The 139,093-nt window shown below is 51.5% G+C and overlaps 6 protein-coding genes, 1 long non-coding RNA gene and 1 pseudogene across 18 annotated transcripts; 3 read left to right on the forward strand and 5 right to left on the reverse strand.

The window, feature by feature from the left end:
• The first annotated feature begins 15,741 nt into the window (after positions 1-15,741).
• ERFL (ETS repressor factor like) lies at positions 15,742-34,297 on the forward strand. Of its 2 annotated transcripts, XM_074314276.2 has the most exons (6): positions 15,742-16,185; positions 28,898-28,977; positions 31,704-31,938; positions 32,304-32,499; positions 32,617-32,734; positions 33,136-34,297. In XM_074314276.2, exons 1-6 carry the CDS (start codon positions 16,169-16,171, stop codon positions 33,582-33,584), a joined length of 1,095 nt encoding a protein of 364 aa, XP_074170377.1. In that variant the 5' UTR covers positions 15,742-16,168; the 3' UTR covers positions 33,585-34,297. The 2 variants fall into 2 exon arrangements, with proteins under 2 accessions (XP_074170377.1, XP_088656273.1); XM_088800147.1 differs by lacking the exons at positions 15,742-16,185; positions 28,898-28,977 and having other exon boundaries at positions 31,309-31,938.
• A 53-nt stretch (positions 34,298-34,350) lies between these two features.
• ARHGEF1 (Rho guanine nucleotide exchange factor 1) lies at positions 34,351-52,875 on the reverse strand. 4 transcript variants are annotated; one of them, XM_019713763.3, is made up of 30 exons: positions 52,691-52,875; positions 48,437-48,482; positions 48,265-48,348; positions 47,675-47,788; positions 45,678-45,776; positions 45,415-45,457; positions 44,908-45,154; positions 44,471-44,500; positions 44,113-44,212; positions 43,889-43,985; positions 43,758-43,793; positions 43,368-43,505; positions 42,519-42,621; positions 41,186-41,353; positions 40,741-40,886; positions 39,166-39,312; positions 38,750-38,832; positions 38,457-38,582; positions 38,248-38,362; positions 38,036-38,136; positions 37,729-37,806; positions 37,437-37,512; positions 37,188-37,355; positions 36,517-36,604; positions 36,314-36,400; positions 35,891-35,958; positions 35,718-35,804; positions 35,202-35,365; positions 35,006-35,108; positions 34,351-34,709 (listed from the first exon to the last, which is right to left on the reverse strand). In XM_019713763.3, exons 2-29 carry the CDS (start codon positions 48,467-48,469, stop codon positions 35,025-35,027), a joined length of 2,910 nt encoding a protein of 969 aa, XP_019569322.3. In that variant the 5' UTR covers positions 48,470-48,482; positions 52,691-52,875; the 3' UTR covers positions 34,351-34,709; positions 35,006-35,024. The 4 variants fall into 4 exon arrangements, with proteins under 4 accessions (XP_019569322.3, XP_088656271.1, XP_088656272.1 ...); XM_088800145.1 differs by having other exon boundaries at positions 42,498-42,621; XM_088800146.1 differs by lacking the exon at positions 52,691-52,875 and adding an exon at positions 51,502-51,620 and having other exon boundaries at positions 42,498-42,621.
• A 1,005-nt stretch (positions 52,876-53,880) lies between these two features.
• Positions 53,881-69,423, reverse strand: RPS19 (ribosomal protein S19). Of its 4 annotated transcripts, XM_088800148.1 has the most exons (7): positions 69,340-69,407; positions 68,805-68,875; positions 68,429-68,529; positions 55,472-55,774; positions 55,129-55,247; positions 54,472-54,540; positions 53,881-54,340 (listed from the first exon to the last, which is right to left on the reverse strand). In XM_088800148.1, the coding sequence occupies exons 2-7, from the start codon at positions 68,873-68,875 to the stop codon at positions 54,227-54,229; spliced, it is 777 nt and encodes a 258-aa protein (XP_088656274.1). In that variant the 5' UTR covers positions 69,340-69,407; the 3' UTR covers positions 53,881-54,226. The 4 variants fall into 4 exon arrangements, with proteins under 4 accessions (XP_088656274.1, XP_019569325.1, XP_019569330.1 ...); XM_019713771.3 differs by lacking the exons at positions 53,881-54,340; positions 54,472-54,540; positions 55,129-55,247; positions 55,472-55,774 and adding exons at positions 61,594-61,659; positions 62,565-62,619; positions 63,162-63,345 and having other exon boundaries at positions 69,340-69,423; XM_019713770.3 differs by lacking the exons at positions 53,881-54,340; positions 54,472-54,540; positions 55,129-55,247; positions 55,472-55,774 and adding exons at positions 61,594-61,659; positions 62,565-62,619; positions 63,162-63,345 and having other exon boundaries at positions 69,335-69,417.
• Positions 69,346-78,254, forward strand: LOC109435690 (uncharacterized). 5 transcript variants are annotated; one of them, XR_012490039.2, is made up of 6 exons: positions 69,438-69,505; positions 69,903-70,004; positions 70,674-70,788; positions 74,973-75,014; positions 77,177-77,348; positions 77,819-78,254. It is a non-coding gene; the product is annotated as an uncharacterized LOC109435690 (long non-coding RNA). The 5 variants fall into 5 exon arrangements; XR_002136002.3 differs by lacking the exon at positions 77,177-77,348 and having other exon boundaries at positions 69,346-69,505; positions 74,902-75,014; XR_012490037.2 differs by lacking the exon at positions 77,177-77,348 and having other exon boundaries at positions 69,349-69,505; positions 74,923-75,014.
• DMRTC2 (DMRT like family C2) lies at positions 76,469-81,319 on the reverse strand. Its single transcript, XM_088800149.1, is given in 7 exon segments — positions 76,469-76,581; positions 77,534-77,901; positions 79,564-79,690; positions 79,836-80,019; positions 80,288-80,364; positions 80,650-80,804; positions 80,887-81,319. Coding segments are annotated over 7 exon segments (1,374 nt in total). The 5' UTR covers positions 81,237-81,319.
• A 4,655-nt stretch (positions 81,320-85,974) lies between these two features.
• On the forward strand, positions 85,975-87,618 carry LYPD4 (LY6/PLAUR domain containing 4). Its single transcript, XM_019713720.3, has 4 exons — positions 85,975-86,041; positions 86,208-86,351; positions 86,814-87,140; positions 87,407-87,618. Exons 1-4 carry the CDS (start codon positions 85,975-85,977, stop codon positions 87,616-87,618), a joined length of 750 nt encoding a protein of 249 aa, XP_019569279.3.
• Positions 87,619-106,226: 18,608 nt separating this feature from the next.
• LOC109435715 (cell adhesion molecule CEACAM6-like) lies at positions 106,227-120,330 on the reverse strand. Its single transcript, XM_088800150.1, is given in 9 exon segments — positions 106,227-108,597; positions 108,826-108,867; positions 109,275-109,306; positions 109,635-109,687; positions 110,677-110,797; positions 114,531-114,782; positions 115,187-115,465; positions 118,897-119,259; positions 120,139-120,330. Coding segments are annotated over 9 exon segments (1,293 nt in total). The 5' UTR covers positions 120,224-120,330; the 3' UTR covers positions 106,227-108,531.
• Positions 120,331-129,888: 9,558 nt separating this feature from the next.
• On the reverse strand, positions 129,889-132,014 carry LOC109435688 (golgin subfamily A member 7 pseudogene; annotated as a pseudogene).
• Between the last annotated feature and the right edge of the window lie 7,079 nt (positions 132,015-139,093).

A 139,093-nucleotide genomic window follows, 5' to 3' on the forward strand; every position in this document is an offset into this window, starting at 1 on the left:
TTGGGGTGACAGACTGGGCTCTGGTTGTATGTTTTGAGTGACATACTGGGATTACCAAGGATTATTTGGGGCAAAAAGATGGCCAGTTTGGCTGCCTAGTTTTATAGGACAGAAACTGGGGTCCCAGGGTGTCTTTGGGGTGACAGAGAATGGGGGTCTGGTGCTCTGATTTGCTAGGATCATGACTGGGATCTCAGAGCATGTTTGGGGTGACAGAGATTGAGGTCTGATTGTCTAGTTTTGTGGGATAGAGACTGACATCCCAGGACATCTTGGGAGTAACAGACTGGCTAAGACAGGGTCTGGGTGGGAGATTGGGTGCTCAGCTGCTAACTCATGGGGAGTGTTGAAAGTCCGGTTGTCTACTTTGATGTGCCAGAGTTTATTAATCCATCGTCATGTTTAGGGTGACAGACTATAGATCTAGTTTTTTAGTTGGGGTGACAGAAACTGTTGGTCTTGTTTTCTAGTTTGGGTGATAATTACTAGGGTCTTTTTGTCCATTTTGGGGGAGACAGAGACTGAGATCAGTTGTCTAGTTTGGGGTGATGAGACCATGTGTCAAGGGCCCTGCTTTGGGGAAACATACAGTCTGTCAGTTACAGGTGACACTGACTGCTTGTTCCTGGGCCTGGGGCCAATTTGTTGGAACAATAATTCAGTTTAGGTTCAGAAACTGTGGGGCAAGTCATCTAGCTTGGGATAATAGAGTTGGGGTTCTCATGTTATATTTGGGGGTGATGGAGTAACAGAGATTGGGGATTCTGGTGGGTTTGAAGGAATTGAGATGAGGGATCAGCATGTCTCCTGTGGATGAAACTAGGGGTACTTTATTGGGGGTTTCAGAGACTGGGCTTCTGCTAGTCTACTTTGGGGTGACAGACTAGAAGCTCAGTTATCTAGTTTGGAGAGACACAAACTGGGGATCCAATGGCTCAATTTGAGATGACACCAAGGGTCAGGAGCTTTCCTTGGGGTGGCATGACTGGGGGTTTGGGGGCCGAGCTTTATTTGACAGATTAGGGTCGAGGGCCAGGAATCTGTGTAGTATGTGGCAACATGGCGGCCAGTTGTGTAGCTCAGGGCACAGACATGGGGTGTGGCAGTGCAGCTAGAGGCGAGGAGACCGAGGATTGCCTTTCTTAGTTTGCGGTGCCAGGAACTGTCCTTCCAGTCCCCTAATTCAGGGCGCAGAGCCTGGGGACCCATTGCCTTCCAAATGCGGCTGAGTCTAAGAGTGCTAACACTTGACTGTTCCTGGGGTGACTGAGTCAGGGGGTTCTTGCACCCAGCTGTGAGGTCCCTGAATGAATGTGGACTTTTGAGTAAGTGTGGCCTGGAATGGGGAGCCCTGTTTGGGGGTTACTGAAGCTGGGAATCTGGGCATTTGGAAGTGGGGTCAGGAGGTCAGGACTCCAGGGCCCAGGATCCACTTGAGGGGTGTTTGGGTGTTTGATTGCGTTTGGGGATGTCTGTGACATGAAGGTCAATGGCTTTCAAGACTGGGAGGAGGATTGAGGCTGGGGCCCGAATACCGGGCTGGGGGGGTCTCTGAGGCTGGGGCACAATGAGCTGGGGGGCTTTCTGGCCTGGGATGCTGAGCTGCCTTTATCAGATACAACAGGATCCCAATAGTGAAAGTCTAGTTCAGGGGCAGTGGTTATGTTGGTCAAGAGGTATTATTGCAGGTGACGAAAACTGGGGACCCAGATGCCTACTTTGGGGAGATGGGCTGGATTTCAAATACTGAATTTGGGGTGACTGAAGTCCCTCCTATCAAGTTCTGGGTGTTTGTGGATCCATGTTCCTGATTTGAGGTGCTTAAAGCTGGACTGTAGATCTGTAATAGTGCAGACTTATGTGGGGGTTGAAGGGGGGCTACTGATGCCTAGAGTAGAAGAGACCTGTTAAGTTTGGGGTGAATGAGTCTGGAGACTCTACTGTCCAGCTGAGAGTGATGGTTTGGGGTTTCGTGCTGACCACATGCGGCAGCCCATATGTTCATTCTGGAGTCTTACTGAGTACGTTAGGGCTGACTGAAGTTTGGGGCCTACATGCCTAATTTGGAGATCACTGAGCCTGGGTGCGCCACATCTGGGTTTAGGGAGTATCTGAGACTAGGAGGCCAGATACTGAACTTGTGGGTGCCTAGCTGTGGGGTTCAGATGCCTATTTTGAGAGTAGCTTGCTGTGGCTTTACTGACTGTGGGGCCCTGAAGGTTAATTTCAGTGTGAGATGGTGGCCTGTATTCTAATCTAGGGACTCAGGTTGGGGCCCTAAATGTCAAATCAGAGGCAACTTACCCAGGTGTCCAGATGGGGGTTCTGAGGCTGGGGACCCAGAGCCCTAGTTTGGGGTAGCTGAGTCAAGCCACTCAGCTGTTTAGTTTAGGGGTGCCTCCTATGGGTTGCCCAGCTGTTGAGGTTGGGATGGCCAACTGGGAGTCCAAATGACAATTTGGGGTGACAGCTGGGGCCCAGATGTCAAGTTTGGCAGTAACCCCCTCAGTTAACTATTATCAGATGCCTCCCAGGGTGGGGAGAGGTCATTTTTGAATATCAGAAACCTAGTTTAGGGGGACATTTGAGAAGGGGGGTTAGTTGCCTAGTTTGGGGGTTGCTGATTAAGAGTTCCTATACTTATATACAATTTTGGGTTCACTAAGCCTCAAAGCCTAGTTACCAAGCTTTGAGGTGACTGTCACTGGGATACCTTGTATCTGGCTTGGGGGTGATGGAGTTTGGGACATTATTGCCTAGTATGGGGGTGCCTGAGACTAATCACTCAGGTACCTAGTTAGGGGTCACTGATGCGGAGGCTCAGGGGAACCTAGATGCCTGGATTAGGGGTGGTTTAATTTGGGGGTCTGATACCTAGTTCAGGGATGGACTAACCTCCGGACCCAAATGCTGATTTTAGGGTTTACCAACTAGAGGGTCTTTGATGCTTATTTTATTTTAGGAGTGTCAGCGGTCTGTTGAGGCTGTAGCCATGAAGAGGTTAGAGGTTACTGCCAGTGGGGGTCCCAAGGATCATTTCATGGTGACAGTAGCTGTGACTCCACATACATGCTTCAGGGCTGAATGAGTCTCAGGACCTAGTTAACAAATTTGGGAGTGACTGTGGGTCCCTGATGCCACGATGGGGGGTAACTGGGCTGAGAGCCAGAAGCTTGATCTGGGGATTAGAGGCTAGTTTGGGGTACCTGACTGTGGGGGTCCACATCCCTAGTTTTGGGGGTCACTGAGTATAGGGACACAGAAGCTTGGCTTCAGAGGCTGTATTAGTTTCCGATGACTGGTGGCAAACTGGGTGGTATAAAGCAGCAGAAATGTATTCTCTTGGTGTTCTGGGAGCCTGAAGTCCAAAAATCAAAGTATCAGCTATGTCTGAAGTCTCTAGGGGAGGCTCCTTCCTTGCCTCTTCCAGCTTCTGGTAACTGCAGTACCCCTGCTTCTGCCTTCGCATGGCTTTCTCCTCTTCTCTGTCTGTGTCCTCTGTCTCTTTAAGGAGGATTTAGGGCGCACCCAGGTAATCCAGGATGATCTCATTTCCAGGTCATTCACTGAATTACATCTTCAAAGACCCTTTTCCTAGGGTTAGAACACGGGCGTATCTTTTTTGGAGTTACCAGCAACGCACTACATGGGTATTTGAGGCAGGCACCCTAAATTCTGTTTGAGTCTCTCTGTGGGGTTCCCAGAGTTTGGTTTAGGATGCCTGACCTTGAGGGTCAACTCCCACCACCAAGTTGATTTGGGGGTTCTTCCCTTGATGTGCCCACTTTGTGTGTGTGGGGGGGGTAACAGCCTGTGAGGTCCTAATGGTTAGTACATGGGTAACTGAAGCTCGGAGACCAGAGGCGTAGTTTGAGCATCATTAAGCTTCAGTGTCACAAAATCCTGCTTTTGGGGTGTCTGAGGTTGGGAGGCTAGCTACCTAGTCTGTTGGTTAACTTACTGAGGAGTTCGTGACTCTTATGAATGGGTCAACAGAGGGCGGAAGCTCAGGTGTGTATTTTAAGGGAAACTGATGTGGGCTTCCAGATATCAAGTTGGGGGTGACGGTAGAGACCTAGACAACTACTGTCAGGGTGACTTGCTGTGGGGTTCCTAATCTTGGTTTCATGGTAACTGAGTCTGGGGAACCAGATGTCTAGTTTGTGGGGGGGAGTCTTTAGCTGGGTGGGGCTCAGATCCTAAGCTTGGACTGATTGAGTCTAGAGATCAAGACTGGGTTGCTCATTTTAGAGGTGACTGAGTTTCAGTCCCATTTCTTAATTTGTTTTGAGAATGGAATCACATGGTGAGTATGGTGACAGCAACCGGGGGCCCATTTGTCTAGATCACAGGTGGTTTCTCTTGGGGTCCTGATGTTTGTTTAGGGATCAGTGAGGAAGGTCTAGTTTAGGTGTGCCACTTTGGGACCCTTGATGCCTAATTTGGGGTGACTAAGTTCAGGGGTGACTACTTTAGGGGTGACCTGGGGAATGAGTGATATTTATTTTGGTGTGACTGAGCTAAGGCCCACCTCCCTTATCCTGTCAATGTCTTGGGCTGTAGATTTGGAGGTAAATAGTGCTAGAGCCCACATCCGCATTTTGGGGTGTCTGGGGCTGGGTTGGGGGTACATCCTTGGTGTTTCTGAGTCTGGGTTACTATTCATGAGCTCGAAGTGAAGGTTGGATCCTATGGGTTCTCCTGTCTGCTTGTGGGTTTCTGAGAAAGGGTGGGGGTTCACTGCCTGGTTTGTGGGTATCCAGATGGCTTTTTTGGGGGAATCTGAGATTGGGGCCCAGAAGTGCTAAAGACCAGGTCCCGGTCTTGAGGGCCAGAGCCTGTGCTGCCCCCAAGGCTGGGCCCCTCCTATGGGTCTTGGGGGGGTGATGAATTTGTGGGTCACAGGCCTGGAACACGTGGTTCCGGTTGGGAATGAGGGGGCCCCATTCGGGACGGGTGGGAGTGGGGGCGCTGCGGCGCAGAGCCAGGCTGCACCCCCAGGACGGCTGCGGCAGGGCTTCCCGCGGGAAGCAGAGCGCGGCGGGGCCGCGGGCGGCGGGAGGGCGAGCGCCGGAGTGACAGGAGAGGAAGAAAAATGGGCCGAGAAATCAGAGTGGACGCGCGGGGGGCGCAAGTCCGGGAGCGGGCTGCAGCGGCGACGGGCGGGGGCCGCGCCTCTGCCTCGAGGGACGCCGCCCGCGCGCCTCTCCGGGCCCCCCGCCCCGGAGGCCGAGCCGCTGATCCGACCCTCTCCCCCATTTCCAATCTGCGCCCCGCTCCCCGCCGTGTTCCAGTCCGCACCCCTCCTGCATTCCGGGTCCCTTCTCGCGGTCTATATGCCCCCGCCCGAGTTTTTTCTTCCTCCCGGGAGTTCTATTTACTTTCTCCACGTTCTGACCTCTCCCCACAGTGCTCTTCACTCCTCTCCGCCTGCTTTCTATCTGCGCCGCCCACGTTCTAAACTCTTCCTCTGCTGCCTAACCCCTCCCCCTCCATGTCCTAGGCCGCCCCCTCTTTTTCTAACTAAGTCCTGGAATTCCAACCTCTCTTTCTCCAATCCCACCCCACCTAGGTTCCACCGCCCCCCTACCATTCCTTCCAAAGGTTTGAAGCGGAAATGGGGCGCTACTGCGGCGGCGGCGGTGGCGGGGGAGGGGCGGGGCGGGGGCGGCGGCCAATGGAGCGGGAAGCAGGACAAATGAGGCCCGGCCCGCGCGGCCGACAGGCCCCTCCATCTTCCCATTAGCGCCTAATGGCCCCCCCGCCGCCGCCTGATGAAGATTTATCGGCCCCGGAACCCCCGTCCCCGCCCCCTCCGCCCCCTCCGCCCCTGCCTCCCCCTCGCCTGGCCCGGGCTCCCAGCCCCCGCCGCCCGGACACCTGATGAAGCCGTCAGCGGGGTGGGAGGGCCTGCGGAGCTGGACCCGAGACCGCAGAGACCGAGCGAGATAGCCAGGCAGAGACGCTGAGACGACCCAAAGAAAGTTCCGGGATACGGAGTCAGGGACCTGGGAGGGAGTTAAGGGAGGGGTGTGACCAACGGCCCAGGGAGCCCCCCCAACGGTGATCGGTCCTTCTGTGCCCAAGAGCCCGGGAAGGGAGTGGGACTGGGAGGCTCCCGCCACGGATGGAGTCGAGGCCTTCCAGGGTTTGAGGAGGAAGATAAAGCTGGAGTCCAGAAACCGGGGTCTGAGAGAGAAGTGGACTCCGGACGGAACTCTGGGTCCTGAAAGAGGAGGCTGGGGACCAGGATTCCTGGGTCCTGGGAGGCAGAGGGGGCTGGGAGCCGGGCATTGGGGGGGCTGGGTTGGGAGCCCCCTGATTGATTTCTGTTTACGGCTGTCCCCGCGGGCGGAAGAGCGAATCGCGCCCCATCCATCAACAGGCTCGCAGCCTCCCTAATAAAAACATTTTACTCCTAAATGATCTCGAACTAATTAACTCAAAGTGTTAATTAAAGTTTGCGCAGACAGCATTGTCATCAGGGAGGGCGGTGGATCCATCTTCCTGAGAGAGAGACAGGGTTTGGGGGGGGGGCATCTGGAGATGGGAAAGCTCCCCCTCCCCCTCGCACACTGATCCCTGCCCACTGCTGGGCCCAACCCTCCTCTCAGCCTCCCTGGCTTCTCTCTCAATTTCTGTCTCTCCTCTCTGAGTTTTTCTCTGTTGCTCTCTTGACATACCTGTATTTCTCCCATCTCTGTCACTATGTTGGTCTCTGTCTCTGAGTTTCTGCATCTCTTTCTCTGTCTCTTACCACCTTTTGCAGGAACACTGTCTCCCCAAGTTGCTCCCACCTCCCATTAGTGGGGAACTTTGTCCGTGTGTCTGTGTGCCCTGGGGTTATGAGTATGGACACGTGTGACACAAGGACACGTGTGGCAGAGTTTGTGCACATGTGTTTGAGTCCAGGGGTATGTGTGTAGACACATGAATGTTGGGGTTTGTGTATGGACACGTGTCAGGGTTTGTGTGTGTGAGGCCAGGGGTTTGTGGGGGGGGGGGGCACATGTGTGTCTGCCTGTGCGTGACCAGTGCCAATAGGCAGGCTGTAGGACTCTTAACAGGGTGTCCCTAAGACAGTGTGTGAGGACCTCTGGGGATCCCTGGGGAGAAGGCCCAGGTCCCCTTACTGTCTCGCTCTGGCACAGGCAAGCCCGAGCAGATCTGTAGGTATAATAGGTAAGTGAGTGACCAAGCATGAACTCAACTATGAACTCAGGTGAACTCCTGCACACTTGTGTGTGCCCCTCCCTCCACCCCAGGACTGGGCTTCTTCCTCCCCAGCCCCACTCAGTGGGGCGCATTGCCCCTTCCCCCTCTTCAGTAGCCGGCAGCCAGCAGGGCAAGGGAGCTGGGACCAGGACAGGCCACCAGGCCATGGGCATCTGTTGGGTGGCTGGCTGGGCGGCCCCGGTGTGAGCTCATACATCAGGGCTGACAGGCTCCGAAAGCCCCGGAATTAAAACCTAAATCGAATATTGATCACCCGCTCTGGCCGTGGCGCCCACTATGGCCCCCCCAGCTCCTGCTTGCGCTCCCTGCTGCCCTTCTCTCAGGCAGCACCACTGTCCTGTCTTTCTCTCAGTTTTTCTTGCCTCCTCTCTCCCCTGCTTCTCCCCACCCTGACCCCACTCCTTCTAGTGACTTGTCTCTGGCTCCAGCAGGTCCCCTCTCAGTCAGAGACAGAAATAAACACCCAGAGACAGAGAGATAGTCACATGACCACAGAGACACCTGGATGCAGAAAACAGACCCAGACATAAAACAGTTAAAAGCAGGCCGGCAGTCAGACCCAGGGACACAGACCCAGGCAGACAGACAGATACAACTACACAGGCACCCACAAATGAACACACAGGAAGTCACATATAGTCATACCCTGAAAGTCACACAAATACTACACACAGGATACACATAGAGTCACACTCAGACACACACAAGCAGACAGACAGACATCCACAGGCCCACAGAGTTACAGTCACACACACAGGATCACATAGTCATGGGGGTAGTAACATAGAGAGGCAGGCACAGTCACAAAGCAAGTTACAACACAGGCATAATGAGACAGAGACAGAAAGTCCAGTCATCCATGCAAGACAGACAGACACACTGAGCTCTGGAGTGACAGAGAACACACATACACCCCTGTCCCCCATTTCCATTCATCCTGACATAATGGTCACATCCCTCCAACTCACCCCCTAGATGCCACTCTCTCCCCTGGATCCAAACCCCAGAGACACCGCTGCATAGGGAGAGGGCTTTCAGACCTTATTTTCCCCTCTCCAAACCCACTGAACAGCCCTCTCCATGCCCCAAGGTCCTGGGTTGGTCCAGGAGAGGTGGACTCTCTGGGAGAGGTGGACCCCAGAGGGGACAAAGGGGATCCCCACCACAGATGGGCAGGGACAGGGCCAAGGTCATGCTGCCCAGGCTGGTCCAGGGACCTGGGGTTCCAGTCTCTCAGACCACCTGTGGGATGGAGGCCAGACAGCAGGAAGAACTTCCCTGGGCCATGAGGCCTGGGGCCCCACACAGAGTGGGCAGAGGCGCTGCCCCACCCCCACCCCCACCCCATGGCTTCCAGGCTGGGGTGGGCAGCAGTGGAGGCGGGCGGTGGCGGCTGCCGGGGAGAAGATGAATCTTTCATGAGTGATTTGCGGCCGCCTCTTCTCGTCCCGTGTTGTTTAATGTTTCAATTTGGGCGAAAGCAAAACATTCAATCAGGCGGATTAAGTGCGTAATGCGTCTCATCGCTCAATCTGTCGCCTCCGCCGGGCAGCCCGCCGGGTGGGGGGGCATAGGAGGGGGTGGCGGGGAGAGACCCTCGCAAGGGGAGCCCCGTTCCCAGCTCCACTCCTAAGCTGTGCCTTGGGGAAAATGCTCAGCCTGGAACCCCCGCCAGGCCACAGTCTCCCCCAATCCTGGGTCCATACCACTTTCTGCTCCATCTCAGGTGTCCACTTGCCTTTTGGGGCCCTGGCTTCTCTGTACTCCTCTGTCCACCTGCTTCACTCCGTCTGCCTGTCTTTCTGTGTGGGTCCACCTGTCTTTCTCTATGCACCTCTTTCCTATCATTTTGGGTTTGTTGCCTGTTTCTTCCTCTCTGTAGGTCTGTCCACGAGTGTCTACCCATCTCTTTCTCTGCCCTTCTCTCTGTGTCTGCCTGTGCCTCCTGCACCTCTCTGCCACCTGTCTTCTTTCTGCCTGCTCCCTGGGTTCTCTTCTTCTTTAAATATCCTTCTTCTCTCTTACATCTCCCTCTTCTCCCTTCTTTAGATCTATCTGCCATCCCTCTGTCACGCTGTCATTCTCTCCACATGGTTCCTGTCTCTGTTCCTCATACAATCTGTATCCAAGTCTTCTCAGCTGCCCAGATTCTCTTTATTCGACAACAGTCTCCTTGACACCCTTATTGTCTGCCCACTGTCTGCGGGGACCCTCCCTCTGTCCCCCATCTTTCCCTACCTCTCTCTGATTTGCCCCTCTCCATGTCTTCTTCCTCGCTCCCACTCTCTTTCAACCAGGATCTCTAGCCTCTGTCTGCCTACTTCTCTGTCCCCTAGTCATCTCTGTCCCTGTCTATGTCCACCTGTCTCGCTGTCCATCTCTGTCCATATGTCTCTGTGTGTTTCTGTCTCTGCTCCCATTTGGGTCTGTCCCTCTGCCTTGCTTTTCCCAGGTTCCTTGACTTGTCAGTTCCTGGTCCCTTGGCTGGCCCAATCTCCATGTCCACTAGGGGGCAGCAGGTACAGGCTTTTCAGGTGGGGAGGCTGACACGATGGCTGAGGAGCTTCCCAGCCAGCCCCTTTGCCTGTCTGACCATCCGGTTCATGAGTGTTGGTGCCAACAAGCCCCCTCCTCCCTCAGACCCAGGAGTCCAGGCCCCCAGCCCCCTCCTCCCTCAGACCCAAGAGTCAAGTCACCACACCCTCCCCCATCAGACCAGGAGCCCAGCCCCCCAACCTCCTCCTCCCTCAGACCTAGGAGTCAGGGTCCCCAGCCACCTTCTCTTTTAGAATCCAGGGGGTCCTATCCTCCAGCCCCCTCTTTCCTCTCTTCCAGGCAGCCTGTGACTTGCTCAGATAAATGGAGATTTCAGTTGGGGAACTGACAGGCACTAACCAGAAACACTGTCACTACTGCGTGCTGCTGAGATCCATGGGGTTGCAGGGCCAGGGCCCCTCAGCTGTGCAGGCACAGGAACGGGGCACACACAGATAGACTCCAGGCGTCATAGCATGCAAGGGCATACACAGACAGCAGGGACCACACGCATACCCTTACCCGAAACACAACCCGCCATACTCCAGGAGCCCTGGATCAGGCCCCTTGCCTCCCAGAGAAGCTCAGAGACACACAACACACACACCGCCTCCACCAGCACAGCAGTTCAGACAGGACACACACACACACACACACACACACACACACACACACACACACGCGCGCGCGCGCGCGCCCCCCCTTTCTGAGTGACTTTGGGAGACAGCACAGGCTGGGCAGGGGGCTCTCCCCAGACCCCTATCTCTGTGTGTGCCCTCAGCGCAAGACGATACCGCCTCTGCCCCTTTCCTGGGTGCCTTTGCCCACCCCCCCTCCTCCCCTCTCTTTCCCTCTGTCCCCCACCCCTTCTCTCCGTTCCATTTTCTCTCCGCTCTATTGCTCAGATCCCCTCAGTGTCTCTCTCCCCAGCTCCCTAAGTTTCTCCTTCTCCCTCTCCCACTTTTAGTGTCTCTTCTATCTGTCTGTCCTTTTTCTTGCCTCTTTCTCTGAATTTGTCTTTGTCCATTTCTTTGCACCCTGTGGCAAGTCTCTAACATCTGGGTTTCTCTCTGAGACACGTTCAGTTTGTCTCTGTCGTGCTTTCTTAGCTCCTCCCTCATCCTGTCTCTCTGTCTCTGAGTCTCTTTCACGATGTCTCTCAGCCTCATCTCCCTCTCTCTCTACAACTCTAGGCTTGAATCTCTAAGTTCTCTTTCTGTGTCTCCATGTCTCTGCATATCTCTGTCTCCTCCTGTCCCATCTCTTTGGGCCTTTCTCTCACTCTGTCCCTCTCTCTGTCTCTCTGTCCATCCATCTCTCTCTCCTCCCAGCCCCTCCCTGCCTCCCCCTCTCTCCCTCTCTGTCTCACTCTTCGCCTCTCTCTTTTCTCTCTCAAGTGTTTTCAATTTTATTCTGAGTGGAATTAACTACCCCTGATGTCAAATTGCCGCCGAAATCGATAATAATATCTTTACAAAAGAGGATATTCTTCTCTCGGAGAACGGCCTCTGAAAAATGGAAAATTTAGTCGAAATTGATTCATTACTTGACACTTTATAGAACGGCTGCGTATTGATCGCACCTGTCATGTCCCATCTCCCCTAATCGAAGCTGAAGGCCGGCTCCGATGCCTGCTATTTTTCATAATTCCACCGCAGCCGACAGCTCCACAAACACCGCGCTCGCCGGGCCTCCGCCTCCCGCTCTGGCCGCCACCGCGCGCGCCCTCGGCCTGGCCCCGGCCGCGCGGGCCGCGCCTGCACAGCCGTCCTTCCGGCGTCCATCTGTCCTCCCTTCACACGTGGCCATGCTCCCCTGCTGTCTGTCTGTCCTCTCTGCCCCAACCCAAGCCTTGAGTCTGTCTGTCCTTCTCGTCGGACAGCCCCTCATCTGCCCATCAGTCTTCTGAACACCCCCGCCTTTGTCCATCTATCTGACTCCCACCCCCCACCCCCACACACGCGCACGCCCTGGCTGGCTGCCTCCCCCTGCTCTGTTTGGCTGTCGGTCTGTCCTCCCCGCCAAGTCATCCCCTGCCATCACCCTTGCACCACCTTCTAGGGGGTGGGGGCGGTGGGATGGGGGAAGTGGGGGACGGGTGGGAAAGCTGTCTACTCTCCCTCCCGGCAGACTCGACTCCCCTAGCTCTGGATTCCCTCAGCGCTCCCCAATCCCCTGGGTGTAGCCTGGCCCGGTTCCAGCCCTGCTCCCCTGCTCAACTACGGCCACCTCCCTCGGAAGCTGCCTGTCCCTGAACCCCTCTCTACTGCTTCTTCCCCCCACCCTCCCTGTTCTCTTTACCATCCTCCTTGTCCCTCCCTTCCATTTTCTCCCCAGGTCCCTGAGTGCCTGGCTCTGCCTTCAGTGGGGACCCAGAGATGAGTCAGAACAGGCCCTGCCCTCAGGGAGCCTTGAGACAGGGACCTCCTACCCCGTAGGAGGGTGGGGATGTCAGGCTATGCCAGAGGAAGTGCAGAGAGCTTGGGGGGCAGGGTGGACTCTGCTCGGTAGGGGAGGGTTCAGTCAGAAGTGGAGACCAGAGTCTAATGTGGGGGGTGGGGAGGTGGGGATGTATACAGCAGGGTAGTATTGCCCAGTGGTTAGGAACACTCCCTATCCCCCAGGGCCAGGCTGCTTTGGCTCTGGTCCCATTTCCAACACTAAGTAGCTGTGTAATAGTCGGTAAGTGACTTTCTGTGCCTGTTTCCTCACCGGTAAAATGAGGATAACACTAATAGCACCTACCTCATAGGGTTGTTGTGAGAATTGAGTTCATCTGTGTATAGTTAGGGCCAGTGCCTGGCCCAGAGTAAATACCATTGAAATGTTTCTTGTTGTGGTTATTCTATTTGTGCCCAGACCCTGTTCAGGCCCACCCCCACCCCCCAACTCCCACCTCTTGTGCTCCTGTGGTTCAGGGAGGGCCTGAGGGCATCAGCTAACCCCTCCTGGTTTCACTCTCTGGTGTTACAAGCACTCTAAAGGAAGGTGTTAGCCCGCATAGAGGGGTCCTCTCCCTCCTTGGGGATTTAAAAAGTCTAATGGAGGTTATAGATCCCAGAGGGGTGTCCTCTCTCCTTCATGGGTAATAAATTCAGTCCTTTGGGTGTTAAAAGCTGGTGGGAATGTCCCTTCTCTCTCTCTCTCTCTCTCTCTCTCTCTCTCTCTCTCTCTCTCTCCCTTCCTCTCCGTCTCTCTCTCTTTTTCCAGGGGGCATTAAACACCCTGAGGGTGTTCTCTCCCAGGGGGGTCTTAACGACAGTCGCCTGCTATCGCAGCCTCCCTGGGGATGTTAACTACAGCTTAATGGTCCCCCTCCTGTGAGATGCTTCCTTCAGTCAAGTAGGTGTTGACAATACTGCTAATGAGTGAATATACAGCCTCAGTGGGTGGTACACCCCTCCTTGGGAAATGCTGTACAGCGAGAACTCTCACTTTTAGTGAGCACCTACTATGTGTTTACAGGGCACGGCACCCTCTGGCATCCACCTTCTCATAAATCCTCCCAACCAGCTGGGGCTCAGAGAGGGAACATAGACGACTCAAAGATGCACAGCTCGAAAGGTGTTACAGAAATCAGGAAGGTATCTTTTTGGGGGCATTCTGAGCCCTTAGGTGGGTGTTTTTCCCATATCCAGCAGTGTGCTATCTAGCCTATCAGGTCCTGGCCACCGAGGGCATTGGAGCTCTATTTAGGGGCCTTCCATACCCTTTGATTGGGCATTGTGAGCCCCTCACAGGTGTTGCCTACAGTCTAAGGGGGTGTTTCTGACATCCTGGGATCCTTTCATCTCTCCCAAGGTGGACATAGAGATAAAGGGTGTGAGAGCCCTCTTGGCTGATGCTTTGATGTCTTATGGGTGTGAATGATGTTCTGAGGATGTTCTAGTTTCCAGAAGGGTGTTGTGTACAGTGTAATAAGGGGTATCTTCCCAGAGAGTGTGCTGTCTTACTGAAGCATGCTCCATATCGTCAATTGGCTTCTTTCTACTAAAAAGGTGCCCTTTCTCTCCTCGCAGGTGTCCTTTTCACACACTTAATGGTCATCGAATACATTCTGGTTGGTGGTTGGTGGTTGGTGTTCTAGCTCCCTTGAAGAATGTCATATCCACCTGGAGGGTGTTGTCTTTCTCCAAAACTGTGTCACATGCTGGTAAGAAGTCCTACCCCACAGAGGGTGTTCCAGAATTCCCTCCTTGGCATGCAGAGCCATGCACTGCGAAAGTGCTGGAAGAATGTTCTCTCCAGGCTGGTAGGTGTCACAGACACCCAAGGGGTACAAGTGTCAGAGGCTGCCTAGGTGGTAAGCTCGCTTCAAGGATACTGTGTGCAGTCAGGGTCGCTCTGGACACCAGACAATCATGGCTGTCGTAAGGGATCTCAGGGACCACCTAACGAAGGGGTAGAAATACGCAGCACAGGGACTTCCTGCTGGCTCCTTGAAAGAGTGTAGCTCCATGTGGAGACAGTGAGGGGATTCTTGAATTCTAGCAGAATGTTTAGTATTCTTAATATGTTTAAGTTGAATTAGTAATGCTCAGATCAAGTGTGTGCTATTTGGTAATTGGCACAGTGCCCCACATCCTGCTGTTCAGCCTTCCCAATAACTCTAGGAGATAGTTGTCCTTATTGCCCCATTTTGCAGAGGAAGAAACTGAGGCTGGGGATGTTTAGTGACTTGTACAAGTGAGTGGTGAGCTGTGTTGGAGCTGGAGCCTGTCTGAAGTCCTCTTCATTCCCTCAGCGCGCGGAGAGATCTAGCAGAGAAGTCCTGGCCACCACATATCCTCTTAGGGACTGTTATCTTGCCCCAGGCCCTTTCCCCTCTTGAAGAAGGCGACTCCAGGGGTGTTCCCCTGAGAAAGTGGCTTTGGGGCTTGGGGGTGGAGCCTGACATGGGAATGGGAGAGAGAAAGATGGGGGAGGGAGGGAGAAGGGTGAAGGGAAGCCGCTAGGGAGGGGACAGGAGGGTGGATAATGAGGATGGGGTCTGGCTGGGCCAGGGAGTTGGGAGGGGAGCTGAACTCTGGGGCTGGGGACTGCTGCTCTCAGGAACCCCGAGGCCAGGGACTATTGTTATTTCAGTGGGAGCAGATTACCTGGGCCCTTCCTGGTCACTGCAGGGGTGTGTGTATTCTCCTGTAACTGTGTGGGTATGCCACTGTCAGTATGTCTGCAGCCCTGGGTTGTCTGTGATTATCTGTGCGTCTCTCCACATGCCCATGGCTCCTGTATTAGTGAGGGTTTGCGTGTCAAGGGGTGGAGTGTAGCTGTGTGTCACCACGGATCTGTGTGTGCCCGTGTGTACAGTTTATGGGTCAGTGGATTAGGGAATGGCTGTGTGTCAGGGTAGATCTGTGTGTGCAGGCTGTGTACATCCTTTGTGTATATGCTTCTGTGTGTGTTCCTGAGGAGGTTTGTGTGTCCATGTGTCCATTAGGCTGTGTCCTGTGTGAGTGTGTGTTTGCATTGTCTGTGTTACTGTATTCGTGTGTCCTTATGCCCGTTTGTTCTTATGTCCGTGTGTCTGCTATCCAGGCTCTGTGTGTGTCCGGGTCCAGTTTTGCGTGTCCAACAGGGGTCCTGGCCTCCACCTCACGCCGAGTCCGGTCCGTTTGTCCGCGCGTCTTCCTCCGGAGCGGCGGGGAGGGAAGGGGAGGTGGGTGTCTCTCCACTTCTCCACCCCCCCAACCCCGTGTCCCCCACCCCCACTCCCTCAGTCCCGGGATCGAACCTTATTTAGAGTCGCGATTCGACATCTGTTTTCAAATTTGATCAGCTCTGAACTTTATTTTCCGAGTTTGAGGAAAATTATATTCCATCGATCGCGCTCCCGCCCCCTCCCCCGCACCGCCCGCCACCGCCGCCGCCTCCATATATCTGCGCGCCGAGCCGGGCCCGGCGGCCGCGAGGGCGGGAGGCGCGCGGCGCGCGGAGGAGCCCGGGGAGGAGGAGGAGGAGGAGGAAGAGCAGGAGGAGGAAGAGGAGGAAGTACAGGAGGAGGAGGAGGAGAAAGAGCGGGAGGCCGCCCCCGGTGCCCCGGCCCGACCCCGGCCCCGCGCCCCGCTAGCCGCGCCGCCGCCCACCCGCAGCTCGGTCCCCAGCTTCCCGCGTCTCGGTCTCTGTGCGTCTGTTTCGTGTCTCTCTGCATCTCCCTGTCTCTGTTCGGCCCCGTCTCTGTGTCTCTGGCTGTCTCTCTGTGTTGGATCTCCCTCTGTCCCAGTCTCTCAGTGACTCTCGCTCCCTGACCGTGCCCCCTCTGGCTGTGTCCGTTCCCCCCCCTGGGGCTCCGGGCATCTCCCCCCGCCTCGTCCCCACCCCGGTGCCCCCTCCCCAGGAAGCCGCGGGGCCATGGCTATGGGACCCGAACTTTAAACACTTCTCCGGGACCGGGCGGATGCGCAAACCCAGCAAGTGAGTGAGCGGTGGGCCGCGCAGGGGCGGGGATGGGGGGCGGGGATTCCAGCCCGGGGCGGGGGCCGGGGCGCCCTAGTGCTCCCGGGAGACCTTCGGAGCTGGGCGGCTGGAGCCCGAGGCGGAGAGGCGGTGGGGTCGCCGCTCGGGCAGTGGGGGCGGGTGGGGCTGCGCCCATCCCTGGGGAGGGCTAGAGGTGCGCCCTCGAGGCAGGGGCAGGGGCCGGGAGCCGGGGAGTATGTAAACGCGGGGGAGAAGAGGGCCCGGATAGACTGGGGTCTGAATATTTCGGAATGGGGCATAGCCCGCCGACCTGAGGGTGGGTCTAGACATTTGGGGCAACAGTCCTTGTGGGGTTTAGAGACCAGGACTGAGGGCTTGAAATTTGGGACCTGGAGACTCAGAGCCAAGAGACTGGATATTTGGGGTTGAGAGCTGACTGTTTGGGGCTGGGGGTCAGGACTGGGGGTGTGGATATTTGGGGCTGGGTCAGCAAGGGGGTGGACTTCGGGGGCTGGGAGGTCTATATTTGGAGCTATATTTCAAGATTGAGGAGTCTGCAAATTTGTATCTGGATATTTGGTTTAAGGGGGTCACAGGGGCTGTGGGAAGGACATTTGGGCTTGCACACTCGGGGTACACTCAGGTTGGGAGTACAGGCCTGGCCCTGACTTTCAGGGGCCGTGTCCTCCTGGGGACAGGTGACTGGCCTAGTGTGCCGCACACTTTTTCTGTCCCAGTCATTCCACAACTGTCAGAGGGCCGTGCTGGGCCACCTCTACCATCTCTCCCTGGCTGCATCTCTCCTCATTCTCTCAATGTCTCTGTCTCTTCAAGCATCTCTGTGTCCACCTCTTACTCTCCCAGAATCTGTCTCTCTGTCTCTTTCTGAGTCTTTATCTCTTGCAGTATCTGTATTTCTTTGGGTCCGACTCTTAAGACTATCAGAATCTCTGTGCCTATCTCTCTTGCTATCTTTCTCGGCATCTCTCTTTCTGTCTCTCTGTCTCTGCCTTTCTGTCTCTCACTGTCTCTCTGTCTCTGTCTCTCCCAGCATCTCTGTCTCTGTCTCCCCTCGCTGGTTTCCGCTCAGATTAAGCCGGGGACCTAATTCCAGGCCCAGGATCGAATTTTCTGGCAACAAAGGGAAATAGCGAATCGATCGGTCGCTCCGGAGATTAAGAGACAAGCGGCGCGCGGATCTATCACGGCTAAACGGCCCCCCCGCCCGCTCCCCCCGCCCAGCCGGCCCGCCGAGGCCCAGACGCGCTCCGCATTGCCAAGCAGCCTCAGGAGCCCCGGCTGCCCGGCAGGCCCAGCCTGGTGGAGCCCAGAGCTAACTGCTTGTCCTGCTGAGGGCCGGAGCCATGGGCGGGGACCGAGAGCCGGAATTGACCCCTGGGGAGGGGAGGCGAGGGGAGTGAGTGAAACCGAGGCAGCAAACCACCCGGAAGAGTCATGCTGCACACACCTGTGGCCTCAGGTAACACCTTTCACCCACACCTGTCTATAAACACACCTGTCACAGCCATGTTCCCCCTTCAGTTCCCCACGTCTGGACCTCCAGGTAACATTTGTCTTTTTATACCTGCCCCTGCAGGTAACACCTGTCCTCTGCACCTGTTTCCTTCATCCGCCCCTGTAGGTACCACCTATTTCCTCTCACTTGACCCTCCAGGTAGTACTTGTCCCCTTGAAACCTGCCACAAAGATGCCCATGTTCTCTTATTCCTGAGTCTTTTCTTACCTGCTTCTCTAGGTAATACCTGTTCTCCACAATCTGCCCTTTCCTCCTCCCCTCAAGCATATTTACACACACACACACACACACACACACACACACGCCTTCCTTTGCACATAAGCATTCACACATGTATCCTCCTGATTTGTCCTCAGGTAACACCTGTCCACTCCCACCCTCCTGGCTCTCACCTGCACTTCTCCCTTACAATGCTAATTTTGTTCACCCTCTCACCAGAAGCACTTCCCACACATGTGTCACCTAAGAACACACCTGCTTCACAACACTCTCCCTGCCTGTACCTAACTCCCTCACATTCCATCTCCCATCCTTTTACATAAATATACCTACTTCCACTTGACTCCCCCATACCTGTCTTTTCCAGTTGTCATTTCAGATGACTCATCTCAGACAGAACATGAACAAACCTTACCTGTCTCCTAACCCCAACACCACCTAATTGCTCAAACATGCCTTAGCCCCTGAGTTTCATGCATATCCTTCTTTCTCATGCCCCTCCCCTGCCATGAAGTCTCCTACAAGCCCTTGTCCTCTGAAAGTCATACCTGTTCCACTTGCGCACTTGCTGCTCGCCTGTGTCTGATTCCTCACTGTCTCTCTGTTTCTGCCTTTCTCTGTCTCACTATCTCTCACAACATTCAACACCACTTCACACATACACACGTTTGGGCAGGGAATCTATCCTTGGCCACTGGTATCTGCCTCACCCGTATACCTGTTTCCCCACACCTGTCCCTCAGGTACTATCTATCCATTTTTCTTCTTTTCCCACCTCCTTAATTTCTCATGTTTCTCACTTTCTCTTTCCTTGCTGCACAAGGTCATACCAATATCTCCTCACACCGGCCTGTTCCTTACCTGTCTACCTCAGACAGCATCTGCTCCGGTACCACGTTCACTCATTTCTTCAACAAACAGGCACTGAGACGTCAACACTGCCCTCCTTAATCTCTTTCTGCTTCACATATTATCACCCAGGTCTCTGCCATAGCCCTGGCCTCCCCATCTTGTCCCCAAAGGGAACACCTACTTCTGGCCACACTCCTGCCCCAGATACGTGCACCTGACTCCCAACACTGGGTCCCCGTCTGACCTTCTCCTCATCCTGGTATCCATGTAACCCTTGTCCTTTCATAGCTTTCTCAAGCATTGTGCACCCTCAACCACCTTGTGTCAGCTATGCTCATCTCCACTACCTGCTCATGCAGCCTGCCACCCCACACCTTTACAGCCAAACCTTCAGATTCCACACACCTGTCTGCAGCCTGCTCCCCTCTGGAAATATCTGTCCTTTTTCATAGAACATGTCACCAGCCATCTGTGTCCTCAGGGAACACCTTTCTTGGTGAGTATAAGGCACACCTGTAGCATTTATTAAACACGTCATACCTCTCTCCAGCCGTCGCGCAGCTGCCCACTGCATGGTACAGAATGCCTGTAGTCTGAGGTTCTCAGACTTCAGTGTAGGTCAGAACACCTGGAGGGTTTGTTGGAACACAGAGGCCTGGGCCTCACCTCAGAGGTTCTGGTGCAGCAGGTCTGAGGTGGAGCCCGAGACGCCGCATTTTTAACAAGGTCCAGGTGATGCCGCTGCTCCACAGACCCCTCCTTGAGCAGCACCCACTCATAACATGTTGCCAGCTACTGCTCATTACAGCTTCTCTGTGACAGGCACTGTTCCCAGCTCTTCAGATCCAACACCTCATTTCATACTCACGAGACCCTTATGAGACAGGCACTTACTCTTATCCCCGTTTTACAGAGAAGGAAACTGAGCCCAGAAAAATGGAATGATTTCTTTGAGGTCTTAGAAACTGGTAGATATTGGAGATTTGAGTCAAACAGACCATCTGACTTATCATCCAGGTGTCCTTGCCTCCCATCTCTGCCTCCTTCCTCTGCAGACTCATCTGTCTGTCCACTTAGTCACTTGGGGGCACACTTGCTTCTCCCTTCCCCGCCAGCTCTCCTACATCCAACCTCACCTTCTCCCTCCACTCCTGCCCTGGGACACGCAGGCACTGGCTGACATTGCTCTCCTGGCCAAGCTTGTCACTGCATCCTCATCCCCACCCAACCCCCAGCAGCCTGGAGCCAGCACAGTCTCCTGCCAATACACATATGTCTCCCCAGGCACACCATGGTCTCCGGAACCACCGTTTCTACAGGCACCTCTTTCCTGCTCTCCCATGTTTCCTGTGTACCTGTCCTACCTTCATTCCTTTCCTATCTCCACCTCTGCTTCCTCTGCCCATCTCCCTCTCTGCCGATATCTGAAGCTGAGTCTCCCTATCTCTTTCTGTGTCTCTGTCTCTCTATCTCTCTCTGTCTCTTTTCCTCCCTCCCTGTCTCTTAGTTGTCTGTGTTTCTCCATTTCTCTTTCTCACTGTCTCTGTATGTCTCCATATCTCTTTATAGCTTTCTGACTCTGTTTCTCTGTGTCCTGTACTCTCTGTCTGTCTCATCCTCCCCCCCTTATTCCTATCTATCTATCTATCTATCTATCTATCTATCTATCTATCTATCTATTCATCTCCTTCCTCCTCTTCTCTGTCCCTTGTTTTCTCCTCTGACAGTGCATATATTGGGAGGCTTGAAGTCATACTTACCCCTATTTAAGTCCAGGCATCACCACTTACCCCTGTGAAACTTTGGCCAAGTTACTTTCCCTGTCTGAGCCTCAGTTTCCACATCTGTGAAATGGGCATCATGATAGTTGCTACCTCCCAGATCGTGGTAAGGATGGGGTGCTGAGGGCAGCAAGAGGACCCAGGACAGATAGGGGCTAATCTTCCATCTGTGAGTCCCTCTCTGTTTCTGTCTCTTCCCAAGGGCTGCCACCCCACCTGGCTGTCAGTGTGTGTCGTGGGGGAAATGGAGAGAGAGGTGGGCAGAGGAGTCCTGGCTGAGGCCTGGGCATGGGACCCAGTGTGGGGCTGGGGACAGGGATCGATCTGCTCGGCGGCAGTGCGCGGGCCAGGATTGCATCTTGTCACAATAATTTATTGCTCTCATCCCATCTGATCGATGGCGCTGAATTAGCACCGTGCGATGCCCCTGGAGCCCCGAGCCTCCCCCAGCCCTCTGGACCCCGGCCCTTCTCTGGCCCTTGTGGGATCCCCGCAGCCCAGGCACCAAGCTCCATCCTGCCCAGGCCCCACACCTTCCCCGGGCACTCGGGCCCTGCTCTCTGTCTCTTGTTTCTCTGTCCCCCTGTGTCTCTCCCCACCTCACTGCCTACTTTGCCCTCATATTTGCCTTCTTGGGCCTTTAAGCCCATGTGTCTGTTCCTCATTTTCTCTGACCCTTAGTCACCCACTTCTTCCCCATTTTTGAGTCCATTTCCTTCTCCATTTAATTCCCTGTCTCTCTCTGTTTCTGTGTCTCAGCCTCTGCCCCTCGTCTGTCCCTCTGCCTCCCTGTCCCTCTGGTTCTCTGCTCCATTCCTCTCTCTCTCCATCCCTATCTCTCTGCCCACTGGCTCCAGGTTTTACTGGTCCAACTCCATCTCTGTCCCTTGGTTCTTGGCTTTCTGTCCCTTTGACTCACCACCTCTCTGTCTCTCTGTTTCCCTCCCTTGCTCCGTTTCATCTGAATTCCATGTAAACAATATTTCCTGAGCACATACTTGGTGTGCTAAGCCCCATGAACAGGACACACAGCACCCCTGCCCCTTGGCAATTCCAGCCAGTGCACATCTGTCACTGTCTCTCTGGTGGAAGGCTTGGGGCCAGAAGGTCCAGCCAAGGCAGCCAGGCAGAGCCTGGGGTGTGGGGATGAGATGGAGAGGGAGCTGGAATTGAGGAAAGACTTGCCTTGGGAAGAGGTTGGGTTTCTGGATGAGGCAGGCTGAGGTGTGGGGATGGGGCCAGGTGGAGGTGGGGGGTGAGGGGGTTTGGAGTTGGTGTGATAGCCCTGAGCTGACCTCCAGGATTGCTAAAGGGCCAAGGTGGGCATCGCAGTGGCCCTGAACCCACACTTGAGATCAGCCGGTGCCTGCCACACTCTCAGGGCTTTCCCACTTCTCCCACCCCCACCCTGCATCTTCAGGCTCTTCCTTTGCTTCTGCCCTAATCCCTCAATTTTCCGCATCTCTGCCCCCTCCTCTCCTTCCTCCCTGACCCAGGGTCTCCTCTCCAGCGGCTCTCTCCCTTGACCTCCAGCTCTTTAATTCACTTTGTCAAACCTCTCTGACTCACTCACCTTTTCCAGGTTCCCCTGACTTGGATCTCTCCTCTCTGTCTCCGCCTTCTCTCTGTCTCTCTCACTCTATTTCTCTCCCTCTTTGTGTCTCTGTCCCTCTCTATCTCTCCCCCCTCTGTCTCTGCTCCTCTCTCTGTCTCTGTCTCTCTCATTCTCTGTCTCTGTCCCCCTCTCTCTGTCTCTCCCCGTCTCTGTCTCTGCTCCTCTCTGTCTCTCTCATTCTGTCTCTGTTCCTCACTCTGTGTCTCTGCCCCCTGTCTATCTCTCCCTGTCTCTCTGTCTCCCTCTCTCTGTCTCTGCTCCTCTCTGGGTGTCTCTCCTTCTCTCTGTCTCCCCCTCCGACCCCTGCACTTCCTCCATCTCTCTGGGTCTCTGAAAGGAGGGGCAGGACCCCCACAGAGGTTGGGGGAGCAGCCTGAGCTCTGGGTCCGCATAGCAGTTTCGCCTCTGTCCTCCCTCTTCCTTCTCCCAGCGCTGTTTGGTAGGCGGGGTGCGTGGCACTGCGGCTCCCACTTCCCTGGGGATGCTCCCTCGCCACCCCCCACTGAAACCGTTTCGCGTGCTGGCCGCAGCCCCAGGGATGTCTGTGCAGAGACTGGGACTCGGGGAGAGAGACAGAGACCCAGAGAGACACACAACCCCAAACAGAGATGCCAGCTAGAGGGAGAGACACGGAGAGCTGGGGTGGGGTGTGAGGTCTCCATCCCTGCCCTGGCTTGATGCCTCTTAACCACCCCAAACTGGTGTCAGGAGCACCTTCTTCAGGCTGGGAGTCTGTGCCCCGTCTGTCTGCTAATCTGTCCCTGTGTCTTGCATAATGCAGCCTCTGCAGAGGTTCATGTGTGTGTATGGTACGTGACACTGCGTGTATGGAGGGGTCTTGGCTGTCTTTTCGTGACTGTGTAACTTGTGTTGTGGCATATGTGAATGTGACATGTGGAGTTCTGTGTGTTCCTATGCACAGGTGACTAAGTATGGGTGCCTGAGACTGGGGGGGGGGGGGGCTGAGCAAAGCCATGTGTGTCGTGTTTGTGAACATATGTGTGACCTGTGTGTGGAACTTACTCTGAGTGTCTGGTGATTGTCCAAATTCTGGAATTGTGCCATGTCTGGAGTTCCTGAGTCAGTGGCCATGCAGCGTGGCTAAGTGACCAAGACAGGACAACCCACATCTCTGAGGGCCAGGAGACAAGAAGGCTTTGTCCAAGGGAGACAGGCTGGGAGGACTGAGTGAGTGTCACCCCGACAGGACCCCAGGAGCCGGGCTGGTGAAGGTGGGTGTGAGGACTAGCCTTGGGACAAGGTCACAAAATCCCCCAAATCTGTGCATCAGAGACTGGCTGTGTGAGCTAGCATGGCAGTGCGTTTGTGTTAAGGGGTTGTTGTGTCTCTGACAAGCCTGTGGGCTTGTATCTGAGTCTGGGATCAGGCGTGAACAATGTTTTGTGTGTATGAGTGTGTTTGTGTGCATGTGTGCAGTCATTTTGGGAAGCTGAATGTGACAGGCTGGACGAGAAGTGTCAGCTCATAAGAACTGAGTGAATGATATTGTGTGTGACCAGCCCTGAAGAGTGTCGAAGGCTGTGTGTGTGGTTGTGTATTTATTTGTGACTGTTGAGTGGTACGTGTGTATACTCCTTGCGTGAACGGATGCCCTACAATGTATGCGGCTGTGTCTCTGTGATGGCGTGTGAGCACCGGTGTGTGTTTGGTGTGTCTGTGTGCTTTGTGTGCCTGTTTGGGGATGAGCCGGTGCTCAAATGAACGAGACTGTTGTGGAGACAACACTGTGCAGCCATGAGAGACGTAGTGAGGGCTGCGTGTGTGTGTGTGTGTGAGCATGTGTGTTTGCGCACGCGCGTGTACCCCAGGCACAGAGACACCCTCACCCAGGGTCAGGCCACAGGACTTGGTAGACACGGGCAGGGGTAGGAGTGGGGGTGACCTCGGGGGTTGGGGGGCAAGTCCTGGCAGGAAGGCCCTTGTCACCTTCCTGACCCCAACTGCCCTGGGACAGTCTTGGGATCTCCTGGGTGCCTGTGGTGGGATGATCCCTAAACCTGGGTTTGTGTACACATGGACGTGGCCATGATCTATATGGACAGGTATGCGTGTGAGCTTGTGCATGTGTAGTGTGTGACAGCAGGCAGCCAAGCTGCGTGTGGTGTGTAAAGGGCGCCTACTGGTGGGAGTCCAGCAGGAGTGTGTGTAGGGAGTTTGCTGTGTGTCTCTACCGTGTGTATAGATGTGTCCTACACAGGTGTGTGGTGTAGGGAGGGGTGTGTCTTAGGGTGGGTGCAAGCAGAGCGTCAGGGTGTATGTGTGTGCATCTGGGTGTGATGTGTGTGTGTGTGGGGGCGGTGGAGGGAGAAGGGTCTTGGGCCGCGTCTCTCTCCTCTTTAGACAGAGCCCTGGAGAAGATATGAAATTTAAAAAAAAAATCAATTTTCATTCCACTTGTGCAGATTGTGTTAAGGGGAGGTGGGGGGGCTGGGTGAGGGATGAAGGGGCTGGGTGGGGGTGTAAGGCCTGAGGCAGCTCCTGAGGCGGCCGGAGCAGCTTAGAGAAATCAAAACAACTGGTTAAACCCCAGCCCAAGGGGCCAGGATGGTGGGAGGCAAAGAGAGATGCCTGGAGAGACAGAGAGGGACAGAGAGAGACAGAGACACCCAGACAGAGACAAGAAACAGGGACATTCAGAGATGGAGCTATTTGGAGATAGAGGCAGACAGAGAGATGGAGCCACAAAGACCCTCAGTGAGAGAGAGAGAGTCACTAACACCCAGCAGGGCCTGAGAGAGGCCGGGAGACCTGTCTCTAGAGAGACAGCAGTAGAAGCAGGCCTGACACAGTGCACACCTCACACACACATGCACACACATGCAGAGATAGGCTTGAGATGGGTGGATGGACAGTCAGACAGCTGGGCAGACGGAGGTAGGAACAGCGGGGCCCCTGGTGGCTTTACTTCTGAGTGCCCACTCACATCTTGACCCAACATCTCCCCTAGATGGCCTGTGTGTCTGAGTGTGCTGCTGTTCGGGCTAGTCTGTGTGTGTGCGCGTGCGTGTGTGTGTGTGTGTGTGTGTGTGTTGGGTGGTGTGTGCATCTCTGTCACCATGCATGCCGGATCACAGGTGCAGGGTCTCTAGTTAGTGCTTGTCTGTGTGACTGTGTGCTTTTGTGTCGCTTGTGTGTGACTGGCTTGGCTGTGCTGGTGCATGTGTCTACATGCCTGGGTATGTCTCTGTTTCTGTGTGGCATTGTGTCACTGTGTGCTTGTAGGTTTCCATGTCGGCACTGATTATGAACCTCGTTCTGTGATTGTGTGTCTCTGTTAATGTGTGTCTATGATTTGTGATTGTGGGACTGAATTGATGTGTGTCTTGTGGGTGTACCTGTGTATAATTGTGTGTCTGTGTTTCTGTGTGAATGTCTGTGACCAAGATGTGTGTGACAGTCATGGTGTGTGTGACTATTTTGACAAACATGTCTGTGTGTTGTGTTTGACATGTTGGTATGTATGCCTGGGTTGCTGTGTGGGTCTGTGTGATGTGTGTTGGTTGTGACAGTCTTGGTACATATGATTTTGTTGACACATGCATCACACATCTTTGTGATGTATAGTGTGTGACAATGTGGTGTGTGTCACTTGGTTGACCTGTGTGACAGTGTGGTATGTGTTACTTTGTTGACATGTGTCTGTGTGACATGTTGTGTGACAGTGTGGTGTGTGTGCATGAGTTGGGGTGTGGGTTTATGTAACTGGTTGGCAGGGAGAGGAGGGCGGCAGCCTTAGCCTGCCCAGCCCCTCTCCACACTGCTGTGTGCACACGCGCACACACATTCAGTGCCATGGCTGCGGGCGGTGGAGATGGGGGGCAGGGGGTGTGGAGGAAGCAAAATAAAATTAAAAATTAAAGCTTGCCCGGAGTCCCCATCCGCACCGCGGCCGGCGGGGAGCCGTGGGGGGTGCAGCAGCTCCCCCTCTGAAGCCACCCGGGCTGGGGCCAGCTGTCTGTCTGTCAGTCTGTATGGCTGTCCTACTGCCTGCTCGCCCCGCAGATCGGCCCAAAGGCCTGCTACCTCCATCGGTCGATCAGCAATCAATGGGGCCAGCGGGGTGCCAGGGGCAGGGCAAGATCAAAGGGGCCCCAAGAGACGGACACTAGGACTGAAACAGAGACACAGAGACGTAGAGACAGAGACAGAGAGAGAAGGAGACAGGAATGTGGAGCGGAGAGATGTGAAGACCCAGAGACATAAAAGCCGAGTGGTGTGAAGAGATGGAGACATGGGGACCCAGAGACACAGACATGGGGACCCAGAGACACAGACATGGGGCTGCGAACCAGGACGGTTAGGGTAGAAATGCAGGGAATGGGACAGAATGGAAGGAGGAGGCAGGGACCCAATCCCCCGTGGGCTTGCGGCTTGCAGGACAGAGGCGGGGGTGGGGTGGGGGTGGGGTTTGGGGGGGACAGAGATGGGAGAAGTGGCAGGCAGAGACCAAGAGACAGCAGAGATGTGTGTGAGAGACGGCGGGGGGAGCGTGGGAGCAGGGCCCGGAGCGCCGATCCCACGGCTCCTCGTTATAACGTGTCCGGAGGAGGCGGCGGGGAGTTGAAAGCATCGGGAAGAGAAATCAAAACCAACACGGAAATGAGAGGGGCCAATGGGGGGGGGGGACAGGGGCGGAGGAAGGAGGGAGGGGACCCAGAGAGGCAGAGAGAGCCAGGGAGGTGGGAGAGGTGGACGGGGAGAGGTGCGGAGGAGTCGGGGTGATGGGGAGATGGGAGGGAGATGAAGAGAGAGATGGAGATGGGGCCGGGTGGGGGCAGAGAGACACAGAGGTGGGAGAGTTAGAGAGACACAGAGAGGAGGAGGAAAAGAGACAGATAGGGGAAAGAGAGGAAGCAAGAGAGACTGAGAGATGGAAGAACTCGGGAGATAGGGAGAGAGAGACAGGAGAAGGGATGGGGGAACAGGAAGAGACAGATGTGGAAAAGAGATGGGGGTGGTGGGCGTGGACGACAGAAATAGGAAAAGAGACTGAGTGATGGAGGGAGAGAGACCGAGAGAGGTGGTGAGAGACAGAGGGCCACAGAGATGGGCAAGAGGCACCCCAGGTTGAGGGGAGATAAACATAAGAGAGAAGAGAGACAGAAAAATGGGAGTGATGGTGACAGGAGAAAGAAGGGAAAAGAGAAACCATGTGAGGAGAGAGACAGAGATAAAGAGAGAGAGACAGGGAGGGAGATAAGAAGAGAAAGTTGGGAGACAGGGGTGTGGGGATAGAGGGAGACCCTGAGGAGGCAGATGGGGTGGGGGAGGGGCTGGCCCCCAGAGGGACCTGAGAGCTGGAGAGGGGTGCGTGGGAGGGACCTCAGTAGACATGGCTGGTAGAGGTTGGGGGTGAGGGTGTCTGTGGGAGACTGGACAAGTCTGGGAGGAAATGGGCTATGTGACAAGTCTTGTCAGGTGTCCAAGGGGTGAGGTGGGGTTTATGGGGGGAATAGAGTGTCTGGGTTTCTGAGGGGTCTGTGGGATCTTTGGGGAGCAGCAGGGTGTCTGAGAGGAATGGTATATTTAACAGTATGAGAGGCTGAAGTATCTCAGGGAGAGGGTGTCTGGAGTGGGTGTCTGAGAGGAGCAAACATCCACGTGTGTGGGTGTCTGGGGTGCAGGGGTGTCTGATGGGGAGGGGCTGTCAGAAAAGGGAAAGGTTCTGAGAGATAGGGCAAGAAGGGGGTGGGGTACCTTAGGAGAGGGGTATCTGAGGGAGTGGAGGTCTGAGAGGGGAGGCATATCTAAGGGGGAAAGGGTGTCTGAAAGAAGAGGCAGATCCAAGGGGGAAAGTGTGTCTAAAGGAAGAGGCAGAGCCAAGGGGAAAGGGTGTTTGAGGAAGGCTGTCTGGAGGAGGCAGACCTAAGGGAGAAGGGGTGTTTGAGGGGGGAATGTTTGGGGAAGGCAGATCTAAGGGGAAAGGGGTGTGTGAGGCGAGGAGGCAGGTCCAAGTAGCAGGGATGTACAGGGTGAGCTGCAGGTTGAAAGAGGGGTGTCTGTGGGAGCGCACATGCCGGCGCTGGGGGCTGCTCTGAGGGTGGGTGTGTGGAGGACTGGGGCTGGGCCTGTCCCCTCCCAGCCCTTCGGGCGGGTGTCTGGTTCTGGCCAGCTCCGGGCGGACAGATGAGAGTGCCAGGCTGCTGCGTGGCCAGCCCAGGGGTTCAGCTGGGAGTCCGGGGGTGGAGGAGAGGTTCGGAGGGAGATAAATCTGGGGCAGCCACAGAGAGAACAGAGGGAGACCCAGAGACGCAGAGACGGAGCGAGAGGTCAGGTGCGAGATGGAGCTGGAGAGACAGTGGCAGAGAGGCTGCGGGCGGGTGGGTGAGCCAGAGAGTGAGAGTGAGCCAGCGAGCGAGCGAGTGGCAAGGCGCGAGGAGAGGCTGGGAGCGCCCTGGTGCTCAGTGAGAGAGGCACAGAGTAAGGGGAGGCAGCCCAGGAGGCTGGGAGGGAAGGCTCTGTGTCACAGGGCGGGGAGAGGAACTGGGAGAGATGGGACAGGGGGCCGTGGGGTGTCAGGGTGCGATGTGAGGAGAGAGGGTGGTGGGAATCAGGCTGGGCAGAGTCTGGGCAGAGGGGGGAGCCCCTGGGCAGCACCTGTCCCCGCTGACTGCCGTCTCTCCCACCCGCCCCATCCTGTCCCTGCCTGTCTGTCCCTGCATGTCTGTCCTGGCGTCTCTGCAGGGCCAGCTCCACCATGGACTGTAGCTGCGTCTCCGACCTTCTCTTCACCCCGCCTGCCCTGCCGGCTCTCTGGACCCCTGGTAACTGGCCTGGACCCCCTCCCCCCAGCCCTCGGGCCTTCCCAGCCGGCCCCTCCTTTCTGATCTCTCACTCTCCTCCCTCTACCTCCCAGGTCTCTGTCAGAGTCCCCTTAATGAAAAACTTGGCTAAAAACTTCACAGCCAGATGTCCCTGCCACCTGCCTGCTGGGACGTGAGGGTCTTTTGGAGGGTGGGTAAGGTATTGAGGTGCAAGAGGCACAGAGATCTGGGGGCCTAAGGTCCTGGGGTCTCTGCCGTGCACATCTCGACCTGCTTCCACTCAAGACCTGCAGGCAAAGAGAAGCAGGGGGACCAGAGACAGGCAGGGGTGTTGGAGCAAGGGTAGGGGCCAGACGAGGCAGTAGGCCTGGCGCTGGAGGACAGATGGACAGACGGGACGACCCAGGCAGGGGGACGTGGAGTCACGGCCCAGCCAGCCGGAGCCCTGGAAGAGAGGACGGCTCGCTCAGAAGTGGATGTTCAGAGCTGGGGATGTGGACAGTAAGACTGGCTTAGATGTGCATTTGAGTCCAAGTGATATGCCCCACAGGTGTGTGTGTGTGTGTGTGTGTGTGTGTGGAGACAGATTCTGTGCCTGGCTATTTGGGGTGTTGGAGTGTGTCCCTGTGTCACACTTGAGTGTTTCTGGAAGAAGGGGTCACACTGGGAGAGTGTGTGTGTATCCGCGCAGTGTGTGTCTTTGTGTGAGCGTGTGCAGGCTCGGATATGCACCTGAGGCTAACTCAGTGTCTCTGGGCTGCGTTGTCTTTCTTTGGGATGTCTAGTGTGTCTGCGTGTTAGATTGGGGGGGGTGTCTGCCAGCTCGCCGACTGTGTACCTGCCTCAGTGAGACGAAGAACCTTCAGCTTGTCCTTCCTGGTCTGCTGCATGGCATGTAGCATTCAGAACCGACGTCCTGGTGCCATGTAGTGGGGGCTGTGTCTGTGTTGGGGTGTGTGTGTGTGTTTCTCACATCTGTATCACTGAGTGTGACTGAGTGGGGGGCTGTCTGTCACAATGTATGTGTGCCTTTGTGCTGAGGTTGGGGTACTCTCTCTAGGTGCGTGTGTTAGCAGGTACAACACAGTTGAGGACATCCTGTGGCGTTGCCGGGTTCGGGTGTGTGTCTGCACGAGGATGGTATGTCCAGTTGCACATTGTCATCTTTGGGGTCGTGTGGTGTGTCTGTGATAGTTGCTTCCCCACTAGGACATACTTGTGTTCTGGGTGTGGAATGGGCCAGAGCTCCATGTTGATTGAACCCTGTCATCTAAGGACCTGGAATGGAGTTGAGAGAAAATTCTCCCATTAATGAAGAAACTGCCTGGCCTTCCCCAGCCTCAGGCAGGGAGGCGTTAGCACCCACATTTATACTCCAGGCAGCCTGGGCAGGACCTTGCTCTTCCTGGCTGCCCACCCCGGAAATCCTAATTAGCCAGAGAGGGCAAGGAACCGCAGGGGGGATCACACAGCCGTGTAGCCATGCCTCCTCCCCTTTCTTGCACGGCCCTTAACTCTTTGTAGGCCAGTGCTGCCTTCTGTCTTCATGCCTAGGTCTGGGGTCTCTGAGGAGGGGAGAGGGGCAGAGGATATGGCACAGGAATGAGCACAGAGGTGGGACCCAGGGCCTGGGCTTTCTGGGTGGGAGGTGAGATTTAGGGGTGGGCAGGCACATCCCCTTTCCACCCAACTTCTGGGCGTATTTGGACAACAGGATGCAGGACACCGTGTAAATGACGTGTGATGCTGGGCGAGGTATGTTAGATTGTGGTGCCTGTGTGTGTGGGGGGCGGGGCTTGGGAGGCTGTTTGGTCATGGTGTCACCTTGCATGTGTCAGGTTGACAGGTGTCTTGATGCTGACTCACCGTCTCCACCACACTGTCTTATTTGGGCCCTTGGGGTCCTGTGTGTTTCTGGTCATGGTAGTGTTGTAGTGGGACCCAGTTCTGAGGGGCCTGAGGTGTGTACTTTTGTGTGGGGACGGGGTATGCAATGTGGGGTGTCTGGCATGTCCATCTTTGTGGTACATTGTGTGTTGTGTGTTGTGCCCCTGCAGGAGTGTGTGTCTGGTGCATCTGTGTCCCAGGGTATAGCTGTGTGTCCTTTGAGGGTGAGTGGATGTCTGTGTGACATGTGTTATGGGTATCTGCATACACACACTGCTTCTAGACCGACATAGTGAGGGGACACGGGGACGTGAAAGGCATAGATGGACAGATGCTCAGACATGTGTACACACAGGCCCAGCCTGGATGTGCCAAGGTGGGGTCAGCGGCGGGAGCCTTTGGGGAGACATGGAGCAGAGGGCAAGGCACAGGGGGGACGGGAGACAGCAGGAATCCAGGGCAGTTCAGAGCGCAGGGGAGACGAGACCTCCCAGGCTGGCGGGAATGGGGGACAACTGAGGGATGGGATAATGCTCTGGAGGGGGTGCCCTTCCCAGCTCCAGCGAGGATGGAGGAAACTGGTTGTTCCCACCCTCCACCCCAGGACACTGAATCTGGAAGAGTTGTGCCAAGATAGGAGATCAGGCTGGAAGTGCCAACCTAGGGTCCCCTGAGGTCTCTCCTGCTAGTTGGACAATTTGGGGACTAGACACCAAGTGGGGTCTGGAGAGTGGGAATGCCTGAGCCTGAGCAGCTGCTCATCAGAGGCCGGGAGCAGGGCAAGGGCTGGGTGCCTCCTGGGTTCCAAGCAGGGGCCACTCCCCTGCCTCTGTTCCCAGGGTTTGCCTTTCCGGATTGGGCCTACAAGCCGGAGTCGTCCCCTGGCTCAAGGCAGATCCAGCTGTGGCACTTTATCCTGGAGCTGCTGCAGAAGGAGGAGTACCAGGGTGTCATCGCCTGGCAGGGGGACTACGGGGAATTCGTCATCAAGGACCCCGACGAGGTGGCCAGGCTCTGGGGCGTCCGCAAGTGCAAGCCCCACATGAATTATGACAAGCTGAGCCGGGCCCTGCGGTGAGGAGGGCTGTGGCCTGGACGTTCACCTTGCCCCTTCTCCCCACTGTCCCTCTAGGCCCCCGCCCCCTGGGGGCTTTTCCTCCACTTCCTGGGGCAGAATCCCAATGGATTGCATGCAGGACTCTGCACAAGTGTAAGCACTTCCTTGAGTGGAAGGCAGGCAAGGAGGAAGGACCCATGGTCTGGGCTTTGGAGCCACACAGGCCAGGACCCCAGCCCTTGCCTCACTCCTTCCTAGTCCTGGCACCTTGATCAAGGGACTTGTGAGCCTCAGTTTCCCCAATTGTTATGCTCTGTGGCTGGCACAGTATGGGTTCAGGGCTCCCCCTTTACTCCCCACCCCATTCTCCCTCTCCCCACAGCTACTACTACAACAAGAGGATTCTCCACAAGACCAAAGGGAAGAGGTTCACCTACAAGTTCAACTTCAGCAAAGTTGTGCTTGTCAATTACCCACTGTTGGATGTGGCAGCAGCCACCACAGGATCCCCACTCTTGCTGACCCCCAGTCCCTTTGGGGGGGGCCCTGGGCCAGATGCTCCTCCCCTCACCCCCGAGGTGAGTTAGAAGGCTGGGGTCCCAGAATGGAGGCATTTGATGTCCCCCCAGCCATGCACCCCTTGGGGAGGGGGCAGCCAGTCTGAGCAGAGCCACCTCCCTCACCTGCCTCTCCAGACCCTGCAGACCCTGTTCTCTGCCCCACGCTTGGGAGAGCCAGGGGCCCGGCTGCCCCTGTTCACCCCTGAGACGGACAAACTGCGTCTGGACAGCCCTTTCCCATTCCTGGGCTCCGGTAAGGGCCCCGGGGGTACAGAGGTGCCGGGTGGGGGAATGCTGCCTGTGTTTGATGGAAGGCAAAAACGGAGATAGGATGCAGGAAGGAGGCCTGGGGCAAGGCTGCTCCTGTGTATTTAAAAGCCAGAGGATTCAAGGGGGGAGGCAGTGAGGAGGGAAATTGGAAAAGGGGACAGGCTGGGAGAAAGGCTTACAGGGGCACTAAAGGAATAGGGAGAGTGGGGGAGGTGAGAATGGGGGATGCCTTTAGAGGGTGGGTGGATGCCGTGAGGGAGGGACAAAGGGGAGAACACAGTACGGGCAACACAGTAGTTTGGTAGCACCCTTTGCTAAGGCCCAGGCAGACAGCCCCAACAGTGGAGCAGTGGCCCAGCCTGACGCGCCCCCTGTGCCCTCCAGGTGCCACCAGCTACTCCAAGCCCCCTGGCTTGCTGGGTCCTTACAGCCGTGCTTTCCCCGAGTATCCCTGGAACTTTAACCCCTACCTCGCTGGCCCCTTTCCCAAGCTGCCTCCTTCTCTCTATCCCCCACACTTCTACCCCAACCCTCTGGCCAGCTCCCTGGGCCACCTGCCCTCGGCAGGGGCAGGGGGAGGCCCCACAACCACACCTCTCCTGGCTGCCACGGGGGAGGGCCTGGGCCCCGAGCGCCCTTCGGGCCTGGCAGCAGCTCCCCGCCTGGCACTGCCAGGGGTTGGGGGTCCAGAGGCTGCTCTGGGCGGGAAGGAGGACAGCGACTCGGAGCTGGAGATCACGGATGTCAGCGGCTGCAGCTCTGACAGTGAGGGCGACGAGGGCCTCCCTGTGCCCCCCAAGTCCAAGGCGGGCAAAGGGGGGGTTGGCAGCTGAGCCGGCATGGGGTGATGGATTCTGCCGGGGCAGGGACCAGGGCCACTACCCGTGCAGCCTCTTCCTTCGTCTGGTCTGCCCTCGATGTCCTGCCAGAGGCCGGGGATCAGCCCTTGGCCCCTCCCAGGGCTGGGCACGTGGCTGTCCCAGTCTTCTTCTCCAACCCCAGGGTGGGGGTCTCATCTTCCCCTCCAGAGAGAGGAGGGAATGTGATGGCCTCCAGCCTGCTCCCAGGCTCCAGTTTGAGGGGGTCCCTGCCTGGCTCCTCTCCTGAAGTGCAATATGGTGCCCAGCCTCCCCTCATCCCTACCCCCCATGCTGTGACCTGTGTGTTTGTGTGGCCGTGTGTCCCCTGTGCTGGCCCCAGTCCTGACACCCACCCCACACAGGCCCTCTGGGGACAGGGAGCTCAGAGCAATAATCCCGCCCCCAGCCCCCACCCAGGAGGGCCCCCCTCCCCACCAGCTCCCCATGACCCCCAACAGCCACCTCCAGAGTTTACTACAAAAATAAAAGAATGGAAAAGAGTGTGGATGTGGGGCGCCCAGCATTGTGGGTGACCATGGGGGCTTAGGGGTAGGAGCTGGGAGGGGGTGTGTGGAGGTGCCTGGGGAAGAGTTGTTAAAACACGGAATGAATGAACAGTTGGAGAAAAGCCAGAGGCACAGAGGTGACGTGGTGGGACAGACCCAGGCAGGTGATGCCAGGCAGGGAGGGCTCCAGATGCCACTCCAGGGACCCACCCTGCCCTCACAACACACACCTCTCCTTAGATAATATATATTAAAAAATAAACCTTCAATTCAGGATATAAAAACAGAGCAAAGGCACTTGGCAGGGGGAATGAAGGGGTGCCCCCCCCAGGCAATACTGAGATGGCCCGGGAAACGGGGGTCACTGTGGTGCTCCCTGGAGTAAAGCCCTGAGTCTCCCATGCAGAAGGCAGAAGGGAGAAGGCTGAGGCCAGTGGGATGTTGGGGGGATGCAGTGATCCCAGCTGGGGACCCCCAGATGTGGCCTCGAAAGCCCAGCTCTCTCTCCTTGAGCCTTTGGGGTTGGAGATGCTGCAGCAGCTGTGCAGTGATGGGTGGGTGGTCCTCACCTCCTCTCCATCTTGCAAAAGGCCTGGGGGGATGTAGGAGAAGGGAGACAGAGATGGGGGAGGGGAGAGATGATGGAGAGAGAGAAACAGGGAAAAGGGGAGAGGAAGGGAGGATGGGGAGAAAGCACAAAATGGCCAGAGAAATAGAAACTGACAGATGGAGAGATGAGGAGACAGGAGGTGGGTGGACTCGGGAGGATCAGACAGACAAAGGTACAGGGAGAGAAATGGACGGCGTGGTGGAGAGGGGAGCCCCTGAGGTGCCCACTCTGATCCCCCCTCATCGGGCAGTGCTCGGGGTCCCCAGCCCCCCACTCACCTGCCTGGGGCAGGGAGCCTCAGGTACAGCCAGGCTGGGGGACAGTGTTCTCCCCAAGCTGAGACAGGATGAGTCGAAGGCGACAGAACTCCTCCTCCACCTCCTGGTGTGTGTGGGGGTTACCATGAGAGGGGTCCGTGGTCTGAGTCACCCCCTCTTCCCCCACCTCCCTGCCTCCCCAGCCACGGGCCACCACCTCCAGCTGTTTAACGATCTCCTCCAGGCTGAGTAGCTCCACTCGGATTTCCTGGGTCTGTGTGGGGCTCAGGGGGCCACCTTCTGGGACCCCATCCCCTTGGAGGGGAGGCCCTGCCCCACTGTCTTCGTCCGAGGGGAATAGTAGCTGCTTCAGGGACAGCACTGGCCAGGGATAAGGGGACAGAGTCAGAGGTGGGGCTGGGAAGGGGGATTCAGAGGGGGCAGGTGAGGGGCAAGAGGTGGGAGAGGCCAGGGGCCTGCAGGTGGGTGCCAGGGGAGGCTCAGCCTGGGGTTAGCTAGGCCTGCAGATGGGGCGAAAGGGGTCAGAAGTGAGGCTGGGCCTAGGGTTGGGGTAGGGTGAGAGGACACCAATGATGGAGATGGGTCCAGGGAGAGGCTGAATTGAAGGTGAAGAAAAGGACGAAAGCTGCAGGAGGGACTTGGGGCCGTGTGTGAGGGGTGGCTGGTGCCCTTGTTTCTGGTAGCAGCCCTGTGGGGGGTGGGGTGAAACTACCTTTCTGAAGGGCCTTGGCAGCGAGCTGGCCCTCAGGGCCGGGCCGGCAGAAGGGCAGGAGGGCACTGAGTGTTCTCTCAATCCGGCCTGGGTGGGGAGCAGGTAGGGTGCTCAGATCCTGCCCAGCTTCCTGTGGACACCCTCACCCCCACTCAATGCCCCCCCAGGCTCACCATCAGCTGGGGGCATCTCTCGGCCACCATTGCCATTTTCAGAGCTGCTGAGCAGGGGTTCTCGGGTACTGGGGGAAGGAAGTACTGGATGACCCCACATCCCTGGCCCCAGGGGTGACAGGGGCAGGGAGACAGAGAGCTGGAGGTGGGGAGGTCCAGAGATAGAGACAGAGGTTGAGGCTGGGAGACAGGGAGATAGAGAGGCTTGGCCAGTGGAAGACAGAGAGGCTTGGAGAGGAGACAGATGGGCCGTGATGGGGCGGCACACACACGTACACATGTACATTCACACACATGCATACACATGACACATGGAGACAGGGCTAGAGCTGGGGTTCTGGGGACAAACAGGAAGCCAGCCCCAGCACCACCACCACCTCCCTCTCCCCACCCTCCAGTTCCCTCCCTAGTCCCCCCCCTTACCTGCTTGGACTGGGCCGGGGTTTGGGGCGGGAGGCAGGGGCAGGGACCTTCAGGGACCCAGCAGTCTCAGTGATGAGGGCACACCAGCTGGGGAGACAGGCCAGCCACTGGGAAGTCAGAGCCCCCCACCCTCACCCTGTCCCCAGGGACTCAGGGGCTTGGGCCTCCTCCTCCACCCACGTGAGGAACCCAAATGCCCTCACTTCTTCCGCTCCGACACGGACTGTGCCACCAGCTCGTATATCTGGGCCTCCTGGTCCCAGGTAAAAATGACATAGAAGGCTTTGTGATCTGCAAGGAGAAGGAAAGGTGTGGCTCAGAGCCAGGGTAACCCCACTTTGTGTCCTCCCTGAGCACTCGCTGGAGCCCGGAGATGGCCCTCACGATGGTGGAGGGGGGCTCCCATGACTCAATTCCCCACTCCTATGTCACTAATACCCCCTCAGGTGCCCTCCTTCCAGCCTTCCCTCTCATGCTCCCACATCTAACCAGGAACACATGAGCACCACGGCCCTGCGACAGCTTCCTGGCAATATGTTTGCAAATCCCTTGTCACTGAGCTCCTGGCTTTCACCCCTGTGCGCCTACAACCCCCAAGTGGCAGTCAGGGTGTCCCTACAAAACAACAGGTAGAGTTGGCAGCTCCTCTGTGCAAAAACCTGGGGCAGTTTCCCATCTCATTTAATGAAATCCACAACCAGGCCTGGCCCCGGCCCTGCCCAGCTCCAGGGCCTCTTCTGCTAGCTCAGCCTCTGCTAATAGCCTCCGCCTGCCACGACACCTACTCCTCCATCTGCGGCAGCCTCCCCTTTGCCAGAACGTGAGTTCCTGGGCACTTTGGAGGGTTCCCTCCTCACTCAGGGCCAGGTCTCACCGGTGGCCACCTCACGGGTCATGGCGGAGGTGAGCCGCAGTACCGGCCGCAGCATGGTCTTGCCGTCAGGCGTGGGTGTCAGCGTCCGGCTGTGTGACTTGAGCAGTAGCCGCTCGTCCTGGCGCTGGAGCAGCAGCAGCAGGTCGTCCAGCAGTAGCACGTGGACCTCTGCAGGAGGCAAGGCCGCACTCAGCACCCCCCACCCCAGCACTGTGCCACTCGGCCCCTGCTCCCTGCCCGGGCACTCACCCACAGCCTTGTCCTTTGTCACCCGCCACGTCAGCGGGCCCTCGTGGACCAGCTTCTTCTTGGTGATGTCTAGGTTCTGGAAGCCGGAAGGAGTGACGGTGGGCACAGGCCAAGGGGGGGCAGGGGAGGGTGGGGATGACCATGGGGCTGTGTATCACAGCCAGGGGCAGGATGGGTGCTGGCTGGGAATGGGGAGGGGTCAGAGCTGAGGGGTCTCTCTGGCTTCCTGGATGCATTATGGGAGAATCCTGACAGCAAGGAGGGCCGGGGACGGGAGAGCAGGAGGGGTCACCTTGAACTCGCTGAGCATGGGGTCACTGCTCTGCTTTAGGTGGGACAAGTCCAGGCGCCTCTGATAGTCCTTGAGCCGCTAGAGTAGGGAAGAGAGTGTCATAGGGACAAATCAAGGGCCAGGCCTGACCTCCAGTGACCCTGAGAGGGAGGAGTTGAGGGCCCAGTAAATCCCTGGAAAGCCCTGAGGGGGACAAACTGAGGGCCAGGCTTGAGCTCCAGAGCAGAAGTGGCCCCTGAGAGGGACAAGCTGAGCCCTGCCCACACATGTCCCACTGCCTGGGGCGCAGGGCCGTGCCCAGGCTCACCAGCAGGTCCTCCATGTCTCGTACAGCTTGGTTGACGTGATGCAGAATTTCCCGGCAGCACTCAGCCGCCTGCTCCACCTTCTCCCGTTCCGCAGGCTCTTCTGTGGGCAAAGGAGAGACCAGCCGTGGTGAACCCCAACCCTGGCTGCTGCTGGTCTGCGGCCAAGGTGGGACAGGGAGCACGGGGCCGGCGGGGCAGCTGGCAGGGGTACCTGTGTTCTGCCCAATGCTCTGCAGCAGCAGTGGGTACTTGGTGAGCCGCTGCATCTCTGTCGGGATCATGTCCTTCAGCTGCAGGCGGCGGCACCGCGGGCGGCTCTCGGCCTCCTGAGGGAACAGCAGTGCTGAGGTGGCCCACGCTTGGGGGCCCTGGGACTGGGACACTGGAACCTTCTCTGGGACCCCGGCCCAGACCCCTTACCTGCACAAAGGCGCAGAAACGAGGCTCCTTGCGCTGCTTGGCTTTGAGCTGCTCTAAGGCAAATGACTGGCGGCTGCAGAAGCGGGAGGAGATTTTCTGGAACCAGGAGCCCTCTGCACCATCAAACTACAGCGAAATTCAGGCCAGGGAGGGTGTCTCAGGTGGGCATGGGAAGAGCAGGGCCTCACTCGGGGATGGAGGCTAAGACAGGAGGACAGGGCTGTGGGAGACCCCCAGCTTCCACAGGTCCCCAGCTAGGAGGAGGGGCTGGCAGCTGGGCTGGGTGCCCTCACCCGGGCCAGCAGCACATCTCCGATCTCCTCTATGAGGTAGCCGCTGTCCTGCCTCTGCTTCATCAGGCGATCGAGGAACAGGGCTGTGGGGAGTGGTGAGGAAAGGGAATGCTGTCAGGACCCACGAGATTGTATGCAGAGCCTGTTTGGGAGTTGGTGGGGGTTGGGCTGCAGGTGTGTCTATCTGATCCTTGGGGCTGGTGGGCCTGTCACCGCATCACATGCTTGACATGCCTGTCCCATCTAGAATGTGAGCTCTGGCGGGTCCAGGGCAGAGTTGTCCCCAGTGCCAGAATAGAGGCTGCCCATGATGGGTGCTCAAGGAGAACATGTTAGACTCCAAGCCTCGTTGCCTGAGGCCTCAAAGGAGGAAGCCAGAGGAGGGGTGTGCAGTAGGGCCGAGGCCCTGCACTCACAATGCACTTCGATGAGCTCATCCAGGTTGGGAAAGATGTTCTGTAGCTCCTCTAGGGGGAAGAAGCCGCTGTCCGCCATGGGCTGGTAGAAGAGGTCATGCAGCACCCGGAGCATGCGCACGTGGGCCGCCTCCGTCACCAGCAGCTCTACAGGGCCACCAGACAGGAAGCATGGTTGGGGAGGGTGCCAACTATGGGGGGCAGTTTCAGAGGCAGGCTGGGGGGACGAGGAGAAGGGGATGGGATGGGACAACTCTCTCTGAGTGGTCATCTGCCTCTGGGACAGCCATTGAGTATTCCTCAAGGCCCTGCCTCTCCTTTTTGGCAGCGGCAGCCAGCCAGGGTGACCAATGGTCCTAGTCTTCCTGGCAATCATGGGCTTCCCAGGACATGGGGCTTTCGTCTCCAAAATGGGGAAAGTCCCGGGCACAGCAGAACAAGTCAGTTACCCCACTGCCAGGAAGCCTGCAGCTGTGTTTAGTGTCTAACCATCCAGCAAGTGTCTCAGCCTGTTTATGGGACAGTGACTCCCTCTGTGCACAGGTTGATAGCCTCAGATCCAGGGGCCCCCAGAGGGTGCATGCTTGAGTTCCAGGGGCCCTGGAAGTCCCTGGAAATTAAATGCATGGCTTTGTGTGTTATGCGTATTTTTCTGCCGAGAGCACTTGCTATGCTGTCCGATGTGGGAGCCACTAGCCACATACAGCTCTTCAAATTTGAATCAAAATGAAATGAAACACAAAATTCAGTTCTCATTTGTACTCATCACATTTCAAGTGAGTAACAGCTATTATGTGGCTGGTGGTTACCATGGTGGACAGCACAATATTACACATTTCCATCATTCCAGAAAGTTCTACTGGAGAGCACTGCTTGTTTTGATCATAGACTTAGAAGGATCTGTGACCCCAAAAGTATTCACCTACTATCCTAAAAATTCTGAATGAGTACTTTCTTTAAATAAACTTCCAGAGGAGCTTCCAAAATCATCTACTTTTGCCAAACCCTGTGCACTCACACACAATTTGAAATCACAGAAAAGAATCAAGACAGAAGCGGAGCAAGCACTGCTAATATATTGATTATCTTTCCAAACTTTTCCCCATGGAATCTTTCCTCCCCAAGCAATTAAGATCTTAATGACAGATCTTAATGACAGCAGTCACTTTCGAATGCTTTTACTGTCCCCAACACTGCGCTAGACACTTCCAGTGAATTGTCTCATCTTCATGGCGGTCTTTTAAGACAGGAACTATTACTGCCCACGTTTCACAAATAGGGAAACAAAGGCTTATGCTAGAAATACAATTTTATATCCTATTGCTGGCTCTTAACATCAGCACTGTCCTGCACTACTAGAAATTCTTTGGAAATGTCACTCTGCCAGCAGCATTCCTAGTCCACAGAGTGGCTGTTCTACAATTTACGTAATCAATGGTCCTCTGTTGGAAACGGGCTGCCTTCAAGCTCTGCTTGTTGTAAATAACAGCAAGATAGACATCTCGTTGCATCTGTCTCTCTTTGCCACAGCTGGCTCATCCTTGGCCGCAGTGGGCTGGAGGGGGTGGCACTCACCGCTGATGACCTCCTGCCGCTTCACCTGGTTCTTGGACAAGCTGTGCAGGGTGCCTGGGGGGATGAGCTCCCGCCAGCCCGGGGGCTCTTCTGGTTCCATCTCTAGTCCTGACCGTCCTTGCTCCCCCTCATCTCCAGGCTCGGGGCTGTGGGACAGAGAGGCCTTGTTAGAGCCCCAGCTTGGGGTCTCCCAAAGAGGAGACTCTGACTCCTCATATCCAACCCCCCTGTGGCCTTGGCATTCGATGCCCCCAGGGTGGCCCTAGCTGCAGGCTAGCCCCCAGATTTCTAGAAAGAAGTGTCCTATCCCTCTTTTGTAACCACTGTAGGGCCTCAGTGACCTCAGCATCCGATACTCAGTTCTCTGTGACTCTGAAAACCACCCCATTCCCATCTTCCCTGACTCTCTAGACTGACTCAATGGATAGGGGGTATAGTGACGTACGTGGCTCGTCGGGCAGGGCCAAGCACGGCCGTGGCGGAGCTGGGGTCCATGTCCACGTCGCTCCGGGAGCGGCCCCCACCCCGGCCCTTAGCCCCGAGGCTGCCCCGGGAAGGCCGGCGGCGGTCACTCACCCGCAGGCTCTCCGAGCGCCCCAGACGCCCCGATAGCCTGGACCCCGAGGCCAAGGACAGAGTCAGGCAGAGGCCAGAACAAGGACAGAGACCAGGACAGGGACAGACGGGGACAGACGGGGACAGACGGGAAGAGACCAGGACAGAGATAGGGCGAGACCAGGACAGGGACAGGGAGACCAGGACAGGGACAGACAGGGACAGACAGGGACAGAGCAGGACAGGGAGAGACCAGGACAGGAATCAAACATGCAACAGAAGAGAGCAGAGAGTCAGAAGGAGCAGTGGGATCTAGGGGTGCTGGGGCAGTACGGGGTGGTCTGGAGTGATACTGGAATTTGGTGGGGGAGGGAAACCCAGTGTGGAGCACAGGACTGACCCCTCCCTTCCCTGAGGCAGAGGGATAGGGGCAGAGCCAGGAGTTGAGGGTAGGAGAAAGGGAATTTTAATACTTAGCTCTTTGGCTGGGAGGGTGATGTCCCCACCCACCCCTCACAGGGGTGAAGGGGAGTGGGTGGCCCATGGGGAGAGGGGAGGAGCTGGGAGAAATGGGGGAGGGGCTAGCCCTCCCCCCACCCAGGGCCCAGGCACCCACCTCTTCCACCTTCTGAGGAGAGAGGGGTACAGGGTCAGAGGTGGACCCAGATGGAACCCAATTCACCGCCCCCACCCGCCAAAAGGTCCCCAAAGCAGCAGCACAAGGACAGGCAGGGGCAGAGCCTGCTCCCCAACTATGAGGGGGACAGGGCCCCCAGGCATGGAGCACAGAGGGATGGGGGGCTGAGGTAAGGGGAACCAGGAGGCAGGAGCAAGGCACTGGCTGAGGCTTAAACGAAGAGAAGGAAGGATGAAGAAGTGAAGGGGTGGAGGGAGAAGGGCCAGGAGGAGCTGAGGGGGGAAGGGTGGAGAAAGAAGAAGGGGAAGAGGCGGACGGAAGGAGAGAGAAGGAGGGAGGAGAGGAGAAAAAACTGAAAAAGAAGGAGAGGAAGAAGGGAGGGGGGAAGCAAGGAAGAGGAATGAGAGAGGAGATGAGACAAGAAAAAGAGGAAGAAGGAAAAGAGGGAGAAGGTGGAAAGAGGGAGGAGCAGGGCAGAGTAGAATGGCTCAGGGACAGCAGGTGCAAATGGCAGCAAGACCCCCAACACGCAGCCTCCCAGCCCTGACTCCTGCGCCCCACACACCCTTCACCCCTGCCTGGGCACCTCTCAATATCAGCACCCTCCTCGGTACTCTCCAGGGGCACTGGGGGCTCCAAGCTGGCAGCCTGCAGAGGCGGGTCCCCCAGCTCCAGTGGGGCATCAACACCTGTGGGGGTGGCGGAGAGAGCAGGGTTGGCTGGGAGGCCCCTGTGGCAGTGAGACCCCCACTCTGGGGGCCCTCAGTTTCCGCCTTCATGGAGCGGAGGGTGGGGGACTAAAGCCATCCAGTGCCTGGCAGACACCAAATGGCTGCTCTGTACTTTGATGGGGATGGACAGATGGAAAGACCTCTGAGAATACCACTGTGGACAGATGGGACCCAAAGAACTGGGGGAGAGACTGCATGCTCTGCTCGATGCCTCTAATCCATCTGTTCTCCCGAACCTCAACTGGGACTTGTAGGAAGAGGAGATACCCCGTTTAGTGATGAGGAGACGGAGGCTCAGAGAGGGAAGTGAGTGACTTCCAATATATAACATAAGACGCAGAGCTGGGATTTGAACCCTGGGATGGCCAAGTAGTTGTCTGAAGTCCCAGGGGTTGGGGGCCATATAAGGATTGTGAGAAATGCAGTTAATGGGGCTGATGGGCTCACCAATCCAAGGGAGCTGATTGGCAATGTACTAAAAGAGGGTTCTGGGAAATGAAGCCATGGAGGCTGATGGGAAATGTAGTCCAAGAAGGTGGGAACCACATCACCAGGATAGAGGTCAGAGCCTGGGAGGAAAGCTGTGGCAAAGGTAAAGTGAGGGAAGGGGTGGTTTTATTGATAACACTGGTGACCAGAAGCAGGGAGGGTCCGGTGGAGAGAACCAAGGGGTGGTCTTGACAGGGGGTCCAGTTAACTCTCACCTAGTTCCCGGTCCGGGCTGTCCCCAGACAGAGGGTGTAAAGAAACTCCAGGGGTGTCCTGCCCAGGGACCCCAACATTCCGATCCCGGGAGGGCACCCCTAGGCCTCCCTTCCGTTCAATGAGGCTTGGCTTCTCAGCTAGGGAGACATTGAGAGAGAAAGAGAAATAAAGAGGCCAGTGGCTCTAATCCACAATGGCCTGGGGGATCCAAGATGCTATGCTCCAGCCCCATCCTGCCCATCACTCAGGAGATCCCTCCTCCTCCCTCAGACTCAGGATCCAGGCCCCCAGCGCCTCCTCCCTCAGACCCAGGAGTCCAGGCCTCCAGCCCCTCCTCTCTTAGGCCCAGCAGGCCCCCAGGATATGGATGCTCTGGCTTCAAGACTTACCATCAGCCTCCACTTTGAGGTGCCGAGTATCCAGGGCTGAAATAGAGATATGAGACCGATGGAACTGTGAGGTGTGTGTGTGTGGGGTGCAGCGTGGGGAAGTCGGGTTTGGCCGAGGCCAGGAACCTCACCCTGGGGCTCTCCCCGATTCCAGCGGGCAGCGTCCAGGAAGCTACTCAGTCCTTTCTTGGTCTTAGTCGGCTCATCTGACCTCCGGTTCCCCATCACCTGCAGGAAGCGGGGGTGGGGGGAGAGGTGAGAGACAGCTGGTTATTTCTGAGCCACCAACAGTCTCAAGGCTCCCCACCAGGTCTTTGGAGAGGAAAGGACCAGTTTTGGGTACTCAGGGAAGCACCTTTTTTCGGAAGAAATTCCTCCCCGACTTCTTGTCCCCGCTCTTGGACCGCACCCCAAGGTGGCGCATGTACAGGCTGATGGCGTTGACCACAGCAGCACTGTGAGGAGGGGTTGGTGATGACCCCTGGCACAGACTGCACACTGCTCCCCCATAGCTTTCCCCTCCCCATTCACTTCCCACCCCAACCCCATATCCACTTCCTGCAGTGTAGCTGAGGAAAGGGGAGAGGGCTCCAAGGGACAGGGATAGGGAAGCTGCTCCACACCCAGGACCCCAGCCTCCCCCACCCCCACGTCTCCTCCCTCAGGCCCAGGAGACTAAACGGCTATCCTGCTGTCCTCTCTGCTTCCATCACCTCTTTTCTTCATCGGTAGAGATTGTGTGTCTGTAAGGAGAAGAAAGTTTGTGACAAACTTGCTAAGCCTGGGGTCCCTGTCCACCCAGCACAAATGTCTGGATGGTTGTCCGCTTAGAAGCTGGGACAGGAAAGAGGAGAGGCAGAGCGGGGGGACTGCTGAAACAATTGGGAAGGAGGATAACGGGAGGGAGGCGTGGATGGGGGTGACAAGGCCTAGGCCCGAACACAGGCCTCGGAGAGACCTGGAACCTGAGAGGGACCCCAAAGCTGGGAAGGGAAGACAAAAACCCAGATGAACTAAAATGCCAGGGCTGGGGGACCCAGAAACTGGGGAAGATGCAAAGGAATGAACTGTGAAGCTACAGAGGGAGCCCTGACATGGATGGGGCAGCAGAAGGCACCCTGGTGGTTGGGGAGGGGCTGGCCCCACTCACTGCATCTCCTCCAGGTGGGCCAGCAGCCTCTCAGCCACATGCCGTTCCCGGGCCTCGAAGGCCGCGCGGTCCCGTCCCACCCAGGACTCCAGCTGGGCCAGATCAGGCTCCCAGGGCGTCATGCCCATGAGCCGCTTGGAGCGGAAGTCCTCCAGCTGCCGGCTGACAGCCGCCTGCTGGCTCTGCACCACCTCCTGTACAAACTGCCGCTGGATGTCTTCAGAGATGAGGTCGGGCCGCGTGCGGTCTGCAGGGATACCGACCAGGGCTGGGGCCAGTTTCCCGGCTCCCGGCTCCCCACCCACCCTTGGACTCCATCGGCCATGCTTTCTTGGGCTACCAAGGCAGCCAGGAGAGAGGAAGAAAGGACTCCCTACTGTCCAAGGAGTGTGGGCATGTGGCCTCCCACCCTGGGCCTTCTGGGAGGCCTGGTCTCTGCTAGAGACCGCTCCTTCATCCTGCAGACCTCTCTCCTCTCCCTCCCATAGAACCCTCTCCGCTCCTTACCAAGTTCAAAGGCGACTGTGGGAGGAACTGGCACCCGCAGAACCTGTTCAGGAGAGAGAATGGAGTGAAGCGGAGGACTCGGCCGTGATGGGATGGCAGCTGACGGGCCCTGGGAACGGTGGTCTGAGGGGAGGCAGCAGTGGAGGAAGGGCCAGGCTGGCACAGGGTCTCCCCAGGCCAGGCTTCCCTTCACAGGGTGGAGGTTGGGAGGTGTAGGGTGGCTGTCCAGGGCCAAGGGCTGGGGCTCCTGGAAGGCGTCTCACCGCGGTCTTCTCCAGGAAGCTGTGATAGAAGTCGAGGAAGGCCTTCTTGGCCTCCTTGGAACCCAGTGAGCCCAGCAGGTCCGCGTGTAGGCAGCAGAGCTGGTGAGACAGAGTGTGACCTGTCCTCCCTACCAGCCACCTGAACCACACTTCCCCTTGGAAAGCCTCAGGGCTCAAATCCTCCGGGAAGCGTGTTCCCTGACCACCATCCCCACACCCAGGCCCTGCCTCCCAGGGCCACCATAAGCATTTGCTAGTTTTTATCCTGTGGGACTGTTCTCTGTGGCTCTGCCTCCTCCCTGCTGCTACCACTCCCAGCTACACAGGGGCTGGTGCATCCAGATATGTTCTAAACCCTTTATAACATGAACCTGTCTGCTCTTAGAGGCATCATTATTCCATTTCACAGAAAAGGAAGTTGAGCTCAAGAAGCTTGCTCAAGGTCACACAGCTAGTAAGTGGCAAAACTGGGGTTAGAATCCAGGCAGCCTGTCTCCACTATACTCTACTGCCTAGAAATACTGTCAGCAACTGGAAGGTTAGCTTTGGGGGTGTGCGGGGAGGCTGTTTCTGATTCATGTGTGTCCCAGACAGGGTCCAGAGCATGGTGGGCGCTGGGTAAATAAACAGGTGAGCAAATGGGGCTCACTCATTCATTCATCAAGCACTTCCTGGGGCTGCCTGTGTACCAGCCCTGTGCTGGGTGACACTGGCAATGCAGTGGGGACCCAACTGATCCTGGCTCCTGGGGGGCTCTCGTCAGGTAAGGGACATGGTCTCAGTGTGCTAAGGACTCAGCCCAGCGGGGACAGGACTGTTTCTGCACAGTAAACACTTTTAATTAATCTATGTCACCCCCGTCTCCCCAAAGCAAAACTCCATGACAGGCCATCAGGAAGCAGCCTAGGGGACCACAGCTAGCCCTGACACGCCCCCAGCCGTTGAGGTGAGGGAGCAGCATGACAAATCTCACATTGCTGGAGGCCATCTAGGTCCCCTCAGCCAAGCCCCTGGCCCTCACAGGAAGGACATGGTAGTCAGCACCACCCCTGGGCTGAGTCCCAGGAGCTCGAGTTCTAGAAACCCCCAAACTCGGAAGGAACTCCGTGCCTAGAGGGCCAGAGCCTCCATGAACCAGAGGAGGGGCTGCCACTTTTCTGGAGAAGGCCAGTTCCTGATTTCCTGACAGTTTCTGAGGCTTCCATGTCAGTCGACGCCCCTTCTTTTTGCATCGCCCACCCTGGCGTCCCTCCCTGGCATTTCTGCCAGTCTCCTTGTCTCCCGGAGGCATCTGCTGTGCGTTTATAGACCAGTGCCCTGGGCTAGCCCCGACTAAGGCCTGTGCTGGGCTGCACTGCATCTTCTTGGAATGGGACCCTTGTCCATGGAGCGCTACCGCACCCCCACCCCCTGCAGCCAGTGGCTTCTTCCTACATCATCTGTTGGGTTCTCTAGACTCTGCAGGTATTTCCCGCGGCACAGCTCTGCATCCGCACCTCCTAAGTGTTTTCTGCCTAATACGGGAGGTTTCTGGATCATGGATTATGTTCTCTCTGCCTTGTGGGCTGCTTGTGGTGGTTTCCTGTTTCTGGATCAGGGCCTGCTGTGCCACAGAGATCCGGGAAGGCCAAAGGCTTTCTCTCCAGCACCAACCCTGAATGGTACCTGCTAAGGCCGTGGAGAGGAGGATTCAATTTCCAGAGTCTGTGAGAAAGGGTGCTGTCATTGATGGGTGACACTGCCACAGGCACCACAGTGGGGCGGGGGGGGTATGGTTTTCCCAGGTGCCTGGATTCTGTTGCTCTCTGCATGACCCTCCTGTGTGTGCTCTCCTGGCCTGCACTCTGCGTACTGAGATTTACACGGGGCACCTGCGATCTTGTCTGGATTGCATGCTGGTCCCTCTGGCTCTCTACTTCTAGACCCTCCTGGCTCATCGGCACTGGTCTGATGCACTGCCTGCTCTGGCCTGGCCTAGCCCCCCTCCCCGCCCTCACCAGGGGTCCTGGCTCGAATTGCAGGGCCACGTGCTGCAGGAGGGCCATGAGGTGGGCCGGGCGACGCTTCACCTGCTCCAGGCTCTGGAACTGGCTGTTTTGCTCCTCTGCGTTCTGGGGGTGGGAATAGGGGTAAGGCAATGGGGAGCAGAACAGGGGCCTTGGGCTTCACCCCTCCTCTTTCCTTGGCATTTCCTGATGGACCCAAGCTGGGAGGAAGGGGTGATGATGGTGTCTATTCTGTAATGGTGGCTGCAGAGCAGGTGTCAAGGAGAATGGAGAAAATTTAATGTTAAAATGAGGGGTGATGAGGACAGAAATTAGGAAAGATGGGATGGGGATCTATGATGTAAGTGGGGGATGGCAATCAAAACCGGGATTAGAATACAAAGGGTGGGATCAAGGATGGGGGCGGGATAAGCAAGCAGGTACAACCCAGATAAGAGATTGGCAGTGAGAAGACACAGCAGGACAGCAACTGAGGATGGAGAACTGGACTAAAGTGGGAGGGGACACTGAGGATAGGACTTGAGGGGCTGGGGCCCCAGGAAGCCTAAGACAGAAGATTTTCCACCAGGTCTCCCCCTCACCGTCTCCAGTTCGTTCTCAAAATCCTCGTCCTCGGCCCCAATGATGCTGACGGGCACAAGGCCAGGCCGGGGGGGCCCTGGGGCCTGTGGAAGGGGAGGGTTGGCTTCAGCCCACTGTGCTCCCCACCTCACAGCCCCCCAGTCCTTTCAACCCTTGGCTCTGTCCACTCACCGCCCCTCGGGCCACGACGTCCTCTGCCTCCATGGGCTCTGCAGGGCTGGGGGAAGAGGAGGGGCTGAGGTTAGGGGGTGGGAGGAGGTGGCACTGGGTGGTTACTCACAGATTCCTGGCCCAGGTGTGAAGGTGAGTAAACAGCCTTCCCCCATCTGGGCCTCCGCAACTCAATAGGGCCTCTGTGTGGCGACAAAGAGCCCTTCAGAGGCCAGCCAGGGCGGGGAGCCCAAGGACAGGGAGCCTTGTTGGGGGGGAAGCTGGAGGCCCAGGAGCCTGGGTCCATGAGAGAGCTGTGGCCATAACAGCCTGCAAGTTTTGGGTCCCTAATGCAGGAGGGGCTGGGGGCTCAGACTCTGGGCTCTGAGGCAGGAGGAGCTGGGGACCAGCAGAGTTGACGAGGTTAAAGAGGAGGTAGGAGGGAGATAACTGGGGTGTCTTCGGGCTCCTCTGATCTGTGACAGGCTTGGGGCAGGATGTTGCCTCTGAACCCACCAGCCCCACTTCCTGTGACAGGAAATCACAGTGGCAAACCCCTCAACCCCCAACTCTCTCCAGATAAGAAAACAACACTCTGAACTCTCTTCCTTCAGGGACCAAGAGTCCCCGGATCCACAAGTTCTTTTCCTCAGGGACCTCGTATCTTTCTGGCTTCCACTCCCAGGAAAAAAGGAATGGTCCTCAGCTCATCCCCCAAGGTGTGTCTGTATCCCTCACCTACATCCGTCTGCCGTGCCAACTCCCTTTCCCCCAGCCAGCACTCTGGCTGTCTCTCCCTGATTCTGCCTGTCTTTGCCTGTCTTGTTTCCTCATTTTCTCTCCTTTCCTTCAGACCTGCCTCATTTTTCCCACTGTCTCTGCCTCCTCTCCCTCCTCCTCTCCCCCTCAGCCAACTCCACCCTATCCCTACTTCTGCTTCTCCCTACCTTTGCCCTCTGCCTCTCTTCTGTCCCTGCCTGTCTTGCCACATCTGGTTTCTGCAGCCACTGTCCCTGCACCGATCTGAGTTGCTGTCTCATGTGCCGCCTCTCTCCCATCGTCTCCCTTAGAGTCTCCACTTCTCCCTGTGTCTTCCCACCAAAATCATCTGTGTCCTTAATTGGTATGACTAATGCCACGCGAGCCCAAGCTGTGTCAGGCGGCAAGAGCTGTGGAAATGGGTGGAATGGACCAGTGGGGGGCTCTCCCCACAGCCCAGAGCTATTTATAACCCTAGTTGCCTGAGACCCACCCTTCTCCCTCTTCCACAGGCCTCCTCCCTAGCACTCAATAAATAGTAGCTATGATTTTGATTATGCTCATTAAACAATGATGCTTTCTGGAGTATCCAAATGCCATCCCATGGGTTCATCAGAGCAGGCACCATTTTTATTCTTTTGCATAAAGGGTATTTGTCCAATATCCAAACTTGGGTAATTTAAGATTTGAGCATTGTTAAATGTTCACATAAATAAATTTGCAAACCAAGGCAGAAAAATAATAGCAATTATTTATTATGAATGCTAAACTTACATAACACTTACAGGGCGCCAGGCATTGCTCTGAGAGCTTCTCACATAGTAACTCACTTAACCTTCACAACGACAACCACCCTGTGCTACTGTTATTCCCATCAGAGATGGAAAACCTTCACCAGGCCGCCAGCTGCAACTTTTGGGCTGGAAAACATGACCATGAACATGGAGGGTCCATGATCATCACCTCACTTAGGGGTGGAGAGGTTCGACAGAAGCAAGGAGATTCCAAAAGGGTACAGGAGAGGACACATGTTATCTGAGCAAATGCTCAGTGCCAGGCAGGCCCCAAATCATGCACATGATACATATTATCTCCTTTATTCTTTGTTTGTCACAATAATACAAAATAATAGCTAACACTTAATGTGCATTAAGTGTCATTAAGTATGTGCCAAGCACAGCATTACTGCTTTATAGGTATTAACTAATTTAATCCTCTCAGTGACCACATGAGGTCAGTGTTATTACTATGCCCGTTTTACAAAGGAGGAAACTGAGGCATGGTTCATAAGGAACAGAACCGGGATTCAGACCCAGGCGGTCTGGCTTCAGAGTTTATGCATTTAACTGTCAGAATGTGCTGCCTCAGAGCATGGGGAACCCCCACTCCAACCTTAGGAAACTAAAATCAGAACCAAGACACATCAGGTCTCCTTACGGGCCTGCAAAGTCAGGGGTATGTGGGCACTGTGGCCTGGGTAGGAGTACAGGATGGGCTCGACTGCTCCACAGAGTCTTGGGACTCAGGGAGGATGGGGGGAGGGTTATGCTGCTTAGGAGATGGGGGGAGGGGAGAGGAGCTGCTACAAAGGCTGGGAAATGATAGGTTGAAGCTGTCAGATGGATTTATAGGCAACTGACAAGGCCTGAAGTCCAGCAGAGGGGTATTGTGTGCATGGGGCTGATAGGGGTCAGTTTAGAGGTAGGGATCCTACAGCAAAGCAGACACGTGTGGAAGACAATATGGGCACTTGGGTTCTATGCAGGGCTCAGGGTCTATAAAATATTGAGTTGATGATACTAGTCCCTAAGAACCTCTGGGAGCCTTAAAGAACCTAAAATACAGAATACTTAGGGTGAGCCCATAAGGCGCCCTTGGAATGTATAAGGCCTGAGGTTCTATTTGACACATGGTGGCCTACAAGGATCAGGGGTCACACATGGTCATGAAACCATAGGGCAAGTGGCCACTCTATGGGACCTCTGGAGACTTAAAAGGGGATGAGAATTTTATAGGGGAGTGGGTGGTCCCCAAACCCAGGATCTACAGGGCCCTGGATTCTAGGGGATGCTACTGATCTATAGGGACTCCACGTCTGTAAGGAGCAGGGTCTCCACAGGGGGCCAGCAGAAACCTGGGGTGTCTGTAGGATCTTGTAATCTACATGGAACGTGGCGGGTCTACACGACCCCCAAACCTACATGGGACGTGGCGGGTCTACACGGGCCCCAAATCCTACAGGGGACGTGGCAATGTGTACAGCCAGGGATGCTGGGGCAGACGTGTGGAGTCAGGGTTTGACACCCGCCAGGGGCCGCTTCCCTCACCTGCTCCGGGTCGAAGAAGCCACCGCAGCTGCCAGAACCGAAGCCTCGGCGCACCGGCTCGGAGCTCCCCCACCCCCGCCTCCGAGTCGCTCTAGCCGCCTCAGAGGCCGCCTTTGATTCCAGCTCCACTCCTCCCGCCAGCCGCTCTAGCCTGCCTCCTGCCAGACGACTCTACTCCTCTTGCCAGTCGCTCTAGCGCTCCGCTGCGCCACGCTGGCCAGATAGGGCCGCTCTGGCCTGCCTTGGAGGTCTGGCGTTTCTCGACTGCTCCCGTTGCTCCCCTGGGCCCCGCCCCTGCCCCGCCCCTACCTCCGCGGCCCGAGGTGAGGATGGTTCCACCCCCACGCCAAAACTGAGTCTGAGATCTCCGAGTTCCCACGGCCCTTACTTAGTTCTTGGACTGGGTTCTCCGCCCTATTTTGCCTGTCTTAACTGGGGGACCAAAGTTGATTTTCCAGCGCTCGATCATTAGTTCTCTGCGCATCCACCCCACCCCACCACCGCACACTTTCCTCTGGGGCTGGAAAGCAAAAATCCTGAGTTCAAGCGTACCTTTCCCTCTGACATGCTATGTAACCCGGAGTAAGTAATTACTTCTTTCCAACCCTCAGTCTTCCCATCTATACAATGGAGGAAAATTGCCAGCTCTATGCCCTACAAGCCAGCTCTCGGTATAATTAATGACCCAGAAAAAGAGCTTCCCAGAAACGCTTTCAAATGCGCTCCGCAACTTTCAGCTTCACAGCGGCCTATGACGGTAACTGTCGTTTTTCTTTTTAGGTGGTCCTAAAGCATGCGGGGTTGGAGGATGACGCTTAGCGGAAAGCACCTGCGAGTTCAAACTCCACTCGGTCTCACGACATTTGCCCTGGGACGAGTTGGATCTGCTATCTGGGCCTCAGTTTCCCCACCCGTACAGTGGGAGTGATCATCTGTTCTCTGGATAGTTGGAGGCCTTGACCCGGTCTCGCATGCCTCACCTCACCTGCTGGACACTCGGCGGGTATTAGTTCTGTTCTCTTTGCCCCCTTTGACAGATGGGAAAACTGAGGCCCAGGGAGGGGCGGTCTCTGGCTCAGGGGTGCCCCAGGAGGCCCCTCCACTGCCAGCAGCGCCCCAGCCCCCTCTCTCCTCCCACTTCCCGGAGCAGCCAAGGGGAGGAGGCCGGGCGGGGCCACAGACGGTGTACCTGGTGTCCGCGCAGGGAGGTGACCGGCGGGGCGCCCGAGGTCGGGCTCGGCGATCCCGGGCCCTGTGTCCCGGCTCCCGCTTCCTGGCTCTGGCGGGGCAGGAAGTTGGGGCGTTTTTCCGGAGGCCCCCGCCCCGCCGCCCCTCCCCGCTTCCTGCCCGCGCCCCGCGCCCGCCCGGCACCTCCGCTTCCTTCCCCTTCTCGCAGCCCGTCCGGCCCCGCCTTTCCCCGCTCCGCCGGGGATCCGAGGGCATCGGCCCCGCCCCGACCCCGCCCGACTTCTCCCGGCAGGGTACGTCGGTCTGTCTGCAGGGCGTGGTGTCCGCCATCACCTCCTGGTGGGGCTGGGGGCGAGTCTCGCCCTGCGCCCGCCTGGGTCTGGCAGCAACCTCCCCGCTTTCCGTCTCTGTGTGTCTCTCGGTCTTCCTCTCTCTATTTCTGTCCGTGGCCCTCTTCTTTGATTCTCTCTTTCTCCCCTTTTCTCCGTTGGAGTCTTTTCCACCGGTTCCCCGTTGTCCCTCCCCTTCTCTGTCGCTTTCTCCCTCGGAGCCCTTCTCTTTCCATCTCTGCGTCTCTGCATCGCCATCTCAGTCATTTCCCCACCTGTTGCTTTCCTTGGAGTCTCAAGGGTCACCCTCTCTGTGTCCGTTTTTCTATTAACCCTTCTTTCCTTTCTATCTCTTCCTGCTGTCTCTCTCTATCTCAGTATCTCTGTCATTATCTCTCTCTGTCTCAGTCTTTCTCCCCTCTCTATCTCAGAAACTCTACATCTCTGTGCCTCTCTGTCATTGACCCTGAGTCTCCCCACCTTTCCCAAGGTAGGGCCACAGATTGTCCAGTCCCCTGCCACAAATCCACTCCCAGAGAACAGGTGTGATGGTAGTAGAATTTGGTTCCAGTCCCACCAGGTAGTCCCCTGAGATTTTGGGACTTAGATTGGCATAAATAATTATGGTCACCTCAATTCCCCCCTTTGTCCCCTCCTGCTCAGGGAAGACATGGCCTTGGATGCAGCCCTCCCCAAGACACTTCCTGTTTCTCTCAGGGGGCAGCAAAGGTGTGGGGAGTGGGCAGCGGCAAGGGGCCCTGAATCCTGGGTCTGAGGGAGGATGGGCTGGCTGCCTGGACTCCTGGGTCCAAGGGGAGGAGGGTGGGCGGTCCCCATGAGATCCATGACTCCTGCCAAGGTCTGCTGTTGGGAAGGATTTATTATCTCTAAGTGGCCATGACAGAGCAGGGAGGGGGGAGATGACACTAACAAGGCTGCTATAATCAGCTCCCCTAGAGGCAGCGATTAAGGGCTCATTACCTGCTGGCTGGGTGGGTGGGAGCCTGAGAAAGGCAGCAGAGGGAGGACTGGAGGTTTGTGCAGAGGAATGGGGACAATCTAGAGGGAGCAAAAGCAGAGGACACTTCTAATAGGGAAGTTGATGCAGGACACTCCTGAGAAAGATGGTGAAAAGAACTGGTTCAAAGGAGGGGGAGAGACGCCAGAGCTGGGAGCACAGCAGGCAGAGGCAGCCCTGCTGGTCACCGTCATGGCTTCTCCAGCTGTACATCTCCGATGTGGAGGCTGCCCACGTCCTGATATGTGCCCTGGAGGCCCCGGGAGATGTCCTCATACATAGAGCAGTCGTCGAGGTTCAGGCCCTGGGGTGCAAACGTGTTGGTGAGCCTCAGTGCCCTGGTGCTTCGGTCCCTGCCCCCAGCCAACCCCATGAGGACCCATCATGAGACCCCCCAATGCACCTGCCCCTAACCTGTGCCTGCCCTCCACTCACCTCATAAAGATTTTCATCTTCATAGTCATCCCGGGCGTCCACCCCGAACTTCACATTCTGCCAACGTTTCTGTGGGGGATTTGGAGCCTCAGTGAGGGGGCGTGGGGGGAGAATATGTTTGTAGGCCCCCCTGAATGCCAGGAGGTGCTTTACCAGAACTGGTAAGGGACACGGTCAAAGCCACATATTGGGTAAGTGACAGGTCTCTCTGGGTCCAAATCAGTGTCCTTTTGGTTCTCTCCCCTGCCCACTGTTCTCCACGAATAACAACAAAAATAGTAAATGGCTGTAGTTGTCCTGTGGCCTAAAGAGAGGCTTGTACACATCAGAGACTCTGGGAGGACCCCTGGGCTCCATCTTCCCTGACCTTGGCTACATCTGGAGGGCCACATCACTCCTGGGTAGGGGGAAAGTATAGCACCCTTAGGGGTGAGAGTGAGACAACTTCAGGGGGCAGTGTGAGAACATCCCTAGAGAAGGGCAGGGAGGACAGCCCCGAGGGGAGACTGAGCAAGGAGCTGCCCACAGTACCATTTTAAACCCTGTTATTGTATTAACTCGTTTACCCCCCAAGTCCCCTGTGAGGTGGCTGCGTAGTTCTCCGAAGTTTTAGGGGGGTACCCTCAGATGCCAAGGTCCCAGTCCCAGGGGGCTCACCCTGAACAGCAGCAGCGTCCCAGGCACCACCGCACAGAAGAGCAGGATGATCCCCTCGGCTGTGATGATGTTGTTCTTGGTGCCCTCCCCCAATTCCAGGAAGGGTTTGGGGATTGACTCTGTGAGGAGGGAGTGCTGCTCAGAGCCCTGGCACCCCGGCCCCGCCCCCAGCAAGGCCCCACTGAAGCCCCCACTCTGCAGACGAGAAATAGGTCAGTGTGTGTGAGCAGGGAGTGAGGATGCCCACCAAGCAGGCATTGGCTCTGTCCTCACTTCACAGACGGGAAGCATGGAGTCCCCAGCTGCAAAGTGGTGGGACCCTGGAGTCAGGACTGCCACTCACCGAGCACACGGAGGTAGGTGCCACAGGAACGCCAGACCTCTTCGCCAGCGCTCACTTGGCACCAGTATAGGCCCACATGGCTCTTGTTCACCAATGAGATGTTCAGTTCACCCTTGGGGCCCTGGCCTGGGCCAATGGTGTGAGGGCTCAACCTGTTGTTTTCGGAGTTGTACAACCATGTGACATTTGGGTGTTTATGAGGGTCGCTGCTGTTGTGCCAGCACAAGAAGCTAACATTGGCTCCTATGCTCACCGTCATTGATGGCGGGCTCCACTCCACCCACGGGGTCTGAGTCTTCTGGCCTGTGGAGAGATGGGTGGGTCAGGGACTCTGGATGGCGACATAGGCCCCAGCCTTGTCCCTTGCAACTGCAGCAACCCTGGGTGTGTGTGGAGGGAGTATGAGGACACTCCTGGGGAGGAGGGGGATACAGAAGACACAGGATATTAGGAGGGGGAATAAGGGGGTACCTAGGGGAGGACAGATGCCTTTGGGGGGAGACACAAGACACACCTTGGAGGAGGAGGGCATCCTAGGGGAGGAGAGTAAGATACCTGGGGTGGTGACACACCTGGGGATCCCCACTCCCCTCTCTAGCCACCTCTTGCCACCCTCCCCACACCCACTTTGTGCTTTGGTCCCACTGAGCTCACTGGCATTTGGACACTAGGTTCCCTGGTGCCAGAGTGCCCCTGCCCATGCAGCTTCTTGCAGAATCAGTTTGGACATCACCTCCTCTTGAAGGCCTTCCTGATCTACTGTCTCAGCCCCAGTCTGGCCCTGCACCTGGCACTTTATCTTGTGTAATCTTCACAAAACTCTTTGAAATAGTTTCTCATTATCCCATTTTTCAGGTGGGACTGCAGAGGCTCAGGGTAGCAGGAGTGGCTGGGGGTTCAAACCTCGGGCCCCTGGGCTTCCTCCTGCCAGTCTTCAGGTCTGCCTTATCTGTGTCTCTGAGCCTGTCCCTCATTCTCTGTAACTTGTGTCCACCTGGGGGTCCAGTGAGTTCAGTCCTTGAACTGGGCTGAGGGTTTAGGGAAGGGCCTTAGCAGGATGGGTGATGAGAGGGAAACAAGAGGGTCCAGCCTGACTGCTCGGAGAAGCCCCAGTTTTCAGTGTCCCAGGCCAATCCACAAGGCTGTTCGGCCTCTTCTGGAGAGGGAAAGAGGAGGTGAGGAAGAGAGAAGGAGGAAGGGGTGGGGAAGGAGGCAGCAACCTCAGGGTCACAGGCTCCCATCTGGGCTCCCAGTGTAACCTTGGGTGATCAGCTGCCTTTCTGAGCTCCTTGGTCAAATATGTAGTCACAGCCCTGCCAGCAGCTGGTATCGCTGGGGGAGGATAGCAAGGGTGTTGCCATGAGGCTGCGTGTCCCCACCCCTCCCTGCCCCACACTGAGAAGGGTGTCCCTATTTAGGGGGGTGAGTGGGATTCAAGGCAGAGAAAGAGAAAGCTTTTTTTCCCCTCTAAAGCTGAGCACTCCCCCAAGTTTCCTCCTGCCCCCACCTCTGGAGCTTAGTCAAGGGCAACCTTAGTTCCTTATTTTGATCTGTGGGGAGGAGGGGGTGAGGAAGTCACCTCTAGCCCCTGTCTCCGTCCATGAGGCAGTGGATGCCCCTTCAATGTCACCAAGCGCCTTCCAGCTTCCCGTACATCTGCTTGGTACAGTCAACCAGACAGATGCAGTTTCTACAGGGGCATTTCCCAACTCCCCTCCGGCTGGCTCCTCTCCACTCCCCTCCTGGCCTCCCTCCCCTCTGCCTGTGCCCTCTCTCCATCTTCCCCAGTCACCGCCCCCTCCACCCAGCAACAGCCTGTTAGCCACATACCCAGGCCAGTACCCAGGCCAGCAGCTGAGATCAAGAGGAGGAAAGTGGTGGCAAGTGAAGCTTGGAGGACTCCGGGACCCCCAGGCATCTTCTCCCCGTGGGTTGGTTCGTCTGGGCTGCAGCAGTCCTGGGGTACCAGATCCCACCTCAGTGGGCCCCAAACTCCACCCCACTTCCTGCCCAGCCCTGCCGGAGATTGGCTCCACTGGCCCCACTGCTGGGCCCTTCAGCGTCAGGCCAGGGGACAGCCCCTGCCAGTGTGCTTCAGGATATAAGTGGAGAGGAACTGCTCCCTGCACCTGTGGCGACCACAATTCCCCTGAGCAGAGGTTGCTTGGGTGAGGGGAAGAGACCAGTTGAGGGGAAGAGACCAGTTCAAGGTCTATCACTGGCAAGCCCTAGAGCAGACATCTGAAAGAGCCAGAATCCAGGGTGCCTGCTGCGTGTAGGCAGACGGTGGTGACTCTGAGCTTGGTCTTGGTCCCTTACTGGCCTTGAGCAAAACATGTCCTTTGTGGGGCTGGAAACGAGGATTTAAAGGGGTTGTGATGCACAGTCCTGAACACAGCACCTGGCACATAGTAGGTGCTCAGTAAATGTTGGTTACTACCGTGCTTCCCTGAAAATAAGACCTAGCTAGACAATCAGCTCTAATGTGTCTTTTGGAGCAAAAATTAATAAAAGACCTGGTATAATATTTATTATATTATATTATTATATTTATTATATAAGACCAGGTCTTATAGTAAAATAAGACCGGGTCTTATATTATTTTTTGCTCCAAAAGACGCATTAGAGCTGATTGTCTGGCTAGGTCTTATTTTTGGGGAAACACAGTATTAATGCTCATGAGAAATAAATGAAGCAGGAGACTGGCTCTATGACTAAGTGGTGGCTTCCCTTTCCAAGGCTTAGCATTTTTAATCCAAGAGACGAGGATAAGAATGTATCCCTGGTGTTGTGACATGAGATGACGTTCCTGGCACCCAAGGAGTTACAGCCACGATGGGCTCCTTCTTGATATTCTTTCATTTCAGCTTCCCCGCAAGTGGGCAAGGTAGCCCCCATCCCCATTTTACAGAGGAGGAAACTGAGGGCCAGAGAGGGGACACTGTCACTGTCATTTGCCCAATTTTATACTGTCTGGTGGTGGAGTAGGGATTCAAAGTCACTATGTGTGCCCAGGTTCCTTTTAGCATTATTTTAGGTCAAGTGGGAGGAAAATGAGATCTGGGGGCTTGGGATGGGAAACAGTATAAGGTTGTTGAAATGTTTGTGAGCAGTTAGGGGACCATCACAGACACACACACACACACACACACACACACACACACACACACACGAAGACACACAGGAAAAAATTCATTGCAGGGAGATTTTTGGTAGCAAAAACTGGGAATCAAATGAAAGCCTATTTATAGGAGAATGGACGCATATACATATTGTGGTACAGTCAGCAAATGGAATCGTACACAGCAGGAGAAAAGGTGGAGCTCCACGTGTCCACAAGGCTACATCTGAGGAAAAAACACAAAAAATGAGAAAAAAGGGATTGCAGCGTGATACAGTTGACTTGTTTTCAAAAGGCAAAACAACACATTTGCTGTTAGGGACACGTGCGTCTGTAGTGAAGGTGTAGAACTGTGCAGGGGAGTGACACCCAATTCTTGAGAGAGGTTACCTCTGAGGGAAGCCAGGAGGCTGTGACTGGGAAAGGTACACAGAGGGCTTTATCTGTCTCCACTTTGTTTTGTTTTACTTCTTAAGCTGGGTGGTGGGCTCACGAGTCTTTGTTACACTATTATTAGTATACTGTTTTGCGTGCTTGAAGTATTTCATTATTTTATTCTTATTTTTAAAATAAACTTTATTGGGGAATATTGGGGGACAGTGTGTTTCTCCAGGGAGTTGTCCTTCAATCTAGTTGTGGAGAGCACAGCTCAGCTCCAAGTCCAGTCACCATTTTCAATCTTTAGTTGCAGGGGGCATAGGGAATCGAACCTGCAACCTTGTTGTTGAGAGCTCGCACTCTAACCAACTGAGCCATTCAGCTGCCTCTCCAGAAGCTCAGCTGCACCTGGTTGTCTTCAATCTAGTTGTGGAGGGCACAACTCACTGGCCCATGTGGCAATCAGACTGGGAATCTTGCTGTTCAGAGCTCATGCTCTAACTGAGCAATCCTGCCGCCCCTTCATTATTTTTTAAAAAGCAACTGTTACCCACACAGAAAAGCATGGGCCTCAACAATCACGATTCCTGGATTTGAATCTCAGCACTGCCAACTGACTGGTCGTCTGAGCCTCAGTTTCTCCTCCTGTAATCTTGACACAATCCCCCCCATCTTGTGAGGCTGTGAGAATATTATACAATGCTTGGCACAGTTCCCCTTCTCTGTCCCTGGGGCCCTCCCCCCCTTCCCTCCAAGTACCCAGATGTTCTGTTAGAATCCTCGATGTGTAGCAGGTCATTAGCCCCTCTGTGCTTCAGTTCCTCCTTATGATCCTGTCCTAGGAAGAAACCTGGGTGTAGATGCTACCGCCCTAGAAATTCACCTCCTTCATTATTCCTTGGTGGCAGGGCCGGTTTCCGTGCCCTCGACTGCCCCCTAGTGGCAGAGAGGCGCAGCTTCAAGATTGCCAGCCCTCTCAGACCCAGCAAGCAGGTCTGAGTTGATCAAGCACCCCTGTTGCCTGGCGCTGTACGTGGGAACCAGATGCTTGGCATTATGTTCTCATGACAACTCTGGGAAATGTCTTCAATCGGAAAGAGGAAACGGGAGCCAGAACGGGCCTTATTTCCCCATTTCCCTCACTACCACAATGCAACGTAGTAGTTAGAGCCTGTGGCTGGAGCCAGGTTGCCTGGGTTCGAATGCTGGCTTTGCCAACCCCTAACTATGGGACATCAGGCACATTACCCAAACTGTGACTTTCTCTTTCTCCAAACTCCAGGTGGTTTTTGGCACCTGCTTCACGGGGTTACCGCTGTGTGATGATACATAGTATTTATAAAGCTCCTTGCAAGTAGTAGGCTCTAAGTGTTCATTCAGTACTAATTTTCCAGCACTGACAACTCCTGAGCTGGGAGATGACAGCTTCATTCCTCACGGGGCATAGGACTCATTAGTCTGATATTCTTTCCACTTTGGTAGGACTCATTGGTCTGATACTCTTCCCACTTTGAACATCCTGGTCTTACATTGGGTAACACCAAATGGCCAACTGTCAGGTATGCTGCTCTGAGCCAAGGCACTATCTACATGGTATCATGTCCTGAATCCCTCCGGAGTAAGCAGAGTTGCAAACAGGATCAGAGGGTCACGGGGGAATAAGTTGCTCAGGGTACCACAGAATTAGGGGCAGAATTGGAATTTGAACTCGTCATTTGTTAAAAGCCCAGGCTTGGCTCTGGAAGGAAATGCCAAGTATCTTGGACTGGGGGAACCTTGGCCAAACCAGCTCAAGCCCAGCATTTTAGTGCTCAATTAGGAGGTGGGTCTGGTCACATGGAGCGGTAGAAGACCTTCCCCAGCTGTCCCTCTGCGGCTGGGCACGTGTCCACTAGGCGTCCTTCAGTTCTGCCGCCCCAACCAGGGGCCCAATCACAGGCAGAGCTCCCGCCCCACTGGCACCAAGAGCCAATCGCCATGCAGGTCCAGAGGCTGCGACGACAGGAAGGAGCTCAGCCTCCAGCGCCCTTTCCTTGGGGGGTGTTAAGTGGCAGTCAGGTCCCAGCCTGCTCCTTTAGTACCCCAACCCAACTCCAGGGCGGGTACAACTAGCTTCATTTCACAGCAGGGCACAAGGCCACCGAGATGGCAAGAGTGAAAGCTCAGGGAAGGACTACCCTACTCATGTAGGCCGGAGAAAGGAGGTACATAGGGGATACCTAGTGGCTTTTTAGGCCATAGCTCCCCTTGTGTGAGGGCCGTGTCCTCGTCCACCTCCTGCCAAGGCAGAAGCATTTGAGCCCCAAGGCCTCTCCTGCTTTGTTCCAGCGGCCCAGGCCTCAGCTTATACTGCCACTTCTTTCAGTTTCTCATTTTGTGAGAACTGCAAAGGCAGGATATGGGCGAGGTTCAAGGACTCCTGGGTCCTGGCCCACCCACCCACCAGCTTGGACACCTTGCCCACTTGGAGAACTGTTTGAACTGGGAAGGCTGGGCCTTAGGCTTTGGCAGCGACAGCCACCCAAGGACTCCTAGCCCCTTTCTTGCACAAGGAAAGGGAAGTGCTCCTTCCTCAGGCCCCCAAACAGAAGAAAAGCAGCCAATCAAGAGACCCAGACCAGAATTACGAATGAGGCAATTTATTAACCCAGCATCATTTGTTCTAATGCTTCTTGTTGGCAGCTGCCACCTGTGGGAAAAGATGAAAGAGTAATTAACACCAGCCAAGGGGTCTGTGTTCCAGCTCTCTGTACTTAGCTACCCACCAGACATCAGGCATCCTGATTTGTGGTCTCACATGTCTTCATCTAACCCTCACACCCCAGATATTTTCCCATTTTACAGAAGCGTAAACTGGGACTCAAGGAAAGGAATGCTGGAGTGGGATTCTAATATTGCCCACTGCCCTGTGTCTTCCACACCGATGTCTGTGCCAGGCCCTGTTCTGGAAAAGCTCACCTCCTTTCAGGCCACCCCTCACTCTCCAAGGGCTGACACCTTCCATTCCTTTCTGACACTTTAACTAAGTGACTGAACACTTCAAGGCTCCTAGGAGGCCTGAGTCAAGGATACAGAAAGAAACCAACAATGGGGTTTATGCCAGACCCTGGGGGCTCCGGCTCTGTAGTTCCGAGTCCTCACCACCACCCCGAGGTGGTAGGCAAAAGACCACTCTAGACAGGGAGACTGTCCCAGTGTCCAGTCAGTCAGTCATCTGGATGGAGAGGAGTTCTGAGCCAGCCCGCCCGCCTCCCCCATCTGATGCTCAGTAAGCATGAAGAACGAGGAAACGTGCAGCCAGAATCTGTGGAAGGCTGACCTGGAAAGATGGAATCATATGCGGGGCAGGATCTGCACAAGAAGCAGCCCAGCGGCACCCCGGGTTCCCTTTACCCTGGGCACCTGCATTTCCACCCAGCTCCAGCAAGCAATCAGTCAAATGCCTTCTCCTGCGCATTCCCCAGGAAACCCTCCTCTGACTCCCACCAGCCTGGGCTGTGCCTTCCAGGGGAGGAAATTCTGATCTGACGGAAGCTTAGGAAACACCCAGGCAGCGACTGAGGGACCCAGCCCCAGCCTGCAGCCAGGCCTCACCTGTCCTGCGATTCTGTCCAGATCTCTCTGTCCCTGAGGTGTCAGTTTGCGGCCCCTGGGAGAAAGAAGGGTCATGCAGGCAGGCCCTGGTGAGTGCAGGCTCTCAACTCCCTCTGTCAGGCCCCTTTTGGACTGAAGCCAGGCTTCCCAAAAAGGCACCTCGCCATGGGACCACATGCTGCCAGCCAAGTCCCACTGAGGGAGCCCCCACCAGCTGCATTCTAATAAGGGGGGCAGGAGTGGGAGTCCCCACCCCTCCCAGGAGCTGACGGGGTGTCATTTGTGCGAGAATCAGATCAAAAGCCCCGAAAAATCAATTGGGAAAAGTTAACGAGCAGGCTAATGAAAGTGGACAGTCACTAAATTACCTTCCTGGAGCCCAGGGTAGTCAGCTACAGAGGTCGGGTGGGGCCCTTGGCTGTTTGCTTTTCTGCAGAATCCCTGCCCCACCCGAGTGGCAGGCGCAGACTGTGCAGGGACAGACCCACACCTTTCTGCATGGGGGGAGTAAGAGGGTCCTCGCCACTTCATTATCGGTGATCTGGACCCAAGGGCTCCTCCATTACCCCCTTTCCCAGCTTCCCCTCCTTTGCTCACCCATCCTGGTCCTTTTCCACCATTTTCAGCCCCTCCAGGGCTTGGAGGACCCGACGGGCCACGCTCTTGGAGCCTCTGCTGAAGTGGCTGGGCATGACACCATTTCTTTGCCGCCCTCCGTAGATCTTGGTCATGGAGCCGACCCCAGCACCACCCCGGAGGTACAGGTGCCGTGCTGTGGAGGCTGGGAGGGGTGTAAGGGAGACTTGAGGACCATTCTCAGGTAGAGAAGACTCCTCTCCACAGCTGAGGTAGGCTGAGGGTGGGCTCCGCTCGAGGTCACGCATATATAGTTCTCTGAGTGGCAGCTTTTTTTTAAGCAGGGAAACTGACACATACTAAGACCCAGTTATCTGCCCCCCGACCCCCACCCGTCCCATGGCCAGCCCATGAGACAGGGACACCCAAGCAGTGGAGGGACTGCTACAGCGGTGTAACTGGGCAGGGAACCCCGGCCCTGGCCAAGCTTCTTAGCTGTTATGCTTTAGCTGTACTCCTGTGAAGCTGAACCTGGTCTGTGGGTAAAGCTCAGCAAACAAGGGTTTTAAGCCACGATCGTCCACTCCCATAAGCCTAAGGAGCAGGAAAGTAGAGAAGGGATCTACGGCGATTTGACTGCAGCTCTGAGTCCCCTCAGCCCTGGAGATCTTGGCGGTAACGGGGGGGCAGGGCCAAGACCCAACCTGGAACGTGCATCACCCCCTCCATGGACACAGGGGCTCTTGTCCCTAGACTAGCTTAGGCCAGTCCCGGGTCCACCGGGCCAGGCTCCTTGGAAATGCTCTCACATGTCTGTCCATGTGGAGCTCTTGCCTGCCAGGCTCTGTGCCATCTGCTTTGCACGTTCTCTGAGGTACTAAGACAGCCTTAGGCGCTAGCCTGCTAGTGTGGCCTTGGCAAGTCACCTATCCTCATCTGAGAACGAGTAATGATCCTTCAGACCAGAGTTATTGTGACATGTCACACGTGAATGTGTCAAGTGCTGTTCTCCTTTAGACAAAAAGAAAAGGCTTTAGAAGATACTCACTGGCCTTAAGTCATACAGCTCTGGAGGGATAGCTTGAGACTTTTGCTTTACTACCTGAGGAGACCCCTGACGTTTGAAGAACTGGGACTGAGGTACCCAGACTTCAGTCATCCCATGGCCCTGCCTGGTTGGGAGCTCAGAGGCAGGGATGTTGTCACTACTTACTGCTAAGAGCCTGCTGCTGGGCCATGTTCATGACCCTCCACTGTTGAGCTGGGGGTGGGTTCCTCCCCCTCCCTTCCAGCTAGCTGTTCCCAGAGCAGTTCCATACTTGTTCCCAGTCCCCTCCTGTCCTGATTGTCTTCACACTGAGCCATGGGCTTCTGGGGGCCAACAGTGCAGCCTCTGCTCACTTAAAAACCACTCTGGTTCTTTCTATCCCAACCTTCCCCCTCACCTTACCCCCTGCACCACCACTACTCTGCCCCTCTTCCAGGCACCAAGCCCCCCATCCCCTGCCAGGATGAAGAGACTCACTTGGTATGAGTGTATCACCCCCTCTGTGGATGCAGGGGTTCTTATCCCTAGACTTGTCATCACCCACAATCTTTTGACCAGGAGAGTGACATCGCTGGAAAACCCTGCTCTTTAAGACCAGTGCAAATGCCCACCACCTAACACCACCCTCCTATGCCCGACATTGGCGATGCCCTGGTTCTGGGTGGAGATCTGCTCTCCCACTAGGGCTGTACCCAGGAGGGGGGAGAGCAGGACAGACTGAGGAAGGGGTAAGATGAACACCTATGTAGAGACGCCAGAAGAGGCTGAGCGTCAGAAATGGGACATCCAAACTTGGTCTTGCCGAGCTGGGACCAGTTCCAACCTGAGCTTGACATGGGAAGGGGTGGCCAAGTCCTGAGCTATTGGCAGACAGGGTTTGAATTTCAACACTGTTCCTCATCAGCTGCGAAGAGTCCACCCATCTTTCAGGTTTGTGTGGTGTTTCTGAAGGGAATGGCTTAACTCTGGAGCAGTGGCTGGCAGAGAATAAGCTCCAGTAAAGCCTAACTATTCGTTTCTTCAATAGAGTGGGGTGGGCTTCAATTTTCTTGACACTGTGTAAAATTTTTTGCCACTGTATAAAATTACCTGTGTGCTGTCAGATAGTACAAGGGAGCAGAGTATTAACTTCACAAATTGAAAACTTTAACAGTCGAAATACTGAGTTCTACAAAATACTGACCTTTTTCACCCTCCTCTCCTCAGCCCTTGAGGCCCACCTTCTGAAGTGGAGTTGTAACCACACAAATCCAAGCCATCCAGCTGGTGTTTATGAGGGCCACAGCGACCCAGGTACTGTCACAAATGGAATCTCCTGTCCCTCCAAAGGCCTTCTGCTCCTTGGGGTGGCAACCCAGCCCTCTTGGGAAATCTTGTTCAGGAGTCACTCTCTACCTCAAACTGTGAAGGAAGGACCATGTAGGCCCATCCAACCCACTGTGAGTCCAGTCAAGGGAGAGCAGCTGTGTGTCCCACCAGGCCATCAGGCGACGAGGGTCACACTGCACTCAAGCATGTGGCAGACCAAGCAACACTTTGAAAGTGTCTTCACAGCTCAGCTTCTTAACTGCTGGTTTTAAATCCAGATTCGTGACCCCAACCTGACCCTAGTGAGTCATAAAGTGGGGAAGGAAAACTCCCAGATGTATTCTGCCCTTGACCCTACTCTGCTAAACATCTAAGGGGGAGGAGAGGAAAAACCACCCCCCCAAAACAAACAAAACTCCCCTTTGATTCATTCCTTGACTTGCTCCTGCAATGCCTCCCAGACCTCGTTCCTTCCACTAACACAGCAGCCCTGTGCAAGAGTAGGACAAACCAGCCTCCCTCCAATAATAAAATGCACTCAGGTGGCCCAATTCAGCAGCTGCTCACTGCCAGATATCCGACACCCACACTGGATTCTCACCTCCCTCCCAAGCAGGTCCTTATTCTGAGAATGCAGAGATCAGGAGGCTTGTCCAGGGCCACATGGCACCACCCCCTTCACAAGCGGTCTTCCCTGGACGCTGCTTCTCCTTACAGCAGAGGCCTCTACTCTGCGGACACAGGTTCTCTCTAGCCCTACCCCGCCCCTCATCCTACACCACTGCCTGGGGACTCTTCACTCCTGTAGCTCGACCCCTGTTCTGGACCCCTTTAGCAGGGCCCTGCCCTCTTTGTCCCCCACACCTGAGATTAAGACCTGTCCACTCCACACTGACTCTTATACGTCTCCAGAATTTACCCCAGCCCCATAATGCCGCTACTACCCCACTGCGCTTTAGCCCTAAACCCCTGAGGGGGCAAAACAGCGCAAGTCCCCATGACCCTGAGAAGGGAAAAAGCAAATATAGCACAGATCCTGGTTTTGGAGTCAGACTGCCAAGCCCTCCCAGGGTCACTTCACCTGTCTGTGCCTGTTTCCTCTTTGGTAAATGAGAGTCTCCTATGACTCCAACTTGCCCAGAGTGTAAGCTGAGCACTAAACTAGACAGGAGAACTCTAAGACTCTAGAATACAGGTTGGCAAACTTTTCCTGTAAGGGGCCAGACAGTAAATATCTTAGGCTTTGTAGGCTGCATAGTGTCACAACTGCAACTCTGCCTCTGCTGAAGATGTGACCCCAACAAAAATGTACACAATAGACCTTCGTCTAGAACTACCACCCTATGCTAATAGAGCACCTGGGAAAATGAGGTGAAAAAGGGAGCTTTGGAAACCCTGAGGAAGGGAGATCAGGAGGCAGGCAGAAGACGCACTCCAGTGTTAAGATGATGGGGGAAGAAGGATGGTGGGCAGAAAGGGGTCACAGCAAATGTAAATTACTGAGAGTCTCAACTCCATTTCTTGTTAAATCTCTCCCCACCTAAAAACAAAGTATGAAATGCTGCCAATGGAAGAGAGCTGGAGGCCCCTAGCCCTCAGTAGTGACAAGGGTGGGGTGTATTGTAGCACTGCTAGCTGGCAGACCCCAAATGTGTCCCTTAACCTTCCTGACATCAACTATAGAACAGCAGGCACCAGTCCTGTTTGGGAGGTTTTCGATAGGTGCAGATTATACAAAATATGGATGGATAGTCACATGACCAAATGGAAAGTTATTAAGAGTCTTTCCCCTAATTTTAGATACTAAGCTGCCCTGACCTACTGACTTGTGGGGCAATGCCAAAGAACATTCAGGACCAGGCAGCCTCACTTCCCAAGATGGGTGATGGGATGGTGGTCTTGTCCAGGCCCCATCACTGTTGTGTGCTCAGGGAAGTCAAGTTAGCTTCCCTTCACCAGCCCCATTTTCTTTCTAAAAGCACCGTTGTGGGTGGGTAGTAGATATGCCACCCACTCTTCCCACCTCACAAGAATTGACCTTTCAGTCCTAGTACATGCTCTGAAGAGCTGGGCAACTTGCACCAAGGCCAGCTCTTCTTAAGGCCATTCTGAAGTTCTGTCAATTTCCAAACTCTGCTTCTCACTTTATAGAAGAGAAACGCTGGAGAGGCTGAGGGCCCTTAATGAAGGAGGCTGCCACCTCTGCACAATCCAGCACTGACCTCCCTTCTACCCTCCAAGTTAAGCCTTCATGGGGGTGAGTTTAGAGAAACTTGAAATGTCCAAGACAGGTGAGAACTAGCACTGTGCAGTCAGGGGCTACACTTGCTATCCTTCCAAGTTGTTATTACGGGAATCACAGAATGATACAAGGTTTTCTTGAGCATTTGGGACTTATCAAGATTTAGAGCAAGGAATGACCTGATCAGATCCCCAACCACTTAGTTAGGAACAACTTGCTAGAGAGAGGGAGAGAGCTAGTATGATGATCTGAGCAATAAAAATAAGACAGCTGACTTTTTTCAATGATTACTCTGCAATAGTCAGGCTTACTTTGAAGTAGTTCAACTGTATTAAGCTCATTTGAGCCAACCATAATCTGTATTGGCGCAATCAACAGCCCCATTATAGAGATGGAAAAACAAGAGGCACAGGCAGAGGGAAGTCATACAATTAAGTGGCAGAGAAGGATCTGAACTCAGAGAGTCTAGATCCCATGGATGTAGGAAGGACAATAATGCCTATCTCTATCACACAAAGCACACAGTGACAGTTAAATATTTCTCCTCTCTTGCTATCTTAGTGGGTGCACGGTGGCGGCAGCAGGGAGGAGTGGTGACATGAGTTAAGACCTCAGAAGGGACAGGAGATAATGGTCTATTTCAGGGGTCACTCAGCTTCCCCCACCTCGCCCAAGGCCCCAGTTCCTTACCAGCTCGTGTGTAGAACCAGTTCTCATCGTAGGGAGCAAGCTCTTTATGCTTAGCCAGCTTGACAGTGTCCACCCATTCAGGGACTTTCAGCTTCCCGGACCTGGAAACCAGACAGTAAAAAAGGCCCAATTCAGGAGTCTCCACAAGCCCCTTCATGCCCTAAATCCCCTCCCCTCAAAACGATAGGCGCAGTATGTGTCTCAGAATGTAAACAAAGAGGATGAAACTCAAACACAACCCAAGCCTCAGATGGAACAGGTGGACTCCACGTTGAGACCCCCAATAAGTCTCCCCTACTAGAAGATAGCACTGCGTACCCCGAGGGGTCTGGCAAAGATCACAGCCCACCCACTTTTAACCTCAATCCCCACTCACTTTTTGAGGAAGGCTGCCAGAGCTCTGACGAACTCCTGCTGGTTCACGTCTTTTACAGTAACTCCAGGCATCTGCGAAAAGAACCAAGCATGTGAACACAGGACTGGTGGAGACGGCCGAGAGTGGCCGGGACCCAGCCCCAAAGCAATCCAACCCGCCGTCCTCCCCTGACTTACGAAGGCCCTACTTCAACTCCGGGCCCTAACGGCCCTGGCACCTCTGGTTCCTAGAATTCACGGACGCCCACGATCTTTATGGGCCGCACGAACACAGCCTGTCCGCATTTGTGAAGACGCTATATGACCCCAGCCCCTAATTCTGGGGGCCCCTGCACACCCGGTTGCCTACTAGGCCCAGTCGCGGTTCCGGACCGCGCCAACCCGGCATGTCCAGGCCTGCCGCTCGCACGTGGCCGCGGCTACAGGGGGCGGGGCCGCCCCGCACAGATATCCTGAAGCTCTTAGGCACGCGTTTGGGGATGGGGAGTCGGGTCCTGACGCCCCGCGCCCAGTCTGTACCAGAGAACCCACCTTACCGTGCGGCCTCCGCGCTGCCAGCCAGGGGAAAGGGATCAACGGGGTTTCCCGGGCGCACAAATCGGGCGTCGGGTCTCGCGAGGGTTCAGAGAGTTCGCGAGAGCAGTTAGAAAAGGCGGCCCCGCCTCTCTCCGGGCGACTCTGGCTTCGCTTCCGCCGATATGGGTTTGTAGGGAAAGGGCGGAAGGCAAGGAAAAAGCTAGGAGTAGGGACTTGCTTGGGGTTTCTTTCTTCCCCGCCCTTGCTTCTCCCGGGGCGTAATAGAGGAGAGAGTTCCCGTTTTGAGCTGGGGGGATCTGGTTTCGTTTTCTTTGATCAGGGCTGGAAGGAACAGCTGTGATGGCGGAAGTTAAGAAGTTGGGTGGGCAGGGACGAGACCTAGCTATTCCTTGCGCCTCCAGCAGCACAGACCGCGTCTTCCCCCCGCCCCCCACCATGCTTTCCGTGTGGAAGTGGCTTTTCTGGCGGGAAGTAGGGGTAGTAAGGGCGGAACTGTGATGGGGAACCCAGAGGAAGTGCAAGGAAGAAATATGTTCACCACCTTTCCTCTTCCGACCGCTAGTACTCGCGAGGAGCCTGAAGCCCCACCCCTCTTAGGGCGGAAATTGCTTCACCACCGTCCAGGCAAACGAAGTGGCGATGAGGCGCTGGAGGCGGGGAGGAGGTAAGGGCAGGGACAAAGAGGTGGAGGCGGGACCTTGGTAGAAGTTAGTTCAGCTCTGCCTCCTAGTGTCTGAATCTGTTTGCTCATCCCTTAGGCTTGTCTTACCCATTTATATTTATCTACCTCACTGGCCTGTGCAGCTTTAGGCTGTCCACTTACCCTCTTCAGTCTTCTCCACTAAGAAAAAGGGAAAAACATTTAAATGGGGACACCGAGCTCCCAATTATCTGCCCTTTTTAAGTGATTCTGTACATACTGCATCACATTAATTCTATCAACAAATACATTTTTGTGTGTGCTTACTCTGTACCAGGCACAGGTAAACGTTATGTAATATTACGTGCATGATCTAGTTAATCCTTAAAAGGTTCAAAAACAAGAGAGACAAACCTGTAATAAAATTGTTAACTTGCTGCAAAAATGGAAACATTTAAATGTGTGTAGCTGTTTTCTCATGTTAAGACTGACAGTTTGAAACATCAGAATGAACAATACTAATTTATTTCCACAGTGAGACATTGTATATGCAAATGTCTTAATTATTAATAAGCCAATATGTTATACCAATATCTGCTTTAATTAAAAAACAACTTTCTTAGTTGGTTCAGGCTGCTGTAACAAAATAGCATAGACTAGGTGGCTTGTAAATAACAAATTTATTTCTTACAGTTCTGGAGGCTGGCAAGTCCAAAATCAAGGTGCCATCAGATTCAGTGTCTGGAAGGCCCTCTTCCTGGTTCATAGACAGCCATCTTTTTGCTGTGTCCTCACATGGTGGAAAAGGGTGAGGAAGATGTCTGGGGAATTTTTTATAGGGGCACTAATCCCATTTATGAGGATTCAACCCTCATGATCTAATTACCTCCCAAATGCACCACCTCCAAATCCCACTGGGGGATTCAACGTATTGAAACCTAATTCCCCAATGGGATTTGGAGGTGGTGCATTTGGGAGGACACAAATTGGAGGTGGTGCATTTGGGAGGACACAAACATTCAATCTATAATACCAACCATGCTTCTAGCATGATATCATGTATTTACATTAGGGGTTTTACATTCATGTAAAATGTTGTTGAAATTATTTTACTTTATTTTATTTTATAAATTTTATTGGGGAATATTGGGGAGCAGTGTGTTTCTCCAGGTCCCATCAGCTCCAAGTAGTTGTCCTTTAATCTAGTTGTGGGGCGCCCAGCTCAGCTCCAAGTCCAGTCGCCGTTCCGGTAACCTTGTTGTTGAGAGCTCGTGCTCTAACCATCTGAGCCATCCGGCCACCTCTACATTGTTTTTAAAATGAGAATAGTTTTAGTATCTCAGATTTCCCCCCCTGCCCTCCCCCTGCCCTGCAAATCAACATATGTGTGTGATGTATTTATATGCATGTAAATGTCCATATTCTTGGGTATTAATATTCAATTTTTACACATTTCTGATGTACATTTCTACTATCAATGCTGAATCATTTAAATTGAGTTCACTTGAGTCAATTCACTAAGTATTTCTTTTTAAACAAGAAAAAAAAGAAGAGCTCTTCAGAGGAATTGTGTAATGCCTCACCAAAGGAAGAGACATGGTTAATACAGGATTTGGGGAAGGATGAAGCTTAAGTAAAATTTATATTAAGTAGAGTTCTGATGGACTCAAGGCAAAGCACCCCATGCAATGGAGTCAACATCGTGCCTGTACTAAGAAACAGATGGGTCCTGTTTCCTTGAAAATTACAGGGTTAAGATAAATGTGCAAAGTTATCTCTAGAAACCCTGCCTCTGAAACTGCACCTAAGTTGGAAATCATGACTGCTTCTCTGTGTCTAAGTGACTTAGATTCTCCAGGCAAGAGTGAGATGTCCCATTCTCACTATTGTTGTGATTTCAAAGATCAAACTTTCTGACAGTCTATGATTTTAGATAACATGGTTCCTCACCACTGTGTCCTTGGTGTTAATTTGTATACATGCAGTTTTTACAGGTTCACAATCTTAACTCTGTGAGGTGGTTATAGACCAGGCAACAGAGGCTTAGAGAGTCAAGTCACTTGACCAAGGACAAGGTTAAAATCTGAACTGGGATTTGAATCTGCAACTGAAGACTGCTCAAGCTCTTTCAATAACGCTATCAACAGAGACTTTAAAAATGGTTTGAGGGCCGGCCCAGTGGCTCAGGCAGTTAGAGCTCCGTGCTCCTAACTCCGAAGGCTGCCGGTTTGATTCCCACATGGGCCAGTGGGCTCTCAACCACAAGGTTGCCGGTTCAACTCCCGCAAGGGATGGTGGGCTGTGCCCCCTGCAACTAGAAACGGCAACTGGACCTGGAGCTGAGCTGCACCCTCCACTACTAAGATTGAAAGGACAACAACTTGACTTGGAAAAAAGGCCTGGAAGTACACACTGTTCCCCAATAAAGTCCTGTTCCCCTTCCCCAATAAAGTTAAAAAAAAAAAATGGTTTGAGACTGTGATACATCTAGACAATGGAATGCTATTCAGTGCTATAAAGAAAGGAGCTATCTGGCCATGAAAAGACAGGGAGGAAGCTTAGATGCATATTACTAAGTGAAAGAAGCCAATCTTAAAAGGCATATTGTATGGTTCCAGTTGTGTGATATTCTGAAAAAAAGCTAAACTATGGAAACAAAAAGATCAGTGGTTGCCAGGAAGGGGGTGGGGGGAAGAGGGATGAATAAGTGGAGCACAGCAAAGTTTTAGGGCAGTGAAACTATTGTGTGACACAATAATGGTGGATACATGTCATTATACATTTGTCTGAATCTGTAGAATGTACAACACAAGAGTGAACCCTAATGTAAACTGTGGACTTTTAGTGATAATGACACATGGATGTAAGTTCACGAGCTGAAACAAGTGTTGTATTCTGGTGTGAAATATTGATAACTGGGGAAGCTGTGCATGTGTGGGGCAGAGGGAATACAGGAAATCTCTGTACCTTCCCGCTTTTGCTGTGAAACTAAAACTGCACAAAAAATATAACCTGTATTAAAAATTGGTTTGAGGGCAGGAAGTTATTCATGTTGTAATGAGGGGGGAAAGTAGCATTAGAGCAGGGGTGTCCAAACTGCGGCCCGCGGGCCAACTGTGGCCCATGATCCATTGTTAATTGGCCCGCAGCAAATTCCAAAAATATAGTTTACTTAAATAAACCAGGTGAGGCAATACATACTTCACCTCGAGTAAGTGGCCCGGCTGTTTGTGTATTTTACTGCATATGGCCCTTGGTGAAAAACGTTGAAAAAAGTTTGGACACCCCTGCATTAGAGTATATTAAGTTTGTAGGAAAAAAACCCCCAATTCCTAGGGAATCAGACAGAATGTGTTTAGTCATTTATTCTGAGCCCCCAGAGAATTGAATGAACATCCTGCCTCCACGAGTACTTATTCTTGGAGGTGGAGACATAGTTGGACAGGGATAGGCACAACTCAGGGTGATTACACCTGGGAAGAAGGCGCCAAGGGCTCTTAGGAATGTAGAGAATTCTGCCTAAGGCGCTTATCACAGACATTATTTTAAATCAGATGAAAAGGATGAATCTTGCTTTTGGGAAGAGCTCAGGATCTCATGAGGGTCTATGCAGGGCATTTGTCTATTCAAACATATGTTGGGGGGCTGCAGACCCAGCTACACAATGGGATGGGTATAGAATGAGGACTACATGGACCAGGCCATCAGGGTCTGAGCAGAAACTGGATGGAGATGGGTAGTAGATGTTAGTTCTACACTGGACAAGGAGTATGGTCAGGAGTGGACCAGGCTCACATAGGGTTGAAGTGAAGGGAGTGTGGATTCCCTAAGAGCAGAATGTGAAATGAGCTCCTGAAGTAAAATCTGAGTGGCTATGGGGAAGTTTTGTTTGGAGAGAGAGGAGCAGGGGTGGTGCTCCAAATTTGGAATCTTATTGGTTATTTCTGCAGAATGTCAGGATGGTAAATAAAGGAAGCTTAGAAGAGGGATGCCCTATTAGACCTGGGCAACACCTTTCCTTGCTCTGCAATAGGAAATGGAAAAGGGGTGGCATATGAAACAGTGCTCACAGTCCATTGGCTGTAATCTCCAAGGGCTGGTCAGAGGCCAGGAGCTCATTGGCTCCCCACCGCTGTAGGTGATGGATGCTGCACCCAAAGAGGCAGCGACATGGAAACATTCGCAATTTTAAAATCTGCCCTTTTCCCCAAAGCTAACCTCTGAAGAGCCTATGCCCCCACTCCCTCAAGCACCAGTGGGGAAGCCCTAACAATTTGATAGACAAGTAGGCCTAGCCAGTGGTGTGAAAAGCCCTGCCAGGTCTGGCAATACGGGGAGGTTGGCTTCAAAGAAATGAGAAGGGCCTGTGAAAAGAGGTCTGCCCCAGCTCTTTCTCCCAGTCTCCGTCACTTTTTCTTTTCCACTCCTTTCTCATGTCATCCTTTAAGTCCAAATTATACTTTCTCTTTTACTCTTCCCAGCTGTGTGACCTTGGTGTACTGGGGACCTTAGGTCAGCCCTGAGTAGCAGGGTCTTAGCCATGTTGCATGTTGCAGCGCTTCCCTCCTCTGTGACCATGTGGGTTTGGTCATTGGGAAAGCATGGCACAGCAAGGCTTAGGTGGGTCTATTAAGGGGCAATCATATATCTAAGTTATAACAAGGGGAGAGAAGGAAGGTGTGAAGTCAACTTTTGTACTTTGATTATTTTCACCAAGTCCTGAGAAGTGTTGCATATTTGTCACTCTGTAATCTGTTAGGGAGCAGCCTACCTTCCCAAGGCCCCAAACAAGAAAGAACAAGTTGTAATCAGATGCCATCGCCATCAATCATCTTAAAAGTGGGGTATAAGTAACATTAGGAAAAATAATCAGTGGTCAGGCATGTTCCTTGAGCTTTCTGCCTGCCTTTTCTAAGGATAGGAATGGGATGGGGGTCTCCAGGTCTTCACATCTTTGGAATAGCTCAACAAGTCTTCATATATTTGGAACAGTTCAAGAGGACTTGACAGCAGAGAACTAAGAAACAAATGCAGGTAAGATCTTAATATTACTTAATGATATCTTGAGTAGAAAAATAAAAGACTTTTTGAGAAACACTTGAGACTCATGTATGTCTCCTGGAGGCCCGAATCTTTCACTCTGTTTTATAAAAATGACTAATTGATTTCGGGCCTAGCAAGGAGAAGGAACCCTCATCCAATATTTGCCTAGACGTTTTCCCTAAAATACTTGGGCAAATCACTTTTATCTCTCTAAGCCTGTTCCTTTATTTGTAAAATGGGACTAATCAAGCATAGTTTACAGAATTGCTGTGAGGATATGTGTGAGGCACATATAGTAGGTACTCAATAAATGGTAATAATTGTCTCTAACCTTTTATAGGTCCATCAAAACTTAGACACATGAACCTCCCTAGTTCAAGAAAAACTCTTTAAGACTAATTTGAGCCTTCCAGTCCTGCTTGGCCTCAGTTTCCCCATTTGAAAAATGTTATGTTAGATTAGCATTAAATTGGCATTCCATTGGCCAAAGCTAGCCCGATGATATGTTTTGTTTGGCTCACATAGGATTCAAGAAAGAAAACTGAGCCAACATTTGAAAAGATGTTTTACATAGAAATCAAGTTTTCCATCTTCTCTTGAAAAATCAGAAGATGTGGCCATACCCAGTCCACATTCCTGCCTGACAATAATCTGCTAGGGCCAAAAAGGAGGCTGCCCCGTTAGGTAGGGCATATATTTTCAGTTTTCTAGGGCTCACCTGGCCTTCTTTACCCATTTATATGATCTGCTTGACCCTATAGGCACTTCATTTTGTGACCCTCTGGACAGCTGAGAACTGTCTATGCCTGGCACAGAACAGGTGCTTAATTATTCAATCAGTGACTCTCCCACTATCCCCCTCTACCACTTTCTTTTCTGGCCATAATGAATCCAAGTTTGTATTTATCTGTGGTAGTTACTGAATAACTAATTTTTCATTTTGAGAAGTGAATTTGAACAAATCCTTTCTGTCAGGATAGATTATGTTAGGCTGCAATAAATAAACAATCCCCAAATCTCAGTGACTTAATACAACAAAGGTTTATTTCTTCCTTACACAAACCTAGACACAAAATGAAAATACTCTCTTATTTTTGCATGCATGGAGACAGACATGAATGCATAGGTATATACAGAATTACATGTCAAATACTCGGGAACATGAACTTATGCAAAAATCTATTTAGATACTTGTTAGCTTACATTGCAAAACTCTCTCTTTGTTGGGACTTTTAAAAGGTCCCAAGACCCAAGGGGGGTAGGTAAGAGAATACCCACCTTTGGCCAAGGAAATGCCCACACTACAAAAGGAACCAAAAGCTAACGAAGCAGCTGAAGCTTGTGCTACATTAAATTCCATGCATAAATCCATAAGTAAAATACCAAATATGCAGCGCCTGAAGGCTGTTGCCCGCTGCCCCACTGAGGCCTCCACCTCTGGTCTTCTAGCTCAGGAGAGAGATGGACCCCAGACGCCCAACATGCAGAGCCACAGAGGGGGCTGGGCTGGGTCGGAGAGAGGGGCCAACAGGCTGGAATCCTCTTCCTCCAGCAGGAGCTATAGGCAGGAAAGAAGAGGGCAGGACCAGGTCACATCCATTTCCCCTCCCAGCAACCCCCTTCTTTTACCCTATTCAGTCCAAGTTTCATCCTTGTTCATCTGGATTAGAGCAAATACTTCCTCCTCACTGATTTTCTTACCCCAAGTCTTGCCTCTTCCAATCCCTCTATCACAGCAACCATACTTGTCGTTCTAAAGCTCAGGGTCTCTGACTATGTCCCTGCCTAGCTCAGAAACATTCTCTGGCTCCCCTTCATGTGCAGTTACTGGTCTGGACTCCTAAGCCTGGCATATCAGACCTCCATGATCAGAATCCTCTCCAGCATCTCCTTATGTTCTAGGAGTTACTCCAGGCTGGTTTCCTCACCCACACACCCTGCCCAATCCACCATTTTGCACAGGAGAATTCTCAGCCTTCCCTCTCTGTCCCCATAGGTGTTTCTCATTCCTGAAGATTCTTCTAGTTCTTTCCTGGTTTGTCACTGAGATTTGTGAAGGTGTCGAGGTTTCTAAAGTAGCATGGAAGCTTTGGGAAGATCTTGAAGGCAGTTATCAGATCTCTTTGCAAGCCAGTCCTTTCTTACCTCTCCAGCCCCTCTCCAGACTTCAGCAAGCAGCTTGGGTCCAGAGAGAAACTTGGCCTGGAATCAGACCAGGCTCTGCCACTGTCTTGCTATGAGCCCTTGAGCAAGTCCCTGCCTCTCTCAGGGTCTCACTTTCCTGGACATCAGGGCCCTGGACATTTGCTTTTGAGCATAAAACTGGTAAAACGTTCTAATGAATAACTTTCAACTGCCACCCCAGGGGCTAGGTGGAGAAGGTTGGGGCCTGGGCCTGTGGACGGTCACCCTGCTGACCTCCTGATCCCCTTGGTTAGTCCTGGCTTACTCCAGTACTTCCATTTCCAAACCATCCCTACCCCATTTGCTCCTTTCATGGAACAGGTTACCTGGTGGGCCACAGGGGTGGAGCAGGGAGATCCAGGCAGGGCTGGGGGGGACAGAAGAGGTCAGGCGGGGAGCCTGGGAGGAATCTTTCAGCCCCACAAGAGCCTCAGCTGCCTCCCGCTGCAGCTGCTGCTCTGAGGGGCCAGAGGTCCAGGCCAGGCGAGAGGCTCCAGGGGCCTGAAAAGGAAAGGGACAGAAGCAGACTGGGAACCCCCACTTCTGCCCACACTCCAAGTGCTCCCTCAAACCCCAGTTACTTAACTATCCCCTACTCTTCCCTTCCCCAGGATCCCACTTCTTTTCCAGGACCTGTGGCTGTAACAGAAGAGGTTCTGGAGTGCTACAGGGCTGAAGTATCAACGTTGAGCATCTAGAAACAAGGAGAGAAGATGCCAGTGGTATTAAACATGGATAGACATGTACGCACAGAAAAAGGGGAAGGATCTTGCTATACAGCCATGAACCACATAACAATGTTTAGGTCAACGATGGACCACATATACAACAGTGGTCCCATAAGATTATAATGGAGCTGAAAAATTCCTACTACCTAGTGATGTCATAGTCGTCGTCACATCATAACACATTACAAGTTTGTGGTCATGTTGGTGTAAACACACCTACTGCGCTGCCAGTTATATAAAATCACATACAAGTATGTACAGTACATAATACTTGATAGTGATAATAAACGACTATGTTACTGGTTTGTGTATTATACTATACTTTTTATCATTATTTTAGAATGTACTCTTTCAACTTACAAACAAAGCTTGCTGTAAAACAGTATGCCATGTTACACTGGCAGCAGCCTCATACATCTTGTGTTTGCCGTCTCTTGATTGCGTGATTTTCTCTTGTGCTTGATTTAATCTGTTGTTTTATAAATGTAGTGTAGCCTAAGAGTATAGTACTTATGAAGTCTACAGCAGTGGGCAGCAATGTCCTAGACCTTCACGTCCACTCCCCGTACTCACTGACTCACCCAGAGCAGTTTGCAGTCCTGCAAGCTCCATTCATGGTAAGAGTCCTATACAGGTATACCGTATTTTTTTATACTGTTTTTTACTGTACCTTTTCTAAGTTTAGGTATGTTTAGATACACAAATACCTATCATTGTGTCACAATTGCCTACAGTATTCAGTACAGTAACATGCTGTACAGGCTTGTAGCCCAGCAGTGATAGGCCAGCCCATGCAGCCTAGGTGTGCGGTGGGCTGCCCCATCTAGGTGTGTGGAAGTGCACTCTGTGATGCTCCCACAATGTGAAACGATGCATTGTTTAATGACGTATTTCTCAGAACATACTCCCGTCAGTCATTAAGTGGCTCATGATCTGGGAATCAGAAAGCCTGCTGGGTCATTAGGCTTTGTGGCTTTGGGCGAGTCCCTTCCCCTGTGTTGGCCTGCTTTGTTTTCTGTAAAATGACAATCCCTGCCTGCTTCTTCCCCCAAGGTCTATTGTGAGGACTGTGGGAAATCACTAGTGTCAATTTTTTAAAAAACTGACAAAACATCTAGAGGAAATGGGATGACTGTTTCTGCCCTACCAGAGTCTGGTTTCTTTCCCCCTAGTTCCCTAAACCCCATGATACTCAAGGAGCAGCTTGGCCCACTTTTAGGAAACCTTTTCTAATGGCCTCTGGCCTCTCTACTAGGCCTCTGAGGCTCTCACCATCACGCCCCTCCCCCATTTCAGCAGGCAATTCGACCCCATCTTATCTGTTTAAGAGGATTTAATAGCCACTATTTGTTCAAAGCCAGGGCTTATGCTAGGTGTATTCCATACATTACTGCTAATTCTCATGACAACCTGAGAGGCAAGCGATAGTGTCTCCAACTTAGTGGAAGAAAAACAGGCTTAGAGAGGTAGAGATACTTGTACAAAGGTTCACAGCCAGGCAGTGGCAGAGCTAGGAGAGCTCTGCCTCACCCATTAGTCTGAGACCTTTTCTTCTCCTTTGTCATCTACAGTGGTGTCCAGAACAGGGTTAGGCACATGATAAACACATATCTTCTCTCCCTACTCACGTGCGGGGCAGGGCAGAGGGCTCTTGAGATTCTCCAGAAAGAGGAGTCGTCGGTATTGGGCGAGATCCTGGGCAGGTTGGGAGGGGCCCATGAGTGGGCAGCCGGAGGGAGGTACCAGGGTCAAAGCCTAATGAGGGTAAGAGAATACAGAGTGCATAGGGGTCATAGGTCATGGATTCTGTCCTCCATCTTTCTACCCTGTTATCATCTTCCTTTTCTCTTTCCGATACAGTGGTACACTGGCATTCAAATATCTGTTGAATTCATCTTACCAGGGAAGGGATGCAGAGGGACAGCAGGTTTCTGATATAGCAAACGGCACACCACTGGAGGTGGCATGGAAAGGCCTGGAGGCAGCCAGTGTCCAGGGGCCCAAGCACCTGGAGGCACCGGAGTCCAGGGCAAAGGCAAGGCTTCCAGGGGACGGCTGAGCAGCACAGGCCCCTGGGAGTTCTCCTGCAAGGGCAGAAGGCACAGGTTGGAGGTGCAAAGCTGGTAAAGGAATGGGTATGTTCTAGGATAGGGGTAGGAACTGAAAACTTCAGAGCTTGGAGGGGTGTAAAATTCCACCCCGTCAATTTGCCCACGGAAGAGAAGAAATTTGCCCAAGATGATATAGCAAGTCAGGGTGGGACCTAGAACCCAGGTTTCAAGGGCACAGAGGAAGGGATCTGGGCAGGGCCTAGGAGAGGAGTCCCTCCCTCAGGGCCCAGGCTTTCCTTACCTTCCCAGGGGGTGTCAGTGCCAGTGGGACTGCCCCATCGAGGGTCTGAGGCTGGGGTACTATGTTCTCCTTTCCAGCTGTGAGGGTCCAGGGAGAACTTTGGTGAGCCCTTTCTCCTAACCTCCATCCCACTCCAACTGAAAACTAAGTTCCTATCTTCCCCCGGCCCCTTTCTACCCACAGACCCCACTGCATCCTGCCAACACTTGATCACATTTTAAAGTCGGGGAGACTAAAGCCCAGAGGAAAAAAACACCTTGCCCGAGGTGTTACACCAATTCCGTGACAGATCAGGAACTCTTTTCCCTACTTATGCTTTCTCCACCCAAATCCCTGCCCCATCCCTGGCCAGAGACACTCACAGGAAACTCCTGGTTGCATGGCTCCCTTCTTGACATGGCTGGCAACTTTGGGAGGGGCTTCCCCTCTCATCAGTCCCTGAGCCAGGTGCCTCTTTAGCTGCGCCTCCTGCTGCCTACGCAAGGCCACCTGGGCAGCCATCACCCTTCGGCGCTCCCTAAAAGGGGGGTTTCAAGTCAAAAGTCAGCCACCCATGAGATGAAGCCCATCTTCTTCCCTTCCCTGGATCTCATACTCACAAGATGAGGACACATTTGTGACACTCGCAAGCCTGAAAAAGGCAGAGGCGCTTGTGGCCCTTGAGGTGGGCAGTGACACCATGGTTGCGGCAGCGGGCACAGGTTGGAGAGCGACTGACAGCTCTCCTAGGGATAAGCTCCATGCCCTGGGGGACTCTGGTCTCATCCCCTTTGGCAGAGTCTGAGGGGAAGTGGTGAACAGCAGGCATTTCATTAGGTTCCATGGATCTGGGGGCAGGAGTGGAGAGTGGGATGGCCAGGTGGGCCCTCTCCTTACCTGCCCTTCTGCCCTGGGGAGGACACACCTGAGGAGATTCTCCTTCCCACCCATGTCTGGGCTCAGCTTTCATCCTCGCCTTCTTCACCCCACTACCTTCCTCAGGCACCCTCTTTCCTAGCGCACCTTCTTCCCAAGAACCCCTCTCCTCTTTCTTTTCTTATGTATCCTTTCAATCCACACCTTCTCTTCTGCTCACCTGTACCCTCCCACGCACAGATCTGTTTTAGGCAGACGCATGCACGCTCATGCCCCCTGCAAGGAATCCTACAGCCCCCTTTCCACAATCACCCCGTTCCAACAGTTTTTTCCTGGAATCCTCTTCAACAATGATCATTCCCTCCTGCAGTTATTCAATTCCTACAAATATTTTATGCTCTCTTTTCAACTGTTAGTCTCATGTATGCCCTGCAATTCAATTTCCCCCTTACACCCCTTTTGCTCAGATCACTCTATTGCACCCCAGGCACTCCATTATTCTCATGGATTCCTTGCCCCATTTTCAATAATTATTTTCGTTCACACAACAAATGTTTACTGAGTCCCTTTCACCCGCCAGGTTCTGATCTAGACACAAACCGCTCTCCTCCTGGCAGGACTTCCGCTCTTGCACCCAAACTCTGTGCATAGTCGGGCACGGAGTCCCACACTTCTTATGCCTTTGCCCACGCCCAACAATTGATGGCAGGCCCATCCCACCTCCCACAGTGCACTCCCTCATGCAGTTGTTATTCATTCTCCCCCCTCCCCCCAGCAACTAACATTCCAGGGTCCCAGAGAGGGGACAGGGCACCGGGAGCGCGCTGCGGCCCGCGCGGTGAGGGAGGGGAGGGGAGGAGAGGCGAGGGTCGTGAGGAGCACGAGGAGGTCAGGGGGAGGGGAGAGGATGGGGGGTCGTGGGTCGGGGGTGGGGCAGCGCAAGAGAGTGAAGCAGCACAGGGAGGGGCGGGGTCATGTCGAGTCCACAGCCCGCGGTTACCACAGCCTCGAGCGGAGTCAGGCTCAGTCAGGAGAAGAAAGGACGAAGTGAGTAAGCGACGCCAGGAACTGCCGCGCTCGCGCCGGTTTTCCCGCCCCCTCTCACAAAGACCAATGAGCTTCAAGCACCGCCTCCCGCCGCTGAAGGAAGCAACCAATGCGCTTCAAGATCTTGCACTGAGGCCCGCCCCTTACCTCCAACTCTCTTCTCCTCACGCGGGACTAGCAGGCCCGCCAATAGCGCCTCGAGTTGAGTCTCGAGCCCCTTCCCCCTCTCCCTGAGTCTTGCTTTTCCAGATTCTTCTTCTCCTCTTTGGGGAGGCAGCCAATGGGGCGTCGAATACGGCTTCCAGGACGAGGCTGGCCCTGCCCCCAGGAACCTCCAGCGCTGCCCCGCCCCCTGGGCGTTGACTTGGACCTGTGTGCGCAGGCGTGGTCTTACCCTCTGTGCTTCGCTGACGCTGCGCCATTGTGCTCTTGGCCTCGACTTGCTCGTGTGGCAGCTCTTCAATGTGTGGACGCCCCTGTTTTCTCTCACTTCTCTCCGGGTTCCCCAACTCCCAATCTAGCCTTCTCATTTTATGCGTTCTCTACCCTGTGATTTCCCTGTTTCCTTCCCGAGTCTCTCATTGCTCCCCTTTGCCCCTTTGCTGTGTGTCGTCTTGTCTGTGTCGGTGCCGATTTTCCTAACCTCGATTTTCCTGTTCTGAGTCTCTGCTTGTTCATACTGCTGATTTTCGGACCCTCTTTCTCCCTGTGCCTCGTTCCCTAATAGCCTGGCCCCCTTCCCCACTTTCTTCACTTCCCTAGACTTCACTTCTCTGTAGTGTTTCTGTCTTTTCAGCTCTTTCTACCCTCTGTGTGCATCTTCCTCCCGGATTTCACTCCATTTTGGGGGCTGCATTATGTAATCATCGTCTTTTCTGTGAATCTCACGTTTTTCCTCTCCAACCCTCTGTGTTGTTTGTCCCCCTTTCTTTGTTGTGTCCCGCCCTGTCTCCTTTTCTCTCACCCTCTAAGAGGGTCTCCTCTGTCCCCTGAGACCCCCAACTTTGTGCCTCACTCCTCACTTTCCTGCAGCTCTGACTGTGCCCTCTCTGCTGGTCCTCCTTTGTCTTCCTGCAAGGTTCCATTTCATCAGTTTACTCCTCCTTCTCTACAGTTTCTCTTTCATAGGAGTGACATCCCCTCTGACCACTACTCCGTCTTTTTTCCCTTGCGGATTTCATTCTAGTCTTTTCTGGTTGTGTTCTCGCTTGTGCTTAGGTTATTGCGTCCTGTCATTTTTCATTCCAGGCTGGTATGTGCCATCTTCTCTGACTAGCTCAATCCCTTTGTGTGATCCTTTGTCAGCCTTCATTTCTCCGCCCTGTGTCCCTTTTCCGTGGGTCTTAGCCTTTTTGTTTGCCAAGATTTCTGGGTTACAGAGCCTGTGTGTCAGGCATTCTGGACAGAGAAGTGTGGCCATAAGTGACCTCTAGCTGAACTGTTGTGCAGGGTAGCAGCACTAGAGACAGTTGGAAAGGTTGTTTGGGGCCAGTCTAGGGGCGGTGGGGTTGAGAGGTTGGCTGGGGGAAGCTTGAATGTCAGCTAGAGGATGACCTTGATCCTTTAGACAGCGGAGAGAGAAAGAGAGAGGGGGAGAGAGAGGAAACATTTGGAGAGCTTAGCACTAGCCTGGCATTTTATAATAATAACTAATTTTCAACAATGACCCTATGAGATGCATTATTAATCTATTGTATAAATGAGTTCAACAAATTGCAGAAGGTCCTACAAAAAGTGGAGGGTAAAGATTTGATCCTTGGTCTACCTTTGAGTCGCAAGCCTATGAACTTTGTACCATCTACACTGTTTCAGTTATTTCCAGTAACCCCCACCCCCACTTTCCTTCCCTGACCCTCCCATAGGCACTTATTTCAGGTGGCTAATGCATATCTTTTGGTTTATGTGTTATTGCAAGATGTGCAGTGTTTTATGTACATGAAGTTTTAATTTACACAAGTGATATTGTGTTCTTTACTATTTAAAATAGCACTGTGCTTTTACAATCCATCCATGTGCACATTATGTGTACACCTAAGTTGCTTCTAACTGCTGCATGATAATATTCCCTGGTGTGCATCCCCTGCGTGTCGAGTGTTCACTAGGTCTCAGGGAGGGACGCCCACATTGCTTTCAATTCTCTGTCACCACAATAATGCTGTATCCTCCTACGTGTTCCTCTGTAGGTGAAGGTGGAAATATCTGTTATGTGTACCTAGAATATACCAGAAATGCATCTTTGTAAACCTAATTTAACTAAATATTGCCACATTTCTCCCTGCAATGCTGCTTTGGGCCTGAGACACTGATTAGGACTCTTCTGTCCCTCAGAGTCCATAAGAGGGCCCTATTCCTCCACTCCTCTAACCACTTAACGAGCAGCAGTGCACAGGGGTCTCCATATCCCCACATTCCTGCCAACGCTTGTCTATTTCTAGCTTTCTCATCCTTTGCCAATCTGATGGATGTACAGTTTGATAGATTGCATTTCTCTCATTACTGTTGAGTTCGAGTGTTTCTTCACTTGTTTGTTAGCCTTTCTGGTTTGCTCTTCTGGGAATTGCCTCTTCATATGCTTGGAGCATTTTCCTACTGAGGTTGCTCCTCTTGTCAATTTGCCAGAGATTCTTGGCCATTCTCATTGGTTTAAGACATTGCATATACTCTTTTTTATGCCAATTCTGGCAATTCATATTATTTTAGAAATTTATCCATTTCACCTGGTTTTCTAATTATAAATATACAGTTGCTAATGATACTTTTATTGTTTTTAAAATAGCTGATTCTGTTACTTCCTATTTTTCATTTTATTTGCATCCTCTTTTTCTCTTGATTAGATTTGCTGGAGAATTCTTATTAATCTTCTCAAAGAATGAATGTTAGTTTTTTGTAATAATTTGTTGTTTTCTATTTCATTGATTTCTGCCATTATTTCTATCCTTTTACTGTGTTTGGGTGGTGCTTTGTGCTCCTTATATAGCTTCATGAGTTCATTCATGGACATATTTATTTAATGCTTCTTATTTCCTGATAAATGTATTTAAAGTATAAATGTACTTCTAAATACTGCTTTAGTTTTGTCCCAAATTTTGATGTATAGTTTAAAAAAACTTTTGATTTTGAAATGATTGTTGGCTCACAGGAAGTTGCAAAAATTGTATAAGGAGTCCCCTTAAACCCACTTACGAATAGGGACATCTTACATAAGTGTGGTGTATAACTGTAGTATACAAGTAGGAAATTAACATTGGTATAATACTCTTAATTAGACTACAGCCCTTAATTCAGTTTTCACTAGATTTTACATACACTTGTGTGTGTGTGTGTGTGTGTGTGATATGTAGCATGTTCATTATTATTCAGTTCTAAATACTTTTTAATTTCATTTTCGATCCAAAGATTATTTAGTAATATGTCAGTTAACTTCCACACACACATTTGTTGTTTTGATCTCATTGTCTCTGGAGAATAGTGATCCTTTGGAAGCATACTATGCTCTGCAACCTGTCTAATGGGAAGGACCTAAGCAGGAGCGTGAGAGTCATAATTTGAGAAGCTAATATGGTCGGTTAGATTGGAGGGGAGACTATGGAGATAAGAAGACCTGTGTCTTTGAACATCTCAGGGAGCCTATGTCACAGAAAATGATAATCAACTTTCTGCTCTAGAAACAGTGACCCAGAGCCAGGTGGACAGAGAATTCAGGGACTGACGAGAACCAGCCTTGAGACCTTGACTGAAATTGGTTCCAGACTGATCTCTAGCATCCAGGACCTCGACACAGGACTATGGGACCCCAACATTTGAGACCTGTGCAACTGCTCTGCCTCTTAGGGGCCATCTCCACTCTGCCTTGTATGTCCTGTGGTGCTGGATGCTTTGGGGCCCCTGGAGGGTGGGGAGCTGGATATCTGGGTTCTTCAGGGGACAGAATCTGTGGAGGCTGTGCTCTCGATCGGCAGTTCAGGGATGGAGAAGGCAGGGTGAGGGGCAGATGACTGGAAGAACATTCTCTCTTTAGGGGCTGGGGCTCTTTTGTGCTACGAAGCAACATCCTCACGTTTTAGAGCTGTCACTCTCCGTAACTGGAAATGGCTTCTGATGAGGAGCATGGTGTGTAAGCAGAGTGAGGGCTGCGAGGAGACGCTGGTGCTCATCGAGACAGGTGAAGGGGAGTGACTTTGATACTGTTTTTTTTTTTTTCTTTTCTGGTTCTTCTGACACCTAGCTCCATTCCCAGCACCCAGGGACTCTGGAATTGAGTTCCAGGTATTTACTCCATTATATCTTTGGGAATAACGTCAAGGCACTGGCAGGAGAAGGCAGGACCCAGATGGTAGTGGTGTGGGCTGGATAAGAGGGCAGAATAAGGTGGGCAGATCCCAGGAGGAGGTGGCAATCTGGGAGAGAAGAAAAGGACAGGACACCAGGGAAAGAGGAGCAGAGGGGCTCCCGTGGGGAGAGGAGTGAGGAGAGACAGATGGAGACCCCGACATCTGTGCAGCTGACGTGAGTGGACACGGGCAAAGTTGGTGATGGGCAGAGTGAGCAGGAAAAGCTGGGTGAAGGGTGGACGCTGGGTGTGCCCAACGACACTGATCAGAGCTCTCTAATCTCTGCTCTTCAGGGACCAGAAGGGGAGTTGTGGGTTTTAAAGGCTGCAGCCCAGCCCCATCTTACCCTCAGCGAGTCTCCTACCTCATTTCACCGCCTGGATTGTCCGTTGCCTCCTACAGTCGGGTCTGCCGGACGTATCTCTGCAATAACCTCACCAACTTGGATCCTTTTGTGAAACTCAAGGAGAACACTCCTAAGCCTACAGCATTTTCTTCCCATAGTTGCCCGACTTGTGTGGGCGAGCACTCTAAGGATTGCCTCCCAAATTTTGTCACCACTGATTCTTGCCCGTCTGATGCCTCTAAGTGTTACAGTTCCACTTTAAAATTTCAGGCAGGTGAGAGGAGAGAAACTTTTACCAAATGCCTACTCTATGCCAGGTACTATCTAGTACCTTCCCGTCTTTGAGAGAGGCTGATGGGATCCAGAGAGAGGATTTGGGCTGTGGGCACCAGGCATATGAATTCCAAGGAAGGAGGAGGAAGGGGCCTGGTGCCCAATTCTGTGGTGGGACAGAGGTGTCCTGGTTTCTGAGGGGTGTCTGGGAGGAGGGACGGGGTACTTGAGTCTTGAGTGTCCTGACTTTTCCCTCTCTCCTTACAGGGCTTCTCAACACCACCTTCCTCCTCATGGGCTGTGCTCATGACCATTACAGAATGTTAGCACATGTCCACCATATTGGGAACATCAGAGTGACCGAGGTACTCAACATCTTAGAGAAGGCCCAGGTTGCCGGCGCGGGGCCCTCCAGTTGGGGGCTTGCTTGGGGTATTCTCTCAGGGCTCCTGCTTGCCTTCAGGGCCCCGACAATCTAGTTGGACCAGGCAAACACCCAGACCCCTTCACATAATCAAATAAAGTCACCGAGTTGCCCTTCTGTTTTGTCCTGTGTTCCATGAGGGCTGTGGAGGCGTGGGAGGTATGAGGAGGGCCAAACGTGTCCATGGAGGGGGAGGGAGGGAGGGACAGGCAGTGGCAGTGCTGGAGAGGAACAGAGGGGGGTCGGGGGAGGAGGAGGATCATTGGCAAAGTGACAGTGTCATGCTCAGCAACCAGGAGGAAACCAAACACTCTTTTCCTTCTCTCACTTCCTCTGGGGACCTGAGTGCTAGCCTGGGTTCAGCTGCTGACTTAGAGAGCCTGACCAAATAGTTCCCTTTTTCTGGGCCTCAGGTTCCATCCCTGTAAAATGAAGGACCTTGTGCCTTAGAGCTGAGTGAGGGTGGTTTTAAAATATGATCACTTATTAAGCATCTACTCAGTATGTATCATTTACTGTACTAGTATTAGGACATCATTTAAATCCTCACAAGATCTCAGTGAGACAGGTTTTGTCCTTATTTTGCATGGAAGAAACTGGCTTTAGGAAATTAAATTATTTGTCCAGAGTAGAATCCTTCTTGCCTCCCCTGCAGATCTCTGTTTCTGCTGAGGGAATTTTATTGAGAAGTTTGGTGACCTGAGCTGATTTCCTTTGTCCAGTAAGTTGGCAAATAAGGAGGAAAGAGGAAGGAGCACTGCTGAGGACGGTTCGTTTCCACCCAAAGTTCGGGTTCCAACCTCCTGGAGAGGACAGTGTAATTCCTCTCTCTGGCCATAAGAGGGCAGCAGATACCTTGCAATTCAACCTCTTCGTGTGTGTGTGTGTGTGTGTGTGTGTGTGTGTGTGTGTGTGTGAGAAAACATATACTAAGGGTACTTTTCCTGTAGGTTAAGTATTTTCTGTGCATTACCTCATTCTTTCTTACTACAACCCCTTATTAAATATAGTCACTTCTGTATTTCCGCATTACAGGTAAAGAAACAGGCTCTGCCTGAGGCCCCAGAGCCCACCTGTGTTAATATCTTGGGCAAATGGGATCTGAAGCACAGGTGCCTGTAGTTGGCCTCAGAAGTAGGACTGGTGTGAAGACCTTGATTACTATGGACAGGTTTTGAAAGGGTGGTTGGGAAACCAAAGGTCGTGGTAAATGGACAAGATCTGAGTAGAGACCAGAGAGCCTGTGGCAAGAGGCTGTTAGGTCACAGAGGGAAGGTTTTGTGTGCCAGGTTTTTCAGTGGGCTTCACTCATCCTGTATTTCTTTTTTTTTTTTTTTAAATTTTATTTTATTAAATTTATTGGGGTGACAATTGTTAGTAAAATTATATCGATTTCAGGTGCACAATTCTGTATTACATCATCTATAAATCCCATTGTGTGTTCATCACCCAGAGTCAGTTCTCCTTCCATCACCATATATTCGATCCCCCTTACCCTCATCTCCCACCCCCCACCCCCCACCCCCCTTAACCTCTGGCAACCACTAAACTATTGTCTGTGTCTATGAGTTTCTGTTTCTCATTTGTTTGTCTTGTTCTTTTGTTGTTTTTGGTTTATATATCACATATCAGTGAAATCACATGGTTCTCTGCTTTTTCTGTCTGACTTATTTCGCTCAGCATTACACTCTCAAGATCCATCCATGTTGTCACAAATGTTCCTATATCATCTTTTCTTACCGCCGAATAGTATTCCATTGTGTATATATACCACAACTTCTTTATCCATTCATCTATCGAAGGACATTTTGGTTGTTTCCATGTCTTGGCCACTGTAAACAAAGCTGCAATGAACATTGGAGCACACGTGTCTTTATCTCTAAATGTTTTCAGATTTTTTGGGTAGATACCCAGGAGAGGGATTGCTGGGTCATATGGCAATTCTATTCGTAATTTTTTGAGGAACCTCCACACTGCCTTCCATAACGGCTGCACCAGTCTGCATTCCCACCAACAGTGTATGAGGGTTCCTTTTTCTCCACAGCCTCTCCAACATTTGTTACTATTTGTTGATGATAGCCATTCTGACTGGGGTGAGGTGATATCTCATTGTGGTTTTGATTTGCATTTCTCTGATGATTAGTGATGTTGAGCATTTTTTCATATGTCTATTTGCCATTTGTATGTCCTCTTTGGAGAAATGTCTCTTCAAGTCCTCTGCCCATTTTTCAATTGGGTTGTTTTTTTTTTTTTTGTTGAGTTGCATGAGTTCCTTGTATATCCTGGATACTAGCCCCTTATCGGAGGCACTGTTTGCAAAAATCTTCTCCCATTCAGTTGGTGGCCTCTTTATTTTGTCAATGGTTTCTTTTGCTGTGCAGAAGCTTTTAAGTTTCATATAGTCCCATTTGTTTATTTTAGCTTTTACTTCCATTGCCTTTGGAGTCAAGTTCATAAAATGCTCTTTGAACCCAAGGTCCATAAGTTTAGTACCTATGTTTTCTTCTATGCAGTTTATTGTGTCAGGTCTTATACTTAAGTCTTTGATCCATTTTGAATTAACTTTGGTACATGGTGACAAATAGCAGTCCAGTTTCATTCTTTTGCACGTGGCTATCCAATTCTCCCAGCACCATTTATTGAAGAGGCTGTCTTTGCTCCATTGTATGTTTTTAGCTTCTTTGTCAAAAATTATCTGTCCATATTTATGTGGTTTTATTTCTGGGTTCTCAATTCTATTCCATTGGTCTATGTGTCTGTTTTTCTGCCAATACCATGCTGTTTTGATGATTGTAGCCCTGTAGTACAAGCTAAAGTCAGGAAGTGTGATACCTCCATTATTGTTCTTTTTTCTTAAGATTGCTTTGGCTATTCGGGGTCTTTTGTGGTTCCAAACAAATCTGATGATTTTTTGTTCTATTTCTTTAAAATACGCTATTGGGATTTTGATGGGGATTGCATTGAATCTGTATATTGCTTTGGGTAATATGGCCATTTTAACTATGTTGATTCTTCCAATCCATGAGCACGGAATGTCTTTCCATTTCTTTGTGTCTTCTTCAATTTCTTTCAAAAATGTCTTATAGTTTTCAGCATATAGGTCTTTCACATCCTTGGTTAAGTTTATTCCTAGGTATTTTATTCTTTTTGCTGCAATTACAAAAGGAAATTTTTTTTTGTATTTCTTTTTCTGAGATTTCATTGTTAGTATATAGGAAGGCAATGGACTTTTGTGCGTTGATTTTGTAGCCAGCAACTTTACTGTATTCGTTGATTGTTTCTAATAGCTTTTTGGTGGAGTCTTTAGGGTTTTCTATATATAGCATCATGTCATCTGCAAAGAGTGATAATTTAACTTCTTCATTCCCAATTTGGATGCCTTTTATTTCTTTCTCTTGCCTGATTGCTCTGGCAAGGACTTCCAACACTATGTTGAAAAGCAGAGGTGATAGGGGACATCCCTGTCGTGTTCCTGAACGTAGAGCAAAGGGCTTAAGTTTTTCTCCATTAATTATGAGATTAGCAGAGGGCTTGTCATATATGGCCTTTATTATGTTAAGGTATTTTCTTTCTATACCCATTTTATTAAGTGTTTTAATCATAAATGGATGTTGTATCTTGTCAAATGCTTTTTCTGCATCAATTGATATAATCATGTGATTTTTGTCCTTTATTTTGTTTATATGATGTATCACATTGATGGATTTGCGTATGTTGAACCATCCTTGTGCCCCGGGGATGAACTCCACTTGGTCGTGATGAATAATCTTTTTAATGCATTGTTGTATTCGATTTGCTAGAATTTTATTTAGGATTTTTGCATCGGTATTCATCAGAGATATTGGTCTGTAGTTTTCTTTTTTTGTGCTGTCCTTACCAGGTTTTGGTATCAGGGTAATGTTGGCCTCATAAAATGAGTTAGGGAGTACTGTCTCTTCTTCAATTTTTTGGAAGAGTTTGTGCAGGATTGGTATTAGATCCTCTTTGAAGATTTGGTAGAATTCACTAGTGAAGCCATCTGGTCCCGGACTTTTGCTTTTGGGAAGGTTTTGGATGACTGATTCAATTTCGTTACTGGTGATCGGTCTGTTTAGATTTTCCAGTTCTTCATGGTTCAGCCTTGGAAGGCTATATGTTTCTAAGAACTTATCCATTTCTTCTAGGTTGTTGAATTTGGTGGCATATAGTCCTTCATAGTATTCTTGGATGATCCTTTGTATTTCTGTGGTGTCCGTGATAACTTCCCCTTTTACGTTTCTGATTTTGTTAATCAGTGTCTTCTCTCTTTTTATCTTAGTAAGTCTAGCCAAGGGTTTGTCGATTTTGTTAATCTTTTCAAAGAACCAGCTCTTTGTCACATTAATTTTTTCTATTGTCTTTTTGTTCTCTATTTCATTTAGTTCTGCTCTAATTTTTGTTATTTCCTTTCTTCTGCTGACCTTGGGTTTTACTTGTTCTTCTTTTTCTAGTTCTTTAAGGGGTAACATGAGGTTATTTATTTGGGAGTTTTCTTGTTTCTTGAGATAGGCCTGTAATAAGATAAATTTCCCTCTTAAAACTGCTTTCGCTGCATCCCAAAAATTTTGGTAGGATGTATTTTCATTGTCATTTGTTTCTATGTATCTTTCGATCTCTCCTCTAATTTCTTCTTTGACCCAGTCCTTCTTTAAAAGTATGTTGTTTAATCTCCATGTATTTGTGTTTTTTCCCGCTTTCTTTTTACAGTTGATATCCAATTTCAAAGCCTTGTGATCAGAGAATATGCATGGTATGATTTCAATCTTCTTAAATTTGTTGAGACTGATTTTATGTCCCAATATATGGTCTATCCTTGAGAATGTTCCATGTACACTAGAAAAGAATGCATAGTCTGATGTTTTAGGATGAAGTGCTCTATAAATGTCAATTATGTCCATTTCATCTAATGTGTCATTTAGGGCTACTATTTCGTTATTTATTTTCTGTTTGGATGATCTATCCATAGCTGTCAATGATGTATTTAAGTCCCCTAGTATAATTGTGTTTTGGTCAATTTCTCCCTTTAGTTCTGTTAGTAGTTGCTTGGTGTATTTCGGTGCTCCCTGATTGGGGGCATAAATATTGATGACTGTTATGTCTTCTTGTTGTACAGTCCCCTTCACCATTATGAAATGTCCATCTTTGTCTCTTGTTATCTTTTTCACCTTGAAGTCTGTTTCATCTGATATCATTATGGCTACACCTGATTTTCTCTGGGTACCATTTGCTTGGAGTGTCAATTTCCACCCTTTCACTTTGAGTCTATGCTTGTCCTTGTAGCTGAGATGTGTCTCTTGGAGACAGCGTATGGTTGGGTTTAGTTTTTTGATCCAATCTGCTACTCTGTGCCTTTTTATTGGTGAGTTCAGTCCATTTACATTTAGGGTGATTATTGATATGTGAGGATTTCCTGTCATTCTATCTTTGGTTTTCTGGTAAGGCTGTGTCTCCATTGTTTCTTTGCCTTTTTGTTGTTGTCTATTATTTCTGTGTGGTGGTATTCTATGATGTTTCCCTCTGTTTCTTCTTTTATTTCAGTATATATTTCAGTTCTGGATTTTTTTTGAGTGGTTACCCTTAAGTTTATGTAAAAGAAAGTTTGATATTTAGAGTATTCCATTTTCTTCAGCACGCTTACTTTCTCCATTCCCATATTCCGGTTCAGGCCTTTACTCTCCCCCTTTTTGAGTTGTGGTTGCCACAAATTGTCCCTGTTGATGGTGGTCGAATAGCCTCCTTTAGTATTTCTTGTAGTGCAGGTCGTGTATTAGAAAATTCCCTCAGCTTCTGTATGTCTGGAAAGGTCTTTATTCCTCCTTCATATCTAAAGGATATCTTTGCTGGATATATTATTCTTGGCTCATGGTTTCTCTCTTTCAATAGTTTGAATATTTGGTTCCACTCCCTCCTGGCTTGTAGAGTTTCTGCTGAAAAATCTGATGATAATCTAATGGGCTTTCCTTTGTAAGTTACCGTCTTCTTTTCCCTGGCTGCCTTGAGGATTCTTTCTTTGTCGTTGATTTTAGACAGCTTCAATACAATGTGCCTTGGAGAAGGCCTGTTGGGATTGAGGTAACTAGGTGTTCTATTTGCTTCTTGGATTCGAGGGTCCAGTTCTGTCCACAAATTTGGGAAGTTCTCATCGACAATTTGTTTGAATATATTCTCTGTTCCCTTCTCTTTTTCTTCTCCTTCTGGTATGCCCATTATTCTTATATTGCTCTTTCTGATGGAGTCAGAAAGTTCTTGTAGAGTTCTTTCATTTCTTTTAAGTCTCAAGTCTCTTTCTTCTTCTATTTGTGTCATTTCCAGGTTTCTATCTTCGATGTCACTGATTCTTTGCTCCATCTGGTCAACTCTACTACCTAAGCTGGTTATTTCATTCTTAATTTCTTCTATTGAGTTCTTAATCTCCAGAAATTCTATTTGGTTCTTTTTAAAGATTTCAATCTCTTTCGTAAAATGCTCGTGCTGTTCTTTGATTGAGTTTCTGAGTTCCTTTAACTGCCTATCTGTGTTTTCTTGTATCTCGTTGAATTTTTTCAGACCTGCAATCTTGAATTCTCTGTCATTTAAGTCACATATTTCTGTATCTTTAAGTGCCGTCTCTGGAGATTTTTCACTTTCTTTCTGAGCTATCTTGTTGCCTTGGTTATTCATGGCGATTACTGGTTTACTATTTCTCTTCCTAGACATCTACAGGAGTGACTTCTGCAACAGGTTGATAGGAAGAGGTCTTTCTTTTGTTTTCCAGTACTTGTTGGTAGAATGTTTTATTATTTCTCCAACTGCAATTTATTTTTCTTCTCCCACACAGTAGTGCTATGTTTTCTCTGCACTATTCCAGCTTCTCACACAATGGGGGGATTCCCTGGGAGAAGGGCTTCTCCTCTGTTAATAGTTTGTCTAGGTCACAGGGCGTAGTGTCCCGGTGGGTATGCGGAGAGCTTTTGATGTTCCAAAGCTCTTCCAGCTCCTGATTCAGAGCCCGTATGTTTCAGCAGTTCTGTTTACTCCTGCAGGGATCCGCCCAGATAGGTGGGGCCAGGGGCGGGGTGAGTTGTGAGAGGTGGCCCAGAGCAATGGCGGCGACCACCACCACAGCCGGTCCTGCTTCCACAGCTCCCTCCCCTTTGCCAGAACTAGTTGGGCTGTGAATTTGTGTTTGCGGTCCACAGTTCTCAAAACAGCAAATTTTCTGTTGTTTTGATCTGACACTGCTACTGTTTCGTTTCTAGCACCGCAAGGTGGGGGCGGGGCGAGCTCTGGGAGGGGAGGGAGGGGGCGGCTAGTCTCAGTGCCTAAGGTTCCATTCTCTGCTCGGCAGTGCAGGCTTAAACCACCGTTTTCAGCCTTTTTCCCTCAGTCTTTTCTCCAAGGTCTCTGCCGTGAGCGTTGGGTTCAGCTGTGTTATATGCTGTCCCTTCAGCCCTGTGGAGCCCTGGCGGAGCCCTAGCAGTCCGATCTCCCGCAGCTGCGGTAGTTCCTGGAAGCAGCGAGCTCGGAGCACTGAGCTAGGTCTGCGTCCTGCGTCCCCGCGGCTCCGTCTCCGCGCACTTCTCCCTTTCCTCCTCCCTCCACTCGCGCGAATCTCCCACCTGTAGGTGATTTCAGTTGGTAGTGGGCCTCTTCGTCTTGCCTGTCTGCTGTGCAGGGAGTCCTTTGTGGAGTTTTTGTTGTTCGATTCTTTGTAAATTCCAGGGGAGCTTTACAGAGGCTCACCTCACGCTGCCATTTTTCCGGAAATCTCCTCATCCTGTATTTCTGACCAGTTGTGCTAGTAGATAATTTTAGAGGGCTGAGCCCAGGACTGGGTGGGCTAAGGCATATTTCTCTTACTTTCTTTAATCCCACTAGCCAAGGTGGTGAGGACATCAATAACCTTTGTGGGGACAGAGCCAGGAGAGCAATTTCGAAGCTCTCGACCTCACATGGAAAGGTGCTGGCTCAAGGAGTAGGTGGCCATCAGCTGTAACCAGTTAGCCATTGGCCACTGATATAATTGCCATGGCTGAGCTAGCAAGCATGGATTGCAGCTAGCAATTGAGGTTGGTTGGCAGAGAAGCGGATGGCAGGTTGCGTATCATGTGGCTCTTGCTTCTTGGGTACCCAACCCAGCCGCCAGCGAGAATACAGTGATATGACTCCCCTATCTATGGCTCCACCATAGATTTTTAGCCTCACCATATCCTGCATTCTTATGCGGGGAATGGGAGCTGAGACCCAGCATGACAACCTTCAAAGGGAATTAGAAAGTCACAGGTGGTGGTATCCTTAGGTGTCCCAAGTGGATGGCACCAATCATTGATACCAGAGACAGGGCATATTTACTATGTACAAGATTATATGTAACAAAAATATTGGATATGAAGTGTTACTTAACGAACCCCACAAACATCACCCAACTTAAGAAACAGGATATCAGGAGTAACTTGCATCTTCCCTGTATGTTTCTTCCCAGCTCTTCTCTTTGCCGCCTCCCATGGAGTAACGACGACCACACATTTCACTTGGCTTGTGTTTTTATGTACTTTGATCACATATGTATAATGTGTTTGAACAATAAATGTTGTTTAGATTTGCTTGCTTTTGATCTATGTAAAAATGGTCTCATACTATATGTAGTTTTCTGGATCTTGCTTTTTAAAAACTCATCATATTTCTAATATTCATCCATGTTCCAGTATATGGTTTTGTTCTTCCATTTTCACTGATGTATGACCTCCCATTGCATTGTATCACAATACAGTTCTTGTTAATTATGCTTCATTCCCTCAGCCCCCAGGTTTTTTTTTTTCCATATTTACAGCCATTGCTGCTTTGAATATTCTTGTACATGTCCCCTTGTACTTGTGTGTCACAGTTTCTCCAGGGTTCATACCTAGGAGCAGAATTGTTGGACTGTAGCTTTGTTCAGCTTTGGGAGACAATGCCAAATTGTTTTCCAAAGTGGTTGTAACAATTATATATTATTGGTGAGGAAGTAAAGAATTCTTATTGATCCACATGTCCTCCAGTTTTTCACACTTTTTAATTTTTGCCAATCTGGTGGGCATCTCTCTGTGGTCTGAATTTGTACCTCCCTAATTACTAAGTAGGTTGAACATCTTTTCATATGTGTCTTGGCTGTGCTTCTTTTGTAAAATGCCTATTTATGTTTTTTTCTTTTTTGTCTCTTTTTCTATAAGATTGTTTATCGTTTTCTCATTGATATGTAGGAGTTCCTCATGTATGCTTAATACTATACACTAATCTTTTGTCAGATGATTTGTCTTCATTTCTTAGAGTATCTTTTGAAGAACAGAATATTCAGTTTTATGGTTGATCCTTCTTACCCAAATATTTTTTTTCTTACCCAAATATTTAAAAGGTGCTCTCCATTATTGCCTCCAAAAAATTAAGTTAGTTTTTTTACATTTTTCTTAATTTGTCTAGAATTTATTTTTGTGTGTCTTTGAAGTAGGAATCTATTTTCATTTTTTATATGGATAACTAATTGCCCAGCCTCCTTTATTGAAGAATTCCTTTTCCCCCATTTATTTGCAATGGCATCTTGGTTGTATATCAAAGCTCCATATTTGTATGAGTCTATTTCTGGGCTTCCTATTTTTTTCTGTTAAACAATTTATCTACTCCTGTGCCAATACTGCACTCTCTTATTTTATAGCTTTATAATAAATCTTTATACCTACAAGGCAAATTCTTCCCCTTTCCACTGCTTCATCTTCAGGAGAATCTTGACTATTCTGGGGCTTTTGCACTACCATATAAATTTAGGATCAGCTTGTAAAGTTCTATGAAAACCATGTTGAGATTTTGATTAGAATTTCATTGAATAATAGCTGACTTAGGGAAGAATTTATATATGATGAAGTTGAGCCTTTCTGTCCATGAACATGTGATATCTTTCTGTTTATTTGCATCTTCCTTAATATTTTTTGGTAAAGTTTTCTATTTTCTGTAATCTTGCACATCTTCTGTTAATTTATCCTAAAATAACCTATGGTATTTGTTATTATAAATGATGTACTTTTAAAATTACATTTCTATTTATTTCTAATTTATAGAAATGCAATAGATTTTTATATGGTATATTGATCTTACAGCCAGACATCTTGTTAGACTCTTATTATTTCTAATAATTTATCTATAGGATTTTTGAGATTTCTGTGTATATAATAATCAGCTGTGAAAAATGACAGTCAATCTGTGCTGGCTGCGACATCCCAGTATAACATTAACATTGCTGGGCATCCCTGGGTTGTTCTTGATTTTAAATGGAATGCTGCCATTTCTCTATTAACAGTGATGTTTGATTTTTTTTATTTGTTTGCTTGCTTTTTTAAAGGGGGTAGTTGTTATATTTTTTCAAGATTTATTGAGAAATTATTGATGTATTGGTATAGAATTAACCCCTGGTCATTCGCAGAATGTGAAAAAATTCTCAAGAAAATGTATTAGTGTAGAATTAATCCCTGGTCATTCATTTGCAGAATGTGAAAGCATTCACAAGACTCAGAAAAATGGGAAAGCAAGGAAAGTTTTATCAAAGATTGGGCAGAGAGAGAAAGCCCGTGGCAATATCTAAACAAGACAGCTGCCCGAAGTAGTAAGGAGAGAAACCTGCTAGGGGAGATTGCCGGGGGCAGAGTCTCAGAGTAGATAACGGCAGTGGGTTGCTGTTTAGCTGGGTTTTTTCTATGCAGGATGCAGGGGGCTAGTCACCTTGCAGTTGTGTATCATTGCTGCCGGCTCCTTCTGAGAACTGTTGTTGCAGTTGGCTTCTTCTGAAAATTGTTCTGGTGTTTGTCAGCCTGCAGGTATAGTGCTAGCTGGGGACTCAGAGCTAAGTGGTTAATCTTTAAACCTATTCCTGTCAGCTCCCAGACTCATTCTTATTAACTCTTTCTGACTCATTAGTTAATCTTTAGGCTTAATCCTGCTATCTCCCGGACTCGTTCTTATTAACTCTTTTTCTCACTCATCAGTTGACATACAACATTATATAAATTTTAGTTGTACAATGTGACTTGACACACATATATCTTGCAAAGTGATTACCACCATAAAGTTAGCTAACACCTCCATTACATCACATAATTACCATTTCATTTTGTGATGAGATCATTTAAGATCTACTCTCTTAACAACTTTCAAATATACAATACACAATTATTAACTGTAGTTGCCACACTGTACATTAGATTCCCAGAACTTATTCATCTTATAACTGGAAGTTTGTACCTTTGACAAACATCTCCCCATTTCCCCCACTCCCCAGTCCCTGGCAACCACCATACTACTCTGTTTCTGAGTTCTGCTTTTTTTTTATTCCACATATAAATGATATTATCCAGTATTTGTCTTATTCTGACTTATTTCACTTAGCATAATGCCCTCAAGGTCCAACCATGTTTTTACAAATGGTAGGATTTCCTTTTCTTCTCATGGCTGAATAGTATTCCATCATATATATGTATATTGCAATTGAAAATAATTGCAAAAACTGCAATTACTTTTGCACCAACCTAATATCTATCTATCTATCTATCTATCTATCTATCTATCTATCTATCTATCTATCTCACATCTTCTTTACCCATTCATGTGTTGGTGGACACAGGTTTCCTTATCTTGGCTATTGTGGATAATGCTGCAGTGAACACGAATGTGCAGATACTGGTAGATGTTCTTTAGCAGATTAAGGGAGTTCCCTTCTATTCCTAGTGTAATCGTTAAAATAATAAATGGATGGTGGATGTTATTAAATGAATTTACTTTGTCTCTTTGTTATGGTCCTGGGACCAGAAAGAACCCAAGCGGCACTCAGAGAGTTAGGAAGGTCAGCTTTATTATGCTGGTGGGCTCAGCAGGATCTTTCCCAAATACTGAGCCCCTAGCAAGGTTTTGAGCAGGTTTTTATGGGTTGGGGACTTCCTTGAGTCAGGGAAGGGGTACGTGTCGTCTGGTGATTGGCTCGGGGTGTGGCTTGGAGGGGGTTATGCGGAAGTGGGCTGGGGCTTAGGCTGGGAACCTCTCTCTCCACTCGGGCCACCATTTTAAAAATGGTCAGTTCCCCCATCATGTCCCCCCATTGATGATCGTAAGTGGTAACATCATCATATTGGCTAAGAGGACGATAACCCCATAGGGCAAGGATCCGGGCTGTAGCCCCACGGTGATGGAGGTCTCTATGAAACGTATGACAGCGTTAACTATGCATGGCCCGATGGTAGCAAGGAGGAGGATCGTGAGGAGTGGGCCGGCCAGGGGTAGGAGCCAAGAGGACCAGCAAGGCTAGAAATAGTAGGAGTCCAATGACAGCGAAGACGGAGGCCGGGCAGACGACGGCGAGGCTCATCCGGGCTGTTTCTTGAGGGTCAGACGGAGTGGACGGGCCGGGTCAGGTTGGGCGATCCAGGCCTCGTCCTCCGGCTTTTAACCCGAGTGTGATGGATCCACGGAGCGAAGCCTGAAACTTGAAGAGCGGTGGGAATAACAAGCATGACAGTGTGAGGGCCTGTCCCCCGGGGTCGGAGGGGCTCGCGCTTCCAATCTTTGACCCAGACTTGATCTCCTGGGGTAAAGGGGTATACTGGGGCCCCGAGAGAAATGGGGGCCCTTTCCAGAATGTAAGCACGTATATCTGTGAGGACCTTGCCTAGTGCGGCCATCTGGTTTTGGAGGCTGGAGAACCCCAGCTGGTGAATGTCGCCAGGGAGGCTGGTTAGCAGGGGAGGGGGCCTCCCGAACATAATTTCGAAGGGAGAGAATCCATATTTGCCAGGGGTGCAGTGCGCCCGAAGGACGGCTAGCGGTAGGAGGCCCACCCACCCTAGGGAGGTCTCCTGGTGGAGTTTAGCTAATGTCTCCTTGAGGGTACGGTTCATGTGTTCAACTTTCCCTGAGCTTTGTGGTCGGTAAGCTGTATGGAGCCTCCAGGTGATGCCCATGGCTCTGGTTACCGTCTGGAGAAGCTCTGTTCTGAAGGCTGGTCCGTTGTCAGTGTGGATAGAAAGTGGAATCCCGTAGCGGGGGAATAATCTCCCTAAGGAGGACCTTGGCTACTTCGCGGCTCTTCTCAGTCCGAGTGGGGAAAGCTTCGACCCACCTGGAGTAGGTACAGACCAGGACCAGCAAGTACTTAGCACCGCGGCAGTTTGTCATGTCGGTGAAGTTGACTTCGAGGGCCTCAAAAGGTGCAGCACCGCTTCTCTGAATCCTGGGGATGGGGCTAGGGCTGGACTTTGGATTGTTCTTTGCACAAGTGAGGCAGCATTCTCCGATGGACTTGCAAAGAGCTGACAGCCAGCTGATGTAGAAGTTTTTGCCTAGAAGGCCCTCAAGAGCAGTTTTTCCTAAGTGGGCTAACTTGTGGTATTCAGCGGTTACTTGAGGACCTAGCAGGGCTGGGATGAATAGTCTTCAGTCAGGCAGCTGCCACCACCCTTGTGGCAATCTGGTGGCCCCTTCTGACTTTGCTTATCTGAGTTCTTCTTTTGTGTACCGCGGGAGGGACGTGGTGGTCGTGTCAGTGACTAAGAGCAGTTCACTAGGGCTTCCCATCGCCGCTGATTTGGTCGTGGTGTCGGCGAGCCTGCTCCCGACTGCTGAGGGCTCGTTGCCCCTCTGGTGGCCCTGACAATGGATAACCGCAACCTGCTGGGGAAGCCAAATGGCTTGTAGGAGCTTGAGGATTTCTTGTTTATTTTTAATAGTTTTTCCCTCCGCGGTCAGAAGGCCTCTTTCTTTGTATATAGCCCCATGGATATGGACGGTAGCAAAGGCATACCGAGAGTCAGTGTAGATGTTGACTTTTCGGCCCTCGGATAGAGTAAGGGCTCTTATTAGTGCCCATAGTTTTGCCCGTTGGGCCAACCATCCCGATGGAAGTGCCCCTGCTTCGAGTACCTCATCTGTGGTAGTTACCACATACCCTGCGTGACGTTTTCCAGCCCTCAGGAAGCTGCTGCCGTCAGTATACAGAGTAAGGTCCAGGGTAGGATGTGGGCTGTCCCGGAGGTCGGGTCTGGTGGCGTAGACCTCGTTGATAACTTCTATATAATCATGTTCTGGATCCCCTTCCTCGGTGGGCAGGAAAGTGGCTGCATTCAGCGTGCGCACAGTTTCTAACAAGATCCGAGGGTTTTCCAGGAGTAGCTCTTGATACTGAGTCAGCCGTGCATTCAACAGCCATCGGGGTCCTTGACTGTTCATTAAGGTGGTGACTGAGTAGGATACTTTAACTATGAGTCTCTGGCCTAAGGTGAGCTTATCTGCCTCTTTGATGATAATCACAGTGGCTGTTAGGGCCCGCAGGCATGGTGGCCAACCCACTGCTACCGGGCTTAGTTTATCTTCTGTCCATAGCATGGGGGCCTTTTCTTGACCAGATAGAGCCTCATATAAGGGCTGGGCTATTGCCAAAAAGCCAGGAATCCAGATCCGGCAGAAGCCGGCGGCCCCGAGTATCTCACGGAGCGCTCTCCGGTTGGTGGACCGAGGGAGGGAAGTGATGACTTTCTTCCGCTCAGTGCTGAGGGCCTGCTGTCCTTTGGAGATGACAAAGCCCAAGTATTGTACTTGTTTTCTGCACAGCTGGGCTTTCTTCCAGGAGACGCTATACCCCCTCTCAGCTAAGTGGGACAGGAGTGCCTGCGTCGTCGTTTGGCACTTGGTTTCGGTGGCACAGGCTAAGTGCAGATCATCCACATATTGCAATAGAGTTCAGCGGTATTCTGCTCGAGGGAAGGTGGCTAAATCTGAGGCTAGCGCTCACCCAAAGAGGGTTGGGGAGTTTTTAAAGCCCTGTGGGAGCTGAGTCCATGTCAGCTGGAGCTGCCGGCTGGTATCAGGATCGGTCCATTCAAAGGTGAACAGTGATTGGTTCTGGGGCACCAACCGAATGCAGAAGAATGCATCTTTCAGGTCCAGGCAGGTGAACCATCCAGCCTCCGGGGGCAGGTGACTGAGGAGAGTATATGGATTTGGGACTACAGGTGTAGGGAGCCTGTGGCTTGGTTTATCACTCTTAAATCTTGTACTGGCCGGTATTCTCCATTAGGCTTCCTTACCGGCAGGAGGGGCGTATTCCATGGCGACTGGCACTCTACGAGTATCCCTGCTGCTCTGAGGTGGGCGAGGTGTTTCTGAATCCCTGCCCGAGCTTCCCTGGAGATGGGGTATTGGTGTAGCCATTGGGGTTGAGCTCCAGGTCTCAGTTCCACAAAAACCGGGGCCTTATGTTTAGCTAGCCCAGACGGGTTATCTTCAGCCCAAACCTCCAGGAAATCGGCACCGTAGGCTTCTGGGTTCTGTTCTACACTGCCGGACCCGTAGAGCCTCCATTCTCCTTCCTTCGGGTGGTGATAGACAGAATAAGTCCCTCTGACGGGAGCTGCAGTGACATGGTGGCTTGGCCTGATGGTTCGAAGGAGATTTGCGCCCCTAACTTGGTCAGCAGGTCACGTCCCAGGAGTGGGATTGAGCAGTCTGGTAAGTAGAGGAACTCGTGTGACACGGTGTGTCCTCCTAATTTACAAGTCTGAGCCTGGCAGAACGGTCAGTTCTTGGCTCTATCCCTGGTAGCTTCCATTATGGTGACTCTGCGGTCCCCGAGCGGTACCACTGGCATGGTGACCACCGAGTGTTCTGCTCCAGTATCTACCATAAAAGTCACTGTTTGGCCCCCTTCATTTAAGTCAACCGTGGGCTCGTGGGGGCCGAGTTTGAACGAGCCTGGTCCTCTTCAGTCCGACTTGATTCCCGCTAATCCTGTGATATCGGGCTCCAGGCTGGTTGGGTTGAGACCATGGAGAGGCCAGGGCTGGAAGCAGAGTGTTTGGAAGCAGCGGGGCCGTGCCAGCTGTTGGCCGTTGTGCGTAGGGAGGTGGTGGCGGCTTTTCGTCAGGGTCTCCGTGGAATATGGTCTTAGTTGTCCCTCTCTGGGTGCAGCCTCGTAGGCTCCATGCAACAAGGACCCTGGACTGTCCCTTACTGTTGGAGCAGAACCATACCCAAGGAGGAGGGGTTCAGGCTATTTCCAACCACGAGTCTATGTAAGGGAACTGGTCTGGATGTGCTGGGGTCCCGGTGACAACTATGTAGACTCGGCAAATCATGGGGAGGTCGAGAGTGCCTTCTGGGGGCCATCCCACGTCAAAACTTGGCCACTCCAGCTCACATAAAGCATGGAGACATCCGGGGGTCATTTTGACCCCTTAGTCACCTCCGAAACCCTTCCTGAAATTCTTTAACATGCAGTCTAGAACCGTGGGCTTCCTGTGACTCCCTCCCATGATGTTCGGTGTCGCATAGACAAGGGAAGGGTCTCAGTCAGGCGCCCACCTGGCCGTGTCCCTCGTGGGAACTTTGGGTACGTCTTGGCTAAGGTGTGCCCATGTAAGCCCCGGGCCTGGTTGCACTCCGAGAGTGCGAATCACCATTATGCCTTACGACGTTACCACAGTCAGGGAACCAAGAATGTTACAGATACCAGGACTGGAGAGAACACAAGCGGCACTCAGAGAGTTAGGAAAGTCAGCTTTATTATGCTGGTGGGCTCAGCGGGATCTTTCCCAAATACTGAGCCCCTAGCAAGGTTTTGAGCAGGTTTTTATGGGTTGGGGACTTCCTTGAGTCGGGGAAGGGGTACGTGTCGTCTGGTGATTGGCTCAGGGTGTGGCTTAGAGGGGTTTATGCGGAAGTGGGCTGGGGCTGAGGCTGGGGACTTCTCTCTCTGCTTGGGCCACCATTTTAGGTCAGTTCCCCCATCATACAGAGAACTTGTATACAGACACAAATGAACTCCAGTTTATCATACCAGAGAGAATGGTACAGTGAACCCCACGTACCCATCTACAGCTTCAAAATTATCAACTCCTGACAAACCTTGTTATATCTACCCCCTTCTCCTCCACCCATTGGGTTAAATATCAGAAATCATGAGATATTGTTTGTAAACACTTCAGTGTGTACTTCTGAAACTTAAGGTGCCATTCCCCATTAAGAAAATCAATCAACTTGAAGACAGATCAATAGAATCTACTCCTTCTGAAAAATAGAGAGTAAATAGGCTGAAAGAATATGAACAGAGTCCCAGCAATCTGTGAGACAATAAAAAAAGGAGCTAACATTTGTACCATCAGAAGTAGAATGAAACAAACAAACAAACATGCTCTGAAAAAGACTTTGAAGAAATAATGGCTCAAGAAGCTGAGTGAACCCAAAACAAGATAAACACAAACAAATCCAACTAAGACACATAGCAAACTTCTGAAAACTAAAGACAAAGGAAAAAAAATCTTTAAAAAAAGCCAGAGGAACATAACCCATTACCTATTAAGGAACACAAATTTAAATGACAGTAGATTTTGAATCTGAGAACATAGAGGCCAGAAGGAAGTGGCACAATATCTTCCAAGTGCTGAGAGAAAAGAACTGTCAACTATGAATTCTGTATCTGGCAAAATTATCCTTCAGGAGTGAAGGGGAAATAAGGAAATTCTCTGATGAAGGAAGACTATGAGAATTTGTTGCTAGCTGACGTACTCTTAAAGAATGCCCAAAGGAAGGAATATACAATTCATCCCTTTTTGTCACTTATGCTTCGTGTCATGTCTAAAATCTAACCAAATTTAAAATAACTGAAATCAAACAGAGTATGTTCTCAGACAATAATAGAATCAAACTAGAAATCAATAACAGACAACAGGAAAATCTCTAAAAATATTTAGAAAGTAAACAACATACAGTATTTCTAAATGATCAATGGAGTCTCAGAGGAAATTTTTTAAAAAATACAGAATTAAATACACTAAATAAAAATGAAAAAAGCAAACAAACCTACCCTTGGTTGGATGCGGCTTATTTGGTGCTGAGAGGGGAATTGATAGCATTAAATGATTACATTAGAAAAGAGGAAATACCTCAAATCAATAATCTAAGGTCTGTCCACAGGAAACTAGAAAACTGAGCAAACGGAACCCAACTCAAGGCAGAAGGAAACAAGTGATAAAAATAAGAGCACACAGGTTGACCTTACACTGGGGAGCCTGAACTCCTGGAAAGGGCAGGGCTGGGTCTGCAGGGTCAGAGTTGCTTCTGTGGGTGGGGCATGGATGGGAATGAGGAAAATGGGGGTGACTCTGAGGACTCCAGTTCTTTAGCTTGTTATGGGGGTCACAGGCAGATGGAGGAGCCCTCAGGTGTTGGGTTCTACCCTGGGAGACTCGTCTTCATGCCCCAATTGTCCCAGGGAGGATCACTCCCTCTGCTGTGAGAGATGGGCAGGGGACAAAGGTCTCTGGCACCGAGAAGCTAGGAGAGTAGCCCAGGGTGTCAGCCCAGCCCTGCTGCCTGGGGGTGGGGTGGGGAAGGTTGACTCGGCTGGGGCTTAGGGAGCAGGACGCTGTGCTTGGGTGCTCCAGGCTGGGTAATGCAGATGTTTCCAAGGTCAGGCACCCAGGGTCAGAAGTCAATCATGAAACATCCCCTCCGTGTTGTAGGCAAGTCAATGGCCTCAGGGGCAGGGAGATTTCCTGAGAGGCCGGAGCAGGCTCAGCCTCCCAGAGGTCTCTCTGGGTGCAGCAATAGGCCATGTGGGGAGTGTAATGGATGTGCCAACAACTAATGTCCAGACACGTGTAATGGGTTCACGATTTATAAATTAGAACAGAATCGGGTTACACTTATAGTAACATTCTCCCTCACCGTGTCATTCTCAAGTAGAATAGAAATGAGAGTCCTTTCCAGCAGTCCTTTCTCTGGCAGGAGCATCGCAGAGACACTGTCCGTGGTGCTGACGACCACCAGCTGTCCAAGGGCTTGTGAGCTGCGATCTTTAAGCTTCGAGTCATGTCTGCTTTCTTTTCATTCCTAACAACTGACAATCACTAACAAGGAGGAGGTGGAGAGGGCTTCTGGGAATGTGGACCAGCGTCTGTCTCCATTGCTCAGGGGCATGAGGGTGTTTTGGCTGTCACTGCAGGAACTGACTCCACAGTCAGCATGACCAATTCCAGGCTGCCCACGTGCAGTTTGTAGTGGAGGAAGATGATGAACACGGTCTTGAAAGGTATTCATCAGAACAAGGGCCCCTCAAAGATGTCCACATCCTCATCCCCAGAGTCTGTGTATCTGTCGACTGCCAAAGGAAACTTACAGGTTCAATTAAGGATCATGTGATTGGGAGATTATAGTGGCTTGTCTGGGTGGCTCCTTTATAATCATAAATGTCATTTCCTTATAAGTCAAAGAGAGATGTAGGAGAGGCAGAGCCAGAGAATAAAATGTGATAATGGAAGCAGAGCACAGAGAGACTTCAAGATGCTTTGCTGCTGGCTTTGAAGATGGAGGAAGGGGCCACAAGCCAGGAGTGCAGGTGGCCTCTAAACTCTTGAAAAGGCAAAGACACAACTCTCCCCTGGAACCTCCAGAAAGAACCAGCCATATTGACACCTTGATTTGTGTTGTCTGACTCTGCTAAATTAGTGGTAATTTGCTACAGCCGCAGTAGGAAACTAAAGAGAGGATTCCCCTTGTCTAATCCAACCTGTGTGCAGCGGGGTTAGGAATAAGTTAGAGCTAAATTGTGACATGAGACTTTGTAGGTTTTTTACCCAGCTCTCATCTCATTGACAAACAACACTTGGGCTATGGCAGAATATCCTTGTGAACTGTGGGCTCTGAACCGACGTGGGAGTAGCACCCATCCTGGGGCTCTCAGGGAAGGACTGGCCCAGGTGTGTGGAGGGGGCTTCAGGAGAGGCACGTGTGGGAGAAGGTCCATGGACCAGGTGGAGGAGGAGATACTTTGTCCTCTTGCCATGAGAGCCTGGGAGAGAGTTAGGTGGGATGGGGGGAGCCCTCTACCTCTGACTAGGATGCTCATTTGTGGGGAGGAGGCCTGTTTCAATGAGATCCATGTCAGGGAGAACAATAGAAACTGATGGAAAGTGGAGGGCTGGAGGTCATGACAGTGCCAGGGAAGGCCTTGCTCAGGGCATGAATTCTGGGTCCTCCCCACCGGGATTACTATGACAGTCTCTATCTGTGTACCCCAGAGGTAAAAATGTCCTGAGGGCTGGTCTTTGGAACACAGTAGAAACCCCTGGACAGGGCTCAGAACCCTGGATCCTGGATTTGGGGACAAGCAAGTTGATCTGTAGGGGCACATGTCAGGGCCACGAGGACCTGGGTGAGGAGGGCCAAAGGGTACAGGACACTGGGGGACTGGGAAAGGGCCCCACCCAGAATGCGCGGCCTGCCCATGGCTGTGGGCAATGACCCCAAAGAAGATTCCTTGCACATCTTTGTGTGGACAAGAGATGACCCCCTATTCTGTGCTCGAGACCCAGTGCACGTATGTAAAGGGGCAAACCCTGGGAAGTGTCCATAGCCTGGTTCCTAGGGCAGTGTAAGGATAGCTGAGTACTCTCTTGGCTGGGTCACAGCTCCTATCTCTGCCTTTCCTTTCAGCACGGTGCTCCCATCTCCACACCCTTCCTCCTCTTCTCTCACAGAGAACAGAGATGGGGCTTGGGGTAACTTAGAGATAATGTTTTCCCTGCGTAACTCTGGAGAGAAAGGACCCAGCATGTCAGGTGAATTTCTGCTGAAAGTTCCCATTTGCAGAAAAAGAACAAATAAGGGGAAGGTCCTTTTTATTCAGATCATTCGGGTTGTGCACAGTGGGTCACAAGCCTGATCATTTTTTTCTGGAGCCCCCAGGGTGATGAAACACTTGATCTGGTTCATTTAGGGCTCCGGGTGGCCTTGTTGGGGTCTTCAGTAATCAGGAGAGTCCCCAACCTCGGGCCCAGGTCCCTGAATATCCTCAGGGGTCAGATCTGGTTCTGTGGCTCAGGCTCCAGCTCTTGACCCCATTCAGGGCCTGAGATCTCAGCTGGGCCCCTCCTCAAGGTCCTGAAGAAGCAGGTCTCAGAGGAAACTAAGAAGCCACTTCTGCTTTACGGTCAATCCGGCAGTAAATATTGGTGTTGGGGTGTAGTAAGTCCTGTAAGAGAAGAGGCCTCTGAGCCCTGTAACCCTCTCGGAACTTCTGCAGTGTCTCCCAGGCCATGGGGGCCTGACTGTGCTGGGGTATCTGTCCCTTAGCCCCTCCCTCTCTCACCACCGGATTTCCCTTTTGCGCTGCTATTTCCTGAACCGGGAAGCACAACCAGGGTCAGGCTGTGGGCAGCTCTTGGGCCTGCGAGACAGAATGTTCATCGTCCACACTCACCTCATAGATGGGAACGACTGTCCTGGGGCCGGGTAGGGGGGCCTGTGCAGGGCAGGGGGGAGATCAGGTGTCAGCGGTCAGGGAGGGAGGAGGATCATTTCTCCACAGGAGAAGTGCCTCCCAAGCAGCCATCTCCACAGCTGTAGCTCTGTACCCCAATCCGGTCCATGCTGTGCCCCCCTCACCCTTGTTAGCTTGGAACCCCTGACTAATGCTCCCAACACCCACTCTGCTCCTGGCTGGACTCCAGGGTTCACTTAAGGCCGACCAAGGGGATCAGGGCAGACTCAGGACAGGGTGGGGTGGTCCTGCTCCTGAAGCAGGGCCTCCTCCTGGCCAGGGCGGGGCTCCCCTTGTCTTGTGCTGTGCTGTGGGATTGAATAGTCCTCCTGCCCTGAATCTGTGCAGCCAGGACACTAGGTGAAGGGACGGGGAGGGGATGGGCTTACCGGGGAGGTGGAGGTGCTGGAGAGACCATGGCCTGGGAACGGAGACTGGAGTTAGCATCCAGGGTGTGAGGAACCTTGGGTATCCTCCCAGGAAGGGTCAGGGTCCTCAGCTCCCAGAGAAACAGGGGAGAGGGAGCATCTCTTGGAGAGAGACCCTCTGGCATTTTAGGGTTCAGTGAGGGTGAATGATGACTCATGACATAGCCCCACAGGTCAGGGATGACTGGCAAGTTGGAGCCCCCTGTGCTGAGTCATTGATAAGAACCTCCCTTGAAGGCCCTGGGAGGTGACAGGCAGGAATGGACACTGTGGGGCAGGCCCAGGGGCTCCCGACTGATCCCAGGCTGAACAGACACTCACCAGGGGTGGATGCTGGGGGCCAATGCTCTCCGGGGTCGTGCAGGCCACTGGCCCTAGGAAAGGTCAGGCTTATTTGTGAGGGGTGCAGGGAGAGGTCACAGCTTTGGTGTCAGAACAGTGGACAAGGAGGGTCTCCTTTCCAAGCAGGTCGTGGAGACCTCCGCTCTCCACCAATGCTGTTTAGGAGGGGGAAGGGCCCAGGCAAATGGAACTGAGGAAAGACCTTAAGAAGCCACATCTGACCTGGGCTCAGAGGGGAAGGACTCACAGGCAGGTGGGGGTCCTAGAGGAAGTTGCCAAAGTAGGGACTGAGGACCCAGGAAAGGAATCAAACAGTGAGAGTCTGACTGAGCGGAAGGGTCAAGGCCTCAGTGGGAAAGCAGGGCCGGCTGTGTGTGCAGGACACTGGGGAGCCCCATACATGTTGTATCCGGATGAATGCGGTGTCCCTGCTGTGACCAGACCTGCCCCTCAGGCCACTAGTGCTGAAAAGTGACAGTGGCCTGCCTTCTGTCTCCATCAGCCTGGACAAGAGGCATAAAGGACACCCTAGAACCTGCCATCCTGGCTGGGCCCAGTTTCTTCTCTCACACATGAGGGGCACCAAACCAGCCACATGCGGGCATTTAACGCCACCGGCCTGTCCAGGCTCTTCCACTCTCTGCTGTGTGATCTTGGCCAGGACAACCCTCAGATCCGGAGGCAGCAGGTCCCTCTCACAGGGGTGAGGGGACTTCGATAAACAACAGGAGGTGTCAGTTTACTAAGCACTTGCTACCTGCCTCTAGGTTCGTGGGCTGAACCAAGGCGATCCTGAGGGGACGGTTCCTTAATTGTGCCTAATTGATAGATGAAGAAACTGTTGAGCAAACCACCCAGGTCAGGTGAGGGAGGAGCTGGATGGAGTGAGAGGAGAACATCCATGGGCAAGTCGGGAGGCTGTGGAGAGCCAGCCCAGGAACTGAGGATAGGGTCTCCACCTTCCTGGACTGAAGTCAGCCAGGGTTGGGACAGGATTAGGGTGGAGGAAATGCCATCGTACCTTCTAGTCCTCCTGAGGAACAGGAAACACCCCAGGGCGGCCGCCAGCACCACCCCGACCAGGACCCCAATCACGATGCCAGCAACATTCTGCTGAGAGCTGCCGGTGCTGGTTTTTTCTGCTGAAAGGACAATGGAAAGGGGGGAGGGGTGAAGGCCCAAGTCTATTCAGGGGTAACTATGAGGGGATTTACAGGGGGGAGGGCCTGGTAAGGGAGAAGAAACTGTCACCAAGTCTGTGCGGTTTGTGAGTGTTGTCATCAGGGAGAAGAAACTGTCACCAAGTCTGTGCGGTTTGTGAGTGTTGTCATCAGGGAGAAGAAACTGTCACCAAGTCTGTGCGGTTTGTGAGTGTTGTCATCATACCGTCCTCCCAAATCCCCACTACCGGTGGTTGCATCATTTTCTGTTTCTCACACTTGAAACATTGTATTTGTTCTAATTCTGCACATTCTCCTACATGTACCAGTCCCACCTTCTGTTCATTTTCCTCTTAACTCCTTTTTCCTTCTCACATAATGTCTCTCCCCCGTGTTTCTTCTTTTCCTTCGTTATCAACAGTCTTAGAGGGCAGGCCCTTACCTGTCAACTCAAAGCTGATTAGTAATAAAAATGTTATTTGACTCTTTTCAGTGGTCTGACTATGTTCAGTGGTCTACTATACCAGACAGGGCGGGAAATACCTTCTGTTCATGTCATCTGATCCTTCCCTCCCCACGAGGGATGGGGTGTCATCCCCACTGTGCACAAACAGAATCTGGAACATGAAGTACCTGATGAGTCACTGGAGGTCACACAACTGGTAAGTGATCAACAATATTTTCACCAAGTTCCGCTTGACTTTACAGCTAATAACGTTCATAAAAATACTACTTGATAGCATTGACTGAGCCCTGACTTTGCATGACCCTAAGGGCTTTAATCTCATTAGCCTCCTAATAAACACCCTCACAATAGCCCTAATATCTTGCTGTTCTATTCCAGTTTACAGATGAGGAAACTGAGGCTCAGGTGGTTGAGTGTCTTGCCCGAGGTCAGCGAGCTGGTGCACATTAGGACCAAGACAATAATGAGATTAGTCTTACTCTGGGGTTCTTACCCCTGCTGATCTCCAGGCTCAGACGGAGGTTTCCACCTCCTCAAGGCTTGCATCCACCTCGCAGCTCCTGCCCATGAAATGTACATGTGTGAGGAAGTGGGAGAGGTCACTCACTGGTCACATCCAGGTTGATCTGGGCACTTTTGCTGGAACTGACAGGATTGGAGATTATCATAGTGATATCAGTATGATAATCTCCAGTGTCCCCACTCCTGACAGGGTCTATCTATGGTGAGGGTGCTGCTGTCCTGGGACAGCTTCATCTTCTCCATGAGCTGCAGACTCTGGTCACTGAAGAACCACTGGATGAAGATGCCAGTGTCATTTGAGGCATGTCAGGACCACAGCGTCCTTATGCTCTGTGACTGTGGCTTTGCTGGCTAGGAGGGTGGGCTCTCTCACAGGCTCTGTGGACAAAGGAGGTGACTGACTGAGGGTGGGGCTGGGGCCACGCTGCTTCCTCAGACATCTCAGCCGCTCGCAGTCCATTGTGAGCTCTGTAAAGGTCACCAGAGGATGGCCCTGACCTCTGCAGACGTACGAGTATCATTGTTCAGGTGACAATCTGTAAGGAGAGGGCTGCGCCTCCTCCCTGACCCCAGATCACCTCAATGTGACCCCTGACCTGTCCTCCTGGACATCTCTGTACCATCAGCACCGGAAACCGCTTCTCAGCTCACGTGTCCAGCATCCTCATCCTCAGGTGGAATTTTTCTCTCATGAACTTTTACTGATCCTTTCCTGGAACTTTCTTTGGCTTAAAAAACAATCAGGTCCTGCTCCTCATATAAACTTCCGTATAAGTTGGGGAAGGCAGACTTGCCAACTCTATTCATCTCTGGAGCCAAGGGAACTTTACAGAAAATGGGAGGGCGTTTACCTCTTGTTAAATAATTTGTTAGGCAATAAAGATGGCAGAACCCAGTCTCCATGACTTTAGACCTGGAGAGGTTCCATCTAAAGGATTTCTCAATCTGAATCCTGGTCTGTGGATTGAATGTCCCTGTGAAGGAAATAATTTATTAGGGAATGAGGACAGTTTTGCCCAGTCCTTGTAACCTTAGGAATGGAAGAGTTTCCAATGTAAAGGGTTCGCTCTCTGACTTTTACTTCTTAATCTGTGGATTGAATATCATGAGGAAGGAAATCTTTAGATTAGTGGTAACCGATTTAACAAAATACTGGCACTCTTAGGAACAGAAGGAAACTACTGAAACAAATAAAGGCCTTATATGAAAGCTAGCCTCAAACTTAACTGTGAGACACTGAGAGTTTTCCTCTAAGACCAGGAAGAAGACACGGATGCCACTTTCACCGCCTCCGTTCACCACAGTCCACAAGTCCACACCAGAGCAAACAGACAAGGGAAACGAAATAGAATGCATCCACATTGGAAAGGAAGGGCTACAATTATGTCTGTTCACAGATGGCATACACTTCTATGTAGAAAATCCTAAAGATTCCATATACACACACAAAAAGAACTGTTAGAATAAACAAATTCAGCAGAGTTGCAGGATTCAAAATCAATACACAAAATCAGTTGTGTTTCTACACGTTAACAACGAATGATGAGAAAAGGGAAGTAAGAAAACAGTTCCATTTATAACAACATATAAAATAAATGATTTAGGAATAAACTTAGCCAATGATGCAATAGACTTGTATACAGAAAACTATAAAACATTGCTGAAAGAATTTAAAGAAAACAGACAAATGGAAAGATGTCCATGCTCATGGATCTGAAGACTTAATATTGTTAAGATGATGATACTACTCAATAAGACCCACAGATGCAATGCAATCCCCATCAAAATCCCAATGAAATATTTTTCAGAAGTTAAAATTTCCAAAACTCATATGGAATCTCAAGTTATGAGTTTTGGAACCCAAATACCCAAAATAATCTTGAAAAGGAACAAAGTTAGAGGACTCTTACTTTCTGATTTCAAACTGACTATAAAACTGCAGTAACCAAGAGTGTGGGTTTGATATAACGACACACATACAGACCAACGGATAGAATAGAAACCCCAGAAATAAACCTTAGCCTACCTATATGGTCAAACAATTTTTGATAAGGTTGCCAAGATCATTCAATGGGGAAAAACTCTAGTAAAAAAATGGTAATGGGAAACTGGATATCCACATGCAAAAGAATGAAGGTGGTCCCTTCCCTTACACCATGTACAAAAATGAACTGAAAATGGATAAAAAATCTACACAGAAGAGTCAAACTATAAATGTGGTAGAAGAAAACAGAGAAAACCTTCCTGAAATTAGATTTGCCAATGATTTCTTAGATGTGGCACCAAAATCACAGACAACAGCAAAAATAGATAAATTGGATTACATTAAAATGGAAAACTGCATCAGAGGACAAAATGAGGAGTGATGGCAGCTCACAGATTGGGAGTAAATATTTGTAAATCATATCTGCAATTCAACAACCAAAAGGAACTTGACCTTGAGGACCCTTCTTCCTTCCCCAGCTGCAGAGCTCCCTCCATTACATGGGGCTTTCTGGGACTGAGAGAAAACCCTCCTCACATTCCAGGCTGGAGCCACATCTGCCATGAGAAATCAGACAGCAAGAGAAGGGAAGGTCTGCAGATATGTAGTGGGAGGGTTCAGGGACAGATTTGAGATTTACCTGTAATACTAGCAAATGGGAAATAACTTCTTCCAGATTCTTTTCTGCAAAACAGACACACTTCCACCCCAGAGCTGGTTCCAATGGTCTAGGGAGAACTTACCAGAGACTGTGATAATTATGACTGTGGTCCCATTGAGGCGAGTGACCGAATTATGGACAATGCAGGTATAGGATCCACTGTCATTTGCAGTGATGTTGGGGATAGTGACCTGTGTGGATTGCTCGGGCCTCCCATTGATAAGCCAAGAATACTGTGCGGGTGGGTTAGAGGCTGCGTGGCAGGAGAGGCTGAGGTTTGCCCCAGAATGGTAATGGGTGTCTGAGGGGGAAATGGTGGGGGAATCCGGGCCATCTGGAGCAAACAGAACAAAGCCACCTGTGATGTAATCAGAGGAAAGGGGACACTCCTTGTCTGTATAAAGGCCATACTGTCCTTCTGAGCTGCATCAACCTAGTTTCAAAAAGTCCCAACCATAACTCCCTGCGTTCACTGAGCCTGAGTCTGAGACATTAACCAGTTTCCCCCACGAGGTTATTGACCCCGAGCCTTTCAAGACAGGAGCAGCCCGTCCCCTCCTAGTCTCAGCTCAAAGCTGGGCATGCCCGGATTTGCCTGGGCGAGGGAGTGATGGCTAGTATGGGTGTCCAGGGTTAGGGTCCACGTACTTGGACCTGAGAGGGATGGATGTAGCCTGGCCTCTCGCAGTGTGGATTAGGGCGGGCAGCCTGGGCCAGGTAGGAACAGAAGTTACTCACAGAGAACATTCAGGTAGAATGGGTCACTGCGGCTGGCACTCACTGGGTTCCGGATTTCACACTCATAGGGTCCTGCGTCATTCCTTGTGACATTGAGTAACGTGAGGGTCCTATTGTCCTGGGACAGCTCTAGCCTGGTACTGTTCTGGACGCTCTGACTGTTGATCAACCACAGGTAGGTGACATCCTGAATCTCAGGTTCACATGTGAACACTACAGGGTCCTTGTGCTCCACAGGGTCCGAGTTGTTGGTTGTGACAGTGGGTTTGAGTAACTCCGCTGTGCAGATAACAGAGAGAAATTGCCCTGTGTGGTAACTTTGATTCCTCGAAAGGCATCTTCAATCACAGTTGGCACCTCTCACCTCTCAGCCAACCTGAGTCCTTCAAAGAATAAGGCAGGTCTGTGTATCACAAGACAAATGCATGAGGCTCTGAGTGTTCAGAGAACATAAGGCCGCCAGCTCTACATTTGGGAGAAAGCACAGACTTGCTCAAGTGTCAATTAAGTATCAGGGTTTTATCACGGAAAGACATAGGACTGCGAGTCAGAGACCACCTGGCTCCTGTCCTGGTTCTTCACTGACCAGCTGACTGCCTGGCCTGGGGACTGGGCGTTTGAGCAGAAATGACACATGGGAAGACCAGGAGCAAGCCCAGAGGTCAGTTCAGTACTCAGATGGCAAAGCCACAAGGTGGGGCAGTTTGTTCAGGTGACTCACATGGAATAGTGACCCCATTAAAGGGAGAGCATATTCAAGACTAGAAATGATCAGAGAAGAGTGAGGGGACGGCGGGAGCTGGCTGGCTTTGGCAGGACCATGCTCTCAGCCCTTGGTCTTTGATGTCTCTTCTCCCACTGCTGAGGGCAGTGGGGACCATGTCGATTCTCCCTGAAATCCTCCTAGACAATAGCAAATACAGAAGGGGTGACTTGTGGAAAGTGGGGGAGCACGGACTTGTTGAAAAAATCTGACCCTCGTGGACCATTTGTAGACAGTTATGACACAGAAATTTGAGAAGTTAAATTGTAAAAGAATATGTGAAAATCATTATCAATGCCCCGAAGATAAGACAAGTTTCTAGAGGAATCTCTGTCCAGCACTGAAGTTCGTAGACCAGGTTCTGCAGTCCAACCAGGTCACATTGTGAAGAAAGGAAGATGCTACAGTGGGTTTGAAATCAGTGCCTCCCCGGGGAGAGAGAGAATGTGAGTCCTGTTAAGAGACAGAAGTGATCAGAAGGGAAATCTAGGTTTCTCTGTTGTATAAAGAGAGAAATGAGCCCAAATTAGAAGAAACAATATGCGTTACGTTAGCAAATTTAGGAAGAAGGTCCCTGTCACCAATTTCTATGGACGATCAGGTGAATGGGGAGGAGCCCCCACACGGGCACGTGGCACGCGTGCTTCCCTTTCTCTCTAACCCAGGAAACAGCTAGATCTTGAGCCAATTCATCAAACTGGACAGCATCTAAGTGAAAGGACAGTGGCCTGTGGATCTCACTGTCTGCGAGGATCCCACCCTGTGGTAAAGGCGTCAGCACAAGGACACACGTGTGTGAAATAGGCAATACGCCATCAGATGGCACAGGCCCCACCTTGGGAAGGTCTCGGGAACCACCGGGAGGAACGGGAGCCTCACACCAGGAGGAGGATGTGTCACGAGTCGGGTGAAGTGAGCCCGAGAGCTTTTGGGGACAGACCTGTGCTCTGCCTTTGACTCCCTGGTTGAGTCATGTAGACAGCAGATCAAGGGGTCACAGTCCCTGTCATGTAGTCTGTTCCTCTCGTTGGCATCAGGGAGGGAAGGAGCCCTGGACGGGGACACCACGGAAGCTCGTGCTCCTGGTGACCGGGGAAACTGGCTCATGATGGAGCCAGGGGCTGCTGCTCCGACTCATTTCTGTGTCCTTTCCTATTGCCCAGGAGGGTGGGCCTGGCCACAGGTGCTAGTGGGAGAATCCTGGGAGGCTTCGAGGTGGAGGAAGCAGAGCAGAGCAGGGCAGCGTGGCTAGAATGAAGGAGGAGGCAGGCGAGGGACAGGGAAGGAGCAGAGAGCCAGAACAGTGGGGAACACAGGTGACTTTAGAGTCCCCAGGGACCAGGAGCCCATGGCTGGTCCAGAGAAGGAAAACCCTCCCACGGCAAGCAGCCCCACCGTCACCATGAGACTTGGCTCCTGGGGGGGCTTTGGGGGCAGGTGGTCAGAGGGGTGGAACGTGGGTCCCAGCCCCTGGAGGGACAGGGAACAGGTGTGGCCAAAACCTCCTAGGACTCTGCATCCAGGTTCCAGAATCTGTAGAGATTATGAATCACTCATTCATTCATTCATTCATTCACTCACCATAATTCCTTCCTCCTGCATCAAAAGCAATTGGGTGTTTGTTACATGTTGGTCCCTGAGCTTGTTGCAGGAGTGGAGTGGGGAGTGAGAAGCAAAGTCCTTTCCTTTATACTCCAGTGGGAGTGACACCAACACATCAGGAAACAACTGCTTTCAAGGCCAGTGCAGGGAGCGGGGCCTCGGCCACCTGAGGGGGAGGCCTGGGCGTCCCAGCACTGACCGTGGTGGTTACTGCAGGTGATTTGGTTCTAGAGTAAAACCAGATTAATTTTCCATTTGCTTTCACTCCCCAGACCAGAATGTCTCCCTCTGAACAGGGGACGCCTAAGAAGAAAGGACCTGAACCAACAGCTGGTTTCAGGGTCTATATTTGCATAATAGGCCCCGGGTGGAGGAGAGGACAGGGCTGTGACTGCAGACAGATGTTAGCATGACTCTGATTGGCCAGTCATGGTCTGTGTCCCCCTGTCACTCAGTTTCCCCTGAATGAAACAGGATAAATGGTAAATGGCTTGCCATGTTGCCTGTGAATCTTAACTCTTTCACAATTACCTGACCTAAAGCTTGGAATAGAAGTGCTGCCCAAGGTAACAGTGTCTGTTATTATTTAATCCACGAGACAGGGCTCCCTGGTTCTATCCTTGGTGGACGAGGAGCTGCCAGGAGCATCTCCTCTCCGCTGTCCCTCCCTGGGGACGCTGACCTTGCTCTGGGGTCTCCTAAGTCCCCCAGGGCAGTCGGCTAATGGCTGATGACCTTGTCTGTCTCTGCTCTCCACAGAGTCTCAGGTGAAGGACCAGGCCCCGCCCCTGCCCAGATGTGGCTCCTGGGGCTGAGCCCTGGCTGGTGACCAGCTCCGGAACCTGGGGGCTCAGGCACCTGGGAAATCATTGCTCCCGGTCAGCCCTGCCCAGGAGGCCAAACCCAATCTGGGACACAATCCCCAGTGTCCCTGGCGTCAGCAGTCCTGGGACAGGGGACAGGGGAGGGGCTGCCTAGGCTGAGCTTCTTCAGGAGGATCCCAGGGGGCCACTCAGTCCAGGCCCTGACAAGCTCTGCAGGGTCTTTCTCGGGGTCATGGTCATGGGAGGAGCCCAGGGGCTGCACTGAGACTGGTCTCCCTCTGCTGAGTTGCTCCCATCAGACTGGTCCTTCTTTCTGGGGTGAATCTGCAGGGGCTGGAATCCAGGAAGAGAACTCTGATCTTGTGAAGTTTGTCTCCACTGTGTGTGTCCTGCACTAAATACTGAAGCCCCAACATGGGATGTAATGCAGGAGTTGGGGGCAGAGTCCAGGCTGTCAGTCTGTGTGTGTGAAGTAGAATTTACCCCACCCGACACCCAGAGGTCAGAGAGGAATTACTCACGGTATACACGGAGCTGTCCAGTTACTGATTTACCCTGCAACACTGAATTTAGGGCTCATAGGGTGTAGTATCCTGTGTCCTCCTCGGTGACCTTCTGGACCAGCAGGGATCCATTGGGGTATATTGTCTCTCTGCCGCTGTATGCTGGCCCAGTGGCATTGCTCTGAGAGCCTAAGTTATAGGATGCAATTTGACGTTTGCGGTCCAGTGTTTGCCCTTTGAACCAGGCATAGCCTATAAGATCATCAGTCTGATTGTGGACAAGGAAAAGCACATCATTCCCTTCCGTAGTATTGGACGACGGCATCAATTCAAGAGCGAGTTGGGCCGTGGTGGGCGGGCTCCACAAGGTTAAGAGTGAGACTAGGAGGAAAGGGAGAAGTTGATCAATATTTGGATGTATGTGTTGGGCTGGAAAGATGAGGCCCTGGGTCCTGAGCAGATCTCTTCATCTCTCAGCCTGTGGGGTGTGTGTGTGTGTGTGTGTGTGTGTCCCATGGTCAAGGTCAGCAGCATGGCCACCACTACTCCAGCACCTCTGAACCTGTTATTTCCTCTGTTTGAAATACTCTTCCCCAGGTGTCTGCCCGGCTCACCCCCTCACTGCCCTCAGACCCCTGCTGATACTCAGGGGCATCCTGGGGAGACACTTGCCCTGACCACCTCCTCTAATGTCCTTCCATCTTCACTTTCTGACCTTTCCTTTCTCTGTTCCCTTCATGGCATTGTGGGTACCTGACATCACATCTAGATCTTTCCTGTCTGTCTCCTCCCCATGGAATGTGAGCTCCATGCAGGCAGGGGCTTGTCTGGTCTTGTACCCTCAGTGCCTGGAACAGGCTGCAAATACCCCTGGCTGAATGAATGGGTGTTCCCAGGGCCCTCCTCCTCCTGCTGTGTATTTGCCCATTTCTGAGGTTGGGGGTAAGGACAATATTTATATTCACTGGTTAAGCTTTTTCTGGTGTCACTCTGACATAAATTGCTATTATTATCATGTTTTTAGAAATTGCTGCTCAGAGATTAATTACTTGTAATGCTGTAATTGAGGTTTTCCTGCCCCTTACCACTTCCAGATCCTGAGATTTTCCTGTTACTGACCCACCCTCCCCCCATCCTACTCTGCTCCAGTGTCCTCTCCCCTCAAGTCCAAACAGAAGCCCTTCGACTCCTCTCAGAGCTCTGTGTCACCCAGGAGACCCCAGCCACTCCCTGTCTCCCATCCTGGGTGTCCCCTCTCACCGGCCAGCAGGAACCCCTGCCAGCGGACACGCCCTCTGTGGGCAGTGGCTGAGGGGTGTTCCATGGTGTCTGCTGTCTTTTCCATCCCTCCCTCTATGAGAAGAGTTTGGGCTCCAGAGATGCTCACAGGAACCGCTATCTCGACGTGTGGGATCTGCTGCCTGGCTGCCCAGTGTGTTGAGCCTCCTCCCAGGGCAGGAGCCTTTTCTGGTCACATGGGCTGGGGGCGGGGACTCTGCCCCCAACCCTCTCTCTCCCTTCCTTCCCCATTACCTTCCGTATACATTTCTGTTCCCTGTAACTGCAGAGGACTCTGCCATCTTCAGCTATGAGTCCTCGCCCTACACTCACACAGACACTCACACAAACACACAGCCTGTTTGGACAAGCACAGCCTGGGCTGTCCATGTCCAGGCCGTCTGTTACCTTGGGTGCACAGTAGCCTCCCTCACAGCCCTTTTCCATCCCCATCTGGCTTTTCCCTTCAGAGCAGGAGCCTGGGCGACACGTCAGAAACTGTTGTTACAGGGAAGTTACCCACACTGTGCATCACATCACTTGTGAAACTTTATAAAGATTCTGATGCCCAGCTTAACTGGATGCCAGCCAGACTGAGACCCCATGATGTGGGGCTGGGGCAGCCCCCTTCTGGGCATAGGGAAGGTCTGCAGATCCTGTTAAAAATCAGACTCTGGGGGGCGGCCAGTAGCTCAGTTGGTTAGAGCGCGTGCTCTTAACAAGGTTGCCGGTTCGATCCCCGCATGGGCCACTGTGAGCTGCGCCCTCCACAACTAGATTGAAACAACTACTTGACTTGGAGCTGATGGGTCCTGGGAAAACACACTTAAAATAAATAAAAGTTTAAAAAACAACAACAACAAAAAAGAAAATCAGGCTCTGATTCCGAGGTGTGTGGTGGACAGTCTGCCTCTAACAAGCTCTCAGGAAACACTAATTCCACTGGCTTGTGGGGCACATTTTCTGTACCAAGGCTGATGGGGACCCCTGTCCCCTATGAGGACAACTCACCCACCCACCCCAGTGTTGGCCTCTTGTCACGCAGGGCGGCCTGCGGGGTCTCTGGTCCCGCTCCCCACATAAGAATGCAGGACATGGTGAGGCCAAAAAGGAACACCCATGGTGTCATAGGTAGGGGAGTCATACCACTATAGTCTCACTGGAGGCTGGATTCACACGTGTGACCTGCTGTCCACTTTTCTGCCAATCAACTGACGACTTTCCTCGACTCGACTCCCCAACGCAGCCGCGGCTGTTATATTAGTGGCCAATGGCTCAAGGGTTACAGCTGACGGCCAACTAGCCACAGCTGACGGCCATCTACTACCCAAGCCAGCACCTTTCCATGTGAGGCTGAGAGACTGGAAACTGCTCTCTGGGGCTCTGTTCCCACACTCCACCCCTACAGGGTCTTGCCTCACAATCTACACAACAAGCATCTTCTGCGAGGGTCCCTGTGCCATATTAGCCTACTGACACTTACGGATGAAAAGAAACGGTAGTCTTAGGAACCAACAATGGCAAATCCCTTCCATCTGGGAGGATACACACTAGCTTTTTGTCCTGGAAAAGGAGGGTCCCTGCCACTGACACCTTTCCCGGTTTGTGGTACCAGACCTTTACGGCAGGGCTTAGGGTCCCTTGCATAGTTTCAACATGTAACAGAACAGGGGACCCCATAATAGGCCATAGTGAGAGCACATAGGTTCCCCGCAAAATCATCCCGTATACTACAGTCACTTGCGGTGGCCACTCAGCCACCACCCCTGGCATCACTTGCAAATCGTGAGTCAAACCAGCCCCCCATGGGGCTATCAGTCCCAACCATCGACAGTGGGGGCTTTTGACCTGCCCGGGCCAAGTCCATTGCTGTCGTTCCCCTGCTTTCAAGCATGTGGGTGCTGGCAGCAAAATGTTTCCATTTCTGCCATAGCCTGGCTTTAACAGAGTCTCACTGGTGGTAACTTGTAATTGAATGGGAGCGGCCGTTCGATGTAGCAGAGCTTCTACTGGTGCGGCCCTTCCTTCTGTGGTCTCTCAGGAATCTCAAGACGTCCCATAGAAGCGAGGCCCAGTCATGCATCGTGGGAGGGTGTTTTGACACCCAGAGATCTTGCTTCAAAAGGCCATTATAGTGTTCAATCATGCCAGCTGCTTGTGGGTTATACGGAGCATGAAACAACCATTGCATGTCCATCCTGGCAGCCCAGCACTGCACTTCTTGCCCGGTAAAATGGGTACCCCTGTCACTTTCAATGACTTGGGGGTGACCATAGAGGGTGCACAGCCGTGTAAGAGCGACGACTGTATGCCGCTGATCCGCAGCCGGACACAGCCAAGCAAACATCAACCCCGTAGCAGTGTCCACTGCTGTAAATGCGTATATCGCATTGTGGGCCTTAGGCAGGGGTCCAATGTAATCCACTTGCCAGCGAGTGAAGGACATCCTCCCTCACGTAGTCTGCTGTATCTCTCAGGGGAGCCTCCGCCATTGGGGGCTGTCCTGGGCACAGACGGCACAGTCATAGCAGGCACCTGCTATCTCCTGCCATTTCAAAGCGAGACCCCAGCGTCTGCTCACCTGCCACATGGTTCGGCTTCCAGCGTGCTGCAATTTCCTATGCAGCCAGTGGGCCACATCAGTGGCAGGGCCCGTTCTAACCATTGGACCCGTGCTAGGGCATCTGCTTCATCATTACCTGGGGACACTAAGGGGGAGTGACCTGTGACATGCATTAGGGTCACCTCCTTTCTCTGCCCTAGGTCCCAGAGGTCCTGCCACATGGCTTGACCCCACAGTGGATGGTGTCCTACCAACCAGTTTTGGTGTTTCCACGTAGGGAGCCACAACGTTAGGCCCCGGAACACCGCCCAGCTGTCTGTACAAATAACTAGGGGCCCAGGATCATGGCTGATTACCATCCACACAGCCCGTAATTCAGCCCACTGGCTACTCTGGCCCGTCCCAGTATCAAACCAAATGGTGTCTGTTTTGGGCTGCACACTAATAGCCGTCCAAACAGCTGCAGCCCCTCGGCTAGAACCATCGGTAAACCAGGCATCCTCAGGTACTGGGGCCTGTCCTTCTTGTAGGGCGAGGGCTCCAAGTCCTCCCGCATAGGCAGAGCACTTGGCTCAGCCTGGGCTACAAGCTCCACAGGCCCCAGGACCTGTTGTAGCTCTGTGCTCAAAGGGCTTGAACTAAGGGTACTACGTTGCTCCAAGTAGGCACCCCACTTGGCGAGGGTGGTGGTCTGTGCCATCCCTGTTTTGGGTTCCTGGGTCCACATACAGACCCACACCTGGATGGGATAGGTTGTTTGAACCAACACGCGTGCTGTTCCTGTGATGGCTTCTGTAGCCACTAGGGCTGCATACACAGCAGCCAGCTGTTTCTCTATTAGAGAGTAGTGAACCTCCGCTCCTTTCCATAATTGGGACCAAAATCCCACTGGCAACCGGGGACGCTCCTGCCGTTGCCAGAGGCCCCATCCGTACCCCTCTTGGGTTACATGAACATCAAGTTCAAATGGGTGGCGGGGGTCCACTACTTGCAGAGCCTGTGCCTGCTGCACTGCCCGTTTCGTGGCAATGAAGTCTTGCTCTATAGCCTCTGTCCAATCCCATGAGGCCCCCCTTTCTATCATATTGTACAAGGGCCTTGCCATTTGTGCTAAATGGGGTATAAACATCCGCCAATATCCTAGCAGACACAAATACATCTGCAGTTGGGAGACCTTGGTCGGCCGGGGAAAGGCTTGTATCTTATCAATAATCGCCTCAGGTATGACCTTTGTATTACCTGACCACACAACACCCAAAAACTTGACGGATAAGCCAGGCCCTTGGACCTTTTCCTCATTTACCGCCCAGCCACGTGACTTCAGGTGGCGGAGAAGAGAGGGAGCTGCTTGCTCTAAATCAGAAAGAGAATCAGATGTTAATAAAATATCATCGACATAATGAAACAAGGCCACAGAGGACGGGCGATCCCACTGTGCCAAGTCCTGGGCCACAAGCCCGTGGCAGATAGTGGGGCTGTGCAAGTATCCTTGCGGAAGGACTTGAAAAGTCCACTGCCGCCCGTCCCAAGTAAAAGCAAACTGCTCTTGACACTCGGGTGCAAAGTCAATGGAGAAAATAGCATTGGCCAAGTCCACTACATAGTGATATGTCCCCAGGCTGACAGTCAGACGATCCATCAAATCGTGAATTGAAGGCACTGAAGTGTGCAAGGGTGGTGTCACCTTATTTAACTCCCTGTAGTCCACAGTCATTCGCCAGGTTCCATCTGGCTTCTTGACAGACCATACTGGGGAGTTAAAGGGACTGTGCATTGGCCTCACAATATGTGCCTTCTCCAATTCCAATATTGTACGACCAATCTCCTCCTGCCCTCCTGGCAGGTGGTACTGTCGCACTGTAACCACGCGCTGGGGCTGTGGCAACACTTGAGGGTGGTGAGCATGCCCACGTGTCACCGCTTTCACCACCCGGATCCAGAGACGGAACTCTCCTACTGATGTCTGTAAGCTGAGGCCATGTAGCACGTCCACCCCTAGAATATACTCCGGAACTGTGGAGACATACACCTTGTAGGTTCAGGGGGGAAGCCTTCCTATACCCCGTGGTAAGGAAACAGCTTTCACAGTCACAGTCTTTCTCCCGTAGCCATCAATGCAGATTGCTGGTCCGGGGAACAGTTCTGGGTTCCCATAAACAAGACTGCAGCCTGAGCCAGTATCAACTAGGGCCAAAACCCTCTGCACATTAGAAGGAGACCAATGTATGGACAGTTCCACATGGGGTCTCCAGTCCCCGTTCATCCCCTCTGACCAGGTACCTTGGCCCCACCCCTAATCAAGCTAAAAGGAGTCGGCCTCAAGCGGCTGCATGAAGTCCTGGAGGGACACGGGTTGCACTTTCCCAGACTCCTCCTTTATGTTTCCCTGGAATTGCTGATCTGGACGCAACTGTTTCCAAAGTTCCAGCAGGAGTGCATTGGGTTGTCGGTCTATTTTCTTCCAATCAACCCCTGCTGCCACGAGATCACGCCACCACATATGTGCACGTGTTACTCTCTGAGGCCCGTGACCTCGCCCCTTTACTTTTGATTTGGGCTTCCAGGTCTCAACTGCGTGGACCTCCTGTCTTAACTTTCTTCACCTCCGGCTTTCAACATTCCTTAGGATGGCCATGGCAGTTGTAACTTCATGGATCCGTCACCCCACATAGGGTGTAAGAATAGCAACCAAGGATCCAAAAGCACTCGCAGGTGCAGTGTCCAAAACCAGATCTCTCATGCTGGCAGTAAAAAGCTCGTCATCTGGGCCCTGCATGTTGAGGTTAAAAATAGCATGTCTCATACCCATTTCACGGATGATTTGAGTAAGTTCCGTATCTGACTGCCATTGACTCACAGTGTCTGGCAGCTCGCCAGCCTGTCCCCATACTGTGCGTACCGCAGCAGTGAGCCACTCTATTAGAGAGTGGTTGCCCTGGTCGTGGGCCAACCTATGGCAGCTCTGTAACCTTTGTCGCAGGGACGGATGCACTGTCACGAAGGCTAGCTTTTCCATCTCACCTGGGGAGCAGAGAATGTTGTCTGCTCCCTCATCCCATAAATGTAGTAGCCAAGACGAGACTGGCTCTCCAGGGCACTGTAGGTACCACCTCCCCAGCTCCTGCAACTCAGCGGGAGTGTAAGGGGTGTAGGTGTGAACTCAGTCACAGCTGGGTTGCCGGCAGCAACACCCCTGGGGCCCAAAGGTTGCTCGCGGTTTACCCTTTGCTTCAAGATTGGCCGGGCTTGGGGATTGGGAGCTACATTGTCTTCACTCGCTTCCTCCACCTCTGCCTCAGAGTCTCCACCTTGGGGCCCCTGTTCTAACAGGCGGACCCGGGCTTCCAGCGCTTCCAACCGGGACACCTGGTTCGGCACCCGGGCCACTTCATTAAGCGCATTTTCCGTGTTGAGACTCAAGGCCGTGAGGAACATCCAGCCCACGCGGCCGGCTATAGCCTTCTCCTCCTCCGGCAACCGCTCAGCCAGAGCCTGCAGGGCCCTCTCCACGCTCGCCGGAGAGCTGTCCATGTCCTCCCACCCCTCCTTGGGGGTCCAACTCCTGAGAACAGTGGCCACCGAGCACCACACACGGTGTGGGGGCCACACATCCTCCTGCCCAGAGTCAGACGCTATTCCTACCTGGTCGGAATCTTGCTCACCGTTCCAGGTGTCTGAGTGGGTGGAGGCCTCGGTGTAAGATGTCCACAACCCTCAGAGCCTAAGGCCACAGCAGATCACCAAAAGGAAGGCAACGCCGTCCATGGCCAAGAGGGAGGTGTGCGAGCTGGAGGCTCGAGTCTCCCAGGCAGACCGCGCTTCCCGTTCCCGGTGTCGCTCCTCATGGGCCTCCCGAAGCTGAGCTCTCACACGCACAAACCGCTCTGCCATGCTTCAGTAGGTTTTGGCCGGCACCGTACCCTGCTTACGAAACTGAGCTTTTATACATGTAAACTGCTCCAGTATATTCCGGAGAGTTTCAGCTGACACCATACCCTGCTCGCTGCGCCACGTGTCACGCGGGGTGGCCTGCGGGGTCTCTGCTCCTGCTCCCCACATAAGAACACAGGACATGGTGAGGCCAAAAAGGAACACCCATGGAGCCATAGGTAGGGGAGTCATACCATTATAGTCTCACTGGAGGCTGGGTTCACACGACGTGTGACTTGCTGTCCGCTTTTCTGCCAACCTACTGACGACTCCTCGACTCTCCTCCGTAGTCGCGGAAGTTATATTAGTGGCCAATGGCTCAAGGGTTCCAGCTGACAGCCATCTACTACCTGAGCCAGCACCTTTCCATGTGAGGCCAAGAGCCTGGAAACTGCTCTTTGGGGCTCTGTCCCCACACCTCTGTTGTGTCCTGGTCTTGGATCTGTCAGCACCACACAAAGAGCCCAAGGGGCCCCCGAACCTGGTGACTATTTCCATTTGTGACACAGAAACCCAGCTGGGCACAGGGTCTTCCCCGTGTTTTCAAAGCTCTGGGAAGGTTGGATTTCCTCCCAGCAGGAAGGTCACAGGGATGACTCTGGGGGTGAGAAAGGGGTGAGCTGCATGATGACTGATGAGGGGACCCACCTTCTATATCCTGGTGTCACCAGCCCGGCCTCTGCTTCCTGGGTCAGAGACCCAGGATCAGGTGTCTCAGAAGGACCTGCAGTTCCCATATGTGACGGGGAAGCTGTCCTGTGTGTCCTGGGAAGAGAGGACAGCGGTGGGTGGTCGGGTGCCTGCGGGCTCCCTGGGCCTTGGGGGAAGGTTCCAGGGAGACCCTCCTCTCCATGTCTGTAGTCTGAGCTGTGACTCAGAGGCTGTCCACGTGCCCCCTGACCGTTGGGCCAGGCTCTGTACTCTGCCTGGGGACTTTCCTGTGTTCACCCCGCCTTCCTCATGGGTGGTGCCAGGCAGGGGGTAGGGAGCAGCACAGGGACCCCAGACAGAGCAGGTGCTTCTAGGCCCCTAGAAGGACAGGGTGGGACAGAGCAGGCACATGGGAGGGGCCCAGAAAGGTCTGTGGGGTGGAAATCAGTCTCCTTTTCTACCACCTTATCCAAAGCCAGGTTCCTGTGTTAATTTCCCATGTGTTGTCTGTATGTCTCAATGCCGCCCCCTGGAGGGCACGAGGAGACCTGCGGTCAATGTCAGGGGCTGCGCCAGGGATGCTGACCAGGCTCCACACGGTGTGAGCTGACCCTGAGCCCTGGGCAGAGGTGGGCTCTGACCTCCAGGCTGAGGGGCCAGTTAGCTCTGACCCTGTCACTGTGGGTTCCAGGCCTCCTGACTGTATCCCAGTGCTGGGTGAGTCTGGGGAGAGGGCAGACATTGTCCCGAGGATTCCTGATCCAGTGTTATTAGAACTGTCCCCCCAGGGAAATGTACTGCTTCAGGAGGAGCTCTGTGTTCCCAAGGTTTCAAAGGAAGAGCCCAGAAAGGGATCTTTTGGGGCTTTCAGGGGAGGGCACTGGCCAGAGGGGTTGATCCCCGGAATGGCTAATATGTTCTTCATCACACACGGGAGTGTTGCACCCAAGTCATCTGTGTCCCTGTCTGTCATCTGCTCTAGGCCTCCCCTCAGGGCCCAGGAGCTGGAGCAGCTCCACGTGGAGACTCAGTCAGGGACGCCATGGGTTCCTCTATAGGGGAGAGGAGGCCTCTGTGGGACCCTTAATCCCTCTGGGATGAAAGCAACCCTAGATCCTGGAATCTCCTGTCCGTTTCTCTATGGGAAATTACCCTCACTCCCCAGGATGACTTGGGTTGGTGATATGTCTTCATGGACCACAGGTGGGTGCCCCACAGACCAGGGACCCTGGGGATGGGGAGTTGCCCCTTGATCCCTTTGAGGTCAAGGTGGGCTCCCTTCTTCCCTGGTGGTGACTCCACCTGGGGTTGAGAATCCAGAGTTTGTGCCAGGTCAGATCTCTGTGAGAAGAGGAAGGACACAGGCTGCCGCTCCCCACCCCCAAGAGGATACATCACTCACAAAATAGACATGAGGAGGGCTGTGATTTTCTGGGAACTAATTGAGGTCCAACCCGTCACTGTTAGGAGGTCCCTGTCCTCCCTCCTGACTCTATGACGGGTAAAGATCCACACTTGCTGGCCTCCTCTCATGCTGACTCCAGGGCCCCTCTGAGCAAGGAACATGCTCTAACTTCTTGGTGTCATTGGGTAGGGGTGGAGTGAGGGCGGTAACATGCATCTTTTTATTTAATGCATGTTTAGTAAGCATCTCTTAGGGGTGAGGGCAGACAAAGCTGGATATCTGGTCTTTTTTCAGTCTCATTTTTCCAGACTTCGTGGCTGGAGGGAGGTTTCTGTTCAGAGTCCCACACTGGGCACAAGAAAGGGACCTCCCCATCCATCATCAAGGTTAATCACCGATGCTCGGGCCCTGGCTCTGCCTCCTGCTCTCACTAAGGGTTCCTGGTCAACCTCCCACTCCCTCCTTGCCCTGACAGGATTCCTCAGCAAGACCTCCCTGGCACAGGATCTGGGTACTCAAGGTGCCCAGGGACCAAACTGTGGGCATCACGTAACCCTCCTGGAGTCAGAAAAAAAGGCCGGGTGATGAGATTCAGGCCGCCTTGTAGGAAAGCACCTCCAACACTTGGTTACCGCCACCTGCGCAGACTGGTGGGCGGTCTCGGGCCCAGGGGAAGCTTGTGCGCAGGATGCTCAGGCACGCCCAGGAGCTACGAGGAGAGCGTCTGAGTGCCAGTTGGTGGGTCGGTGCTTTCCTGTAGGGACTAGGCTTCAGGAGCTTCCTGATGTCTGGGGGCACTGCTGGCTGGTTGGGAATGAGCCACAAAGAGCCATCAGACTCTCAGGCTTCGGGTCCCCACCTGCCAATCAACACCTTGCCAACGTGAGAACATCGGAGTGTAGGGACAGCCCCGGGGGCGCTCCTGCTGTCTTGAAGACCAGGGGAGCTCAGGCCTCAGCTCTTTCTGCTACTGGTGGGAGGTGGTGGGATCTGGGTTAGGGCCCAGGAGTTGTCTCTAGTTTTGTGTTTGAGATTTAAGGGGGAAAAGGGTAAAAATTCCTATCAGGTTGCAAAACTGTAGGTAGCCTATTGACAGACAGGCACGCTTACATCATCGTAAAATGAAAATAATGCGCTGGAGTGTTCTGTTTTTTTTTGTGTTTTTTTTTAACCTGAACATTGCATTAAATACTGCTTTAATTAAAAAAAATTGTTGTAATAAAACACATAACGTCATACATTATCTTTCCAATGAGTTTCAGTTTGAGAAAATGAACAGCAGAAGTAGATCTTTAAACTCTGAGTCATGGCAAAACTGGTCGTTCTTTGAAATCTGGGAGATGCATTAGCAAAACCACAGACACAGCCTGTCCTTCACCAAAATCCTGGAGAAAAACATTTTATTAATCTGGGGAAATAACACTGAACACTGGCTAACATATCACTTTGAAGTCTACAGCCACCTGGGAAGGTGGCCCAAGGAATGAAGAGAACCATTGGCACTGGTGACAGATAAGAAACTTTGTGTTGGGCTGACCAACTGCGTATTTTATTAATGGCTTTGAGTAAAAAAAAGTGAAATACTTCATTTTATTTTCTCAGAAACTAATCAAAAGATTACAGGGTTCTACACAATTTGGAAACACAAAGTGGATACTGAGTGACTAGAGGCCACTCCAGATGTGGAAAGTTAGTCCCTGGAGTAAATGGCTCTGGCAGCACATACGGAGGCATGACGCTCTGGAGAGGAGGTAAGGGACACTCTGTGATTGGCCAGTGGATAGTTGAAGGGTCCCGGCTGGAACTGGGATCTTTAATTCTATGGTTTATCTTCCACTGCTCATGCCTCTATCTTCATAAATAGTAATTTCAATAACTCTAGTCCTCTCTCAACGGCATCTGTCAGGAGGAGACCTGGGGGGTGGTGAATATATCTTCTCATTTTGCTCTTGAATGTATTTGGAGCCATTCAGAACCTTCTCCTGAGTTTCCATGCACAAGAAGATGGTGTACGCTGTTAAACAAGCCAAACAACCTTCGAGATATGATTGACCCCCAAGCTCCTCTGCTTCTGCGTAAAGGTTATTTAGAGTTCGAGCTGTTTCTTCAAACTGCTGCCTATCAATCCGATTTTCCAGCTCCGCGGGAAACCTGGCCTGGTATGGCAGCGTGTGTCACGGCCGTGGTCTCGCTGAGTGAACACCTTCCCAGAAAACGCATTGCGGGTTCGGGGGACATCAACCACGGGTGAGACCCAAGCCTGGATTTACGACTGAGCCCTTCAGTCCCTCAGACCCACCCATTGCCCACATATATCATCTGTGAACACTCCAGCGATTTCACTCTGTCCACTTCTACTAGTCACCCCCATACACAGGGTAGAGAGGCACACATTCCCCGCTGGGTGGAAAGCATCTGACTACAGGAAAAAAAAGAAAGTGTCCCAATGCTGCTGGGTGATGATGAGGCACTGAGGGTGGAGGTCAGGGCAAGGTGGTGAGGGCCACTGTTTGTGAGAACTTTCCCCTCAAAATCACATACAAAGGCACCTGCTGGGCCTGTTACAATGTGGTGATGGCTGAAGGATGGAAGTAGAGGCTGGTAGTTTAAGTATCACATCAGAGAGTGGACAACAGATCCTGCCCAGAGTCTAGAGGTGGGGGGTGAATGGTGAGGACACTACGAGACCCCCTCCCCCCTTAATGAGGGAGCATCAAAGGCTCCTGTGGTTCAGAGAGGGGCCCAGGCCTGGGGGGCAGGGAGCTGTCAGCCCCCAGGTGCTGGGACTGAGCTCCTGACTGAGTCCAGTCACCGACAGTCCATTTTCGGGGGTAGATTCATACTTAAGGAATGTTGCCACGGTTTATGATCCTGAAAATATAGAGAAACCCTTGACATAGTTTTTTTCTAATAAGTTGGTTCTTCCAAATGATAGTAGGGACTTTGCATCCATTGCTAAAGCACCGGTTAAGATGGTAAGAACATCATAGTAGATGGTCTAATGACATGGCATATAGATCTGTTACGTGTTTTCTCTTCCCAATGTCTCTAGTACTTCCCTCACCCAACTTTGTATTATAACCCAGTGGTGTCATTCTGATTTGTGGTTATACCCTTTGAAAACCCAGTGTTACAGTTGGTGAGCTATAGGCAACCATCAATTAACTACCCCTAAATATGCCTCCTTCTGAAACTGAATGTGCCCTTTGTCCAAGGTCAGCCCTTCTCCCTCAATCTCCAGCCCGTTTGTGCTCCAATTCTAGCAGGAACAATCCACTAGAGGGCACTCACGCTCTTCCTTGAACTCATGTGGTCCTTTTCCATCACCTGCCCCAAATGCAAGTATTTTTACTGCTGAGACAGCCAACTTCAAATACTCTTTAGATTTGCTCAGTATGAGATTCCTGGGACAGACAACGGGGTTCCCAGGGAGGATTCTCACATTGGAAGGTGTGACAGCATGGGCTGTTGACCCAGAACCAACCCAAGGGTCCAAGTCACCGGGGAAAGGGATTGTTCTGTGCACAGTGGGCAATGTAGGCTGGATGCTCAGGGCCCAGATGCCCCTGCCCCAGGGGTGGAGACAGTGGTCATGAGCCTGTGGCCTCGAGGGCCCTGTCACTTAGGATCTGTGTACATGGGCCTAAGCTGGGCTGCTGGGGAATATTTCAGACTAGGCCTTCCTCAGTGGAGGTGGGTCCTCCTGGGTATTTCAAGAACCTTCCTACCTGAAGAATCAGGAGAGACTGACATTCACCATGGCACAGGTTCTCTCTGGGTCTGAGGGAGCAGGCGGAGTCGGGTTTTTGCCATCAACTCCAGATCAGGACCAGGGATGTGGGAGCATGAGGTCCTGCCTGCCCTTAACTCTCGGGACACCACCACTGGGGTGTCTGTGGGGAACTCGGCCTCCCCTCCCCCACCCTGCAGTTCAAGAAAGGGACCTCAGAGCCCCTTCATGTATTGTCAGACAATGAAAGAACACAGCTGAGTTAGGACAGGTGGAAGTGAGGGGTAGGAGCGGTGAGATGATGGGCAGACACGAGGCCCACAACTCACTTAGCCTCGTGTGCTTGAAAAATATATTACAGTATAACATATATGTCTCTAGCTCAAGCTCCTTCATGGTTCAGATATTCTCTGTCTTTACTCTTTAGTTTGCTGTCTCAGTTACTGAGAGACATACACTCAAATCGCCTACCAGGAGAGTGAATTCCAAGTAATTTTTAAGGAGAGAGGTGTCAGCCTAACACAGGGTTGCCCAAAAAGCCTGAAAAATTCTCTAATAAAATTGAACCATCAAGAGTTATTTAGGGGGCCGGCCCGGTGGCTCAGGCGGTTGGAGCTCCGTGCTCCTGACTCCGAGGGCTGCCGGTTCGATCCCCGCGTGGGCCAGTGGGCTCTCAACCACAAGGTTGCCAGTTCAATTCCTCGAGTCCCGCAAGGGATGGTGGGCTCTGCCCCCTGCAACTAAGATTGAACACGGCACCTTGAGCTGAGCTGCCTCCCGGATGGCTCAGTTGTTGGTTGGAGCGCAGGCTCTCAACCACAAGGTTGCCAGTTCAATTCCTCGAGTCCCGCAAGGGATGGTGGGCAGCGCCCCCTGCAACTAAAATTGAACACGGCACCTTGAGCTGAGCTGCCGCTGAGCTCCCGGATGGCTCAGTTGGTTGGAGCCTATCCTCTCAACCACAGGGTTGCCGGTTCGACTCCCTCAGGGGATGGTGGGCTGTGCCCCCTGCAACTAGCGGCGGCAACTGGACCTGGAGCTGAGCTGCGCCCTCCACAACTAAGACTGAAAGAACAACAACTTGAAGCTGAACGGAACCCTCCACAACTAAGACTGAAAGGACAACAATTTGACCATTGTTCCCCAATAAAGTCCTGTTCCCCTTCCCCCAATAAAATCTTTAAAAAAAAAAAAAAAAAAAAAAAGAGTTATTTAGGGCTGGCCCGGTGGCTCAGGTGTTTGGAGCTCTGTGCTCCTAACTCCGAAGGCTGCCGGTTCGATTCCCACATGGGCCAGTGGGCTCTCAACCACAAGGTTGCCAGGTTCAATTTCCCACAAGGGATGGTGGGCAGCACCCCCTGCAACTAATGATTGAACGTGGCACCTTGAGCTGAGCTGCCACTGAGCTCCCAGATGGCTCAGTTGGTTGGAGCGCATACTCTCAACCACAAGGTTGCCAGTTCGATTTCCCGCAAGGGATGGTGGGTTGCGCCCTCTACAACTAGCAATGGCAACTGGACCTGGAGCTGAGCTGCGCTCTCCACAACTAAGATTGAAAGGACAACTTGGAAAAAATCCTGGAAAAATACACACTGTTCCCCAATAAAGTCCTGTTCCCCTTCCCCAATAAAATCTTTTTTAAAAAAAAAAGTTATTTAGTTATTGTTTACTCCAGCAGTTACATTCCTCTTACTTTTTATTCTATGAACTTGCTGTGCTGTAGGCAAAACAAAGAGGTTATAGCACCCAGGGGCGTATTATATAACCAACTGTGGTGAGAATCTGGGAAACTGAAAGTCTTCTATTTTCATGATGGATGTGTGGATTAGCATAACCACTGAGAGGAGTGTTCTCGCAATCTCTTTTCTAAAATTTTTAAAATAAATTTTATTGGGGAATACTGAGGAACAGTGTGTTTCTCCAGGGCTCATCAGCTCCAAGTCGTTTTCCTTCAATTTAGGTGTGGGGGGCGCAGCTCAGCTCCAAATGCAGTCACTGTCTTTAGTTGGTGACCACCAACCTTGTTGTTGAGAGCTCTCGCTCTAACCAATTGAACCATCCGGCTGCCCCTCCGGAAGCTCAGCAGCAGCTTTTTGTCTTCAATCTAGTTGTGGAGGGCGCAGCTCACTGGCCCATGTGGGAATCGAACCAGCAGCCCTGTTGTTCAGAGCTTGAGCTCTAACCAACTGAGCCACCCGACAGTCCCAGTTCTGGCAATTTCTATGATCATTAATGATGCCCTTGCCCTAGAAGCAGCAGCTCCACTTTCAGGTATTAATAGATCCCCTCGAGAAACTATGACCTGTGCGTGAGAAGACATGTTCAAGTGTGTGCAGGTCTTGCTGGTATAGCACAGAAATGGTTGCCACCTTCTGCCTTACATGAGGGAACGAAGTCTGGTTTTTCCCCACAGTGGACTCCTACCTGGCACTTCAAATGCAGATTTACATACAACATAGCTACGGGTGCAAAAGAGTTGATTTTTTTTCCTGAAAACACAAACAAACAAACAAACAAGCAAACAAAAAGACCTGTTACAAAAAGTACTTAGCTTAGGACCATTTATATAAATTAAAAAATATACAACTGTACAATGTATTATTTATGAGCACAAACACGGATAAAAGTTGTCAAACCTGCATGGGAGAGCCCTTCACCTACACTATAGTGAGTACTCTGGGGATAGAGGAGAGAAGGCATGAAGAAGTGGTGTTGGATTCTATGTAACATTTGTCTCTTCTTAAAAGGAAGATCTGAGTGCACATCTACAATCTTCACATCTGTGAAATCTTGGAGGAGAGCAGATAGATGAGTGGTATAATAGTTTATGTGTGTAGGAAATACTTCACGTATAAAATGAAAAATACATGTATTCTATATATGACATCTCTTCATGTCAACAAATCTAAATCTCCCTCAACTTACAGACACCCATTGGACAGCAGACTGTTTCACTAAATGGACAAAACACATTGAAAAAAATGAATGATGGACATACATTGTTTGTACATTCTTTAAGCTGTAGAAAATGGCAGACCATTCTTTACATATATCTTTGCCTGTTTGACTATTTCTATAAATTCGTAAAACTGGGAATTTCTCAAAGAATGAACAGATTTGAAAGTTGGATAATATCTTAGCATATTTCTCTTGCAAAAGTTTATGACCTTTATTTTCTACAAGAAGATTTGAAATAACTTCTTGTGTTCAAGACTAGACATTATCAATCTTTTCAGTAATAGCTAACAATTTCCCATTCATTAAGTCACGTAATCATCACAATAATCCTATGAGGTTAGCAATACCTTCATCCCCTTTTCACAGATAAGTAAACTGAGGCACAGAGAAGGAAAATGACTTATTATTTTTACCAGTTAGTGGCTGAGCAGGAACTTGAATCCTGGCAGATAGGCTCCAGAGCCTATCTACTACAACTGTTCCTCAAAAGCCTGAAAAAATTCTCTAATAAAACTGAACCATCAAGAATTATTTGCTGTTTACTCGAGCAGCATATTGTATTCCTCTTACTTTTTATTAAGTGAACTTGCTGTCCTAAAACAAAAAGAGTTTATAGTATCACTCAAATTTTTGGCAATTTGCTTGGTTCAAACCACTCCAACTTTTGGCAATCTGATCTAACTCTGTAGCCCAGTGTTCACAGAAAAGAACGTGGTTGTACAAGTCAGTCTTTGAGGATTTGCAGAAATGGGCGTTTTAGCCTGGTATGTGGCAAGTACTCATAAATGTGCCATGTGTGCTTGAGAAAAGTGTATTATGATGTAATATTCTTTTCAGGATGTAGTGAAAAAAATCAGCACACAAATGACAAATGAGAATGAGCACGAAGGGAAGGAGTTGAGTGAATTCATTTAAAAATTAATTATTCAGGGGTTAGTATGTGATATGAGCAGCATTAGTAATAGGCTACTTTCACAGTCTATCCATTTTAGTCTTGTGTTAATTTTCACGTATTTTAATATTTTTAACCCAGACTATTATTACTTGATTCATAAGTACTTATTTTTATACTTTCTTTTTATTTATATCCTATTATTTATCTTTATTACACATTTTTATTTGTTTTGTGCATTTAGTATATTTTTCTATTTCTGTATTTTATCATGTTCTTTTATATTTTATGCTTACTTTTTGTCTTATCTTTACTATGAATTTTTATTTCAGCTTGCTCTTTATATATCATGTTTCCCTGAAAATAAGACCTAGTCGGACAATCAACTCTAATGTGTCTTTTGGAGCAAAAATGAATATAAGACCTGGTATTATATTACATTATATTATATTAAGACCCAGTCTTATATTATAGCAACATTAAACCAGGTCTTATATTAAATTTTGCTCCAAAAGAGGCATTAGAGCTGATTGTCTGGCTAGATGTTATTTATGGAGAAACACAGTATTTTATATTTATATATTTTATCCACCAGCACTGCAGTCCATGTGCAGGCCTTGTAAGAGGAACGCCTGGGAGTCCAGCTGCCCTTGTTTCACTCAACTACAATTGCCCCTGGTTTTTCACAGCCGGAAATTATGGGACTTCTATTTCCGGCACTGGAACCCTGGGCCAGGGTGCCTATTGTGGGGCTGGGACGCCTTGCTTCTGAGGGGAGACCTTGGTAACCTACATATCCTCCCGATTTCTAACCCCCACTCATGGGAGTGGGACCAGCCCATTCCAAGCCTCTGCCCCTCCCACCATTCTCGAGGTGGCTTCTTCTGTATGTCCTCTGTTAGGGGACTTCTGTTCAGCTAGACGTTAGGCGATTCTCAATGTTCGTTGTTGTTTATGTTCTGTCATTGGAATTAACCACTGGTCGTTTGCAAAAGGTGAAGGAGTTCACAGACTCAGTCAGAAATAAGGAGAGCAAGAAGTTTTTTATTAAAGTCAGGAGGTAGGAAGCTAATGGCAGTGTCTCGGGGAGACAGCTGCCCTGGGTAGTAGGGAGAGAAACACCCCCAGAGGGGTTGCCGGGACAGACCTCAGAATAGAAAACTGCTAACTTCAGGTTAGTTTTTTCTTATATAGAAAAGGGTAGTTAACTTTCCTTACAGCAGGAGATGTGACACGTACACTGCGGTGATTTGATTGACATATGTTGGTTAGAGAACTAGTTTGTTTCTGCACATTCTCTTACTGATACAGAAAAATCTGCAATGGGGCCAAGCTTTAATGTTCATTTTATTTTAATTGTACTATAATGAGGCGAGAGTTCAAGTAAAGAACAGGTTTCAGCAGTTTGCACATGTGTGAGGAACAAGTTAATACTAGTTGGGTCTTATCTCCTATTTTTAGTAGTGTTTGGACATTTTGATTTAATTATAGGGGATGACCGAGGGCGTGTCCTGGGTAGGGGATGCAGGCCAGAGCAGCCCCTCTTCAGGCTCACTTTTATTAGCCCTTTTTAGACTCATCACTGTAATTTAGTGGGAACAGCTCCTGCTTTCTTTTTGTCATTTGTCTTATTATTCCTCTCTGTTGTGAATTTTAAATCATTTTTTTTTCATTTTGCTTATGTTACATTTATGTATTTTATTTTTCATTTGTTCCTTATAGCTTATCTCATGTTCTTTTTTTGTTTGTCTCATTATTCCTCTCCGTTGTGAATATTTATGTCGGTGTTTTCATTTTGCATGTTTTACATTTATACATTTTATCATGTTGTCATATTTTGTTGTAAACATTTTGTTATTTGTCATTATCTTTAGTATGAATTTTTATTTCCTTTTGTTCATTTTATATATTTTATATTTATACATTTTTCTTCCCGTTTTTAATATTGATTAAACAGTTGTATTTATTTTAATTTTTAACAGCTATTTTTCTTTGCTTTAACTTTATTCCTATCATTTTTTAACTCATGCTGAAATATGTCTACATAAATTGCCGCCATTTTCCACACTGATCCGTCCCTCTGCCTTTACAACCAGCAAGGGCATGACCCGTATTGAACATATAAATATGTGTGTGTATATATCTATTATCTATATATATTACATACCATATATATATGTAGTCGTTCAACTATGTATTTTACAGTGAATATGTGCTTCTTTATTTTAGTTTATTATTTATAAAACGCTATTTACTTGTTTTAAATTTTTAAAAGTATCTCAATATTGTACCATTTGTGTAATATATATATGTAATGTATATTGTACCATTCGTGTAATATACATATATATGTGTGTGTGTGTATATATATTTATATATATATATATATATTATCAAGTGTAATGATTTGGGTTGTTACTTTAAAAAAAAGGTAGTATTTATAATGATATGACCAGGTGATTTGAAAATTTTAAATGAAGTAATGATCTGACTCTGAGTTATTTTTAACATGTTTTCCTTTAATTGTCTACCAATTGTCGACTGTGAACAACTTACCATGTTTCCCCGAAAATAAGACCTTCCCCCAAAATAAGCCCCAGTTAGGCTCGTCAGCCAGACAGATGCATTTAGTACATTATGACAATGTTCCAGAAGAATATGACATAACTGTACGTATTTGAATAAATGTAAATTGTTGTACATGAAAAAATAAGACATCTGCTGAAAATAAATCCTAATGGAGCAAAAATTAATATAAGACCTGATCTTATTTTTGGGGAAACCTGGTACTAGGGAGCAGGCCTCTCA

Source organism: Rhinolophus sinicus, chromosome 8 (genome assembly GCF_057876585.1).
Source record: "Rhinolophus sinicus isolate RSI-liver-muscle chromosome 8, RSI-T2T, whole genome shotgun sequence".
Taxonomy (NCBI): domain Eukaryota; kingdom Metazoa; phylum Chordata; class Mammalia; order Chiroptera; family Rhinolophidae; genus Rhinolophus; species Rhinolophus sinicus.

Coding starts and splice junctions, on each gene's coding strand:
- ARHGEF1 (XM_088800145.1), bottom strand. CDS start 48,469: ATGGAGGCAGAGGACGTCGTGGCCCGAGGGGCG. Junction 37,807..38,035: donor GAGACATGGAGGACCTGCTG/GTGAGCCTGGGC, acceptor TCCCTACTCTAG/CGGCTCAAGGACTATCAGAG. Junction 36,401..36,516: donor TCCGTGTCGGAGCGGAAGAA/GTGAGGGCATTT, acceptor CTGTCTCCCCAG/CTGGTGTGCCCTCATCACTG.
- ERFL (XM_088800147.1), top strand. CDS start 31,601: ATGCCTGAGCCTGAGCAGCTGCTCATCAGAGGCCGGGAGCAGGGCAAG. Junction 32,500..32,616: donor CTCCTCCCCTCACCCCCGAG/GTGAGTTAGAAG, acceptor CTGCCTCTCCAG/ACCCTGCAGACCCTGTTCTC. Junction 32,735..33,135: donor TTTCCCATTCCTGGGCTCCG/GTAAGGGCCCCG, acceptor TGTGCCCTCCAG/GTGCCACCAGCTACTCCAAG.
- LYPD4 (XM_019713720.3), top strand. CDS start 85,975: ATGGGACCCCAACATTTGAGACCTGTGCAACTGCTCTGCCTCTTAGGG. Junction 86,042..86,207: donor GGCCATCTCCACTCTGCCTT/GTATGTCCTGTG, acceptor TTCTCTCTTTAG/GGGCTGGGGCTCTTTTGTGC. Junction 86,352..86,813: donor GCTGGTGCTCATCGAGACAG/GTGAAGGGGAGT, acceptor TCTGCTCTTCAG/GGACCAGAAGGGGAGTTGTG.
- RPS19 (XM_088800148.1), bottom strand. CDS start 68,875: ATGCCTGGAGTTACTGTAAAAGACGTGAACCAGCAGGAGTTCGTCAGA. Junction 55,775..68,428: donor CTGGTTCTACACACGAGCTG/GTAAGGAACTGG, acceptor ATCTCTCCACAG/GCCAGAAGACTCAGACCCCG. Junction 54,341..54,471: donor AAGATGAAAATCTTTATGAG/GTGAGTGGAGGG, acceptor TTTGCACCCCAG/GGCCTGAACCTCGACGACTG.